Below are 127,925 nucleotides of genomic sequence, written 5' to 3' on the forward strand. Positions count from 1 at the left end.
CAGCCACAGACCCACCACCACGCTACAACCACCACTATGTGACAACCACACAACCAGTCCGTCTTCGTGCAGTACTCCATCTATAGCAAACTCAAGACGGACAACTCGCCACACTAAGCGGTAACAACCACACGGCACTGATGATGGTGACCTGCTTTTTGCCTGGTAGATGGAGCTTCAGTCATAAGACGGTCGTTTATACCGTTGGGTAAGCTTGATAGTTGGTTGGCCAGGTGAGATTTTACTGCAAAACCAACACCATTGTTGCATCTCTCCTCTTTTCCATGCCCACTCCAAAAGGTGTAACCGGCTCCAACTTCTACAATATATCCAGTGTCAGCTAGCCGGGTCTCACTTAGGCGATGCCAATTTTGTATCTGGCAAGTTCTCTGCCGACAAGAGCCATTCATATCTCAAATCTGTTTGGTCCAGCTGTGTCCATAAGTGCACGAACATTCCAAGCACCAACATTAAGTGGTGTCACTTTGATGTTCTTTGTTTGACCCGATGGTGGTGTCATGACTTGCGCTTGCAATTGGATTTAAGTGAGTTTTGTGCAGCTTTGACCTCACTCTCTCGTCCAAACTCGCCTGTATCCAGTGGCAAGACTATGTCTAGATGGCTGGAGATGATGCTGGATGCAGTGGATGGTCTGAGGAGTCCTTCTGATGGTATTTCCTCCACCAAGGGTTCCACAGACCCCACTCAAATACTGAGTTTGCCAGGTTAGTTAACCACCGCCCGGGGTTCGGCATTGGCAGCTGCTGGCAGTACCGACTCACCAGGTGCAAGATGGAAAGCACCCTGATGTATGCCTATGGTAGCAGCTCAGGTTATTCCCAGCAAAGACTGACTGCACATCCAGCTGGCCAGACCGTATATACACCCTCCCTATATAGACTACAATTTATATGTAATGACCTAAAAATTACCCAAAGCCAATATGCAGCCTAATGGCTATTTGAAAATAAACAAAGGTCTCCGATTGGTAGAAAGAGGACTCCAAAGTGATTGGTCGGGAGGCAGACTTTTAAAGGCATTGGAGGACACTGAAATAATGTTTAAAATGAAACAATATATGAATACTGTACACTTCTCCGGACATCGGCCTGCAGCCTTGCTTCGTTCACTGGATAAATTACTACACTTAAAACAAACACTCACAAAATCTATTTTAAACGAAATACACATCGAAACACAATAGTCGTTAGTGCACTCACTGAATAAAGTTTAGTTTCAGATCTGACAGCTATGAATACAATGTATTATGCAATACACACGGAGCTATGATGAAATCAAACACTGTAAAACTCTCCTTTAAATGCATAAACACACTGTTATTGAAATAGCGAATAAGCATAACAGTCTCGTCTAATTATTCTTAGGTTTTTTCTCGGTAAAGTCACGTAGGTAAAACATTAAAATTAATGAAAATAAAATAAAAATCACGACGTTTCGGAGGCAACACAAGTCTCCGTCATCAGGTGGGACCGTCACAGCCAGTCTCGTCTAATGTTAGAACAGATTGACAGTAAAAATCCCATACAAAATCCATTACTTTAGCTCCGTTCACGGCGGGTTTTAAGCTGAAATAAAAGCGGACATTTTCAAGTTGCCGGGGCAGAATCGATGTCATGGATCGCAATTAGCGATCCTAACGGGACAGAGACACGCCTCTTACGACGCCGTAACTCCCTTATATGGGCAAAGACACGCCCACTTCCGCTTTTATCGTATTACACGTGCGCGCGCACATTCAATCGAACCCCTCCCCCCCGCATCCTTACAGTCGTCCGTCAATCAGCTCCGTCCGCGACTAAACCCCACCCCCTAACTTTACATTCGGTGCCGCCCACTGGCACCGTCCACCAATCGACTCTGCTTGCATAGGGCGACGGGGTGGCCACGCCCCGACTGCTGCGAATGACCCCGTCCCACCGGGGGGGGGGGTTAAGCCCCGCCCACCCGAGGGTTAGCCACGCCCCACCAGGGGGGGTAAGCCCCGTCCTAACGGGGGGGGGGGGGGGGTTTTAAAGCCCCGCACCACGAGGGGGGGGGGGAGGTTAAAGCCCCGCCCCACCGGGGGGTTAGCCACGCCCCACCAGGGGGGGGTAGAAGCTCCGCCCCACCTGAGAGTTAGCCACGCCCCACCAGGGGGGTAAGCCCCGCCCCACCGGGGGTTAGCCACGCCCACCAGGGGGGGTATGCCTCGTCCTAACGGGGGGGGTGTGTTAAGCCCCGCCCCACGAGGGGGGTGTGTTAAGCCCCGCCCCACCTGCGAGTTAGTCACGCCCACTAGGGGTGTTAAAGCCCCGCCCCACCGGGGGGTTAGCCACGCCCACTAGGGGGGGTTAAAGCCCCGCCCTCTCCGTATCAGTGGCCGACGGGCGGGGTACGGGGGGGGAGCCGCTCCCCATTTACTCCGCGCTCCAGCGCCGCCCTCATCAGTCGCCCTTCGCTACCGTCTGTGTTAATATTCCACCTTCTCGGCGTTGTTATCCTCTTTACTCTGCTTCTACGCGACTGACCGTTCACCAGAATTGAAGGGGGTGTCTATGCAATTTCGCTTCGTTTATAAATAAGTCAAAGGATAGTTTAAAACAATAATTCCTTGAATTTTTGAGGCGTTATAGCGCGCCGCATATTTGTCTCGGTTGTTAAGGCAAAGGGAGCGGTGGAGGAAGGAGGAGGGCTGCTATTGACATGGCCGTCACGGCGAACGGGAAGGCTGCCTCGGAGCCTAACCTGGGGGGTGGAAGCGAGGGGTCACACCTCGGGACACAGCAACAACAACAGCAACGTGGGAAGCAGCAGCATCAGCAGCAGAAGCAGCAGCAACAGCGACCGAAGAAGACGCACGCAGTGGAAAATGGCCACGCCAACGGAGTCGCTTTTACGGAAGTGAGTGCAGTTCTCCTTCAAGCAATCTTTTTATCGGCTGGTTTGAGCTGGGGGTGGGTGGGATGAGACGTCGTTCGATCCACTACCGATCCCGTCAAGCAAACACGGAGTCAAGCCGCCTTTCCCCGAGCAATCAGGCCCAGATCGTGTGCCGTGTGTCCGGAGGGGCGATGTCCCCGTAACGGAGTCTTTAACGCTGCGGGTTTTATGATGTCGAAGGGTTTGGTGGAGGGAATGAGACTTTTTGTATTTTTTTTAAAGTTTGTGGCCACGCTCGCCGGGTCTGTTCAAGGCGCACCGGGTTACGTCGTGATGTTAGCGGGAGGTTCAAGGCAATGTTTGATGGCCAACGTGGCGTGGATGGGTAAAAATGTGCTTTGGGAAGTGGCCTCGCTTGATCAAATCTCTGTGTTGGTGCGCACTAAGCTCCCGATTTGGTCGTGTCGGACACGGCACGGGCCGAGGTTATCTGTCGATGATGAGCTATTTGCTCTCTGGGTACCACATCTTGTTTTGTCCACCTACGTTAAAAGAAAAAAAAATTAAAGGATGCGAAATAATTGTTGGTTGTAAGTGGTGAGCAATGCGTTGAACGGGTTAACCCCCACATCGTTGTTTAAACGTGGCCGTATACACCGCATGCAGTGCGGTTCAATAAGATCGTTCCCGTGAAATGTCACGGGTTTTTTAAGGCCCCCCCCCCTTCCTCCACCTTCCAGAAAATACTGAACTTATTCGCCTTGCACACGTTGCCTGGATTATTATCTTCATTTTACAGGACTACCAACACCACACCCACCGACCACTCAAGTTCCACACAAGATTCAGCGTGATTAACTGTTTTCTTTTACGGTTATTTTTTTATAATACCAAAGTTAAAAGTCATGCGGCCTTGCACGGCTCGTCATCGAGACAGTAGAGGTTCGTTCTACGGTTGCTTCCACACGGAATGAGTGGCTCTCATTCGACTGCACGATGAAGATTGTCAAGCAGCAAGTCCCGCGGCTGAAAGATGAACGCACAGCTGCGTCGGTTTGCAAAGTCGAATTTTCGAATTCCGATGGAAATTCACATTACCGTCCTTGTTGGTTATGGTTTTAGGCGTCTCCCATATTTGTTGTATTCTTCGGGGTTTTAATGTGACATGTACAAGTACATGTTAAAAGCAGTCCGTTTATTATAATGTTGTCTTCGACTCCACTGCTGGATGAGGGCCTACCCACACTGCGCCTCATTCGGGGTCATTTTATCATACAGTACTGTACTTTAAAAATACCACTTGTATCAAGCACGCTCATAGCTTTTTGCTTACTGCTTTAAATAATTTGTGGATTCATCAAAATTCAGAAGTTTTTGTTGCATTGCTCCTTTTTACATTGGATGTGTCCCCTCCTGCCAGCGTCATTGCCTCGAGGCCCTTGACGTCAGCCGCCTCTGAAGCACTTTGGCAGATTTCGTAATTAAGTTGAAGTCATTTCGGCCACGCAACACTGGCGGCCAGTATATACGAACCAAAGCAGTAGGCCGATGATGGCGGGGTTGCAAGTGCTTTTCGAAAGCTAAACTTAATGTGAAGCAACACATGCCATTATAAAAAGATGGAACTTAAGGTCAGAAGTGTATGTATGTTGAACTTCTTAAGCAACGTACGTAGCCAACCGTGTTAATAGGAGGTGCGCGGGAAGATCGCACGCAACTAGGGAGAGATGGATGCTTTTGGTTTACACAGGTGAAAATGGGGAATACACGTACAGTACAGTATTAGCATACACAGTATAAACACGTATCTTTTAATCTAAAGAAATATGATTGGGGAATGAGCAATAGGGACAGTCGGTGTACATCGGCCAAGCAAAGACACTGGGTGTCTCCTGATGCAGGTGTTCTTCACTAATTTTAAGAAGGGGGTACACTTTTTCTGATAAGACATCCGTGTGAGGGCTGCCACACATTTGAAACCATTGGTTTGACACCAAGGGCCGCCAGAGGCCTGCCGGCCTTGCAATGAAGAACACTACTTTAGGCTATCTAGAGCACATGTGCGTCACTTTGCCCAACTCCCCACTGGAGATCGTACTGGGTGGCAGGAGTGGGAATCTAACAATTCGACTCCATGCAGTACGGTTTACTTTAGATGTGGGGCATGTCACCTGGTGGTAGTTGATTGAAAGATGTCGGGTGTTTGTGGGGCCCTTTCCCTTGTTGGAAAAAAAGTTCTTGCAGTCCTTGGGACTAAATGTTTTGAAGTTGAAGTCATGGGACAAAGCCCTTTGCACAATTAATACAAGAATGTGCCACCGATTAATGTGTAACCATAACCGGTTCAATGTTTTATTGGTCAATTTGCCTGGAAGGCTTTTGCATATTTTAGCTTATGACTTTTTACACCCTATAATCAGCCCCTCTATAGGACCTAGCTTCCTGTTGTGATTATTGTTTGTTTTTAACCATACTGTAGTAATAATATTTTACCAACCGGTTACAACTGCCGTTAAAACATACCTTCACATGGTCATTGCCAGTCTTATGTTTGAGATAATTACCTTTCCAGTGAGAGGTTTACCACTTTTTCTTATTTAAACACAACCCAGAATGTGCCTTTATTTGATATTGGATTTGGCATTTGAGTTATGGCAAGCTTTCGTGAGACGGCCAGGGCTTGTTTTGAATTTAGTGGCGGCTGGTTTTGTGACGTGTGCTTGCTGGCTTGTACCGGGACGAGCGAGCGCCGCTGTCACCCCACCGCACATTCCGAAAATTTCCATGAGGGTTAAGGTTAAGATGAGGTAAGTTCCTTCTTTTTAGTTTTACCGAGTTGATATTGTGTGGCCTGGTCTCCAATCGAGCTCGTCCATGGCACGTTTCTTTAGTGCGTCTCGTGTTAGCTCGTGACAACGGCAAAATGCACCCGTGATCCCAACGTGCGCCTAAGATTTACGAGCCACGCGGTCAGGGCGAATTGCCTCGGATGGAATGACACTTTTCGCATTGCTAAAGGCGGGTTCCTCTCTAAGAGGTCCTGGCGTTGATTTGCCGTGATGCACGTTAGTTTGTCATGAACTGGGCTGCGTGCATATTCCATGGCACTGCTTTAACCAAATATACTTGACAAACAAGGCAACAAACGTTTCCTTGGTTGGAGTGGAATCATTGCATGTTTCATCTCTAGCTGTCGGCACACTTTCCATATCTCTGGCATATACATGTTCCAGACTATCAATATTGAACGAAAATGCCTAAACATCTCTCTAATTCACCATGCAAGTTTACTCAACTGTGCCCCATAACTATTTCCTTTGAACTGAAGTAGTGGTTTGCCTTTTAATTATTAACGTTTGGGTTGAAATAAGATTGCGCCACATGAAGCCAGGTAAGTTACATCTAGTCGTCATGACGATGCGGAGGAATGCTCCCTTTCATACATTGGCTTGGGTGGCTTTCTTTTGTTTGTGCTGTCATGTTTTAAAAACAATTCATTCTCCAGTCGTCGATTCTTTACTCTGCATATTTATTTATCGCTGTCCTGCTGCGTATTGCTGCGCTGAAGTCGCACCGTCGCTGTTGTCAGTGGGTACAGTGGCAGCGTCGTGTGTGTTTATTTCCCTGCCGCGTTGGCTCAACAAGAACATCTTTTATACAAAGTCACAGCGGCCACACTTGGCTAAGGAAAAAAAATATTTTCCCCCAGCTTCCACGAAAAATCGAGTTTCATAGCTGTATTTATAATCACATCTCGGTAAGATCTGTAGCAGTCGCGTACAGCTGGTTGACGGCAAAGTCATTGTATTGCGATGAAAGTGGCCGTTCGGACATGTTTCTGTGATTCTTGTTTTCGGACTTCCACTTTGGGTGTATTTTAGGGTGTCAAACCACACTTGTGTGTCCCTGCTTGTAGCAACAATGTCTGCAAAATCGATTGTGCCCCCAGTGTGGCCAAGGAGGCCATTGTGCATGTCCACCTGTTAGCGGTTCGAGAGTTTGGTTTGCTTTTGGGGCGCCACGGTGGCGAGATGTTAACTACCTCGCCTGGTATACAGGAGTGCGTGGGTTCGATCCCGACCCTGACACCTGTATATTCGGAGTTTGCATGTTCTCCCCGCGGTGAAGTGGATTTTTCTCCAGGCCCTCAAATATGCGTTGAGAATATTTGGCTGCTATACATTTCCACGCGATAAGCCACTTCGTTAAGCTATCATTTGTGGTCAGGTCGCTTCTGAAAAAGAGCTATATAGCTCAGTGGGCCTTACCTGGTAAAATAATAAAAAAAGAGTTTAGTTTAAAGTGCAGCACGAGTGAAGGTTAAGTGTACCTGTTCACCCATTAAAATCGGTTCTTGCACTTTTGAAATATGCGTCACGTGATGCGCACAAAATTTGTTTACGATCTGCGCTTGGTTTGTGATTACTCCATTGAGAGCCTATGAGCCACTGTTGATTCTGCTCCATGCACCGCAATGGTGAGGAAAAAAAAGATTGATCCTTGAATCAAATCTTGATGGTAGAATATTTACAAGTCGTTGAATCGTTGCAAGCCCAATGAGGACAGTCATAAGAGACTTCTGCAAATTTAGCATTTAGCAATTATGGGAAATTTAAATTTAAATGTTTCATTGGTCCATTAGCTCGGTGTATTTTTCATTTGTAAGGCAGTGTTAGTCAATGATGACTTTGTAAACTAATACCAGCAAACTGTTGGTTTCAGGCCTCCCCCATGGCACCTCGGTCATTGGGGATTATTGACGATCATTCAGTATGTGGGTTGGTGATAGAGGTGACCCAGGACACCGGTTCATACAGACCTCGCCACTGATATTTAAAACACTCGACACACACAAGAATAAATATTTCATTGGCCGTGTTTCGGGCAATGGCCCTTCTTCATCGCCATGCCTAATACCACTGATGTTAGGCGTGGCTGTCAATCAAATTCAGGTCACCAGTTTCATAACCAAGTCTGAAGCATGGCGCTATACGGTTCCACCCATACCCTGTATGCCACATAAAACTGCCACATGTACATGTGCACCCTTACAGTGCTGAATAAACACCCGCACGTATATTTATATAGTACCGCATGTGATACAGTGTGGTGCCTAGTGTGGAATTTACAAGTTGCGGGACCCAAGCTTGTATCCCCACGACACCACACATGCCACAAATTGCCTCCCCACTGGGGGCCCAAACGTCGAGCTGACACCCGTCGGACATGGTGTGTGTGTGCGCGCTAGTGCGTTGGTCTAGTACATAGCACACTGCTCATAGAACTTTCCCCAACAGCGTATGTAGCCTACAGGAGGTGGGGGGGGGGTCTTTGTCTTTGCGTGTAAGCTCGAACTTGTGAAGGAGCGTGTGATTTTAATACACGAGAATTTCCTGACTGCCCTGTTCACGCAGGATGAGGGCCGCGACCCCTATGCCTCGATGTACAAGCGGCCCTTCCGGGAGACGTTTGAAGAGACGCCCATGCTGGTGGCCGTGCTCACGTACATGGGCTACGGTGTCCTCACGCTCTTCGGCTACCTGCGAGACTTTTTCCGAGCTTGGGGCATTGAGAGCTGCCAAAATGCCACCGAACGCGAGGAGCAGAAGGTGAGAAAATGTGGGCGAGTGAGTAGATGATTTCGCGATTGTTTGGGTTTGGTGAGCGAGTAGGTTGGTGGATGGGTGGGCACATCGGTGGGTGCGTGGTTTGGTAAATGGGTGAAGTGGATGGGTTTTCTGGTCGGTGGGTTGGATGGGTTCATGGCTACATGGGTTGGTGAGTGGTTGGATGGGCAGGTGGGCAAGTGTGTGGATTGGTGGGTGAGTGGATAGGTGGGCGAGTGAGCAAGCGAGTGGGTTGGCTGAGCAACCGAAATTAGTGTCTAAGCAGAGGATTGGGTTGACGACCAAGTGGTGAATGAGTGTGCGAGTGGATGGTCAAACAGGGTGGGCAAAGCATGCAGGTGAGTGGAGATGGCATTTGAGGCCATTTAAATACTTAACCATTCCATACCTCTGAAGGATTGCAAATGAACAATTTAAAACTAAAGTCCGAAGGTTGTATATTATTTGTTCCTATTATATTCACTGTTTACAGCTTTTGTTAAACCATGAAAAAGTATGTTTACAGTGTAATCATGTCATTCAAAATGTTGATTTAACCACCAATGAGTTCACTAAGATGCATTCATTTATCTTTCACAGGAGATTGACCCACGTATCCATAGCGACATAGAGACAACTATCAATTATTCACACTTTTGTTTTAAGCAATTTACCAGAACACTTCGACACGTACATACAATGACCCACCCTTGTGAATAATGCCACACGATGTTGAAAGTACACTTTGATGCAAATGGTTTGCTTTAGAAATGTATTTAACGTAAAAATCTGCTCTGCAGCCTTTTATCAATCCACTGCCGGATGAAGGGCTTCCCTTGCCGTGTCGGTCATCGGGGTTGTTTGACCAGACTTCACCTTTTTGGTCAATGCAGGCTGATGAAGGTAGACGATAGGGAGGCGGGGGGGGAAGCCCAGAACAGGTTCTGATACCATTAACCACTGATGTTAGCTGTGGCCAGGAATAAAATTCGGGATTTCCAGGTCCGTAGCTCAATGCGCTATACACTGTGCCACTTATCTACCCCTTATATCTTACATGTGGTCCTTGCTCTTTTAGCGGCTTATTATATTCCAGGTTGAACACAATTGAATACTGCGTGTAATGATTTGTGACAAAAGTAAATTGTGGTAATTAGACCTTTAGAATCAGAATCTTTATTTATCCTGGAGGAATCCGATGAGCTATGAAGCTGTTTTTCACGGATGTCCAGTAGGGGCAGGTCAGACCTGTAAGGAAACACCCACTTGTGAGTTAATTAATTTTCACCATTTGGGGGGGGAGGTCACACTTTGATTCGAGATTCCATACATTGTAGGTCATGCGAATTTATTGTCTAATTAGTAATTAGTTCACATGTACGAATAGCAAATAATCTGTTACAGCATTCGATGGCATGTATCATGGGAAATATAATAGATTTGCATCGGAATCATTGTATTGGTACACCAATTGTTACATTTAAGTAAATAGAGCGAACACAAATGTTCAAACTAGATAGAACAAACAAGTAATATGAATGACACTTTAAATGACACAAAAAAAATTATTCTTGAACAGAATCGTGATCATTAATCGTGACAATCCATAAAATCATATTGTGAATGGGCGAGTGAACACGTGTGTGGGGAAGTGAACGAGTGTCGGAAACTGAGTGAGTGGTTAGGCACCTGAATAAGTGGGTGAATGGGTGGGTTGGTGAGTGGATTAATGAATGGGTGGGTGAGCAGGCGAACAAGCACACTAGTGGGTGAGTAAGTGGGTAGATAGGTGAGTGGACAAGCAGGTGGGTAGGTGGGTGAGCGCAAGCCAGCAGGGAGGTGGTACTGTGGGCGAGTGAGGATGCGGGTGGGTGAGCGAGTGAGTGGGTAGCTCGGCAAATGATTGGACGATAACCCCAGTCACGTTATTGATCATGACAAACATCACCGTTTGCCGTGCCCACCTTCTCTCTAGGACTTTGTCCCGCTCTATCAAGACTTTGAAAATTTCTACACGCGAAACCTCTACATGAGGATCCGAGACAACTGGAACCGGCCCATTTGCAGCGTCCCTGGTTCCAGGTTTAAGGTGATGGAGCGCGTTACCGATGACTACAACTGGAACTTCAGGTACATCGCACTGACTGTCAAGTGGTACACCCAGATACACTTGTCAGAGAAGGAAAATTGTTTCCACTTTCATACAGTCACTCGTTTTGGGAAATTAAATCGATTCCAAAAAATGTAGTTTTTTTTCCTGTTCAACACCATCATTATCCATAATCAAACCACCTGCTCATGATCCTACGATGCAACTCTCCGCCTAGCGCTTGCACCTGAGCCAGTTAGTTTTTCATGATATGACATTCAATGCATGAAAAAAAATGAAAATGTCTTCATCATTTATTTATAAGTGTACTATTATGGTAAATCTCAAATATGGCCTTTGACCTAAAACCACCATCTTGTGTGTGATTACTCGTGTTGTAGCGCAATTCACGACTCCGAGGCAGGTTGCTGTTAGGGGCTCACGCCACGTTTATTAAGGGCTTACGCCAGGTTTGTTAAGGGCTTACGCCGAACCAAAACCCCCCTAGCCGATAACTCCCCAGGGGACAGGGTACTGGGATCCCTACACCCCGGCTAACTCGGCTCTCCTCCCTGCCCCGGGCCGGGATTACCCCCAACCTCGGCCGGTCGGGCGGAGTAGCCTCCCCTAGCCTCGTGTGAGGATCAACTACCCGAGTCCCCTCTCTTACCCCCGACGAACCCTGGTTACATCCCGGGTCCCCCTTTAAATGCCCCCCTGGGGGCATGACGGTCACCGCCCTCCACGGCCCGCCTGACGTCACGTTCCGCGACGCCACTCTCTCAAAGGGCGAGCGTGACGTGATGTCACCCACTACACTCGTAATATTCCTATTTATTTTCAGCCTGCACGTATTTTCCTGCGATTAGTTTCTCACTGTTTACAGAAAGCATTTGAATTGCTTTTGAGATATGTTGTCATCGTTTTTTTCCAAATTCCCAACAAAACTCACTGTGCCGCAGGTTCACTGGGCGGGTCAAGGACGTGATCAACATGGGTTCATACAACTACCTGGGCTTCGCCGAAAACGTGGGGCCCTGCACGGAGGCGGCGGCGCAAGTGGCGCAGAAGTACGGCGTGGGCGTGTGCAGCACGCGGCAGGAAATGGGTGAGCGTCCCTCCCGTTGCTCATCTACTGACCAGGCTCAAATCCCGTGCGTGAGCTTCCGTGATCTGACAAGATTGGGCGGCTATTGGGGCATCTTGATCACAGGCTTAAGAGCTAATGCTATAAGAGCTATCCTTTTCACGTGTGCGCTTCATCCAGTGGAATCTATTTTTGCACGTTTAATAATGAAAGGGCGGAGTTGAATGTCTGTGCAAGGGTCCCTCCCTCTGTTGAGCAGCACGTGACCACCAGGAGGTGGGGAGGGAGAGGGATTGTTTAGGTGTCGTTGTTTCGCAACCAAACCACAGGTCAGTTGATAACGCATGCAGTCACTGGCGGGTTAGGTCTGCACTGTCTCAACTTTCCGTGATGACTAGAGTGACCCCAAGTTCACGTTTAACAACGCTTTATGTTCACACCTGAACATGCTCGCATGAAGATACCCCCTGTAGCCATACAGTTTGTCGGGACAAGGGTTATTATTAGGGAGCACCTATTGAATCCAGTATGGAGTTGTGTAATTAACACCACGTCCGTCCAGCCACCTTTTTCCACCCAGACATGATGTGTACCCACTGCACTAGGTAGTAATTTTAAGGTTGAGTTGATCTAGGGGAGACCCAGGACAAACGTGCTAATCGGAGGTATGGAGGAAGGACAACAAACTAAACAAAAACATGTTTATTATGGTCATGAATTTAACTACATTAAACTACATAGCTGGGATTATGTTACAGTATGCAAACCACCGCTCCATACGCATACTTACACATACTTAGCAACAACTGCCGATAACCACCAAACAAACGGTGGTCATGTCACCAAAACACGTATGGCAGCTGAGGTGTACTTTGAGGCAATGTGATGTGGAATATACACACACAAATACGATGGCTTGTGTGTGTACACACACACACGTACAGTATATACGTGCATACATACGTAAACTTTAACCATGAACAGGTGCGTGCTCATTCTTATTATATCTTTTGCGAGGGAGACATTGGGTGTAAACAAATGAAATGCGCAATAAAAATGTAAGTAAACGACCTGATACATAGTTCGTTTCTGCCAATGTAAAAAAAGATCACGACTGGGGTAGCTGGGTTGAGGTTTTGTTGGGGTGGTTGGGGGGAGTTGGCTTGCTTGGTCCCACGGGGACTGGCGTGTGGGGACTGGCTTGGGAGGCGGATGGACGTACATTATTGTGAAATTGCCCTGTGCCTTGAGCTCGAGATGGCGACTGATAGTTGGCAGCCTGGAGCAGTGGCACCAGGGTTATTAGGTTGTAGATTTAAGCAGTTTGAACGAGCCGGTTAAACATTCACCTCGGAGGGGACCGGAATGGCTTAAACGTTGAGGGTGGTAGGCTGGTGACACAGTGGGTAAGTACACTGCGCCATGAACCATGCCCAATCATGGTCAAACAACCCCCAAGAGGCCATGGGAAGCCTTCATCCATCCAGCAATTAATTGGCAGAGGGCTGTGAATGATAATTTAATATTGTATTTTTGGCTTGCATAGGGTGCATCAATGGGCTGCATTTTAAATACTTCACCACCATGGGTGAGGGAGCATAGGTGTCATTGAAGCAGCTACCCCAATTTTTTTTACTTTTAGGGCAAAGTGTTAGCGAGCCATTTTCTGTGGCCCTCTGATTTCTATCCTTCACCCCGTCACCCTTGGATACTCAACATGGATTCCCTTGGCTACTTGTCTCCCCAAACGTCTCCTCGCATTTCTTCAACGCTGCCCAGCTGGCAGAATCGTGCATGGGTGGCCGACCGACCATTACCTGCCTCTGGCCAAGGTCGGGCTGAATCAGCAGCTTCATTCGTGTTGGCCATGAAACACAACATTGTGGCTTTCTGGTGTAACCAGTGGTGGTGGTGGTGGTGTGCCTGTAAGCACGCGGTTTGGCTCCACACTTACTTTGTGGGCTCAGCCTGCCTAGGCTTGCCAGCTTTGTGTTGCCGTTTGTGTGGCTGTGCTGCCCTTGGGGTTTTGTGACGTCAACCTAAGGATTCGGGCAATGCATGCGAATCACAGATGTCACCTTCCCTGACTGATGGGCAAGGGCGGGTCATATAATGGCTTCAAGCGGTGATGGTCGGTAGACGAGACTGGTGACGGAACGGTAGCCAAAGAAGTTAACGCGCCCAAGGGAGACAGCTGCCATGGAGATGATATTAGCGATGACATACGGGAGGGAACATGGATTGTATCATCACAGGACTGTAAAGGATGGCGATGAGAAGCCTTCATCCAGCAGCTGTGAGACCATGGCAAATGATAACCTTGAGTCGGGCTTGTGGAGGGTAACTAGTACAGGGCAGCTGGTGTGAATTCTTTGTTGCTGAATATATGGGGCTGTATTTGGCTTTGGCCCATTGCATTGGATGAGGCCAGGATCTGCTTTTTTCCAATCCCCCCCCCGTTCACCATTAATCATGGAGCGAATCCAATGTTTACTGTTCATGAACTGTGATTCTCCCCAGCGCCGCTGGCTCGTGAATCTTTGCAAAGCCGCACCGAACATTTTCCAACTTCGGTGTCAGCAGGGCTTTGTGTTGTTTCTGTTGCGCTAGTGAATGGGTGCCAATTTTTTGGTGGTGGTTCAGGGTTAAAACCATTCAACAACCACTTACCCCCACCCCAGTGATTCAATTACTTTAGGGTTGCAATTCGTATCAGGAATGTTTCTTCTCCTTTGCAGTAGTGTTGTTCCCATTAGGCTCAATGTAATGTCGGCAGATTGTTTGCGTATGTGTAGGAATTAATTTTGGGGTTGCAATGTCATGAATTTTTATTATTATTAAAGAATGTGGTGAATGGTAGCGCCCTCTAGTCTGCAGGGGTGACATGAACCTATGACATTCAACATGCACGAACGAAAAGAGATCGATTCTTAAGTGCACGATTTTAATCATGTATTGTGATAAAAATTATTTTTTAAATGCCCAAATTGAAAAATGACCCACAAATGACTGAATTTGGATACATAGCAATCATTGCACCCTTCTGGCAGATATACCCATGATCACTCTTGCAAATGAGACTCATCTTGATTTCTTGAGTCCATACCTAGTTAAACAAAATACACTTTAAACATGAATCCACTGAAGTTGTGTCAATCGTGGGAGTGGTGTGACCATACTTTACCACATGGGTTGGTGTGTTAGTGAAGGGGGGGGCAGTCCCAAGACCATTTCAGATGGAGCTAAAAAAACAACATTTAGAAATTGAGCTCGTGTCGCTGGGTTTGTAACCCAGTACCCTATCCATTTTCCACCGTTCCCCCAGTTACATAATTTTCATAGAAGCTGGGTTTAATACACAACTCCCACGGACACTCCGATACAAATACCAGCACGGGATGTGCTGGTATTTGTATCGGTACCTGACTGCGGTATTGGCAGCAGCAGAGGAGATGACAATGTCAGGAAATGTTCGCTGCTGGCTTTTAACAGTGAAGGCAGTGTGCGTTGTTTTGCACGTCAAAGATGAAAAGTAATGTAAACACGTTGTTTTTAAGACGAAATATTCCTGCACGGTTCACTGCACCCACACGGCTCCAGCCTTGCCGATAACGACGCCACGGGATGTCGACTTGGTGGGGGGTCCCATTGTGCAGACGTTGGCGTGGGCAGATTGGACTCTTGCACTGTAGATTTTATTTTTGCCCGGTCTTGCGGCATTGCCGGGGTGGGCGCGGTGGCGGAGGAATGCCGCTTGTGGCAGAGCCAGTTTTAGCAACTTAAACGGGTAGAGCGAGATGGCGCGTTGCTCGCAGAGGTCTGTGGTGGTGCAGGGGTGGTAGTGATCGTTACATGCTTTGCATTCAAGTAAGAACCCTGGCAAAGGAAAGGTTAGGTAAGGGTACACTTAATGTTGGCGGGTGGCGAGTTAATCCCGGGTTGAAATGTGTTTTAAAGTTAATCTTGATAGTATTCACGAAACGATAAGTTGATATAATATTGTTGATTCTTAAGCTCACGGTACAAGCTTGGGATTTGTGAACCCGAGAATCGATTGTTTATGATTTGCTCGTGTTACGTTAAGGGTAATTCGGTGGACGTAACTGTACAGATGAGGAAAAACTGAGTAAACCAAACATACGAGACTCTAAAAAGGTAGAACAAATACATTGGTTATAATTTTTTAATCAAATTACAACCCTAATAGTGATTATTCAATGAATCGCTGGTGGGATGAATCATTAAATGCCTCCCAGCTAGGATTTACTAATGTCTTTAATTATCACACCACTTGGTGGGAAGTCAACAGTGGCCATCCTATGAATGGGATTGGTTTATGGCATAGGCATGGTGGATTTTCCCACCATTAGCTCAGAACCAGCAGCGAAGGTGAGCATTACCTAGTGCTTGTTTTGTGCCCAGAGTTCATAGAAGGAACACATTTTTGCACAGAAAGAACCTTCCAAAGTAAGAAAATTGTGCAAGGTGCTCCTGTTATTTATTCTTCTAATTGCTTAACACAGAAACGCACGGCTGTGTTTGAACACGAGGCCACTCTCGGCTGAACGTGCCTTCGAAAAACGGAATGAATTGGTCTCTGAGGGTTCCAGCCGTGATGACTGATTCGCCAACTCATCCCCCCCCTTCCCCCGCACAGTAGTAGCTCCCTAATAGAATAATCAAATAAACCAAAGCGCCCGTAATTGCCACTACTTCGTGAACGAAACGCGGCGAATACAAACCGAGCCGTCGGTCTAAGCCTCGTGTTGTTTCTGCCTAATTGTGAAATGGCGAGTGGAGCCAAACAGCTGGAACCAATGAAGCACGCGGCAAATTGATTTAATAGTAATTTGCAGTTACAGGAAAACGAAACCCATGAAGTGAAACGTATGCGTTCAATCATATATTCATGATTTAAGACCAGAGGACAGTATTTGTTAAACTGTCGAAGGTCGCTTAATAGTTATATGCCATTCTTTTTGGTGGTATTATTGATCTAATCTGCCAGTGATACAGAATTCTGCCCATATAGCCCGACCAGATTACTGTGCTTGCAAAGTGGGCGAGTGGGTGGGTTTGTCTAAATCCGGCGCTACCGTGGTGGTACGTGCAGTAAGAACAAGTGCTGACAGGACCAGTATTTCACATTCGTCGGACGTTACTGTATTTCACCAAGAGGCTACACGAATTATTCTTTGGTTCTTTCGGTAAAGTCACGTATAAAGATAAAATATTAAATTAAATACTAGCATACGACGTTTCGATTGCAACACAAGCAATCATCGTCAGGTATAAATTAAATAGAAACACAAATCTAGTATACTTAGAAATGTAATGTAATACAACAGAGAGTCGGATAACATAACACGAAAGCTCCAAATTAAGTTTAGGCTACACGAAGCGTATAGAGAGAAAAAAACCCTCTTCTGCTGATGTAGCAACTGACGCAGAGCTTTGTGATAATTAAATATGTTGCCTTCGCAAGTATTTATTGTTTGTCCCAAATAAGAAAGGGGAAAGTCACAGGGCTTTTAAGTACTGCAATCAATTTCTAAAACTGGTACTCAGGGCTTCATTTCTCACTGAATGTGGTCTTGGTTGCTGGTAGACTGGAGTAATGCCTAGAAACAGGAACGTAGAAGGCGGATCCAGGACCAAATTAGATAGTCTGTGTAATCGCACGATGTCTGAGCACTCTGAATGTGTGGATTCCACGCGTGTTTTATGTTGTCATATTTCTGAGTGCAGAAATATGTATGTTTGAAGTTCTTTGGCACTGTACGTAGCCGAACAGGACAAGGTAGATTTAACATTTAACCGCTCTTGATGAATGTGCGCGGAGAACGGTGGTGAATTAGATCCCAGGCCAAAGCCAACATCAGTGAGGAGCAATATCCAAACCGGTCCGGGGTGTAATACTAATCAGAATAGTGAAACATGGTCACAGAACCCCCTTTGACCATCACATTGTAGGGAGGCCTTCATCCAGCAGTGGATTGACAAAGGACTTATTTTTTTAATGATATTATTTAATACGCATTTGTGATTTAAATTAATGACTGGGCAGTGAAACAAATTTGAGGAAGTCATGCAAGGCACTTAGTCTGACATGAGATATTTTCACCCCTAGCAGTCTAATTATTTTGATAGTTGGTCTGCCTGTGTCTTTATGTTTATTTCGCATCTTTTATGATGGTGATGCTCTCCTGTAATCTAGTACTTTGGATCCAAGTGCTAGTGGATCACAAATATGTATGCAACTTTTGTGGCCAGAAAATTAAAGGCCAGAAAGTGGGATCATGAGCATGTGTGTGCACACATTTGAGTGTTACCCCCCTCGTCAGGGGTGGTCGGTTTATCGGAGTACTCCATACACACAAAACTCCTTAAAATAGATTTTGCCAACATCTCAATGCAGCGCCTTCCTGACAAGTCTTGTGACTCAGCAAGGCGTTACTGGATAATTAAATGGCATAATTACTGTGATCTATGTATGTCTGTCTTCTATCTGTGGTTTACTGTCTCTGTCTTCATCTCTGTCTGCTGTTTTTTTCCATTATCTGTGTGCATGTCAGTTTCTTTGTCTGCTTCTCTGCCCATGTATGTATGTTGAACTTCTTTCACACCGTACATAACCAACCATGCATCTGTCTGCTTGCATGTCTCCTTTTGTCCTTCTGTCTGCCCTGTATTGTCTGTCTTTCTTCCATCTTGTTTGTCTGTTTCTCCTCCTGTCCATGTTTGCCATTCTCCCTGCTGTCATGTTTATATTGTCTGCTTCTTTGTTTGTCCGTCTATGCAGTATTAGTAAACTCCCATTGATTGACAAACTCTCTCTGGGGGCCCTGCCTCGGTGCCAGCTGCCGCCTCGGTGCCAGCTGCCGCCTCGGTGCCAGCTGCCGCCTCGGTGCCAGCTGCCGCCTCGGTGTTTGGCGAAATGTTAATCGTTCTCGGCGTGTGTGTCTACAGGGAACCTGGACAAGCACGAGGAGCTGGAGAAGTTGGTGGCGCGTTTCCTGGGTGTGGAGGCCGCCATGGCTTTCGGCATGGGCTTTGCCACCAACTCCATGAACATCCCGGCCCTCGTCGGCAAGGTGAGGAGGGGGCGACGGGACCAAGGTCAAGCTTTAATCACATTTCAGTTTTGGGACAAGTAGACGATTAAGCCAATTCATTGACTAGAATTGTCATAGGCTACCTTTGTTGCGGTCGATTTACTCGTGCCCCATTAAAATGGTGGCCGCTCCCACATGCTGCCTCCCGAAGGCGGGAAACGCCCTCCAAGCCACGGCTGATGATGCCAGTGACGTCGCCAATCGCCACCGCGTGTCACCTCTCGTCCAGCGGCACAAGTGTAACTGTGAGACTTTTCCGACCATTATTGTTTTATCCAATTTGGTAATCGAATTGATAATCGCTAATCGATGGCTTAAAAAATTGGATAGCCCAGCTCTGGCCATGTTTTTTAAACTTATAAATGCGTGTGTATCCACTCAGCCATAAATAAGGTGCAGTGTACAAACAAAAGCACTGAGGAGACAAAGGTGGATGGGTGTAGTCCTGCTCGGACTGTGCCAGCAGTAATAGATGCTCGGTAACAGCACTTGCCCAAACCGTATATGTAAGCTACACAGGCAATCATTGTCTTTCTTGTAGAAGTGGAATGATCTCGTGGTTTTTTTACGCACTTTGACCAGACGCAGTGATTTTTTTTTTAAGAATGGAAATCTTTCTCCTACTTCTAATTGGAAAAACAGAATGCCAACTTGTATCCAAACATGATCTGGGTCTGGCCTTGGTGCACTCAGCCTTCAGTTAGCACTTGGTGTGCAGCCTTGGTCTTGAACATCAGCCCAGGATAACACTGACCACACCATCTCATCATGATGCCAGCGTGCCTGCCCTAACTCATCAGTGGAACTTGCTGCTGAAGGTCTGCGAAGTTAAATGTGGGCGATCGTGCATCTCACCCAGGGCTGTCTCATCCTGAGCGACGAGTTGAACCACGCTTCCCTCGTCCTGGGAGCTCGCCTCTCCACCGCCACCATCCGCGTCTTCAAGCACAACGGTGAGCTGCTCGCCTCACTCATTAATCATTATTTTACGTGAATGGAAAACGCAACAAAAAACTGAGTTAGTTCATTAAGAGTGTTTTTCTTTAGGGGATTTCACTGCAAGCAATTGTTAACAGTGAGTGCATGACCTTACATCCACATCCTTTTGTTCTGTGCCGTCATCGTGCTAGTATGTAGGGTAACATGAATATATATTTTTTATATATACAAAAATACTTGGAAAATGTTTAGTTGGCAATCTGGGCATTACTGTTGGCAAGCTTTGAGTTTTGCAGAAATTATTTCAGGAGTTTTGTGGTTTTTATGAAAACATACAAAGTGTCTTAGGTGGCATAATATTTGCCTGGCATAGCAATAGGGTAACCCTTTAGCTCCCTTAACTGGGTGCTGTGTTATCTATATATAACTAGGCTATGTATATTGCAATCTAACGCAGGTTTTTAAGCATCGTTAATTATACAAACCAATTGAGGGTGGTGATGATGATGAGGATAAGAGTTGCATTTGGTTTTAAGTTGCATCTTTAAGGGAGCGATTTACTGCCCTTCCCTTAGTGTGGGCACAGAGTCACTGAACCTCGATGAGTGAGGAATAACTAATATTTAAACCAGCGGAAATAAAGATATTACTTTACAAGCATGGTCAATGCCCAATTTTGGAAATCTGACCACAGATAATCAAAAGGCATTAGTTTTGGTTGCACCTTTACGGAGCAAGTATATTACCGCTCGCTCCCCACAACTATTATATAACTGTCGCGTTGCTGCTCGTTGTGCTGGCAGACATGGTGAACTTAGAGAAGCTGTTGAGGGACGCAATCGTGAACGGGCAACCACGCACGCACCGGCCCTGGAAGAAGATTCTCATCCTGGTGGAGGGCATCTACAGGTGACCTCCGAAAATTCACACACACCACCCCCCCTGCCCTACCACCTCCAGAAGGCAGCCACTTTGGTTTCTGGCATAACCAGAATTATATGTTCACTTGCTGATAGGTGTAGCACGATAAATTGATTAAAATGTATTCTCGCACTGAAAAAACATGTATCCGATTATGCTTGCGACTAACCATTATTTTCCTCCTTATGCATAAGTATATATTTGTACTTTTAGATATCCATATTTTCATACATTATTTCTCACCACACAGCATCCGTAAGGATGGCAGTGTTCCCGGCCAGAGGCCAGTCACGGGGTCAAACCCAGCACGGAACTATTTTATCAGGCAACTCCGTGGTCACCTGCCACAGTAGGCATATACCACTTCAGTTGGGGGGTTGTCTAAAATTTTTGTTGGTTTGGTTCCATTATCTAGAAGCATAAACAGAAGAAGCCTGTGCTTGGTCAAATATACATCCTGTACTGCAAGGATCCGGCATCAATAATCAACCCTTACAATCATGATTTTGTCTCTGAACTTTAGGCATTGATGCCAAACCCTAAGAATACTAATGAGGCTTGTGTCTGGCTGTCTGCGCTATTATGTCATTTCATACACGAGTTCGCTTTGTGTCTTACGTATTCATCTATGCATATAGAATGTCAATATGAAACGTAAATAAAAATATAACAATATCTGCTGTTCGTTGTGCCATCACAATGTCTCGCATGCTGTTGGTGGTGCACACCTCGGCCCTAAGTGAGGCTTTCCTGGGATCTTGCAAAAGACTTAATTTGTATTAAATGAAGGGTGACTTTGTTAGATTGCATACGGCTACACAACAGAGAGGAGGCTTTGCCCCCTCCACTTCCTCCTCCTCCACATCCCCTGCTCGTTCTATCGCTGGTGACTTAACGCAGTCGCCCGTGGCTTCTTCTTTTCCCCACTGCGCGCAGCATGGAAGGGTCAATTGTGCGCCTGCCAGAGGTGGTGGCGCTGAAGAAACGCTACAAGGCCTACCTATACTTGGACGAGGCGCACAGCATCGGCGCCGTGGGGCCCACGGGTCGTGGCGTCGTGGAGTATTTTGGCTTGCACCCCCAGGATGTGGACGTCTTGATGGGCACCTTCACAAAGAGTTTTGGCGCCTGCGGAGGATACATCGGCGGTCGTAAGGTGTGGGTCGAGGGGGCAAGGGTGGAAGTCGGTGGTATCCAGTGTAAGGGAAGGTTGGGATGAGGCAGCCCCCCCCCCCCATACCATTCGATGGGATTATAATGATTTGGGCCTGTTTGAGATTTGATGAATTGTCAGGATTTGGGTTGTGCTTATCAAGAATAGTTTGGTTTCGTTTATTGTAATTGTAGCACCCTTTCATGACCCCATAGGTCATGTAAATAATCTGCACATACAAAAACTGAAACTAATTGATTCATATACATACAATTTGATCCATGCATCTCGAGTGCAAACATTTATTTTAATAGATAAATAATTGTTTAGAAAACAAGTGGTCAAAATTTTTTATCCTTAAATTCCTGTATGAGGTGGCCCGATGTTAATGCACATCTTTATTCGAACAATTTTGGGGGGGGGGGCACGGTTAGTTGATCGTCATGTGTGCAATAGATTATAAAGCAGCAAGTAGGTTGCTGACCTATTTGTGTACTGTATTTTTAAGTGTTATTTGCACAGTTAATTTTTCTGCAGGTACTTTGACCAAATACTTGAAACGCACGATCCGTCTATAAAGTCTCGGCTCATTGAGGCTTTCCTGGGTGAATAATGAAAACGGAATTTGTCTTTAACTCTTTTTGTATCTGTGTCCTGCCTCTTCTAGGATCTGGTGGACTACCTGCGCATGAACTCGCACAGCGCCGTCTACGCCACGTCCATGTCGCCGCCCATCATCGAGCAGATCCTGCAGTCCATGAAGTGCATCATGGGAGAGGATGGCACGACTCTCGGTCAGCCGATTTCTCGTACTTCTCATCCCCTCTCCTGCCTCTATCGTCAATGATACTTCTGGTTGTGAATTTTAGGGTTGAAGGGAAGGGGGGGGTGTAACGCGAGAGGTGTTTAAAACGCTACACTTATTACGCCACATGTTTTTCTATTTTGCTTCTATCACAGTGGCTTGGCCTTCATAGTATATCCATCTGAATAGTTTAGGAATTATGTACTGCCCTAGGGAATTATTGATAGATTTCTGTATAAAATAAGTGCTATTTTGTTGCTTAAAATTATTCACTTGTTGCCTTGTATTTTGAAAATGTTCATTTTATAAAACAGATTGTTTATGAAAGTGTGTGTGTGTGTACGTGCCTTTCCTCCCCCGTAGGCGCCCAACGCATTCGACAGCTCGCGGAGAACACGCGCTACTTTCGCCGGCGCATACGCGAGATGGGCCTCATCACCTATGGCAACGAGGACTCGCCCGTCGTTCCCGTCATGCTGTACATGCCCGCCAAAATTGGGTACGGAGCAGAGGGGGTCAGCGGGCCGAGGGATCTCGGCGTGACGTTCCGGGAGGGGTCCCCTGGCCCACTTCGCGGCCCTAAATCGCTGACTTCAGCACGTGGTGGCGGCGGCAGAGTTGGTAGCCTCACCTGATCTCTGGTAACAAGAGTGACCCAAACGCGTCCTCTGATTTGACCTCCACTCTCTGCCGTTCGGACCCTCGCGGTTGACTAAAACCTTCCTGAGTCGAGGGGTCGTGTCTGATGTTTGTCTGTGGCTGATTTGACCGCCACCGGCAGCCATCGCCAGACTCGCCACTGAGTGCTCTAGTGGTGAATTTGGGCCGTGAGTGGGTTGGCTGTCACCACCATCCAGTCTTGCGTAGCGTTGAGAACCCCTGCCTTGTTGACCCCCGCTGCTCCATGCCCGATTTGCAGTGCCGAAAGTGTGCTATCCGGTAACTTTCCTTTCGAAGCCAGGTCATGGAACTTTTATCTCTATTTTTGTAGTTCTCTCAACAACCTTGCCTTTCTCTTTGCACCATTATCTTGTTTACACTTCTTCTGAGACTGAACATCATGGTGATATTATTCGGTTGAGTTCATTGTTTGCTGTATGATAAAAGTAATAATCAATGATTAATGGAACTGCATGTCAACTGACCAGACTATGTGCAAGAGAAATGTTGTCCCACTGAGGAAGGACATAAGAAAGCAGCATACAACAAGGCAGGCTGTATAACACGGCTTCCACTACCTACAAACGTGATTTAAAAAAATTACAACATTGTTAATTGCTTTGTGAACTCGTGATCTCTGAAAATCATCAAGGGTTGCATGCATGTCTTGTGGGTAGTATGGTAGTATGGTAGTCTAGGTTAGGTGCCAGTGTTGTCGTTGTGCTGGGATGTGTCCCCCTCTGCTGCTCCCCTTCCTTTTGATTGCAAATTTGCAGAGCTTTCGGCCGTGAGATGATGAAGAGGAACATTGGTGTGGTGGTTGTGGGATTCCCCGCGACACCCATCATCGAGTCACGTGCTCGCTTCTGTATATCTGCTGCACACACGCGGGAAATGCTTGACGAGGTACGAGTCGCGTGTCACACTTGTTGTGCCGTGGCTTTAACCATCTGTATTTTAATTGCGCTATAAATGGTTTAAAAGTATCTGGAGCCAATGTACGTTACAGGAGATGTAATTTATTCAACGTTAATTTGTTTAGTATGTTCAATTATTTTGTTAACCAGTTGTTTTTGTCCCGATTTCTATTTGCTTTTGCTGTACTTAATGCATGCTTTTTGTCATTTAGGTGATATAGGTCTCTCACCTGGCTAAATAAATAAATTAGATCTTGTGATGCCAAAAAGTGCCATTTTTGTTGCTTTTCACTAGACACTGGCTGCCGTCGACGAGATCAGCGACATCCTGCAGCTGAAATACTCACGCCGCCGCCAGGGCTCGCGGACAGATTCGGGTTACGGCGAAACGTACATGGACCAGGATGACTGAGGACTGTCTTCGCTGCATGTCGTCTTCTTCCCCTTGATCCCTGCCAATGTCACGCTGTCCAGCTCCTCTTTAACCCATTTCCCCTGAATGACATCCAACATCAAACCCACACGCTCAGCTCTGGCTGATTCTCTTAAAGCAGCCACCCCAGCCACAGACCACCAGCTCACAGTGAAGATTTTTTTTTTTATACGAATAAGGAATGAATTTTTTAAAAAAGGTCTTCTGTTTTTTCATACACTCCATTGCAAAACAAGGCATGGAACAGTGGCTCATACTCTTGGTAAATATTACCAGGGCTATGTATTGCCATGGAATTTTTTTATTATTTTGCACTGCATAGTATAGTTCACAATGGATTTTAGAAAAGGTTGCCAGGAGGAATGGTTGCACAATTTGCTTCAAAGATGTATCATTGTTTGGCTGTTTGGCAGCATGAAAGGGTTCGCATTGAAGTCACAGCATGTGCTACTGTATTTCGTTGCTAGAGATTTGCTACCACGGGATAGTACTCGCAGTCAGTACTGGGTTTTTATTCCACCTAAGGGCACGAATGCTGCATTTGATTTGGCTTGGTCATGCTCGCTTGCTCTCCAGCTCTCCAGCTTCACAACTATTTGCATGCCAAGTAGTCTTGGATCATTTGTGACAATGGTGCAGTGTGCAATTTTAAGATGCAATTTTCACACCATTCTAATGTTATTGCAGACCATTGGGCATGACAAAAACGTGTAATGATTCCAGTAGTAGCATATTTGAGACCAAGAGCATTCGTTGATAAATAATGTGTACGCAGGTACCATCAGGGCATTCCGACCATATCAGGCAGAGAGAGGCATCTTATAATTTTTTTGTTTTGTTCCTTTGCCTGGAAACTACTGTTCAGATGCGTGTGAAATAAAAGTGTCATTGTGTTGTGGACGGCATTGGTTTTACGTAACTATACATTCCCCTTATTTTACATAAAGCTTAATTGAGCCTATCACCAGATGTTGAACAAACTGGCACATCTCCGGGAAAAGAAGAACGTTTATGGGCGGGCACTGTACTGTACTCTGTGTGTATGCGTGGTGTCCTCAGTCCATTCCCGTTCTACAACTGACCATTATAATGGACGCATTCAACTAAACCACAAGGTGCGTAGGGTGTCCAGTAAAGTGTAGACAATGGCTGTGTAATAACTCGCACTGATCATTGCAAGATTTCTGCCTACCATAGGGTTTGCGATGGCCCCTTGGTGTATGGACTGTTGAGTTGTAGTGTAAACTATATGATGTAAATTTGAAGTTTATAACATCCACTCTCACCCCGGTTTTAATTTATGAATTGTGTTTCTGGGAGCTGCTGATTTTGGGGGAATTGCTGGAATTTTAAAGAGCCCTTTGGCCCGGAGGAATGGATGGAGTGGTTCCTCATGGCATTGAGAAGTGCAGCAATGCGGCATTGTACTTATAATGTCAAATCGGTGTGAGGGTAGGATATGGGTGTAACTTCTTGCTCGTCTTCCCTCCCAACCCCTCTGATGGTACCTTTATGATATTTTAAGTCAAGAGTTGGCCAAACTGCCAGTCTGGTTGACTGGGCAGGCCACTTTTTTCCCCCCACAGTAAAAAATAAACTATTTTATTCCATTTACGAAACGTTCCGACATGCCGCACGTGTCGATGCCTCGCCTTGGAAAGATTAACTTTATCCCCGGTTCCTAAGTGCCCGCCATTGCCCCCTTTCTCTCGTTTACACAACAACGCTGCGCTTCAAAGTGATAAACGGGAAACGGGTTGTCACATACCCCGGGTGCAAAGTCTCGGTGATACCGAAGTGCTGTGAAGTTTTTGTTCAGGGAGTGTCAAAGAAAAAAAGAGATGGCAAATGAGATTTCATGACAAAATGGAGCACCGGTTTTGTTTATTTATTGCAATTTCTTTCCTGATGCTGAAAGTTTCTAATCATCTCAAATGTACATACATTTTCTAAAATAAAATTTTCTCTTGTAAAGTTGCATTTCCTCTTACTGTTTTAATGTATATTACTGCTCGACAAATATGGGAGTTCTGAGTTATCGTTCAATGTAATTACACGGCAAATATGATATTAAACTCATTAATAAATATTAAAAGAATTACACCACTTTACTATAAATGCATATACATGTTTTGAAATCCCCTGTTTGCATGTGCAGTGAAACTCATCCGTGCTGATGAAGTTGGAACTTAATGGCGTGTTATTGCTTGTGGCTTGGAATTTGTGTGCATGATTGGCGGTTTCGCATGGATAGGACATTTTTTGCTTCCAGATACATTTTATTATACATTGGCAAGCTGAGCATATCCGATTTACCAATGGCTCAATTTATAATTCTGGGGTGTAGATGAATAAAACGGTGGCTTAAGAGGACGTATGAGCCAGTTCATTATATGGTCCAGCGCATCCACATTTTGCATACTTGGTAGAACTTGTTATAAATATCCCAAAAGTGTGCTTATTAGTATCTCACCATTGGATTTAAGCCATTTCTTTTCGGAACTCTTGCATAAGCAGTGCAACATCACCCCGTTGGAAAATTACAACTTTTCAGGTCTCCGCAATACATTTCATTCGTGCTCTCGTATGTACACAGTACATTAGTATTTTATGGCACACAAATAATTTTATAGCCCTCAGAAATAATGAGTAGATTAAAATCAAAGAAATTGATCTTCTGGGTTTTTTTTGTATAACAGGGCTAAGACCACAAGCACGCTACACTTTACCCGATTTAATCACGGATGGATGAAACCGATTCTATCCCATTTATCTCAAGTGCGGGCTCCGTGCCCTGGCAGAATAATAATACTGTACAGTAATGTTATCATTTATTTTAATGGGCAAAATCCGAGTCTTAATACAGTTTCAGAAGGTTCCTTGAAACGGTGGTCCAACATGTATAACGGCACTAAGCAGTCCCTTAAAGAGCCGCATGTGACTGGAGCCGCAGGATGCCGACGCCTGCACTCTACAGGATCGTGCAGATGTCTGGTGACCCCTATTAATTTTCTTGGCTTAGTAATTTTTGTTAAACAAGAGATTACATTTTACAGACTTATATAAATGGTGGGGGGGGGCTCGAGATCTGGACCAGCCCTGTACGATTAAAAACACATTCCTGTGGAGGGAGCTGGTAGGAACGTTGGGTTGCTCGGTCAATGGCCAGGGTCAACGGCGGCGTGGTGTATCCCGCAAATATGCCCGACTGTGAGAGTGTGTACAAGCCGGCATAAGTAGGTTGAGTTGTATAAGGGCACCACGGGGTGACCAGCCCTCCCCACCCAGCCCCACCCCCACCCAGCCCCTCCACACCCAGCCCCACCCCCACCCAGCCCCTCCACACCCTCCCCACCCAGCCCCTCTCCATCCAGCCCCACCCCTCACATTTTTGGATGCACGACGGACGGACACAATAATCCCCTGTGGGCTGGTTTAACCAGGAGGTTCCTACCAGTAAAATATATATTGATGTACTGCCATCTCCTGTCCATTTCACATAATTGCCCCACTGAGCCACCTTGGTATCTAAGTGTCACCCGTTTAACACGTCAGCTTTCGCGACCAATATAATTCATGTTTTTTTTGGGTTAAATCGCGTAATTTGCTCTCCAACACTGGTGTGCTGTACTAGTAACGAAATTACATGTTCTGTTTACGTTTCAAACCTTAAGAATTGGCTGTCGGGTGGTGGCGGGTTTAACGTCACATTTATATGTACGCGATCTAATCCAAAACGATAACACATTCCTACGGAGGGAGCTGGTAGGAACGTTGGGTTGCTCGGTCAATGGCCAGGGTCAACGGCGGCGTGGTGTATTCCGCAAATATGCCCGACTGTGAGGGCGGGCACAACCCGGCATGAGTAGGTTAAACGTTGAGTTGTATAAGGGCATCACGGGGTGACCAGCCCCTCCCCACCTAGCCACACCCCTCCCACCCCCCACCCAGCTCCACCCTCCCGTCCCCACCCAGCCCCTCCCTGCACGACGGACGGGCACAATAATCCCCTGTGGGCTGGTGTAAACAGGTTTCTACCATTTACACTATGAGATCTTTCGATTTAAAGCTTTCGTGACTGCAGGGATTCATCTTCTTGGTTCTTTCGGTAAAGTCACGTAGAAGGGAAGTAATAAAATAATAAAACATAATAAAACAATTCTCACGACGTTTCGGCCACAACGCAAGCAGCCGTCCTCAGGCGTCCTCTTCGCCTGAGGACGGCTGCTTGCGTTGTGGCCGAAACGTCGTGAGAATTGTTTTATTATGTTTTATTTTTCTTATTTTATTACTTCCCTTCTACGTGACTTTACCGAAAGAACCAAGAAGACTATGAGATCTCTTTTACCAGTGGCAAAATATAGTAGTAGGTTTTTACCCTTTTAAACTGGTACAAAACTGACACCTTTATTCAAGGCATCATGTTTGCAATAACCACAACACAAGTAGTAAGAATATGAATCATTGCAGTCACGAAAGCTTCAAATCTAGAACGAATAAACCGTCCCCACCGCCACGTGACCGGGACCGCTCGCCCAATGAGCGCGGGGCGCCGCCCACCCCGCGTCCAATCGACAGCCGGAGGGGCGTGGTTTCCCCCGTCAATTATCGCTGTTGGCGGGAACCGTTCCAGCCAATGGGGATTGAAGGTGGGCGTGGCTTGTCGCTTTACTCCCCGCCCCCACCCGTTTCTCGCCCCGCCCCCGCCCTCGCCCCGCCCCTCATCCCCCGCCCTTCTTCTCGTCCGCCATCAGCAGCCGCTGTCTTCTGCGGCCCAGTGTGGTGACAGCAGCCACCGGTGACCGCTGGTTTGGAGTTTGATTTCCTCGGGCTTCGAGGGAAGGGGGGAACCACACGACGTCATGGCCGACGACGGTGGCGAGGTGGCGGCCCCGCCGCTTGCCGTGCAGAACGTGGCCGAGCCCGTGGTGCTGCAGAACTTCCTGCGGGGCCTGGTGCCGCTGCTGCTGGAGGATGGCGGGCGCGAGGCGCCGGGCCTCTCCGCGGCGCTCGACGACAAGCAGAGCGTGGAGGTGATGAAGAAGTTCCTGGCGGACGCGCAGGTGCACACGCTGCTCGTGGAGAGGACCATGCTCAAGGGTGAGAGAGAGAGGAGGGGAGGGCATTGCTGTTGTTTCGTGCCGTGCGCGCTGAGGGAAAGTGATACTGGGGCCTGTTGTGGCGCTGGTGGATTTGCCAGTCATCTCGGTCGGTCAACCCCGGTACGGTGTGTAGTTAAACATCGTCACCGGGGAGACAAAGGCGGCTGGGAGTGGTGCCTGCCACACCCTTCGTGTACCGTGCCGGCCTTCATAGTTGGCTACTCGTTAACAGCATTAACCCCAACAGTCTGTTAAGGCTACACGGGGGATATTTGTTTTGCATCTGCCAGTCATCTCAGTCTGTCAACCCATGGCACGGGGGGGGACTACCCCGCGACCTCTTGCCAGCAGCGAGGTTTCGACACCCTCACGTGGTTGGTGCACCTGGCCTGGCACCAGCGCCGTGGTGACGTCACCGCCACGACGTGGCCAATGGTCGCGTTGTTGTTGTCGTGGGGAGCGGTGGCGTAGCGGTTAGCGCGCGGCGCTACGAACCTGGCGACACGGATTCGATTCCCGCTCACGGTTAATACCAGTGACTATTATCTGAATCGGTTGTGGGCCTCTTCTAGGTCGGCTCAGCCTCAAATGACGACCTGTGATATAGTGGTCATGGAGGAGGTGAATGAGGGGGTTATAGTGGGAGTGGTGGTGGAGGGGGTGATGGGACTGGTAATGTAGCAGGTGATAGAGGGGTTGATTAAATCGGTAGTGATGGAGCTGGTTGAGGAATGGCTATGGAGGAGGTGATGGGGCGCGTGATGGAGGTAAGAGATGGTGATGGAGAAAGGTGATATTGGTGCAATTGCAAGGTGGTGGCTGTGGATGCAGTGTTGAGTTTGTTTTTGTGGTCGTTGAGCAGAGGATGTGGGCGAAGAGGAAGAAAAAGAGACCGCCGCCTTCTACAAAATCACCAGCGACGTCCATTACGGCATCAAGTCTAACAGGTGCCGTCTTAATGGGCAACACGCAGTATTGTAATGCTGCCTGAAATGCTTAAAAATGTGTGATTCCGCAATATAGTAGTATTTTAATGAATTTCCTGGTTTGTCTAATCTGCATATGCATTTGCTTAGGAAGCCTCCAGCCTTAATTTCTTGGATTAAATGCAAACGTAACAAGCAACTGGCATCCCCGCAAAGAAACGTAATTTAAATATTTCTCTGAAGGGATAGCAGTGGGTGATGTGATTAACTGATTCCATGTGAATATAGAATTTCCACAAACGGCTCTTTCAATTAAAATCTGCTTGAATGGAAACGTTGTTGCACAGAAAGCTTTGAAATATGACAGCTTTTCCCTCCTTCAAAGGCACTTGGCGATACAATCCACTCCCAGTGAAGTACTTTACATGTGTAATGTGAGGGTATATCCGGTACGGCACGCAGCAATTCATTCCTCTCTAAGATGCAGTGCGTGTATCAGAAGTATAAAAATCGATGAATCACCAAACATTGTTACACATAAATGATTTATCCAAGTATGCGGCATCTCTTTAAAATCTTTTGTGTATATGTGTGTGTGGCGGTAGAGTAGCGGTTAGCGAACTACACTATGAACCCGGCCACCCGAGTTTGATTCCCACTCACGGCCAACACCAGTGACTATTTTCTGAACCGATTGTGGGCCTCCTCTAGGTCGGCTCAGCCTCAAATGAGTACCTGGTGCAGTGTGTAAACATCGCCACTCGGAAGACAAATGCGGCCGGGCGTAGTGCTGGCCACCTGCCTCCTCGTGTACCGTGCCAGCCTTCATAGGTGCTTGCTAACAGCACTTGCCCCAACAGTCTGTTCGGGCTATATAGGAGGATCTTTGTCTCTTGTTTTGTGTGTGTGCCTGTCGTGACAGCCTGGCCTTTGTTAAGCGCTCGGCCGTGATCGACGCCGACAAGCCCATCAGGAATCAGCTGCGGGTGATGACGCTGAGCGACGACTCGCCCTACGAGACTCTGCACTCGTACATCAGCAACACCGTGGCGCCCTTCTTCAAGTCCTACATCCGCGAGACGAGCAGGGCCGACAGGTGGGCCTGCGGCAGGGGCTTTGCCTTGCTATAATCGTTGATCTTTTATAATTCTGGGGCATGCGATGACGAATGGGGTATGTGGTGATGAAACCCTGAACCCCACCCTCCCAAGTGATTTTATTGTTACAAATTTGGTGTTGCCTTTCGATTCAAGAATCGATTATTTTTTGTAATTTGTACAGTTTTGTTCATCTGAGACACGCCAGAGTATAGGAGGGTGCTCTATCAAAGCAAATCGTTGTTGCATGCTCATAAAAAATCTTAATGTGCATTTAACCCATGAAGAAAGAAAAATAAGCAACTAAAAGGTCTTATCTACTAGTTACTTTACCTCGGGTGGTATATCCTGTGGTGTGTGACATGAGTTTGAACCTCCATCAATAACAAAAGTTACAGTAAAATAATGTCACTTTGGCCTCGGGTCTCATTATAAGTTGATAACATGGCTGTGAGTGCTCATGAGCACAAGGCGGAGCCAGGATTTTCAGTTTGGGGTGCAACCCCTCCAGCAATGAAAAATGATAGGAGTTATTAGTAAGGACTTGTCCCTTGCTTTTTATTTGACGCATGTGCGGCGATGGCGCAGCCATCAATCGAGGGTCGAATTCTAACTGTGTGATCAGCATCGCGCTCGCTGAAGGTGTTTGTCTTCAGGGAAGTCGTGTACTGTATACGCAACTGCATACAATTCTGTGAGTCGCTTATCACTGCTTTGCCGTTACTTATTGCCAATTATGGACTCGGACTATTGTCCTATCGTCTCATAGAGTCCCTGGCACAGAATAATATGTGACACAGTGGCAGTGGGGGTCGCAAAATGTCGATTTATTACTAATAAACCCCAATAATCCGATCGAAATTAGGGATTTCGATCGGATCATTGGGGGGGCCCGTGCCACTTCACCCCCCCCCCCCCCCCCCACTGGCTCTGCCAGTGCCTGAGCATGACCTTTTTTTCCGTAATTCCCAAAACTTTTACTTTATAAAACAGTTTGAGACGCAGCCTATGTTTCTGTCTGCAAGATGAGACGAGTATAGAGAGAGCTCTTTGTTTTTTGTGGTGCATTTCCCCTTACGTCATTCGGGTGTGGCAGGCGGTCTACCCAACCGGGATTACGATTTGATTGCTTATAATGAGGTTTGTCGTAACGAGGCCGAGATGAGATTAAATCGGGGAAGGGTGAACTTTTCGCCCTCTTTGTAAGCCCCAGCGCAGAGCCATTTTCATCCACAGCAGATGCTGTGATGTGTAGGATCCTTAAATAATTAACGCTGTGTGTGAAGGGTATGGAAGGAGACTATTCGAGGATTGATTTAGCCAGCACTACAGTGGGATAAAATCAAAAGTATTTATGCTGTTAAATTATTGAACGAAGAATACATTTGGAAAATATATATACAGCCGCCTCCCACTCCCCCCCCCAAATAAAATAAAAATAAATAGCTTTTGAAGCTTTCTGAATGTGCTCCATCATGCAACTATAGTGACAGCACTGTTGTGTTAAAATGTATGAGAGACATCGCTAGTGCCATAAAAGTGAACTTGACAGATTTTTTTAAGTGTGCTTTTTTCTGTTAAATGAGGCTTCAATATTCGATTTTGTCAGACAGCCTGCGACACTCGGACAACAAGAGCCATTTGTTTATTTGTTGGCATCCTCTCAGTAAACATCTATTGTCCAATCGGATATAAAATGTAATGTGGCAACTTTTTCTCATACCAGCCGATTATATACATGCAGAAAGTCATGATGAGCCTTCTGCAATTTACAAAGGGACGGCGACAAGATGGCGCCGTCGGTGGAGAAGAAGATTGCGGAGCTGGAGATGGGTCTCCTGCACCTGCAGCAGAACATCGAGATACCCGAGATCAGCCTGCCCATCCATGCCACCGTGAGCTCTGTGCTGCGGCAGAGCCTCGAGCGCGACGAGAAGGCCAAGGTGGCGGATTTCGGCGACCGTGTGGACGACGCCACCTTCCTCAACCAGCTACAGGCTGGCGTCAACCGCTGGATCAGGGAGATCCAGAAGGTGAGTGTGATGGGTGCTCCGGTGAGCGGGGTGGCAGGGGACATACATTGACTCGCACGAACTTGTAAAGTAGGGTTGAAATTATTTGTTGAATAGGTTAATTAATTGACGAAAAATTGTAATCATCTATTTTTTTCTGGTTGATTACTTCGGCCCCTTTAAAAATACTTGCCAACCTCACATCCTGCCTGCCGAATGTAGGAAATCCCCTATAAGCCATGCCCAACATGGCGCGGCTGATGATGCCGATGACGCTACCAAGCCCCACCCATCACACTTACAACAGTACCTGGGACCAGCTGGGACTTGTTTCTAATTATATTCATATTCGCAGGTTATTAGAAAAATTAAACCTATAATAGCTAGAGCAATAGATTACTTAAATAATCCGATATTTCAACTCGATTATAAACCGTGCGATTGTTTGTTATCGAACTCGGCTGACGTTGCCTGCCCGGTTCGTGCCATGCACACCAGGTCACGAAACTGGATCGCGATCCGGCTTCGGGAACGGCGCTGCAGGAGATCAGCTTCTGGCTGAACCTGGAGCGAGCGCTCTACCGCATCCAGGAGAAGCGAGAGAGTCCCGAGGTGCTGCTTACGCTCGACATCCTCAAGCATGGAAAGAGATTCTTCGCCACCGTCAGCTTCGACACCGACACGGGTGCGACGTCGTCCTGGCCAACTCGCGCACGCTGGCTGACTCGCTCACAACTCGCTCGCTTATTTAAGTCTACTCGTTTTTCCCTCCACATTTAGAAAAATGTGTTTTAGAGTATTTGGCTGCTGTAAATTTCCATATGATGAGTCACTTTTTTGAGCTATCATTTGTGGCCAGGTCGCTTCTAAAAAAGACCTATATAGATAGCTCAGTGTGCCTTGCATGGTAAAATAAAATAGTCAATGGTTTATTTTGGGTTTAGATCATGTATTTATAACGTCAATGAGTGGTGGAGGGTAATAGTACCCCCTAATTGATCCAAGAAGTTGTTTGCTTCGGTCACTTGGATTTATATGCGTGAGGGTTTAGGAACGGCAATATAAAAAAGTTGCAATCCCAGGATAAATCTTTTGTTTTTCCATCCTTATTTCCCTTCTCTGGGCTTTCCTATCATGTCCCCTGTGCCTGCAGGCCTAAAACAGGCCCTTGAGATGGTGAATGACTACAACCCTCTCATGAAGGACTTCCCCCTCAACGACCTCCTCTCGGCCACGGAGCTCGACCGCATCCGTGTGGCGCTGCTCGCCATCTTCACCCACCTGCGCAAGATCCGCAACACCAAGTACCCGATCCAGCGTGCCCTGCGGCTGGTCGAGGCCATCTCGCGTGACCTCAGTGCACAGTTGCTCAAGGTCCTGGGCACGCGCAAGCTCATGCACATCTCCTACGAGGAGTTCGAGAAGGTGAGTTGGGAGAGGCGGAGTAGAGGGGGGTGGTAGTGGAGGTTGAGTGTGGTTGGGTGCAGGGGGGTAGTGTGGTAGTGGTGACACTGCCAATGTTGCACACTGACCCTATTTTTTGTTGTCGTCTTTTAAGTTGGGTTCATGTAAAATTAGGGGTGTCAATGGAAAATTGATTGACTGTTGGGTGTACGCGAGTTGTTGAACCGAACGCCGGTGACTGCCTTGTGTGGCTCGACAAGAGATGCATTTGATCGCTTGGTGCTTGTGTTTTTTCATGTGCGATGAACGTCAGCTGGCTGTCAAATCGTGTGCACGGGAGGCATGGTATATATAAGGCAAACGGCGAAGACGATGAAGCTGATTGTTGCGTCGCTGTGCCCCACGCGGGACAGGTGATGGTGGTGTGCTTCGAAGTGTTCCAGACATGGGACGACGAGTACGAGAAGCTGCAGGTGCTGCTGCGTGATATCGTGCGGCGCCAGCGGGATGAGCACCTGCGCATGGTGTGGCGCATCACCCCCGCGCACCGTCGCCTGCAGGCCCGGCTGGAGCAGATGCGCAAGTTCCGTCGGCAGCACGAGCAGCTGCGCGCCGTCATCGTGCGCGTTCTGCGCCCCCAGGTTAGCGAGCACGCCTCTGTGTTCTCCTTGAGTTTTCTTTGTCGCTTTACTTTATTTTATGTTTTTTGTTATTTCCCGTCTGGAGATGAGGTGTTCAATTAGAGAGATGTTAATGAACCCGTGTGTTAATAAGAGCCCTGTTGAAGAGATTTCAAACGTAGTCCTGTGATGTTATTTTCCATGGTTGTTTTTGTGGCACGAGGTGATGCACTGCTCACTGCAGTGCTGACTAGACATTATAATTAGGACAAAATAATGTAATTATTTTATGATGCTTATAGTGATGTATTGATGATGGTTATGGTGAATGCAGCCAGAGTTCCGGGCGAACACATACGCGTGTGTTTGTGTGCATACATCAGTGGGGAGCGGAAGTGTCGCGGTTAGCGCACTGCACTACGAACCTGGCAACCCAAGTTCGATTCCTGCTCACAGCCAATATCAGTGACGGTTATCTGAACCGGTCCTGGGCCTCCCCTAGGTCGATTCGGCCTCAAATGAGTACCTGGTGCTGTGTGTAAACATTGCCATTAGGGAGACGAATGTGGCCGGGCGTGGTGCTGGCCACCCACCCTCTCGTGGGCCATGCCGGCCTTCATAGGTACTCTCTAACAGCACTTTCTCCAACAGTCTGTTAAGGCTATACGGGGTATTTTTGTCTTTGTGTACATCAGCAGAGTGCTCCAAGCTCCCAGCCGAGTGGCACCGAGTTGGTGGAGCAGGGCACCGGCGACGCCCTCAATGCCGCCGACGCCACCGCCATCGAGGAGGTGAACCTGGCCTACGAGCACGTGAAGGAGGTGGACGGCCTGGACGTGTCGAAGGAGGGCTCGGAGATGTGGGAGGGGGCCATCAAGCGCTACGAGGAGCGAATCGACCGAGTGGAGACGTGCATCACGTCGCGGCTGCGCGACCAGCTCGGCACAGCCAAGAACGCTAATGAGATGTTCCGCATCTTTTCACGCTTCAATGCGCTCTTCGTGCGCCCGCACATCCGCGGGGCGATCCGCGAGTACCAGACACAGCTCATCCAGCGCGTCAAGGACGACATTGAGTCTCTGCACAACAAGTTCAAAGGTGAAGAGCGTGGGGAGTGCCGCCCCTGGTCTGGCAGGGGCAAGGTGTTGAGGAGGGTACAACTGATGATAGCCGCAATGCACCCTTGTTTCTGCGCCAGATCTGTATTTAATAAATTGTGTGTGTTCTGATGTCACAACCAACAGCAGGCATCGTCATTATTTGTACAATTGAAAGATTCTTGCATTCAGTAATTATACCTGTGGCTCAGAGCCAAACTCGGTCACCTTTAGGGTTTGGTGTTCTATAGAGCCAGCCTCGGGCTCCCATTATATATGATTATTAGGGGTTGGTGTTCATGGCCTAGTGTGATTCATTCACACTAAAGGCACATTTAGAATTCTTACTGTTCAGTGTTAATGCCCCAAGTGCACATATTTGTGTGGAATATCCGAGATCGTCCATTGAGAAGTCCGCAGCTAAGTGTCCCTCTGTCCCCCGCATGCGCTTTCTTGCAGTGCAATACCCGCAGAGCCAGGCGTGCCGCATGAGCCACGTGCGCGACCTCCCGCCCGTGTCGGGCTCCATCATCTGGGCGAAGCAGATTGACCGGCAGCTCACGGCTTACATGAAGCGCGTGGAGGACGTGCTGGGCAAGGGCTGGGAGAACCACGTGGAGGGCCAGAAGCTGAAGCAGGACGGCGACTCGTTCCGCGTGAAGCTGAGCACGCAGGACATCTTCGATGACTGGGCTCGCAAGGTGCAGCAGCGTAACCTCGGCGTGACGGGCCGCATCTTCGCCATCGAGTCGACGCGCGCGCGCACCCGCTCGGGCACGGTCCTCAAGCTGAAGGTGAACTTCCTGCCTGAGATCATCACGCTGTCGAAGGAGGTGCGCAACCTCAAGTGGCTGGGCTTCCGCGTGCCGCTCGCCATCGTCAACAAGGCGCACCAGGCCAACCAACTGTACCCGTTCGCCATCTCGCTCATCGAGAGCGTGCGTACATACGAGCGCACGTGCGAGCGCGTTGAGGAGCGCCAGAGCATCGCGCTGCTTGTCGCGGGGCTCAAGCGGGAGGTGCAGGGGCTCGTCGCCGAGGGAGTCGGACTAATTTGGGAGTCGTACAAGCTCGACCCCTACGTGCAGCGCCTCGCCGAGACCGTCGTCAACTTCCAGGAGAGGGTGGGTCAAGGCTGGCGATGCCGGGTTTCTGATCGATTCATTGTCACAAACATTGACCTTCCGGGGGGGAAGAGTTTTTGTTTGGGTTAATTGTAGATTGATTTTATTTGACAACTATACAAGTCTGACTGCTAATGAGACCGAGAATATCAAAACCAGTTTTAAGTTTGTTTAAATAGATTCAGCTGGATAGTATTGGCCTGGAAAGCGAATTGACTCATGGTCCAAGACATTTTTTCTTTATGTGGAGATATGGAACTCCATTTTGCTTGTATATGTTTATGCATTGCTTATGATATGTATTTGCTTCTTGAAATATCCCTTATAGTGTTAGAAAAATTCACAACGTGCCTGATTGAGGTCGCCGTTTTGGATTTCATTTGGATTTCATTTAAACGTTCCGTCCCGGTTTTCACGCTGCACGGCAGGTGGACGACCTGCTGCTCATCGAGGAGAAGATCGACCTGGAGGTGCGGTCCCTGGACACGTGCGCCTACGACCAAAAGAACTTCTTGGAGATCCTGGGACGGGTGCAGAAGGCGGTTGACGACCTCAACCTGCACTCCTACTCCAACCTGCACATCTGGGTCACCAAGCTGGATACCCAGGTGAGCCGTTGTTAACACCACGCGCTGCGATTTGAAAACTGCCGACTCTTCTCTGTGCGAAGCAAATCCAGGGAATGTCTCGCTCCCCTTTTGAAAATTCACATTGGATTTGTGAGCCCATTTTTTTTTACCTGGATTTAAAGGTAAATGCCAGTAAAACATCTCAAACATTGTGTGAAAATTCCAGATGTCTTTGGAAAAGAAGTATACTATCCCCGATGGGGCATTGTTTATACATTATTCTGTTGTAAGTGGTAAGAGCCTGTGAAGGTAAGAATGAAAAAAAAATCCTCCACGAATTTATAAATTGACAATTCAGGGTGACAATGTGATTTTCAAATACATTATTTTCTGTCCTTCTGTTGCATGCAGAATCCATATTGGCTGCAGAGTTTGCATGCTTCAGCCGCATACCACATTTAAATGCCATATGAATGCAAATCCTGATCCTATATCCGTAACGCGTACAAACTGTACATAATCCACTTCCTACACGTGCTTTTTTATCCCTGTTGGAGTGCGTGTTGGTGTTAGTATGAATCGATGATGAATTGTCACATGCTTAACGTACTTTAATCCATTGTAGCCATGTGTGCAGCACTTTCTCCCAAGATATCTGTCAGGTCAGCTGATGCCATTTAAACAAAAAAACATTTGAATATAATGTGGGTTAATTAAGATGATTTTCTCATCTTCACAGATCGAGACGATCTTGGGCACGAGGCTGGAGGCTGGGATTCGCGCCTGGATTCAGGCGCTGCAGGGCCTCGGCGATGACAAGGCCGACACGGACGCTGACACCGAAGTGCCTTCCGCTGGACACAAGCCCGGCGGTGACCCCAAGATCCGGGTGAGTGGGGCCCCCACTCCCCTCCCCCCGCCTCCCACCCACCCCAAATTGCCTACTGCCCTCCGTATCCCTTCACCGTCCCAGGCCACGCCCTGTGGGCCCCCTGTTGGTAAGATGTTATCCCCCTCACCTGGTATGCAGGCAGTCGTGGGTTCGATCCTGACCCTGACGCGTGCATATTTGAAGTGTGCATGTCTCTCCCCATGGTCCTGTGAATTTTTCTCTGGGTCCTCCAATTTCTCCCTCCACATTAAAGAAAACATACATTTAGCGTATTTGGCTGCTATAAATTTCCACATGAATGAGCCCCTTCGTTGAGCTATCATTTTTGATAGCCAGGTCGCTTCTGAAAACCTGCTATACAGTTCAGTGGGCCTTACCTGGTAAAATAAATATCGGTTATTTTGTCAACCTTCACTACCTGCAACAAATGCCTCCTCAGTAATCTGGCACGTTGGATCAGAGGTGGTTGGATCTCACACAGAGGTCGTCACATTTAACACCCAGCCCGCATGGCAATGGGGGGAGGTGTGTACTTGGCAGCTAAATAAATAGGTTGCTGTCCTATACTTATGGACTGTTGAACATTGTTCTCTTATATTTGTGCATTTTCTCAAGCATTTTTTCCCACACGTGGAAAGCAACGTGTAAAGAATCGTCCAAATAACCATGCAGAGGATCCTCCATAGAAAGTCTCAAGGCTAATTTGAATCCATCATAGGTATATTTTAAATGTTTTTCTTGTAAAGTGACTAGTTGGCATGTGATGAGTGCTGCTGTTGTCTATACCCAATTTACTGCATCTTAATTTAATCCCTATTCCCAACGGGTTTGTTTGTTTCCAGTGAGCTCTTTTGCACGTTTCCAAGGTTGCCGTGACCTCATTAATTGAGCCGTTCTCTAAGCAAAGACCAGCTCTGAGCTGATGTTGGCCCCAGGGGGATGTGCGCCCTATGACTTGGCAGTAGGGTGTGCATGTGAAAAGTAATACAAAAACAATATTTGTAAACAAATTAAACCACTGCAATTGCATTGTAATGCTCGCACAAGTACACAAAATGGTCATCTCTCGGAGTCAAATATATAATCTGTTACAGTCGAACCATAGTTTGTATGCTTTATTTAACCAGGAGTTGAAATAAACCCATTGAGACACGAGAAGCATTGCCTCTCGTGCAAGAGTGACCTAGAGTTACATCAAGTTGCATACACGTTAACATTCTTCGGTACTTGTATTACATTATTAGTCTTGCGATAGTCGGAGATGAGACCGAAACAAGGTTTGGCGAGTTTGTTCCGAATCGCACATACATTATTTATATAATTAGTTTTGCATCGCTGAACATTGGGGGATAATCCACGATTCTCGGGGTGCACTTTCAAATGTACGATTTCCATATTCTCTGAAACATCAGGCTGAGAAAGTAACCGTGAATGTTTCTCTTTTTTTACACCCATGGACTCCTCCAGCCCGTGGTCATCGAGCTGCGCATCGCCAACCAGGTGATCTTCGTGACGCCGGCCGTGGAGGAGGCTCTCTACCACCTGCATCAGGAGCTGTCACTGTGGGAGCACCACATCCTCGCGTTGCCGCGCATACAGAGCCAGCGGTACCAGGTGCGTCGCCGTGCCGCCCTGGCCGGGTCGTAGTTGCTGTGGCTGGTAACGACCCCTCCCCCCCTCCCCCCCCCTTATTCTAACACTATATATAATCTTGATTTGAAGCTTTCGTGACTGCAGGAATCCATTTTCTTTGGTTCTTTCGGTAAAGTCACGTAGGTAGAAGAAAATATAATAGATCACGACGTTTCGATCGCCACACATGCAATCGTCTTCAGGTGGGAAAGAGAAACCGGCTGCTGATACAAGTCCTGTTATATCTAGAGCCGAGAGGGGGGAGGGGGGGTTGCCGCATCGGGCAAGAGGGTGGGGGGTTAGAGATTGTGCCGAAGCGAGTGGGAAATCCAAAGATGGGAACCGAGATGGGGGGGGGAAAGGGGGGGGTTGTGGTTGATGTGAGAGCTGCGAGAGCTGAGGAGGTGGCCATTGTATTGTGAGAGATGAGCATGTCAATGTAAACGAACCAACGCAACGGTGGCTCTGCTGGTGAGACATCCAGCTCGCCTGAAAACGAGGGAAACAACCGAGGGACAACACCACTTCGAGGGAAGGAGAGACACACACCGAGAGGCACACACCGAGAGGCACACACCGAGAGGCACACCCATGCACAGAGCGAGACACACACACAAAGTGACACACATACACACAGAGACACGAGAGAGAGAGAGACGTATAGGGAGACACACAGAGAGACACACAAACCGAGACACACACACACAACAACATCACAGCCAGTTATAGTCTACTAAAAAAAAACCGAGAGCCACTGCCACATCGAGGGAAAGGGGCAACGTTGGCTTTGTTAGTGAGACATTTAGCCCGTTGATGTAAAGACATTTAACTTGGTAATGTAAATTGGTAATGTAACTCAGAGTCGGAAATAACTGCTGACAATGGCAGGTAGGATGGAAACATCAACAACCAGTTAATGCTTTACCTGGTTATATAATGCTAATCTTATCTGTAATATTACGTGTAGCATGAACTCCGAACCTCAACATGAATACTATCCATTCGGCTAACTATATAACCAAAACACGAACCTTATGCATAACACGGACATTATTCATAACGCCGATCCTACAACTATTCAGTCAACGAATCTTAACCATCACATTCCCTATAGTCATTACACTAATTCGGAACCTTACAATATTTATGGCACTAATCTGATCCATCAAACTAAGTTATACCCCTTTACACTCCTACTATTTTCAACACTTGCCTATACCAATTCCCATGATAACTCCAAAGCGAACCCTCACCCTAACCTTTAACACCAACCCTGACTGTCACTTGGAACCTAACACTAATCCTCGCTGTAGAACTTAGATATTAGCTGTACCTCGAACCCTAGCCTTAATCCAAAGCTTAAGCCTGTCTCTGGCCCGAACACAGCCGCTGTACGCAACTCGAATTTTAATCCCCAGGTGGGCGTGCACTACGACATCACGGAGGACGAGCGCTGCTACCGCACGGCGCTCAAGCACATGCCGGGTGGCGAGGGTGCGCTCTGCCAGGCCAACTCTGCCATCATCAACACCTGCATGGAGGTGGCCAAGTACGTAAAGGTGAGTTGCCCCCCTCCCCTCGCCACTGCATTCACTGCAAGGTTTCCTCTGACAATGGCGTCTGACGGGCAGAGACGAGGGAGCCACTCATCCTGAGTAGAGCTGGGCTATCGAATAATTCAAGTAATCGATTACTCTCCCATGTGTTGGTTTGAGTAATCGACTAATTGGATAACTCTAGATTTGAAGCTTTCGTGACTGCAAGGATTCATACTCTTAGGTTTTTCGGTAAAGTCACGTAGGTAAAACATTAAAATTAATAACAGTAAAATAAAATAAAAGTCACGACGTTTCAGAGGCAACACAAGCCTCCGTCTTCAGGTGGAACCGTCACAGCCACGACAGCTGTATCAAGGTTCCACCTGAAGACCGTCACAGCCACGACAGTTGTATCAAGTAAATTACTTGATACAGCTGTCGTGGCTGTGACGTTTCCACCTGAAGACGGAGGCTTGTGTTGCCTCAGAAACGTCGTGACTTTTATTTTATTTTACTTTTATTAATTTTAATGTTTTACCTACGTGACTTTACCGAAAAAACCTAAGAGTAATTGGATAACACAAAAATTGGTTGTGAAAAAAATCTGCGCAACTTTTAACGGCTGAGCATGCCAATATTGGTGGCATCATCAACCACGTCACACTGGGGCATGGCTTGTTGGTTTCCTGCCTTTGGTAAGAAGGTTGTCTGTGTGGGGCCTGGGTAATCCACCATGGTGAAAATCGGTCAATTACAATTTTTCTTGGTAGATTAGTCGACGTTCGGCTCCAGTCCTGACCCATTGATTTCACTTCTGCTGTCGTCGCCTGCGAGCAGGAGTGGCTCCAGTACCAGAGCCTGTGGGACATGCAGCCCGAGAACGTGTACGGGCGGCTGGGCGAGGACCTGCGGCTGTGGCAGAACATGCTGCACGACATTCGCCAGTCCCGCAGCACCTTCGACAACGCCGAGTCCAGCAAGGAGTTCGGGCCCGTCGTCGTTGACTACGGGCGGGTGAGTGGACCGAGCGAGCTTCCCTTGAGCTCTTACCACACACTCAACCACTGCCGCCACCACGGTTTTTCCCCCCACAAATAGTTTGCAGAAGACACCACACACTTGCACCCAGAGATGAATTACAGTTATCAGTTCACATCCCCAATGTTTCCATTAATGGTCAAGTTTTCGGAGGAATGCTGAGATACGGTCTGTCTTTAAACCTGATTGAAACTCGGCATCACAGCGGTGCCAACTCACTAATCTGACACTATCAGTTCTTTGAGCCACACGGCGGGCCTAGTTTTGTTGTTTTAAAAGGCGGCGATGCTCACCCTGTTTTCTGTGCACGCGGTTCGCAGGTTCAGGCGAAGGTGAACCTGAAGTACGACTCGTGGCACAAGGAGGTGCTCAGCAAGTTTGGCCAAAAGCTCGGCCAGAACATGCAAGACTTCCACGCTCAGATCTCCAAGGTGAGCTTCTGGTGCTTGATGGTATTTTGGCTCCCATATCCACCGTGTGACCCCTCGTGGTTTGTTCTCCACGATCAAGGAAGACACCAGCAATAAACTGATTAACTTTTATCTTGTAGATGAATGAATACCTTTGCTATGTGTCGTAGGCTGTCTGTCACGAGTTTGAAGTTTTGATATTAAATATAATTAAGTGTAACTCTGAAGAGCACTATTATAGCATGCTATTGACATCATTCGTGATGTTGCAGTCAAAGTATCGTGGCGGCACTAGAGTGCACAGTTGCGCATTTCAAAGTGGCACATTTCCTCATTTAATGAAGCTTCAAGTTTGCATTGGACGGGTGCAGACACGCAGCTTAGTTGCCTGTCTGCTATGTAAGTGTTATTTATTTTTAAGTTGCAAAGTGGCTGAAACTTTAAAAGTCACTTGAAAAATCACTGCCACCATTGCTCTGGTTATAATGAGCCTGGGCCGCTTCGGTGCTGACGGTAACGACACCTGTCTTGTTTGTTCTCACGCAGTCGAGGCAGGAGCTGGAGCAGCACTCGGTGGACACGGCGAGCACCTCGGACGCCGTCACCTTCATCACGTTCGTTCAGTCCCTCAAGCGCAAGATCAAGAGCTTCGAGAAGCAAGTTGAGGTACGGGATTCTGATGATGCCTCTTGTTTCATTGTGCGCGCCCGAGAAAATCTGACCTGTGTCGACGTAAAAGTGTGGTTTCATACGAGCAAATGTTGCTGGGAATACAAATACAAGACATTGGAATTAAAAAAATATGAAATTGCATGAGCTGTCGTCAAAAGGATGTCCGAGTTGTGCGACAGGGCAAAGACCAAGAGCCAGATGATGGCTGTGAGGAAACTCTAAGAGCAAACCTTGGAGGTTTAATGTTGGGTCTAATACCTGCTTAATCTTACAGAAGAAATGGAAGCGATAGCAACGGTGGTTTCGTCAACGGCATGTGACCCTTTCCCCTTGGTACAGTTGGAGGTTCTGTCCACTCCACACGTTCTTCACTTTACTCCGTCCTGTCCGAATCGCCCTTTGACACGCACGCACGGACACACGCAGATGTACAGCGGTGGCCAGCGCCTGCTGGAGAAGCAGCGCTTTCAGTTCCCGCCGTCGTGGCTCTACATCGACAACATCGAGGGCGAGTGGGGTGCCTTCAGTGACATCATGAAGCGCAAGGACACAGCCATTCAGCAGCAGGTGGCCAACCTACAGATGAAGATCGTGCAGGAGGACCGTGCCGTGGAGTCGCGCACGGGGGAGCTGCTCAGCGAGTGGGAGCGCGGGAAGCCCGTCGGCGTGAGTCTCTCCCGCCCCCCCCCCCTCCCACGATATAACGCGCTGTTTTTCCGCTATTGGCGGCGCACTTCGCTGATTTTCCAGAATTAACTTGCTGACCTGCTCATGTTATTGGCTGCTTTGTGGTTTGGTAGTATGACTTAATTAAAGAATGCTCACTTCTGCTGTAAGACAGTGATGGTGGCAATTATGATGTCAACTGATGATGGTGGTGGTGAATATGAAAACAACAACAACCACAATGGTGATGTCGATGTAACGATGGTTGTTGTGATTATGCTAATCATGTGTGATGATGGTGATGATGATACTTGTGATTTCTATAGTATTTATGGCAATAATGATGATTACGATAGTGCATGTGGCACGACTTGATTTTTATTCTTTTGGCCAAATGAAAAGTTTTTTTAATTATCCCTCCTTCCCACCCATGGTCCTTAACCCCCTTAGGGGAGTCTGCGCCCCGAAGAAGCCCTGCAGACGCTGTCCATCTACGAGGGCAAGTTCGGGCGACTCAAGGACGACCGCGACAAGTGCGCGCGTGCCAAGGAGGCGCTGGAGCTGCCCGACACGGGCGTGTTGAGCGGCAGTGAGGAGCGCATGCAGGTCCGTTGCCGCCGCCCTCGCCACCGCCTCCAAAAGCCGTTGCCGCCACTGTTGCCACTCGCTATCGCTCGCTAACGCCACTACCGCTGACTACGACTACCTCCTCGACTGCCACCATTGCCACCACGACTTCCACTGCTACTACCACACTTTTTATTTCCCGTCACCACCACTGCTCCCCTGCTGCCAATGTCACCACCTCCACTACCGCCGCCACCACTGCCTTACCGTCACCCATATCACTAGTGCAAGTGGACCACTGTGAAGAATGTTTGGATTTGCTGGATGTCGCGCGCCGGGTGTACAGGTGGCGCTGGAGGAGCTGCAGGATCTTAAGGGTGTCTGGTCCGAGCTGTCCAAGGTGTGGGAGCAAATGGATCAAATGAAAGAGCAGCCCTGGATCTCTGTACAGCCACGCAAGGTGATCACTCGAGAAATTTTAATTAATGTTGTTGTCAGAAATATAGGTTGTATGGGTGAGTAAAATAATTGGCTACTTGTGCAGTAAGTGGTGCTAATAGTAACGCCTATGGATGTAATTATTTGCTCCCTGCAGAATTTTATGAATTCTCACACATCTTGGTCAATACCCAATTTATTAATAATTTCCCTATTTGTCGTTGTGTGGTACACGTAATCTTTATAGTGGTATAAATCTATACACTTTACACTTGTATAATTTGCCAAATATATTTACGAGTTCAAAATACCTGTTTTAGAAATCGACATTAAGGTGTAATTGAATCATAATTGATGAATAAATAACGTCCCAGTGCCTACCTCGGTGAGGACGAGTGGTAAGTTGCGAACTCTTTACTACCCGTGGCTCCAGGAGAAGAAAGGGCCCTTGCAGAAGGTCGTGTTTTAGGAATTTTTCCCCCTCCTCTCGTCATGATGTGGTGATGATGGCTGGGGTGGTGGCTGTGTTTGTCTACAGCTGCGACAGGCGCTAGACGCTTTGGTGAACCAGCTGAAGAACTTCCCAGCTCGCCTGCGCCAGTACGCTTCCTACGAGCATGTCCAGAAGCTCCTCAAGGGCTACCTCAAGGTCAGTCGCTCGCCCGCTCAGTCGCTCCCTCACCCTCCCGCTCACTCGCACTGCCGAGATACAGCCCTCTGCTTTGTGTAAACATTTTGGGGCCGCGTTGATGGTGGTTTTGACACATGTACATGTACAGCCCTTCTTCATTTCACTGCTGGATGGGAGCCTTCCCACGATATTTCGTTTGTGGGGGTTACACAACCATGCTTTGCCACGCTGGTCAGTGTGGGCTGGTGTAGTGAATGTTTAGACATGGGTTAAATGTACTTAACCACCACCGTCCGTATTACTGCTGCCTTGTAAACTTAAACATATACAACTTTAAGCTTAGGCTTCCTACGTGGGCTGTTGTATGCTGGTGCCGTGGCTAGCAAAGGGATGAAGCCCTAATGCGAGTTGCCGGTGGTCACCTGACCTCGACCTTCACTCGTGCGCAAATGAGCACTCTCGCTCAAGAGCCGATGGGGAGACCTGCTGAGCAAACGAAAGCTGGGGCTGGTGAGCGCATGCGGATTTTCACGCCACGCGGTGCGGGTGGGGGGTGCGCGCTCAGGTCAACGTGATGGTGGTGGAGCTCAAGTCGGAAGCTCTCAAGGACCGCCACTGGAAGCAGCTGATGAAGCGCCTGCGAGTCAGCTGGGTGCTGTCGGAGCTCACGCTTGGCCACATCTGGGAGGCCGACCTTCAGAAGAATGAGGCCATCGTCAAGGACGTGCTGCTGGTGGCGCAGGGAGAGATGGCGCTAGAGGAGTTCCTCAAGCAGGTGTGTGTGTGTTGACCCCTCCCCCAAGCTCATCGCCTCCCCTGCATCTGTTTTGCTCCTCCAGTGCTGGCACCAGTTCTGCCCCAATTCACTGGAGTTTTCGTCGGTTTGATCGCTACGCCATCCATACCTCACATTTGTTAGGTGTCTGTTAAGTCCCAGGAATTAATCTGGTCATTTGATTTGTCTACCACGTGAGCATGTTCATTGCACTGCATCCATGTGTTGATTAATTAATTTGTATTAGCAAATGCTTCCATTGTTGTGTGTCTGTTAATAGCTGCGGATTTGGTTTGTCCATTTATCGGCCCATGAGATTGGATCCTTTATTAATTTGGCTGTGTGCATGCACCCGTCCCTGGCACCGCAGATTAAGGAGCTGTGGAACTCGTACGAGTTGGACATGGTGAACTACCAGAACAAGTGCCGGATCATCCGCGGCTGGGACGACCTCTTCAACCGCGTGAAGGAAAACCTCAACAGTGTCGGCGCCATGAAGCTCTCCCCCTACTACAAGGTGCGCCCCTGGCGTCGTTATTTCATTTTAACTTCTGGGTTTTGTTTTCACTTTCATTTGTAATTTCCGAGTTTCTCCATCCTTTAGGAAGAGGGGTCCCATGGTTGGAGGTGATCCGTGTGTACTGTTGTTCGTTGGTCTCATGATCATGCTAGTGTAGTGTAGTACAACCACGCGGAAACAAACAATACTATAACGGCTGTTGCCGTTTATTAACACGCACTCTCACTCGGCATCCTACACTCACACCAGTGCAGGTGCACTCTATCTCCGTCCTTCACACGGACACTGAATAACTATTTGGATCCTTCCCCTTGGCTCTCGTCTGCCCGGGGCAGGGGATCAGCCAACACCGCCCCGCGACGAGGAGAGAGACCCCTACTCCAGCCGTTCCTTACCCAGGCCCCCAACGACGACCCTTTGGGTGGCTCCTCCCCCCAGCTCAGCCCTGCCCACTTTCCCGAAAGTGCTTTCCAAAAGCCCCTTGCGTAACCCGTGATGTGACGTCATCCTTGGCCCCGCATAACTCTCAACCAGCTCGCACCTCCCTCCGCTTGCCCCCTCATTGGTTACAATATTCTACATTAGTATTGATTTACCTGAATTTGATTATTCATTTATGTGAATGTGATCAACTCGTACCTTTGAATACGCTGCTAATAGAATACCGTAGCCTTTGCTCTGACTTCATAAAATCATCTTATATAAATTGCAACAAAAAACACTTTCGACTCCTTGGCTCAAAAGACTCTTACCTGTTCATAAATAAAGGCCACTCATCTATTGTGATGTTCACTTGAAATAATTGACCTAGAGACAAATGTGCATTCTCATTTACATGCCAAACTGAAACATTTTAAAAACCTTTTTAAAATTACCGATTGATCATAGTTTAATGCATCATGTGCGACACCTTTCACTCGGCCTTGCCCCCACCCCTATGACCACTTCAGCCACTCCCTGATTACTTCCTTTTCGCTGCCGCTATGGGACAGGTGTTTGAGGAGGACGCCCTGAGCTGGGAGGACAAACTCAACCGCATCCTGGCGCTCTTCGACGTGTGGATTGACGTCCAGCGTCGCTGGGTCTACCTCGAGGGCATCTTCACGGGCAGCGCCGATATCAAGAACTTGCTGCCCGTTGAGACCGGCCGCTTCCAGAGGTAGGCGCGTCGCGTTACCTCGTAGGGCCCCTCGTGCGCGACTCATGTGAGCTGCCGCCTTCACGTCATGTCACATCACATTGGAGACTTGTGTAAGATGCGCGTAGTAGTTTTTTTTTACTTGTACGTTGTCGTGTTGCCACAGCATCAGCACGGAGTTCCTGGCGCTCATGAAAAAGGTATCCAAGTCGCCACTCGTCATGGATGTGCTGAACATCCAGGGTGTGCAGCGCTCTCTTGAGAGGCTCGCGGACCTCCTGGGAAAGATCCAGAAGGCCCTGGGCGAATACCTGGAGCGGGAGAGGGCGTCCTTCCCAAGGCATGTTCCATTTTCTGTTCTCTTAAGATCAGGGGTCCAAAATTGGAAAATAATTGGGGTTCATCCATATCGGGGGTATTGGTGAAGCAGTATCATACTCTACTGAGTATAGCAATGCTCAGATTTGCACAGATTTGTACTGGTTTTAAATGGAGGAAAACTTTTTGCTCTGCCTGTCTCTTTCTGCTGGTCTGCTTGCCACAACCTGCCTCTCTGTGAATTTATACCTACCTCCTGATATTCCTGAATTTCTGTCTCGCCTTCTCTTTTTCCTTTTACCTACATGCGTGCTTGCTTCTCTCTTCCAAATATCTACCTGCCTCTCTGCCCTGCCTGCCTACTTATCTCTTTACCCGTCAGTTTGTCTTCGTCCTGTTTGCATATTCAAGTTTCCATGTCTTTTAGTCCAAAATTGCCACGAGATGTCCAATTTTGGATCGATTTTCATTTCTTTCAAATGTTTATTTTCCTTATTGCCAGGTTCTACTTTGTTGGTGACGAGGACCTTCTGGAGATCATTGGCAACAGCAAGAACGTGGCGAAGTTGCAGAAGCACTTCAAGAAGATGTTCGCCGGCATCGCCGCCATCCTGCTGGACGAAAACGACGGCCAGATCCTGGGTATTGCCTCCCGGGAGGGCGAAGAGGTGAGGGGTGGGAGAGGGGGTGCACCGTGTCACCCTTTCGCAGTACTCTGCCCCACAACGGGGTTTAAAATGTTACGTATTTAAAACATTTCAGTTATAGAAAGGGTTTCGTAAACATTTTTTTTTAAATAATAAGCAAGGTGATTGGTTATCAGTGTCATCTGTCATATTATTCTCAAATATAGTCATATTCTCAAATATAGTCAATATTTGAGAATGCGAAGAAATTATTTGGGAGTAATCGGACTGGGTGCTGACACACCAAAAAAACCGATTTTATTGTGGGGAGATTTTTTTTAGAAGTGTACTCGGGGTACGGACATGCCAAGATTTTTGTAACGTTTGATAATTTTTTGGTAGCACTGAATGGCTAGGGTTAATGCTGAGTGGCCACAAACGTTGTCCATTTCTCACCCTCCCACCCCCATGGCGTTCTCCGCAGGTCATCTTCAAGACGCCCGTGTCGATCGTGAAGCACCCAAAGATTAACGAGTGGCTCACTCTCCTGGAGAAAGAGATGAGGGTGACGCTGGCTCGTCTGCTGGCCGAGGCCGCCACAGAGCTGTGCACGCTCAGCAAGGAGAGGCCTATCAACCCAGCCGCCTACCTCTCCTGGATCGACATGTACCAGGTGATGGGACGACAGGGCTGTAGAGCGATACGTTTTGGCTCGGGGAGGGGGGGACAAAAATAGTGCTGTAGTTATTATATTGCCTTAACCCTAATCTTTTTAACCCTGTTTAACTCCTCACGTTAATGGCTACGATGTGTCCACACACCGGTTTTCTCACCCGCTGGGTACACAAATCGATTTCATTTTTAGGACCAAAAATGCTGTTGCTCTGAAAAGTACTACTGCCACAAACCAGAATTGATTTTGGCGGCCAATGTGGTGCGGTAATGGGTGTGTCATAACCACGTATGGGTTATAAATGCACAATAGGATTGGAGGTGGGGGTATGGTTAGGGCGACTGAGTATTATTTTTCTCCACATCAGCAGTGTTCCACACAGCAGTGCCACTCAAGTGCCACCTGCAGTTGTTAACTGTTGTGCAGGGTGATTTAAACAGGTTTCATTTACATTTTTTACAAAAATAACTATTGCAGGCAGTGCTCTCCCCATGATGCCTTGCAGGCCTTTGCTGTATCATATCTAACTACCAAAGCATTTCTTATGTTGTGCGATGAAAGATGTAACAATAATAATAAAATGTTGACAACATTTTTTGTCTTTCATTGGTGTTGTGCAGGCCCAGCTCGTGGTTCTGTCTGCGCAGATCGCGTGGTCCGAGAGCGTGGAGAATGCGCTGAACACGGTAGCTGCCGGGGGGCGGCCCGACGACCAGGGCCCCCTCTCGGCCGTGCTGACCAACGTAGAGGCCACGCTCACCGTCCTCGCTGACTCGGTGCTCATGGAGCAGCCCCCGCTCAGACGCAGGAAGCTCGAACATCTGGTACGACGCCCCCCCCCCCCCCTTACCAGCAGAACGTTTCTTGATGGAAGTGGTGCCACAACGATTCGCCACGACTTTGAAAATGTTTGTGTATTTTTTTCATCATATTGGAAACCTGGTGAAGGTTTTGCAATTGTCAGCTCACTTAAGTGGTGTGAAAGAAGTTCAACAGACAAACATGTACAGCCAGAAAACTGGAGAAATGCTATTTTCTCTCAACAAATAAATCAGTGATCTTGACCTTTTTAAAATAGTCTTATGTTTTCCCAATTTTATTCCGATGTTGCTATCGGCATCATGTCACAAATGTAAGTATCCATTCACAAATGTGGCACACCAGTGTTTCTCTCGCCCCATGTTAGAGAATGGACTGTGGAAGTAGATATCACACAACTGTTTTAAAGATTCCTTCAAAACAGCAAAATCTTCCAGAAAAAACACCGTATGTCAACGCTGTGTGCAAAAATTCCAGTGGGATGCAAGTGAAACAATAACAACCATAAGACAATTTAGATTAAAGTTATCAGGCTAACTCTGTACTTCAACAAACATGGCTTAACCATACGTTTTCGAAATCACCAAAATAAAGCTATAAAAACTATGTAACAGTGATCATAGGAACTGTGATTCAAATTGAACAATAAACGATATACATAACATGTACGACCAAACTTTGCAGCCATAGCTGGCAGCATGAGTCCACTCCATAACAGCAGGAGTATCAAACATTTTCAATGCACCTTTAAAGATCGGCACACTATAATCAAAACTCGATCATACTTTGCAGCGGACATCCGGAGCGATGCATTTGATTTCAGAACGTGGAGACTCATTGAGGCCTTCCTGGATTAATGTAAGTTTAGTATTTTTAAAGATATTTTGGTGTTTTAGAGTGAGCCAGGTATTGGTTGGGACAAATTGCCCAGTTGAATAAGCTTTGTCACTAACAAAAAAACAAAAACACAATTTCTTACCTCTTCTTTCTTGTTTCTTGTGTTCCCACTCACCGGCTCGGCCGTCACAGATCACGGAACTTGTGCACCAGCGCGACGTGACGCGCATGCTGCTGCGCAGCAAAGTCAACCACCCCAAGTCCTTCGAGTGGCTCAGCCAGATGCGATTCTACTTTGACCCTAAGCAGGTGAGGTTCTTCCTCTTCCCCCCCCCCCCTCACCATTCTACCTCAACAACATGTCTAAGTGCGAGGTAGTGGTCTGATAGATCTGTGTGTGTACAGATTGACTGTGGGGTGAGGGCCTCATCATGTCATGCGGGTCTTGGTAGTTATTTTACGATGCTTCACCACGCTGGTTGACAATTCACCGCGTTGTGGGGATTATAGAATTTTAGGCACAGGTACAGTCCAACGATACATTTCTCTGCATCACCCCATGCTGAAAGCGTAAACCCCGCAGCAGCCTGCAGCACCTGTTTTATGCAAGGTTGTCGCCCACCCACGCAAGCACCGTCCGGACTCGATCCTGCTTAGCTTCCGAGATCCGATAAGCGTGGGCCCATTTCTGGTGAACTAAATTGCCCTGCAGAAGAAGGTAAGGAGAAGGCCATGTGTCCAACATTTGACACGCTCCCTTCCCTGTCGCGTTTGCGCTTGACAGTCGGAGGTGCTGCGGCAGCTGTCAATCCACATGGCCAATGCCAAGTTCAACTACGGCTTCGAGTACCTGGGTGTACAGGACAAGCTGGTGCAGACGCCGCTAACTGACCGCTGCTACCTCACCATGACGCAAGCTCTGGAGGCTCGGCTCGGGGGATCGCCCTTTGGTGAGTCACTGCTATCGAGTGCACTGCGCTATCCAATGGATTATGTAATCAGGACCACTGGGCTATCCAATCGACCGCTGCGGTCTGGCTCACCGTACTATCCAATCGACTGCGCTCTCAGGCCCACTCTTATGTCCGATCCCACTGCACTATCTGTCCCAACGTTATTTCTGGTCAGCAAATGGTATCTGGGTAGCCATGCTTTCCTGCCCCACTGTGCTCTCTGGCCCCATTGCGTTTTCTGGCCAGCCAAATGATCCAGCTCTGTGTTCCCTCTACGGTCTCCATTTCACTGCGCGGGCCAGTCGACAGTGCTATCTGGCCCACTCGCCGTGCTATCTAGCCCGCCACTTGCTTATCAAGGTGTTGTACTACAGGGCCATGCTGTGGTGTCCAGACCTCCATATTTTTCTTTTGAAGGTTGAATATGAACAATATAGAATCGGTATAGCTATTTTTTTTATATTTAAACTTTTAGCGACTATAAATAAATAAGAGGTTAAGATAAGATGATTTTTGCCTTACAATCTAGAATTGGGGTTTTAGGCAAGATACATTTTTTTTGTTATTCAGTGAAATAATTGTGCAGGTATATGCTCCGCTTGGGAAAATCGCACATACCCACGTAAAACCAGTCAATTATAGCTCCACTTTTCCATCCGAAAAAACTACCACATACCTAACAAATGGAGTAAAAAATTTTTATAAACTCTTTTCTTATCCAGTTCAGACATTTACGAACACCGGCTTGTGTTTATGACACGTCGTCCTCCTGCTTGTAATCCCGTGCCGTGCATCTCCACAGGGCCTGCCGGGACAGGCAAAACGGAGTCCGTGAAGGCCTTGGGCAACCAGCTCGGGCGCTTTGTGCTCGTCTTCAACTGCGACGAGACCTTCGACTTCCAGGTTAACAGCACGTTTTATTTGTAACAAGCGATTTGTATTGTGGCACTGTTGTGGCCACGTGTGCCTGAATGCATGTAGCTTTCATGCTGATTGTGTGTGAGCGTATTGGGAGAGGTGGCTTAGTAGTTTGTGGACTGCGCTGTGATCCTGGTGACATTGATGTGATTCTTGTCCACGGTATCTGAACCTGTTTTAGGCCTCCCTTAGGTTGGCTCAACTGTAAATGAGCAATCTGGTGTTGCATAAACATCGACACTGGAAGACAAAGGTGGCTGGGCGTGGTACTGGTAATACTTGTTGTGCCATTCTGGCCTTAATAGGTGCTCGTTTAACATCATTTGCCCCGACAGTCTATAAGAACACATTCCTGCGGAGGGAGCTGGTAGGAACGTTGGGTTGTTCGGTCAATGGCCAGGGTCAACGGCGACGTGGTGTATTCCGCAAATATGCCTGACTGTGAAGGCGGGCACAAGCCAGCGTGAGTAGGTTAAACATTGCGTTTTATAAGGGCACTACGGGGTGACCAGCCCCTCCCCTCCCAACCCCCCACCCAGCCCCTCCGACGGACACAATAATCCCCTGTGGGCTGGTGTAACCAGGAGGATCCTACCTGTATAACCTTTGTCTGCGTGCGTGTTTGTGTAGGCTATGGGCCGCATCTTCGTGGGGCTGTGCCAGGTCGGTGCGTGGGGCTGCTTCGACGAGTTTAACCGCCTGGAGGAGCGCATGCTGTCGGCTGTGTCGCAGCAGGTGCAGTGCATCCAGGAAGCGCTGCGGGAGCACGCCAACCCCAACCGCACACGCGGTGTGTGACCAACATGCCCCCATGATAACCACGATAACCACAACTGTGAACGGAAACACCATCACCATAATCACGGCGGGTCGGCCAAGAGATGGCAGGACAGCAATGAGTTCTTGTATCTTATCGGTTAGGTACTGTGAGCTTTATCCCCTCATTATTTGGTGGGCTTTCTCTGGGTTCTGCCATTTCTTCTATACCAAACTCATGCATGGAAATTGTCAAAATTTCAATGCAGGATCTTCCTGTAAATGATCTTTTTTAACCTCACTAACCCTTTTGTCGGCGAATAAAAGGAATTCTAGTTAGCGTTGGGCTGTCTGATTATTTAAGTAATCAAGCATTCTTCCAATTATCAATTTAGTTAATCGGCTGGCTAATCAGAAAATAGTTGTAAAAAACGTGTCACCTAAGACGTGCTGCTGGTCAGGAGGTAATTGACTGGGCTTGATTACCTCAGCAACTGTGTCACGCTGGCCATGGCTTGTCTGGACAGCCACAATTTTTTAAGGGGACCTGAGTAATCCTGTACGTAAAAATTAGTCTATTTATATATGTTAGTCAAAAAATCTACTCAATCAGCCAATCATTTCAGCTCTTAATTCTAATTACCCAAACAGCAATCACACTCGCCTCAACAGCAGTGACATTCGCAACCAGGGCCGCAAACGCAACGTCCTTTGTGTGTGCGCGCATGTGTGCCCTGTCTCGCGCGCGCCTTGCAGAATCGCCGCCGGTCACGTGCGAGCTGCTCAGCAAGCAGGTGAAGGTGAGCGCCGAGATGGCCATCTTCATCACCATGAACCCGGGCTACGCCGGCCGCTCCAACCTGCCCGACAACCTGAAGAAGCTCTTCCGCAGCCTGGCCATGACCAAGCCCGACCGACAGCTCATTGCGCAGGTCATGCTCTACTCGCAGGGCTTCCGCACAGCCGAGGTGCTCTCCAACAAGATCGTGCCCTTCTTCAAGTGAGCGTCGTTTCCCCCATTCTCACCTTCTCGAGGACCCTCCTCCCCCACCGGCCGGCATAAGGCATGCATGATTCTTGAACGGAAGCTCCGGTGGTCTCACTCTATCCACAGCCAGGTCACACGGGTGACTTGGTGAGATATCCTAATGTACTCTGCTAGATACGCTCATGCCACTTATTTAATCGTACACACATGCGTATGGAGATAAATTTGATTCCTATCGGATTTTAGGGTTAGGCCACGTAATAATCTGGCCAAGACTGTGTCGTAAGATTCCCCCCCCACCACTCCGGTATATCCAAACAAAAATGTAATTATCACTGTATAAGCGTTTAACAAACCAATTATTATTGTTTATTATTGCTCACCGGTAAGTCGAAGAATAATTTCGACAGCCAAATGTAGTAATTAGATACGACGTTCACGATGTAACGTCAGGGAAACTCATTGCTGTCCTGCCATCTCCTAGCCGACCCGCGGAAGTCGGAACGTGCCTTGGCTACCTGCACGGTCCAAAACGTGCGGCGGGAAGCAGCATTGACGGTCTCCGATTTCCTCCTTTCGCTGTCCCCTTCCGCCCAGGCTTTGTGACGAGCAGCTCTCTTCCCAGAGCCACTACGACTTTGGGCTACGTGCCCTCAAGAGCGTCCTCGTCAGCGCCGGCAACGTGAAGCGTGATCGCATCCAGCGCATCAAGCGCGACAAGGTGGAACGCGGCGAGGAGGTGGATGAGGGCCAGATCGCCGAGAACCTGCCCGAGCAAGAGGTGACGTGCCCGCGCCCGTTTGATTGCGTTTACGATGCGGTCCCTAAACCCTGAAATCTTACTAACTTTCAAAATTGTTCTTCACGATATAATTCCAACGATCGATAACCATTTTTATCTTGTTTGTGCAGTCCCCATTTGTACCATTCGTCTAAAGGTAAATAAAGTTTCACGTACAGAAACTCTTAATTGTCCCACAGTTGCTTGCAGAACTTAATAGAGTAGCTTTTGTGGACTCAAGTAATAGTTCTTATTAACCAGAAGGTGCTGCCACCTGGGAGACAAAGTGCGGTTATGTGTCTAATGTTAGCAGTGACTGGGTGGTGGAGGGATAACCCAGGTAGCCTTCAGGTCCCTCGTGCTCCGCGATTTCATTACCAGTCCTAGTTTAAACAAAAACCAACGACTCCATCTGCAGGACAGGCCGGTGTTGGTACTATAACTTTTCTCGTACCGTGCTCACTTGTGTGCAGATCCTGATCCAGAGCGTGTGCGAGACGATGGTGCCCAAGCTGGTGGCGGAGGACATCCCTTTGCTCTTCTCGCTGCTGTCGGACGTGTTCCCCGGCATTCCGTACCACCGCGGCGAAATGGACGCCCTGCGCCAGGAGCTGCGCAAGGTCTGCCTGGAGATGCACCTGACGTACGGCGACGGAGAGGAGGTTGGCAGCATGTGGGTGGAGAAGGTGAGCGCGCACACCGCTGCCGGGTTGGATTTGATCCTTGGTTGGAGGCGATTTAGTCGACCAGGGCATGCCGTCCGCGTCGCTCATGTTTGCGAAGGTTTGTAACGACAGATCCGAAGTAAAAGAGCAAATATATTCTTAGGTTTTTTCGGTAAAGTCACATAGGTAAAAAATTAAAGTTAAATAAAAAATATATTAAAAAATATGTTCTTTTTATTTTGCTTTTATTAATTTTATTTTTTTACCTACGTGACTTTACCAAAAAAACCTAAGAATATGAATCCTTGCAGTCACGAAAGCTTCAAATCTAGAAAGAATAAAAGAGCAAACGGCTGTAATCTTGTTAGGTACGTGCCCAGGATGTGTGTGTAACAGGCACCAATGCTTGAGTATCAAGCATTGTTGGTAATGCTGCCACTGTCCCGTGACTGCATTAGAATCTAGACTGCTTCATGAGTTCTGCTTGGCATATTTGGCCATCTCTTAATGAAATGTTTATGCTTGTGCAAGAAGCCATAACACTCTGAGTTCCTGCTTTAGAGATAACTCAAGCCTCCACAGAAATGTTGGCCTTCTACTCGCTCACCCTGTATGTGATAATATCACACACAGTGATGGTTTGTATGATCCACCAAGCCCACTTCCCAAATGAAAGACAATGTGTTGATAAATGCTTGCCTGACAGCTAAACAATCGCTGAGTTTTGTACACAACCAAGACCCAGTCTGTGAGCTGCCAAAGGACCGCATTGGGTCACACGATTATTGACATGCTGATCGTTTTGCGTGGTGCAGGTTCTGCAGCTGTACCAGATCACACAGATCAACCACGGCCTCATGATGGTCGGCCCGTCGGGCAGCGGCAAGTCCATGGCGTGGCGCGTCCTGCTCAAGGCCCTGGAACGGCTCGAGGGAATGGAGGGTGTGTCCCACATCATCGACCCCAAGGCGCTGAGCAAGGACCACCTGTACGGCACGCTGGACCCCAACACACGCGAGTGGACCGACGGCCTCTTCACGCACATCCTGCGCAAGTGAGTGCGGCACGGTTGAACGTGTCAGTGAGCAAGCGAGCGAAAGAGTGAGAGCGCTTTCAGATGCACTTATGCGGCCGTCTGGAATGCCCTTCCTTCCGAATTAGGAAGTCACTTGGAGCTATGCACTTCTTTATATAATTTGAAAACAAATTTCTTTAGAACTACTTTTTGTGTCTAGTTTTTCTTTCCCCCGCACCTCCGATTCACACAGTTGGCTACGTACGGTGCGAAAGAAGTTCAACATACATACAAGAAAGTGAATGAACGTAGGAGTTGGAGAGTTAATGAGCGAGTTATTGATCAAGTTAGTAATTGAACCAGTTGGTAAGTGAATGAGGGAGCAAGTGAGAGGGAGTGAGTTAGCAGGACTGGACCATCTTAAGAAAAGAGTCTTCAGACTCGGTGAGGCTTTCCTGGGTAAACAAGCATAGCACTAATCATACTAATATTGAGTGAGCAAGTTAGGAAATGAATGAGATCAAGAGTCGTCATTCAGAAGTCGTGTTGTGCTTACTAGGGAGTGAAATTCATACCTAATGATTATTGTGAAAGTGATGAAAATAATATTGATAATGGATATAGTGATAGAGTTAATAATGGCGATATTGACAGTGATGATGATGATGATGAGATTTATCCGTGTGACTAGGATTTGATATCGCAACACACAATTGAGAGCACGTTGCTACTTTGCTTACTGAGCCAGATTTTTGGGAACTTATTCAACCGTATTTTCTCTTCCCCCCCCCCCCCCCCCCAGGATCATCGACAACGTGCGCGGGGAGCTGCACAAGCGGCAATGGATTGTGTTCGACGGCGATGTGGACCCCGAGTGGGTGGAGAATCTCAACTCCGTGCTGGATGACAACAAGTTGCTCACGTTGCCCAACGGAGAGCGTCTCAGCCTTCCGCCCAACGTGAGTGGCACTCTCCACCCCCCCTCCCCCTGCCAGCGCCCTCTTTACCCAGTGGTGACGCCTGGTTAACATGGACCCCGAGTGCAGGGAATTAAATCGTGGCAGCCCCCTGTTTCATTTCAACATTATTTGTAGTCCAGCACTTGGGCCCCTTCGGCCCTTGAGCATCGGTGCAGTCTCACTGCCTTTACTTTAGCATTACACCTACAGCTGCCCTGCTGTAGGTGACGAGCATGGCACTGTTTATCTTAACTCTAACCCATCCCAGACTAAAGCTTGTCCTCATCTGACCTCGAATGCAAACTGGTAAATATGCCTGCAGTAATTCACCCCTTCCACGATTTACTGACGTCCGATGATGCCTGTTTCATTAAGAACTCAATTTAAAAATTTCTCTGCATTATTTGTTCTTTCTCATTTGCCACATTAGCCCAAGGCTAACGTTTTCATAGAATGTGCATACATTTTCTGTGCTTACTAGGGCCCAAGGTGGTTGTTAAGAATCGATCTTATGAGCCCAATTTCAATACGTGTATCACGAGTCTAAGAATCGATTTTTAATGACGTATACAGGAGAAAATAATGCATTTCAATCTGGTCTGCTGGTGAAACGCTCCGTGCCCGTGTTTATTTTGAATCGACCGTTCTCTTCCACGGCACGCGCATGCCTGCTCCTTGGCGCGTTTCGTCGTGTGTGCGCACGCGCAGGTGCGGGTAATGTTCGAAGTGCAAGACCTCAAGTACGCCACGCTGGCCACGGTGTCGCGCTGCGGCATGGTGTGGTTCAGCGAGGACGTGCTCAGCGCCGACATGGTGTTCAACCAGTTCCTGACTCGCCTGCGCAACGTGCCGCTCGACGAGGGTGACGAGGACACCCAGCGGCGGCCCAAGGTGGTCGAGGAGGAGGAGACCGAGGCACTGTCGCCCATGCTGCAGGTAAACGTCCCCCCCCCCTTCCCCCCAACTCTTAATGGCCTCCAGTGCTTCCTTGCTCCATGGTCAGTTCAACATACATACAGAAACTCATTTATTTAGAACTGCTTTTGTGTTTAGTTTATCGTAATACACTACAACTGCTGCACTGCTCTCTGCTGCTCACCGGATAGCTCCCGCAGCAGCCTACAACATCTGTTTTATGCGTGGTGGTCGTCACCCTGTCCTGGCTCAGCCTTGCTTAGCTTGCGTAGATTGATGAGATCTGGCACATTGTGGGTGGTTTGGTCAGAGTTCTATTATTGTATTATTATTGTAATCCATCCATTGTCTTGAACAGACAGTAGTTGTGGACACAGCCATAGTAGGAAGACTGCCACCAAAGCTCATCTTCAATCAGCAAAAAATCACACCGCGCGACTGACTCCGCCACCACTAACGCCGTGCCCTTATGATCTTCTGCCCCTGCTATCTCTCTCTTCTCCTCAACATTCTCCTCAACATTTTCCTCCTGCCCTCCGGGATCTTCTCCCGCACCCCCACACAGATCCAGCGCGACGTGGCGTCGGTGCTGCAGCCATTCTTCGCGTCGGGCGGCCTGGTGATCAAGTCGCTGGAGCACGCGTCGCGGCTCGAGCACATCATGGACTTCACGCGCCTGCGCTGCCTGGGCTCGCTCTTTTCGCTACTGCACCAGGCGTGCCGCAACGTGGCGCTCTACAACGCCAACCACCCAGACTTCCCCATGCCCTTCGAGCAGCTCGAGAAGTACATTCAGGTTGGTAACCTCTCCTGCCTCTGCCCCATCCAGCTCCAGTCCACTCGTCCCACTGCCACCTGCCTGCTCATGTCCCGTCCTCGCTTTCTTTTATGCGAACCAAGGCTTTGACCATGCTTGTAAAACAAAACAGCGCCTTAGTAGCAGGGTTGGTGGATTACGCACACATCATTTTGTGGCCTTGAGACTTGACATTAGTCGAGCTGCAAATTGACCAGGATTCGGCAGTTCAGTAATTAGGCTGCTGGCCGGAGTAACGGAGTTTATAGTTGTGCCTCCTGGCATATGGGTTTTTGACAGTTTATTTTGAAGAAATATTTTTGGTACAGGAAGAAACTCGAATATCTGGAGAATGTCCGCATAATGAGTGCACAAACATTATTGGTGTACTGCCATCTTCTGGTTGCCTCTAATCTCCGTGGCTTTGGAAGTGTCACAAATCTCTGCGTGATCCTTAACCCTTGCCTACAAAGTGCTGCATGACAGGCGTGGACCACCACTCCCAGCAGAGTCCCGAGACTCGGAGAGAATTTCCTGAAGGTGTGCGAGTGAGAAACAAATCATTAAAGGCAGGGTGGTGGTGGTGGTGGTGGCGTTTGTTTCTGTGCAGCGCTACCTCGTGTACTCCATCCTATGGTCGTTTTCTGGTGACGGAAAGCTCAAGATCCGCTCAGAGCTGGGCGACTACATTCGCCGGGTGACCTCCATCCCACTGCCATCAACTACCAACGTACCCATCATCGACTACGAGGTGAGGGGGCATATGGCTCACCTGACCCCACACGCACCTGATCACTCGGTAAAGTGAGCATCTCACACCATGTAGCTTTGTTCTCTCCACTGGGATATGCTCACTTGAAAACACATTTAGGCTGCACAGCATTGTGGGGTTTACACAAGCTTTATGCAGTGTGTAGGTGTGCCCATAGTGTAGCCTACTATATTCCACCAGACATTAAATGATTGGATGTTATAGCCTGCTTACTGAGCAACCTGTTATCCCCTCGTGTGAGTGACAGCTTGCCTCCACATGCTGTTTTTTATTAACTGGCCCAACATCTCAAGCAAAACCCTCTTAAAATCGATTGTTGAGAATCTAAGCCCTTCCTGGATAAAAAAAAACACAGGGCACTAACCACCCGCTTGGAAGGTAGAGAAATCAAAATATAAGATTTCTTACGTGGACGGGGTGTCGCACGTATCACAAGCAGTAGGAATCGATGTTTATCGGCCAAAAATTGCAATGTTTACGCCCGTTTGCTACCAGGTGTCGATCTCAGGCGAGTGGGTACCCTGGCAAGCGAAGGTCCCGCACATCGAGGTGGAGACCCACAAGGTGGCGGCTCCCGATGTGGTGGTGCCCACGCTGGACACCGTGCGCCACGAGGCGCTGCTCTACACGTGGCTCGCAGAGCACAAGCCGCTCGTGCTGTGTGGCCCGCCTGGCTCCGGCAAGACCATGACACTGTTCAGCGCGCTGCGAGCACTGCCCGACATGGAGGTGCGTGAACGTTGTTTGTCCCACCAAGGCCTGATTATAGGAAGCCGCTGGAACTATGCACTTTTATACGTGGATTGAAAACTAATTTCTTTAGAACTGCTTTTTTGTTGAATGCGTTGGCTTTGTGTTTAATATGTCCTTTCCCTTCCTCTGCACCTCCGATTACCACGGTTGGTGACATAATACATATATTTGAGCTGGGTCTGATTGGGTCGGTGGCCTGGATATCCACATCTAGCCCACCACATTTAGTATACCCCTCCACCTGGCTGTGGTGGCTACGAGTCACGTGTCTACTGCAGTTCTGAATGGACACCTTCGTCCCAAACCATGATGCTTATAACAACTGGAATAAAGTAGGTACATTTTTTTCCCTATAAAAATAAGGCCATAAGGACAGTTTCCCCTTGTTTCTGGAAACGTACCTCCAAATTTAGTGAAAATAGCAAAGGTACGGCCATGTTTCTGCCAAATAATTGGTGTTCAAACGCTTCTGTTGGTTTCACCCAAGTATTCGGTGGTATTCCTCTTCACTGATGATCCCAAATAAGTGGTGAAAATACCACATTGCTGTTTGTTTATTTGACAACCACTGGTGATTTCCCAAAAAGCAGTACTCATGGTGAGGGTCGGTGCTTCGTTTAGACACCTGGCAGAGGTTGTGAAAATGGCACCCCGTGTGACTGCCCGCCCCCTCCTCCTCTCCCTCAATTACCCGTCGTTTCCGCAGGTGGTCGGTCTCAACTTCTCGAGTGCCACCACCCCGGAGCTGCTGCTCAAGACATTCGACCACTACTGCGAGTACCGGCGCACACCCAACGGCATGGTGCTGGCGCCCGTGCAGCTTGGCAAGTGGCTGGTGCTCTTCTGCGACGAAATCAACCTGCCGGACATGGACAAGTACGGCACGCAGCGCGTGCTCACCTTTATCCGCCAGGTACGTCAGGGTGTCCCGATATTCATTTTTTTCAACACTTTCTCCACATCCCCCCCCCCCCCCCCCATACTGACCAAGTATTAATGTCAGATAAGACTTGCCAGTATCAGCTGAGCTTCCGGGAATGAAAATTTCACAGCCCCATTGTGCACTATTTGTCTTAAGCTTTTTGCCTTTTTTTGTTTAATGAAAGGAAAAAAGACATCACTGTGTATCTGACTAATCCCCACTCAATGTAGACTCATAACAAATTCAAAACAACTCTGCTCGGCTCATTCAACCTTCCCTATAATTCCCATACCTCGACCCTCGCCTCCGATTAGCCACAGTTGGCTACGTACAGTGTGAAAGAAGTTCATACATAAGCACTTAATAATTTACTTCCACTGTGACTAGATGATTTGGCACGGATCGGGGGTCACCATTTGACTCAATAATCCTTGTTGCTCATTGGTGCAGTGGCTGCGAGTTTTACGCGATCAATCCCAAACGGCAGTTCATTTTGAAACAATGTAATCTTGCATGCTCGGTTTGATCCAGCCGTGAGCTTTAAGGGTCCATTTCAATCGATGAGTCCTCGCCCCGTTACTTGTGTGCACGCCGCAGATGGTGGAGCATGGAGGTTTCTACCGCACAGCGGACCAAACATGGGTGAAGCTCGAGAGGATCCAGTTCGTCGGCGCGTGCAACCCGCCCACCGACCCTGGCCGGAAGCCTCTGTCGCACAGGTGAGGAAACGAACATCCCTTTTGTACGCTTGGGTTTTCCTTGGGGCATTCCATTGAAAAATTTAAGCAAAATTTGATTTTTGTCAAAACTCCAAAGTGGAACATGCTTACTGCCTCATGAGGCCAATATAATGCTACACCTGTTTGCTCACCAACAACAACCGCCGTTTTCCACGGTGGCAGAGCTTGTGTCAGACTAGGTGCACCTTGAGGCACAAGGTATACCACCCATGAACACCACTAACATCACCGCCATCATCACTCCTACCACTCTTGTCACCGCTGCCACCATTACCACAACCATCACCATGGTCATGACTACCACTATTAGCACAACGATGGCTGCTACTATCAACGCTACCATTATCACCATTGCTGCCATTGCTATTTCCGCTCTCACTTTCACCACCGTCAACTCTGGCATCTCTACCATTGCTGCTACGACTTACCACGAACATCACCACCACGACCACCACGAACATCTGCACCATCAACACCACCAATACCAATATGACCATCACCCCATTGTCACCATTACCATCGCCCTCTAAACTTCACGTCCCCCCATCCACACGTTAACCGCACTGTCACCCCGACTCCTGTTGGCAGGCTCCTGCGCCACGTGCCGGTGGTGTACGTCGACTACCCGGGACCCGCGTCGCTCACGCAGATCTACGGCACTTTCAACCGCGCCATGCTGCGCCTCATCCCGGCACTGCGGGCCTTCGCCGAGCCCCTCACTGCCGCCATGGTCGAGTTCTACACCATGTCGCAGGTGAAGAACGGTCCCAAGGGCCTCCGATTAGCGTGGTTGGCTATGTAGGGTGCGGAAGAAGTTCAACATACTTACAGGGGTGGCGAGTGTGCGATTTCAGGGGCTGCGTTTGCCACACTTTAGCAGTGCTTGTAGAAATGTATGTTTGTTGAACTTCCTTTGCACCGTACGCAGCCAATCGTGCTAATCGGAGGTGCGGGGGAAGGACAACAAACTAAACACAAAAAGGATTTCTAAAGAAATGCATTTTCAAACTAGATTTAAAAGTGCATAGCTCCAGTGGTTTCCTAATATCGAATTGAAAGAGTGTTCCAGACGGCCGGTTCCTGCCGTAAAGGAATATGGAATTTACAGCATCACAGCTTAAAAAGTACCATTAGAAATGAGCACTGCCCTTCACTATTTATGGCACTTTTATATATCGACATTAGATTGCTGCATGGGAGCTTGAGTATAGACAACCACACACTGCGCTTGACCCGAAGTCCTATGCAGTCCTCGCTCGGTGATTCCAACACCGTTGTTATGAACCCCAAAGAGACAGAAAATGAGAGTGACCAAGAAAATGGTATTATAGTCAGGATCTTGCTGGTGCTAATCAATTTGGACACAACCATTATGAAGCCCCCCCCCCCTCATGTCCACAGTAATGCTGCCTTCTATCCTTCAAAACAGCCATTATGGACCCTCTGGTATATAGAGAGAGACAGCAGGAACCAACTTAAAGGTATTGGAGCTGGGAAATCCGCACGTCATGTTCACTTCGCACGCACGTCTTCCTTCTCCTGCCCACCCACGCGAACCCCACAGGAGCGCTTCACACAGGACATGCAGCCGCACTACATCTACTCTCCGCGCGAGATGACGCGCTGGGTGCGCGGCATCGTCGAGGCCCTGCGGCCGCTTGAGAGCCTCCCCGTGGAAGGCCTCGTCCGCATCTGGGCTCACGAGGGCCTGCGACTCTTCCAGGACCGGTAACGGAGGCACCGCTCGCTCGGTTGCTCGATCACTCGCTTGGCCGCTCACTCATTCGCTCGCATTTAGCAGTTAACATATGACCAGATTGCCCTGAATGCACCAGATGTCTTTGTGGGATCTTTGAAGCTAATGAGGGTTGTACTGAATTAGTGTTTGGATGGGTGACCGCCATTGCATATGAGGTGTTACCGTCACCCGGCAGCCTCGTGGACGATGAGGAGAGGCGCTGGACGGATGAGAACATCAACATGGTGGCGCTGAAGCACTTCCCCAACATCGACCGCAAGCAGGCGTTGGAGAGGCCCATTCTCTACAGCAACTGGCTATCCAAGGTGCAAACCCTCCACCACCGCTCCGCATAATACGTTGGTTAAAGGAAGACCTAAACCAAAGCACAATCAAATATCTCTCGTGTTGTATATACGCGTACCAATGCTGTGTGTCTCGGACTGCTCGACATGAGCTTGACAGCTTCGTGAATAAAATGAAAGAATACTTGAACTGGTACGTCAGTGGCGTCACCACATGGACGTTATATTAAAATGGATGGGTGCATTATCAGCGGTGCCTGTGTACCACCATCGTGCCGTGTGAATCGCTGTGGAGTTGTGCCGGGTTGTGCTGATTCGCCGTATCGCCCCCGTCGCGCAGGACTACGTGCCTGTGGAGCAAGAGGAACTGCGCGAGTACGTCAAGGCGCGCCTCAAAGTCTTCTACGAGGAGGAGCTGGACGTCCCGCTGGTGCTCTTTAATGAGGTTCTTGAGCACGTGCTCCGCATTGACAGGTGAGTTTTGTCGGGTACATAGCACCGATCACAGAACAGGAAGGGGGGGCAAAAATTGTGCAAGAGATCGAGGCGGCAGGGCTTGGTGAAGGAGGTAGACGGGGGGGGGACAGGTGACCTCTTTAAAAATGCTTATGATGACTCGTCAGTGAAAGGCAAATGGTCAAAAACGTAGGTCTTCCCGAGTGACCTGAAGACTCGTCTTCATTGCTGTTGAGTCCTCTTATGTCGGCTGCTGGGAATCTCTCGCAAGCGCGGTTTCCGCTTTAAACCCCCCACGTCCGGTCCGCTTGTTCCGCTGTGCAGGATCTTCCGCCAGCCGCAGGGCCACCTGCTGCTCATCGGCGTGAGCGGGGCTGGGAAGACCACGCTGTCGCGCTTTGTGGCCTGGATGAACGGTCTGAGCGTCTACCAGATCAAGGTGGGGCCCACACCCTGACGTACAAAAGAAATTCAACCTTAGCCGGAAATGGTTGTGTGCCGATTTTTTTTACCTGTCACAAATCCGCACTCCATTGCTGATGTTGGGCTTGTGCTGTATGCGAAAGAATGCGAGCAAAGAGGAATGAAGGTGGATGTTGGCAGGTAAAAGCAGTAAAGGCAAATGAAGGTTTTATAAGTTTTGTGTCAAGGTGTATAAAGGGGTTGCGCGTAGTGAGCATGGAGAAAATCTGCCAAGATGGGGGAAATGTTTGCGAAGGTGGGTGAACTTGAAAGATGTCACCGCCATTTAGTGGTTAAACGGTGGTTGTTTCTTAAATTGATGCGAGTTGAACGCTGCTGCGTCCGTGCCCCGCCCGCTCCCCCGACGTCCGCATCCTCCCGTCCCGCAGGTTCACCGCAAGTACACCGGCGAGGACTTCGATGAGGACCTGCGCAATGTGTTGCGTCGCGCCGGCTGCAAGAACGAGAAGATCGCCTTCATCATGGACGAGTCTAACGTGCTGGACTCGAGCTTCCTCGAGCGCATGAACACCCTGCTCGCCAACGGCGAGGTGACCGCTGACGCGCCTTCAAGATAACCCGCGCTGACTCGTTTTCTAACTTTGGCCCGCGCTGAATGCGTTGTGGAGTGGCGGGGGATGGATGATGATTGTGAATGCAGTATGGAAACGTGAAAAAAAATCTCAGCGCAGTCAAAATGCTCTGGTAAATTTAAAGGATTGTATTAATTGAAGGAGTTTTATTTACTTACTAGCCTTTTGCCCGTCCAAGGACGGGTGTATTTTAGTAAATCTGAAACCTGCAAGCGAAAAGCAGACCGCGACGTGATATATTAGTGCCAACACAATTCTTCATTCAAACAGGCTTGTTTTTTCTAGATATATTGTTTTATCGACATAGAAGCTGCTCTAAGGATAACAGAGATGGCGACGATAATGTGGATGAGATCATTATAATGACAAGATTAAAGCAATAACAAGTGATAATAACAATGATGGCGATGATGAGAATAACCCTGACAGTGATGTTGATTGTGACGTGGATAACAATGACGACGATGGCCATGATAACGCTGGCACTGGTGCGATAATGACAGTGATGGTGAAGATGTTGATGCCGACGACGATCGTGACGATGATGCCGCCGCCGTCGTCATCGTTGTCTCGTCCCTGTAGGTGCCGGGTCTGTTTGAGGGAGACGAGTATGCGGCGCTCATGACCGGCTGCAAGGAGGGATCTCAGAAGGAGGGCCTCATGCTGGACTCGCACGAGGAGCTGTACCGCTGGTTCACCAGCCAGGTCATGCGCAACCTGCACGTGGTGTTCACCATGAACCCGTCCTCCGAGGGGCTGAAGGATCGCGCCGCTACCTCGCCCGCGCTGTTCAACAGGTGACAGTCGACCACCCCCACCCCCCCATCCATTGAGCATTGATTTAACTGCTTGCTGGTCCAGAGTAAACAATAATAATAATAAATATAATTTATAATGCGTGCATATTCCCCAAATCGGACTCGACAACTTGGGAGGGGTGGGGAATTGCCGCTAAGCCAACGTAAAGACATGGCTAATTGCCGTTAGCCCAAAGTAATTGTCTCTCGCTCAAAGTATAAACACTTGGTTAATCACCACTATTCTGACGTCAAGACACAACCTGTCACTACGAGCTCAAAGTACACATGGATAATTGCACTGAGAATACCATGCTGTTCAGGTGCTTCATTTGATTGTTATTGTATTTTGAAGTCTCAAACGAATTCAAGGCCTGCTCTTCGATGAGCCATTCTCTTTAGAAGTATACCTGCTTGTGATACAATGCCAATTTATTAAAAAAGGTTGCATCGAGGTCTTTTACGAAATACTTTTTTACATTTTGAATTATAACCCTCTTTCGGTGACCTCTGCCCTGCCCCCCCTCCACTCGTGCTGACACCATCACCCTCCACCCTAACTCATTTGAAAACGAATTTCTTAACTTTCTTTTGTGTTTAATTTGTTGTCCTTTCCTCGCACCTACAATTAGCACTTGTTTATGTACGGTACTAAAGAAGTTCTCAACATTCAAAGGAACGCTTTCCCTGCCACAGGTGCGTGCTCAACTGGTTTGGCGACTGGTCAAACGAGGCGTTGTACCAAGTGGGCAAGGAGTTTACGAGCAAGATGGACCTAGAGAAGCCGAACTACGTGCCGCCGGACAGCATGCCGGCCGCGTACGACAACCTCCCGCAGCCGCCGTCGCACCGCGAGGCCATCGTCAACGGATTCGTGTTCGTGCACCAGACGCTGCACGAGGTGCGTTGCTGAGCCTGCACGGCACCTCGGTGGCACGTGCTCGCCTTGCCCCCATGCACTACCAGCCTGCTTACCTGCCAGCAGCCCCCACCACACCAGTCGGCTCAACAGCCAGTTTTCTCACGTGTGTGTGTGCACGTGTCTGTCTTATTGATTTGTTGGCTGTCTGACTAAGTCTGTTTGTCTGGTTAATTGTCATTCTTTTTGCCTGCCTATTTGTCCACCCATTTTTATGGCTCTTTCTTGGTTGGTACATTTGTCTGTGTGGCTGCCTACCTGTATACCTGTCCGCCTGCTTAACTATCTCTCCTGCGTGCGCCAGGCGAACCTGCGCCTCACCAAGAGGGGAAACCGGACGACGACCATCACGCCGCGCCACTACCTGGACTTCATCAACCACTACGCCAACCTCCTGAACGAGAAGCGCAGCGAGCTCGAGGAGCAGCAGATGCACCTCAACGTGGGCCTGCGCAAGATCAAGGAGACCGTAGACCAGGTGACGCCCATTGCCCCGTTGCCCAAGCATGAGCACGCTGGCACGCGAACAGGTCGTCGGGTTTGGGCTCTGGCCCGACGTTGCTCGGCTCGGCTGCCACCTTCATCGTTGTCGTTTCATTGCTCGTTGTCAGGTGGAGGACCTGAGGAAGGATTTGTCAATCAAGTCGCAAGAGCTCGAGGCGAAGAACACGGCGGCCAACGACAAGCTGAAGAAGATGGTGAAGGACCAGCAGGAGGCGGAGAAAAAGAAGGTAGGGTGGTGCGTGTGTGGGTGGGGTTGTGTGTTTTTTGTCATCGTTATTGGTCTCTTTTTGTCAGCACATACTTTGTTAATTGGGATCTGGTATTCAGACAGTACATGCTCAGATGTCACAGGCCACAATGAAGTATGAGCTATATGCAACAAGCAATATGCACTCCAGTAACAAGCAAAGCACTCGTGGCATTGTAGGTTTGTAAATGTTTTGCTACTGTTTTAACATTTGGGCACTTTGCTATGTATTAATTAGGAGGAGGGAGGTTTTGAATGGCATTCCATTATAAACCGTAGACGGTAGGGTTGCGTACTATTAAGTGGCAGCCGCGACATGAATTTAACGCACAGTTTGGAACGACGCGACACGCAGGTCATGAGCCAGGAGATCCAGGAGTCGCTGCACAAGCAGCAGGCGAAGATCGCCGAAAAGAAGATCAGCGTGCAGGAGGACCTGAACCAGGTGGAACCGGCCGTCATCGACGCCCAGAACGGTGAGCTCAGTTGCAAGAGACAAAACCCAAAATAAGCGACAGAAGATATTCCCCAACGCTGTGCGTTGTCCGTCTCTACTTTAGTCCAAAGCTAAGGTCCTCAGACCATCCCAGTGGCCACCACCAATCGACATGCAACTTTTTTTTTTGATTGCGTTAATGTACTTCAAGTTAATGTTGTTTTGTGTATGGCACCAGAAGTAGACAACTACTTAAGGTAAATTGTAAGACCATGATTCGGTTTGTTTTAAAAACAGGCAATCAGACAAGTGAAGATAACAAAAAACAATATTTACGTTAGTCAGGGACAGCCATTTTTATATTCAGGAATTATAACATTTGTAAGCTAAAGTAAAATCTTTAAATGTGATGGATACAACGGAGCACGAGGAAAAGGACCTTGAGATAAATGTTGATAGTTGTAAGACTTTACCGGCCATTGCTGAGACGAGTGTAGGTAATGGCCAGCTCTATAAATGTGAGAGCAGCACATGTGAGAAGCTGGCCTGAGTTTGTTCACTGTGGGGGTTAGTGGGTGGTGAAGGTGCTTGTGTACTTGTGGGGAGCAGTAGTGTGGCGGTTGGTGCGCTGTGCTACCAACCTGACGACCCAGGTTCGAATCCCGCTCACGACCAACACCAGTGACGATTATCTGAACCGGTCTTGGGCCTCCGCTAGGTCGACTCAGCCTCAAATGAATATCTGGTTGGATGTGATAACAACGCCACGAGGGAGACAAAGGCGGTCGTGACAAAGGTGGTCGGGCGTGGTGTTGGCCACCTACCCCCACATGTGCCGTGCCGGTCTTCATAGGTGCTCGCTTACAGAACTTGCCCCAACAGTCTATTAAGGCTAAACGGGGGATCTTTGTCATGTGTACTCATATGTTTTTGAATGTCGGTGTCACCATTCACTGGGTATCTTCATTATTTTCATTTCGCAATTTCCTTTGGGCCAAATGTTAAGAATAGTGAAGTCCAGTGGACGGTGACACCGACCATCAAAAAACTGTTTTTTACCAAGGAACAAAACCTTATTTGACCTACTTACGCGTGTGTACATGCATATGCGCGTTTCAGCGGTGAGCTCAATAAAGAAGCAGCACCTGGTGGAGGTGCGCTCCATGGGCAACCCCCCGGCCGCTGTCAAGCTGGCTCTAGAGTCCATCTGCCTGCTGCTCGGAGAGGAGACCAACGACTGGAAGAAGATCCGCCAGGTCATCATCCGCGAGAACTTCATCACCTCCATCGTCAACTTCAACACGGAGGAGATCAGGTGGGGGGGGGGACCCTGATGGCTTACGCTAGCTTTCTATCGCATTCTTTTTTTGCGTAACTCATCTGACACCCGACGCTAACGCCCATCCCCCCCGCCATGAACCCCGACAGTGACGTGACCCGTGACAAGATGAAAAAGAATTTCCTGTCGAACCCGAGCTACAACTACGAGATGGTGAACCGTGCGTCGCTGGCCTGCGGACCCATGGTGAAGTGGGCCATCGCCCAGGTGAGTTTGAGGGGCAGCGGGTCAGAGCCTTCTTCATGATCTCCAGTAGTCGGTATAGCCTTCTAACCTCCGACTTAACTATTGTTGTTTTACCAGGTAAAGCACACTGAGCTATATAGCTCTTTTTCAGAAGTGACCTGGCTATCACAAATGATAGCTCAACGAAGTGACTTATCACATGGAAATTTATAGCAGCCAAACATTCGAAGCGCATGTTTCTAAACGTGGGGGGAAAAACCGGAGGACCCGGAGAAAAATCCAAGCTCCAAATATACAGCAGGCGTCGGGGTCGGGATCGAACCCACAGCCTCCTGAATACCAGGCGAGGTAGTTACCATCTCGCCACCGTTGCCTCCTGTGCCCTGCAGTTGAACTACGCGGACATGCTGAAGCGCGTGGAGCCACTCCGAAATGAGCTGCTCAAGCTGGAGGAGGACGCGCAGGAGAACCAAGTGCGGGCGGACGAAGTGGAGCGCATGATCCGCCAACTGGAAGACAGCATCGCACGCTACAAGGAGGAGTACGCGCTGCTCATCTCGCAAGCGCAGGCCATCAAGGCCGACCTCGCCACCGTCGAGGCCAAGGTGAGCGTGGGTGTTTGGGCCACTTACACTTCAAGATCGCGCTTCCGGTTAGCACGTTGGCTCTGTACGGTGTGAAAGAAGTTCAACATACATACGTACATGATGATCTGTAACCTCAAAGGATGTGTCAGAATTTTTAAGGCCTTCAATAGCTTGTCACCTTTTAGTCTTAGGGCACTGGCTGTTTTGTGTATTTATTGCTTTGGTCTAGATTCAGTAGATGCTTCACTTTGGCCTTCTTGTAAATTGAACCAAAATCTTCAAGACACCCAGACAAGTTTGTCTGTTTTTATGCACTTGAACTCTGGAACTTGCTCCCGAAGTCAGTTAAGGACTCAATCACTAATTTGTCATCGCATCTTAAGACTGGTGGTTACTTTAGTACATTGTAAAGTAACTTAGGGATGACTTGTGAAATATTTATTTGAGGGTTATATTAATTGATATTCGTTTTATTTTCTTTCCACTCCTCGACGGTGACCTCTCAATTAACCCTGGTGCCACTCCCTGGCGACCCCTTCTCCCCCCCACCTCCTCTCCCCTCTTTGCCCCCCACCCCAACAGGTGAACCGCAGCACAGCGCTGCTGAAGAGCCTGGCGGCGGAGCAGGACCGCTGGGAGCAGACGAGCGAGACGTTCAAGAGCCAGATGTCCACCATCGCCGGGGACTGCCTCCTGTCGGCCGCGTTTGTAGCCTACGCCGGCTACTTTGACCAGCAGATGCGCCAGATGCTCTTCACCACCTGGACTCACTACCTGCAGCAGGCCAACCTGCAGGTACAAGCCCCTGCTGCATCTCTGAAATCTGAAACAGAATTCCTCTTGTGAATCATGCATCTTTTGTTGAATGAGCTTGAACTCGTCTGTAAAAAAACAAATCTTAATGAAGGCCAAATTTTTTTTTTTCCTGAAAGAGATTCGGTTATAGCTGAGTCCTGGCACACAGTGGTTGCTGTGAAATGGAGCGCAGTAACAACACTGACACGTGTGGTTGGGGTGGCATTTCTCATGCTTTCTGCGTCATGTCGTGAGAGGAAGCGTCAGTTCAAAACTATCGCATATCCGTGTGTCACTCTGTGCTAGAGGGATGGTCCATGGAATCTGCGTGAAACACCGCTAGTTCTGAAATACCGTCAATGACCTCTTATCCACAATAGAGGGAGCTGCACTTTTCCCACTTGCTCTGCTGCAGGGAGATGTTCATCTCGTGGTAGTCAAAATAAAAAATATTTAAAATAAAAAGTAATACATTCTCAGAGCTGAAATATAGTCACCAAATGAAGTAAAATAAACCGACATTAAGATTGTTTTTTCAATGTATTTTCTAAAATGTTTTTTGTTATATTGCTTCTTAGTTCCGCTCGGACATCGCACGCACTGAGTACCTCTCAAACGCCGACGAGAGGCTCCGCTGGCAGGCGAACTCGCTACCTTCCGACGACCTGTGCACGGAGAACGCCATCATGTTGAAGCGCTACAACAGGTGAGCATGTGCGCGCACTTGAGCTCTCCGATACAACTATGTGATGCGTAATTTTTACGTTTAAAATGTCGGTGGTTTTTCGCTCAAAGCAGTGTGCGGGGGGGGGGGGGGGCAGCCCTCATCTCCACTTCACAGCCCTGAGCCAGTGGTGTAACTTCTGTGTACAGGAGGGCGAGTCTATCTTGTAGCACAACCGCTGGTTGATTTCCCACGTAATGGAATTTGTTTTTATTAGCCCCATAAGAGATGAAAGTCTGCGTCAACCTCGTACCAGGATTTTAACTCGCCACCTTCCAATTTTCACACCACGTACGCTACCCCCTCCACCAACCTGCTTTAAAAAAAAAATCAGAAAATTACATTATGCAAGGTAATACTGCTTTCCGTTCTCATATCGTAACGTGAATTATTTTTTACCGCCACCATCTCCGTTATAGGTACCCTCTCATCATCGATCCGTCGGGCCAGGCGACCGAATTCATCATGAACGAGTTCAAGGATCGTAAGATCACGCGCACCAGCTTCCTGGACGACGCCTTCCGCAAGAACCTGGAGAGCGCCCTGCGCTTCGGGAATCCCCTGCTTGTGCAGGTGACCACCCTCGACTACACCATCGCTACACATGCCCTAACAGTTGTGTTGGTGGTGCCAGTGGGTCGGAGCATTGAGTGAGCTTGGTGTTTTCTTGAAATGTGATACTGGCCTTGGATAGTTAACACTTTTCAGCGATGAATTTTCACGTACCCGGTATTTATGTTTTGTGAGTGGGGGTCGTGAATGCGTCAAGCTTTGTGTTTCTGCCGCAGGACGTTGAGAGCTACGACCCGATCCTGAACCCGGTGCTGAACCGGGAGGTGCGGCGTACAGGCGGCCGCGTGCTCATCACGCTCGGCGACCAGGACATCGACCTGTCGCCGTCCTTTGTCATCTTCCTTTCCACCCGAGATCCCACGGTACCGCCAAATTTGTCTGTTGTGTTCTAAATTGGAATACGAAAACCACGACACAATAGAGGCACTTTTTTGTTTCATCTCCAAAACATTGTCGATTCACGGTAGTACCGACCATTTTGCCTTCCCACATCTCCGCTCGTGACATTCGTTGAGTCCAAAATGAACGTGGTGTTCTCGCTCTCTCTCTCTCTCGCTCGTTCACAGGCCGAGTTCCCGCCGGACCTGTGCTCGCGCGTGACCTTCGTGAACTTCACGGTGACGCGCAGCAGCCTTCAGAGCCAGTGCCTCAACGAGGTGCTCAAGGCTGAGCGGCCGGACGTGGACGAGAAGCGCTCCGACCTCCTCAAGCTGCAAGGTCGGCAAGCTTGCCGCACTGTCCCTCCATCGATACCACCCCACTGCTCCTGGGAAGCCTGCTCATAGACTAAAAAAAAAATTGTCACAAAACGCGAGCCTGTTACAACACATTGCATACCTTACTCAACCAGGTGACATCGTCCGCGTGGTGATCCTGTCCGAATTGCTCAGGAATCGCACGCAGCTGAGGTGTGTGTTTTTGGCAGCTGCCAAAGGATGAAATGCCAGATGGAGAGAACTTTAGAGCCACGTCGTTCATTACTACTGTGACATCACGCGTTACCCTGTGTTTCGCCTCGCATTTGAACAACTAAGTATAGATAGGAGGTGGGCAGGCCAGGTTAGACTGGTACACCTGCCTGGATTGGTCAGTTCAATTGTTCGCAGGGTAGTCTAAACACAGATAACGAGGCTTTCCTGCGTAAATAAATACGTGCATCAAATCGAGCAGGCAATGTTTGATTTTAGATTTGTATATGTTCAATCAAGTATATATTTCTGTAGATGTCTACCATCATCTATCACAAGCGTAAAGAAAAAAGTGTGATTCAGGAATCCTGCCGTGACCCCAAAACTGTGACGATTCGTCAAATCGCAGAAGCCTTGAATTGCGACGCCCCCCCCCCTTGCCATTTGCCCGTTCCGCGTTTCCGGCCTGCAGGTGAGTTCCAGCTGCGTCTGCGGCAGCTGGAGAAGTCGCTGCTGCAGGCGCTGAACGAGGTAAAGGGGCGCATCCTCGATGACGACACCATCATCACGACGCTGGAGAACCTGAAGCGCGAGGCGGCCGAGGTGACGCGCAAGGTGGAGGAGACTGACGTGGTGATGGCCGAGGTGGAGGCCGTGTCGCAGCTGTACCTGCCCCTGTCCAAGGCCTGCAGCTCCATCTACTTCACCATGGAGTCCCTCAATCAGGTGAGGGGGTGGAAAAGGCGGTGGTGCCGGTTCTAAAGGGGACAGCCATTGGGGGTGGATGGGTGGTGGTAGGTGATAGCTGGGAGCAGGATTAATAATAATAAAAGCGAAAAAAATAATTGAATCACGACCCTGAATTGTGACAATTCTTTGAATTACGAGGGTTGCGAAACAGCTTCTGCACAAGTCACGGGATCCGTAAAAAAATATATTTGTGGAAATTGGCAATGTAGACATAGATGTTCTACAGCACTTCTTCTTTGATGTCATTTATATAAACAAGATTATTCTCTTGGAGTAGATGCGATTATCCATCAGTGACCTCTAGGTTCCACGAAAACGCAACTGTGAGAATCCCTGATTTTGAGTGAATCTTACATTTAACGCCTTCATAATGAACTCTTCTTTACATCTGTGTTTGTGTGTTGTGTGTGTGTGTCTGAAAATGTGCGTGGTGCGGTACACAGATCCACTTCCTGTACCAGTACTCGCTGCAGCTGTTCCTGGACATCTACCATGCGGTTCTGTATGAGAACCCGCGGCTGCAGGGGGTGCGCGACCACACAGCTCGGCTCGACACCATCACCAAAGACCTCTTCCAAGTGCGGTTCGCAGCGCAGCGCTTTGGAACACGCGCGAGTGCTTGTACACCAACGCGACACACATTGGCACTGCCACTAGCACCTCCGATTTAGTACGGTGTGAAATAACTTCAACATCATACATACACCAGGATGGTACCTGCCTGCACATGAAGTAGCTCGCGTAACACAAGGTATGGGCCGTGGACTCACCGCGCTTAACGATATTTGCGCACGCGCGTGTGCAGGTTGTGTACAGCCGCGTGTCTCGTGGGATGCTGCACCAGGACCACGTCTCCCTGGCCGTGCTGCTAGCCCGCATCAAGCTCAAGGGCACCACCAGGTGTGTCACGGTGCAGCGATGCCCGGGAAGTCAAATTGGGTCACGGTCTGACCATCGTCAAAGGTTGCCTCGTTCCCTTGAGAATATCTCAGTGCCTCCCTCGAATATGCCGTCCGTGGGAAGCACACACGTGTTATCCATGGCTTTGGAAGCGGGGTTTGTGGATCGCGCAAGTATCAATCGCGTGTGCATGTGTGATGCCCAACCTGCTGGGATGAAGGATTTATCTGTCGAGGGAAGTAATGTGGAGCGAGGAGTTTCTGGGCTATCTGAGGATTTGTGGGCACGTGCTCCTATGTGTGTGCTCGTGTGGCGTGCTTGCTGTGTATGGACGTGTGGGTCCCTCTCTATGCACGTGCACTTACCTTTGCTTGTGTAAATACCTGCGTGTGTGTGTTCGTACGTCAGTGAGCCGTCGTACGACGAGGAATTTCAGCACTTCCTGCGCGGGAAGGAGGTTGTGCTGAACGCTGCGAACCTCCCCAAGGTGAAGGGTCTCTCGGCCGAGCAGACGGAGGGTATGATGCGCCTGAGCCGCGTGCCAGCCTTCAACAACCTGCCGCTGCATGTCAAGGCCGACGAGGTGAGCCACGTCTCGACAAAATGTCAGCGGGTTGCATCCGGGTTCCATCACGGTCTGGCTGCCAAAGTCGTTTTAATAAGTGAGCAGCAAAATTTTACATAGAATGAAAAGTGAAAAGGTTGTGGGGGGGGGGGGGCTTAGCGAAGGTACAAGAAGTAGAACTACAGTTTGGTAAGGGGTGATGCAAGGGGCTGGTTGGAAAGTTGATTATGCATGGGGCTGGTGTCTAGTTAACGAGTTGAGATTAAGGGAAGGGCTCGTGTTTGGTTGGTTACTTGGGGATAAAGCTATTGTCTGGTTGCTTGGTTTGTGAGGGTTATAGGTAGACTTAGTGTCTAGTTCACGAGTGTGGTCATGGTTCGTGATAGGGGGCAGGGTCTGGTTGACTAGTTTGTTAGGGCTAGGGTCGGCAGAGTTAGACCACTGTTGGCGATGTCTCGTCGACAAGGCCAGCACAAATCACTGTCGTGTGAGGTTTAACGCTATTTCTCGTTCGCTCTCCCACCCCGAACCCGTCGTCCCCTGTGTCGCTTCAGCAATTCTACATCTGGCTGGAGATGGGCTCACCCGAGCATATGGTCCCCACCGTGTGGGACGTGGAAACGCCGCTCAGTGAGTGTGTGCAGTCACTCATGGCGGCACGCTGTGTGGGTGCCCCGGGCGTGTGATTTGTTTTTTTTTGCCCCCTTTTATGAATCGATGAATTGGCACAATGCGTGGTCATGATGCAATTCAAAAATGGGTCAGTTTTAGTCTTTTTTACATTGTGAAATATAGTTCCTCTAGTGGCTGCATGGGTTTAAATTACCAATTATGCGGAACTTAAATAAATACAACAATTTTACATGTACAATATACCGTCAGTCCAAGAATCAAGTTTAATCAGTGAATTCATGCATCGTTACATGCCTAATACATATATTTATTCATCATAACCATGAGAGAGTCCATTGAGACCATTTCATTGTAGCAAGCTGGGATGTGAGCGCTTGAACGCAACATCGACCTTTTCCAGGAGTTGGCAGTCCAAAAAGTGAGCTTTTAGTTCTGTCCCCTCGTGTGTGGGGGTATTCTCTAGATCCTCTGGTTTCCCCTCGCACACAAAACACTCAGTAATGTAATCGGCCAAACATCCCAGCACAGCATGCTCCAGAGAACGAGCCTTGAGACTTTCTTGGGTGAGTAAATACAATTGTTTGAATTTATAAGGGTTTGCAAACCTTCAATGCATTCAAATTCAAATGTCAAACTCCTAGGCCAGTTGTATAAACACCGCTCGCTTTGAGTCAGCTGGTTGGTCATTTCATTGCGTTGTCAGTGCCCAGAGGCTAATTCCATGAAGCACATTTCATCTCAACATGTATTTCTATGAATGGCGAACTGAAGTAAAATTCTACTTGCACTGTTCATGCAACCGGCTCCAGGGCGCTGTCTCTGCTGTGGGTCGTTGATTTTGTGCGCCATTGCCTCTACCATGGTTGTGTTTGGCGGTGCTCGGAGACCCGTCGTAACGACTGCTTGTGCTGTCGTGCAGCCCCCTGCGGCCAGGCCATGTACCAGCTGCTGGCGATCCAGGCCTTCAGGCCCGACCGCCTGCTTGCCATGACGCACTTGTTTGTGGGCAAGGTGTTCGGCGAAGCTTTCGCATCCGAGCAGCAGATGGACCTGGGTGCCATCGTGGACGCGGAGGTGAGGACGGGCTTTTGTGTGTCGTGGGCAGCGCAATTGCAGTGGATAGCGCACTGCGCCACGAACCCGGCAACCCGAGGTTCGATTCGCGCTCATGGGCAACGCTCGTGGCAAGTATTTGAACCGGTGCTGGGCCCCTCCTCTCGGCTTCAGTGTGTTAACATCAGCATTGGGGAAGCAGAGGATCTGGCCACCCACTTCCTAGTGTGCTGTACCAGCCTAAATAGGTGCTCGCTCACAGGACTTGCCCCAACAGTCTGTAAAAGGCAGACAACGAAGATCTTTGTCTTTTGTTTGTGCTCACCTGGTATGGAATGTGGAAAGATAATACTGGGTCAGAGCGCTGAGCCGGCAATGCTGAGACTTCTGGGTTTAAACGTTCTCGTTTTCAGCCGCACGCGACTAAAACAGATTCTATCGGTTTCGTCTCGGCGCACTATTACAGCGAATGCACTCTGCGGTTGGCACGCACGAACTCACGTTAATTGCGTGGAGCTGTTGTCATCATCATCGTCTTTGTTGTGGACAGGTGAAGCCCGGCACGCCGGTGCTCATGTGCTCCGTGCCCGGTTACGATGCCAGCGGGCAGGTGGAGGATCTCGCAACGGAGCAGAGCAAACCACTCACCTCTATCGCCATTGGTAAGGTCACACGGCCCATCCTTCCTCTCTCATCTTGTTTCTCCTTAATCTCTTCCTCATTTTCGCCCGTGCCACCTTGTCACTTTCCTTCACGTCTTCTCACAGTGCGTGTGTGTTATTCCTATGTGAATGATCATCACACGTGTTCATGAGTGAGAATTATTCTCCCTGGCAGTTGCTGCAGAAAATCCAAAAACTTTTTTTATGACACTCTCCTGGTTTCTTTGGACAGCTATCTGTGCTGCAGTATGCAGAACCTCACAATGGGGGAGGGGGGTGATACTTTATTCTTTGCACCCAGCTGCGTGCACAGAATTTATAGTGCTCCTAAAGAATCAAGAGTGTATGGTGTGCATCTCCACACAGTCAATAACTCCTTGTCCAGCTACCTTTTGTGCCTATGTTTTTTGGGGTTGAGCCGTCGGCGATTAAAAATTAACGGTGGATTCCGCTCCACCTTCTCTTTCTTCACCTCTGCTCGACCCACTCAGGCTCCGCCGAAGGCTTCAACCAGGCAGAGAAGGCCATTAACTCCGCCGTCAAGTCTGGCAGGTGGGGAGGAGTTCTGTTAACGGTCGTTAAGCGATAGCTGGTATTTATAGCACCTTGCAAAAGGCTTGAGTGTTTTGTTCAGTGCTTAATTGTTGTTGTCTGCAATTGCTGCTCGCTGGAATGAATACTGAACGCGAGTAAGGATCGATTATGTTGGGTGAGAGAAATTTCCTGAGACTCTACGAGCCAAACTTAAGGCTCCTCGAATGAGATGGGGCATCTGTGTCGAATGTGTCTGTGATTGATAGTTTCAGACAGCAGAAACGTATTCCTGACGACAGGAATGCCATCCATGGACTCATGATAATTTGTCAACTGACACTGAACAAAGGTCAAAAGCCTAACCATTGCAGCAGTGCAGCAATGAGTTGCGTGTACAAATTATTTTAACGGATTGCTTAAGGTGGTGCCCGTATGCCAGTCCTGTGGCTTACATTATGACCTCTTGACCCGCATCATGACCTCACGACCTCCATCATGACCCTCGATCTCGGTGCCGCGTGCTCAGGTGGGTAATGCTCAAGAACGTTCACCTGGCGCCCGGCTGGCTCATGCAGCTGGAGAAGAAGCTGCACTCGCTGCAGCCCCACACCAACTTCCGCCTTTTCCTCACCATGGAGATCAACCCCAAGGTACGGCTCCTAACCCCTATGGGGGCAGATGCAGTGCTTTGGACAGTTGCTTGGGGTGTCTCAGGCTTTGAGTCATTGGTAATGAATGATGTTAAAAGAGCAGGGATGATTTGAGATGTTGAACACCTTCCCTCCTTTCTTTCCTTGTATTTCTCATCTGCCTTGTTTTTATTATTTCAATTCTTGTTTCCCATTCCTACTTGTCATTCCCATCTCTCATCTACTCTGGTCTTTATATCTCACTTGCATCACCCACACTTTCTCAACTACCGTATCGACTATCCGTAAAACATTTTTCTCATGTCTCTTACCTCTTCTTTATCTCTCTGATCGATCATTCCGTTCGATTCCCACCACCCCCATATCCCCCACCTCCCAATGTCTCTGGCAGGTTCCGGTGAACCTGCTGAGGGCTGGCCGCAGCTTCGTGTTTGAGCCTCCGCCCGGCGTCAAGGCCAACATGCAGCGCACACTGAGCAGCGTGTCGGCCGCTCGCATGTGCAAGGTGAGGGTCATGGTGGGGGTGGTCGCCACCTTCACTGCTGTCACCCACGATTCCGAACCCCCACCCCCACGGCTCATGGCGACACGAGAACAGGGTTCACGATGTTTCATTACTGTTACGCAGACAAGACTGCATGTTAATTGTATTTAAGCATTGAATCTGCTGTGTTAAGCTGAAAATATGCTCAGCGCTGTTGGTGTCACGGCGATTACGTAATTAAACCCTTGACTCGTTACAAAAAAAATCGAGAGCCAATTTGCACCAATGACTGAGTTGCTTAATTTAGAAATGGGTGAGAAACCGTTGGGGTGAAATTTCCACGAATAATTTTTTTTTATAAACTAATGAAATGGCCTGAAATAGAATTATTATCACGTGTCCCGAGTCTCTTAATGAGCAATGCGCCAGTGTCTTTTCTTTTTGAAAATGTGCCAATGGCTTCCATAACCCATAACTGGGATAATGGCCGAAGTGCAATATTTATCAACCATTTATTTAAAAATGGGAAAAATCTGGATGTAGTATTCTAGCACAGAAATTCTAACTTTGTGTATCCCAAGAAAGCATTGGCACCTTCCTTGATGGCTCTGAACTAGTGGTGGAAGTTTGGCAAGAAGTCAGTCTATCTGTAGGACAACACTGATTACTATTAATGATAATGTTTTGTATTTGGGTAACCCTTGCATCAGATGATATTTTTTTTGGACAGCCACGCAAGCAAATCTTTTTAGAGACCAGACGTCCTTGAACCTTTTTAACCATAGACCCCCATTTCTTTGGCTAATAAAACGTACGACCCAGAGAAGTGTGATGGTATCAGTTGACCTAAATTTGATTTTGCCGATTGAACAGACTCGATTTAAAGCTTTCGTGACTGCAGGGATTCATCTTCTTGGTTCTTTCGGTAAAGTCACGTAGAAGGGAAATAATAAAATAATAAAAATGAAACATAATAAAATTCTTATTTTATTATGTTTTTTTTTAATTTCCCTTCTACGTGACTTTACCGAAAGAACCAAGAAAATAAACAGACTCCTTCATTTAAATTTTTTTTATTATAAACGCTTTGGCCGAGCGCATCCTCACTGCTGTCACGATGTTCCGGCCTGCCCTGTGCTCAGGAAAATGTCATGCCCGCTTCCTGCCGCACCACAGGCCCCGGGCGAGCGGGCGCGACTCTACTTCCTGGTGGCGTGGTTCCACGCTGTGGTGCAGGAGCGCCTGCGCTACGCGCCGCTCGGCTGGGCCAAGAAGTACGAGTTCAGTGACTCCGACTTGCGCTCGGCGTTCGACACGGTCGACACGTGGCTCGACGATACCGCCAAGGTGCTGTCCCCCCCCTCTCCTCCCTCTTCTTCGTCATCCTCTCTTCGTCCATCGCTGTGCGCCCCTCGTCCATGCACCCCCCCCCCCCTCCCCGGCTCCTCATCCACCCCAGCTCCCCCTGGTCCACTCCTACGTTCCACTCGTTAATTCCACGCTTCTTTTGCACAAAGGCAGAGTCGTTGACGGCAAAAACAAGTGAACAGCTTGTTGTCTCGTCGAAAGTGTGATCGTGCTTTATGTTCACTGCAACTATGTCTACACAATCATTGTTTTGAATCTCGTAAAATGGTTATTTATCCAGTTGTTTTTTCCGCAACTTGCTTAATATACACGTGCTTGCCTTGCCCTTCAGTGTAAAACCGTGCATCTGAAGCATCGATCGCTGCTGCCGCTGCTCTCCCACCGCAGGGCCGGCAGAACATCTCGCCGGACAAGGTGCCGTGGACGGCGCTCAGGACCCTCATGTCGCAGTCGATCTACGGCGGCCGCATCGACAACGAGTTCGACCAGCGGCTGCTCAACACCTTCATCAATCGCCTCTTCACGACGGCGAGCTTCGACGGTGACTTCCGGCTCGTCCGGATGGTGGACGGGAAATCCGACATCCTCATGCCGGACGGCATACGGTACGAGAAAATCCAGTGCAGTGCAAGAGATGATAGGGTCCCGCGGCCAATGCTGTTTTTGCAGTATCCGCTTGGGAGTTTGGTACTGGTGTATATTTGTGTGTATTTGCTCACCGCTGTGCGTATGTTTTTGGTGCGTGCGTGTTGGTGAGACAGACGGGAGGAGTTTGTGCAGTGGGTGGAGATGTTGCCCGACAACCAGACACCATCCTGGCTCGGTCTCCCCAACAATGCCGAAAAGCTTCTGCTCACCACGCAAGGTAGGGCAACTGAGTGACGTCGCGTGTGGATGTATCTGCACACGTGCACATACGTCCACACAACTCTGACATATGCACAGCGCACACGCAAATATATTTACATACTTCTGCATACAAACTCCCACGCATGTCTGTATATACTGCACACACAAACTGACAAATCCACATATGCACAACACACGCACTTGCATGCGCGCACACAACACAAACAACGGCACGTACCCCCTAATCCCCAATCGTCGCACGGCGCACACCACTTCGCCAAAATTCCTGCCAATACATTCGAAAGATCCCGAATGTTGCCCCCTATGTGGGTAGGGCAGTGAGCTCACAACCACCTTCCCTTGCCCCGTGGGCACCTGGCCCCTTGGGCTTGTTGTCTACGGAATACTTCACGCTTTTTATAATAAAAAAAGAAATAAAAAACATCTAAAGACCGTCGGCCTCCACTCTCAACCGCCAGGCACGGACATGCTGAGCAAGCTGCTCAAGATGCAGCTTCTGGAGGACGAGGAGGACCTGGCTCATCAAGCGCCCGAGAAGAAGCGGCGCCCCAGCTCCACGTCGGACGGCCGCCCCGCGTGGATGCGCACGCTGCACACGACGGCGCTCAACTGGCTGGGCCTCGTGCCGGACGCGGTGGGGCTCCTCAAGCGCACCGTCGAGAACATCAAGGTGAGTCTGCGGTCCGGGCCCAGTGTGGCCAGCGATGTCTGTGAGCGGTGGGACTTAGCGGGTGACCAGGTGGTTCAGGGTGGCTGATAATGTTTGTAATGGACTTTTGTTGAACCCAGTTTCCAGGTCACAAATCTTGAATTTCAGATACCTGTGGTTAAACTGGGTTGTCAAGGGTAACGAGGTGATGGTCATCTCGGGTTTCTCACCAATGAGTGGATATTAAAATCAGTATATTGCAATCTATGGAGATGACAACAGATTCACTTTGTATGAGTGATGTTGCAATTGAAGTGACCTTGTAAATAGTTATGTCATCACTTCCCAGTGGCCATTATTATTAATATAAATTTTATTGTTTACCCAAGAAAGCCACATTCTTTTTCAAGATTGTTTTTCAGGTTTTTGCAGTAAGGGAGCAGTGTTGCTTTGTGTAACCCAAATTAAGTAATTCGCAGATACATTTTTCATTGCTTGGGATGTTTTACCAATACCACTAACATTTTCAGCTGACATGGGGCAATGATAGTGCTTGCTGCTGGGAATTGCAAATGGAAATGTCATCTCATAACGTGCCAATCGTATGCATCATTAAAATATATTTGGCGTCGATGAAAACAATTCTATAACTTCGTGGTGTCTCGCCACTTGCACTCCGTGGCTTGGGGCTCGCGGCACCAGTGCACGGCCCTCATTCCCTCTTCCCTCCCACCCCCTTCCCCTACCCGACGCGCCCTGCCAGGATCCGCTCTTCCGCTTCTTCGAGCGCGAGGTGAACACGGGCATGAAGCTGCTGCAGGTGGTGCGCGGGGACCTTAAGGACGTAGTGCATGTGTGCGAGGCCAAGAAGAAGCAGACCAACTACCTGCGCACACTCATCAGCCAGCTCGTCAAGGGTGAGGGCCTCCCCCGAGTGTCGCCACATGCGTGCCCTTCTCTCGCTCCAAAGGGAAAGGGGCGCCGTCATCGAATGCCTTTGCGTGGCAAGGAAAGAGCGCCCCAGGCAATCGTGTTTTGGAATTTTCGCCTTGCTCACCAGATCAACCAGATCTCGGAAGCTACGAGCAGAGTTGAGATTGGTTAGTACTTGGGTGGGGAAGACTCCTCTGGAATACCAGGTGATGGAGGCTTGGGTTGCGAGGTGGCCAGTGAGATTGATTCTTGAATTTGTCATTGCGGAGCTTTGATATATGTTGCCCCTGTCACATGCGTGTTTTATCTACATAATTGTGTTTGTTCCCGTGTGAGTGTTTTCGGAGTGGTAGTGAAGTGGTTTATATACTCTGCTCCAATCCCAGCCAAGCTGGTTTCTCCTCTGAGCCATGCACAACATGGGTCACAAGTGGGATTTGAACCATTCCTGTGTCTCCCATCTCTTGACTTAACCTTAAATAAACATCCTGGTGCATTGGGTAAACATCACCACTGGGGGAGACAAAGGTGGCTGGGTGCGATGCTGGCTATCACCGCCCCCTCATGCGCCATGTCAGCTTTAATAGGTGCTCGCAAACACTCTACTAAATGCTATGCGGGGGAGGAAACTTTCATCTTTGTGTGTGTTCTTTGTCTTAGGCATAATTCCACGTAGCTGGGGGCTGTACACGATTCCCGCCGACATGACGGTGCTGCAGTGGGTGTCTGACTTCAGTGATCGCGTCAAGCAGCTGCAGAACATCTCAGAGCGTGCGGCAAGCGGCGGCGCCAAGGAGCTCAAGGTGGGGGCGACACCCCGCCCACCCCAACTTCCCCACCACTCGCGCCCACACATTCGCACACCCACCCGCATGGTGACCCATCCCACCCACCCACACCGTTCACTCTGCAAGAGAGACCTAGAACACTGCTTTACATCGTCATCATTAGCAATCTTCTTTTGTACGGCTGATGTATATGCAGAGCAAAAACTACAATTTCCCATTCATGTGGGTTCAAGCCAGAATGTGAAATTGTAGTCGTTGCTCTATCAATTAACCATGATCGACACCAAGCTATCGACGAAGGCTCCCCCACGATGGCTGACGATGGTCACGATGATGACGTTTTTTCCCGACAGAACCTGCACGTGTGGCTGGGCGGCTTGTTCGTGCCGGAGGCGTACATCACGGCCACGCAGCAGTATGTGGCGCAGGCCAACAGCTGGTCACTGGAAGAGCTGGCGCTGGAGGTGTCTGTGACGAGCCTCCAGCACGCCGCCCTCGACTCCTGCAGCTTTGGCGTCACAGGTTCGTCACGCTTCCCAGCCACCACACACATCCCCCTGCCCCTACACCCTCACGGTGCCCGCTCACATCGCGTGGCCGGGTGGCTGCAGTCGAAGAGCTGAGTTTCATAATCGCAAACGTCTGTGATTTGGGTTCTGAAGTTTGATGTCGTACTCTGCCTCCTATTCAGTTGGCTCTTAATGGTCGTATTGGACCACTGAGTCAGCACTAAGATGATGGAGGTCAAAATCAGGACACTTAAACATGATTAAACAATGTCTTTTTTTCGTTGATTGTCTCACCCAATCACCAATAACTGCAATGTATATTAATTGAAAAATGGTTATGCGCTTAGCTTTTAAACTAGCCCCACTCAGGATATTAACATATCTAAGTGCTTAGCTTACTCCTCTTCGCTCCCTGTGGAGCATAAGGCCACCACAAGCGCACGTCATGCCGGACGGTCTTTATCAGCTTTCTCTGCTTCACCCCAAGACAGACCACCATGGTCTTTAGATGTCTAAGTGCACCAGGCTCTAAATTTGCAAACTTCTAAGGTTATCCCTAACTTGCTCAATTGGGATTATAATTGGCAAACATCACCCCCTACTGGCAAAATAATTGACGATGGTCACAATGATGACGTTTTTTTAGAAACGTGTTTCGAATATTTGGCTGCTATAAATTTCCGATAGATGATAAGCCACTTTGTCGAGCAGTCATTTGTTGCCAGATCGCTTCTGAAAAAGAGCTGGAAAGCTCCATGGGCCTGCCCGGTAAAATTTTAAAATAAATTCAGTTTAATTACCCGTTTGCAGGTCAGGTGCTAAGTCACCTTATGCTTAAAGGGAGCAGTTGCCACTGGTGATGACCCTTGAAAATGTGTTGAAATAGGATGTCATGTAAAGCGCTCAGACATCCCGACCCAAAGGACAGGGGGTGCTCTATCAGGAACAAATCATCTTCATTATCCATTATTACCAGTGGATGATGGACACGCGGTGAACTGCTCTTCCAATAGAAAAATGAGTGCCGCACTGTTGCTGCTGCGTTAAAGTCATAGCATTGCCTCCATAAATTGTTTGATGGTGTCCTCTTCTTGGGCCATTCACGAGCGTGGCTTTCTGCTGGCTTGTGGAGTTCAATTCGTGATGTTGATTTGCCTCATGATATGGTTAACTCGTGATAAGTTATCTGGTCATCTAATAAAACCTATCCTTGTGCTTGCCATAATCCATTTTTACGTGCACAACTGAATGCGTGCGTCTGATTTATACATATTAAATATTCATGTAAATTATGTGAATTCTTCAAATTCACAGCGGTCTGCATTTATCAAGCAGGAACATTATCGACTCCCGAATCAAATTGCACCCCTGAATCACGATTCCCTGAATTATTTACGCTAGGAATCATTATGGCTCTACCGATAGCAACATGTTTGGTGATGTGTTTTTATTACCGCTGTGCGAATACAATTGAGTGTAGCTATAAATAATGCAATTAGATGCTTGGAAGGCGATGGCATGTAGCCATGTTACATTGACCATGTTACATAGCTCTGCCTCGACCCTTCCACGGTCTCAATAGCATGCAGACTATTGAAGTATATAAAATTGGTTTGTATTTAATTATAATGTATTTCTTGATTTTCATATTTCCTTATATTTGAACTGTATGCGTGCATTTTTTTCCTGTTTGTAATATGTAAGCTTCCCTAATTTATATTTGACACTTTTTCATTTTTCGTTTTCTACAATCTAAAAGTGTTATTTGAAGCGAAGGCGGGGGGGTTTCAGGGGACCTCGTAAAAACGTGGCATTAATTAAATAAAGACTGAGGCGCATCGCCTATAACCGCCTGATCCTCGTCCCCCTGGAGCAGGCTTGAAGCTGCAGGGGGCCGCGTGCAACAACAACAAGCTGTCGCTGTCCTCCGCCATCTCCTCCGACCTGCCCCTGACGCAGCTGCGCTGGATCCGACAGACGTTGGCCCAGGCCAAAACAAACCTGGTATGTCCCCGTCGGTGGCTCCGTGGTGCCCCCTTTGTATGCCTCGCCGCTCTGCATCCGTCATTGTCCGAGTCTATCCCAATTTCTTGGGAGATTCGGCTCGAGTGCTTGCGGCAAGTGCTGGAGATTAAACGTCTATCTTGGAGTTCTTGTTTAAACTTACGAGTTAAACGATTTTTTATATGTGATGCTGGTGGCAGTGGTGCACAAATACAAAAAAACGTCGAGAGAGATGGTCTCTCTTCTATGAAAAATTGTCATTGCCCAAAAGGTTTTCCGCTACATATTTCCTTTATTGCGGTATTATTGACAAGTTGGTTGAGTTTTTTGTTGTTTTAACCATAGATGAGGGCGCACTTTGCCGAGCAGTCTCTCATAAGCAGTGCATGAGTTGATCAGTTATTTATCTCACTTGTCAGTATACCCAGAGGTGGGAACACTCAGTGGTGTTTTTTTTAAAGGACTGTAACCTCAGATAATATTTGGATAACCGTCAAAAAGTTTGACATTTGATTGACCGTATAACGAAATCGGTCTGTACCACCCAGTGGTTTACCAATTTAGTTTGGGAGCAGTTTCTGCTGCAGTCTGTAAACTACGGTATAATATACATTTAAAGTATTAATATAAAATTTATTTTATTGGTTAGATAAAATCGTAAACTTGAATAGGAATTAAGTACTGTTTTAATTAAATTGTTGTTTATTAACGCTGATGTATACATCCGTGCAAAGCAGAAACGCGTATCTTATTATCTCGTGAATGTATTGATAGTTTGTTCCGTGTTTATATCCATTCTGTTTGTTCACTGCAACTGTCTCCATTATTTTTTAAATTTGCTTTTAATGACAACAAGCGGATGATCATATTGTATTTACGGTGGACACTTGTTGAACATGCGCAAGAGCGATGGGTGTGTTTTTTTTGTTTGTTTGACGCCGCTGCCTGCGCCGTCCCCTCCAGGTGACGCTGCCCGTGTACCTGAACTTCACGCGCGCCGACCTCATCTTCACCATCGACATGGAGATCGCCACCAAGGAGGAACCGCACAGCTTCCACGAGCGCGGCGTCGCCGTGCTGTGCGCCGAGTGAATCCCCCCACAACCTGCCGCCTTGCCCGTCGCGTTCTCCGTGCACGCCGTCGCCAGCCAATGAAATCCTTCCTCGTCTCCCGCTGCTGTCACACCCTTCACATCGCCATGCCTCGACTCTCCATCCCTACATTTTTGCAAGACTGGCGTTCACCACATGCATCGGCATCGGCGTTGTATAGTCACCATTGGCTCTCCCCTAATAATAGCGTCACTACCGTATCCTCGACATCAACGCTGTTGTTCACTTCACTAACAATTCCTGTCCTCCTCACCACTCCACCTTTCACATGGCCAATGTGCCATCTATACCTTCTCTCCTATAAACAACATCACTTCTCCATATCTCCACTTTGTCATCAACTCATTCACCAACCCATCTCTCCTCACCAAAAACACGCATCATTATCACCACCACCACCCCTTTTTCACCACTCCCTGCACACCATCAGTACCATCATCCTTTTCTCACCACCCTCAATGCTGGTCGTGCGATACTCGCACTCCAGAAACCCCCAAGGGGGGGGGGGGGGGGACTGTTCTTTGTTCTCAGAGCGGCGTCATGTGGGTTTTGCGACACCTTACTGGGCACGTTGATGGCCAGGCCGTGACCGGGAAAACCTTCTCCTGCTGACATTTGTAGCATTAGCACTTGACCAATTATATTATGAATCCCCTGACGAGCCAGACGAGTGGCTCTGCTGGCGAAAGCCTGGTTACATGTTCTGTACGCTCCGGAGACTCGGACTCCAGAGCTGGGTTTGGTTTTTTTTTTAGATCGGAAGGATCAGAGTAAGTGTTTGTGAAGGCTTGAGATGAGATGTTGATTGATTTCAATTTCCCTTCGTTGGGGAATTTTTTTTAAAGATTGACACGAGAGTGGTTGCAGCAAAGAGGCGCAAAATCGGCACAACGGCTACATTTTGGAGGCTACCATATCAATGACCGTTCACCTGTAGAAATGTATTCAGGCCATCGCCATAGCATTCTGTTTTATTATTTTCCATAGCGATGCAAGAGCAGTCCTCTCACCCCAATTGTCACCCTATCGTGCTTTTCGTCATTGCAATGGGAAAAAATAAATGAAATTCTGTGGAGGTGGTTTCGTTGAACAGAAGCCAAATAAGGAGATCCCTTATATTTTCACATCAATGGAAATTAATTGCGGGTCGCTGTTATTGATCTCGCTGAAAGTGATCGGTCATCACATTGGTCATTATCTGAAAGTGATGGTCTCTGTCTGAAAGATCCCTATAGAAGTGATTGCCAGTTGTGTTTGCAGCAGCATACTTGACCGGTTTTACAAAGATCATGCCATTTTTGAAGCGCCACATGCCGTTTTAGTAGGCGTGTAACGATTCAACGATTAAAATGTATAAATTTGTTCACGATACGTTTATCAAATAATGCAGGTAAGAATCGTAATTTTGATTCGTATACATTTGCATTATTGATTCCTTATAAACCTTGCAGACAATTCGAGGCTTGATGTTTACAAAAATGAGAAATGTGATTATCGAATCAAATTGCAACCCTGACTCGTGTAACTTCATCGCATTATGGGGGGAGGGGGGTTTGCGAATTGTTACACGGCTACCACCAATTGGTCGATTTTGGGCAATCGGTCACCAGCCAGCTTGTTAAAAGTTGGTGCCGAGTGCCTACAGGGACTGCGGCATTATATCGTCTCGTGAGAACCCTACGCTGCTGGAGAGCAGTGTCTGGGTGCTGGAGAGTGAGGAGAATGTTGGCATTTGGCAAGTTTCCGTTCTGAGTTTTGTCTCTAGAAATAACGAGTGAGAAGGTTTGAGGTGTCGGTCCAAAGATTGTTCAGAGAGGTCCATCGGAACTTTTAACCAAGGCAATTATAACCGCTTTTTCTGCAGATATTACCTAATAAATTGCTATCCCTGCGACATGTGTGCGGTGTCTGTGCGAGCATTATAGTTGTTTGGTTTTCTCAAGGCCCCTGTTGAACCCAATTGTGGCAACAGATGAACTTCGGGTGCAGTTGTGCACCATGAGAAAATGAGCAAAGAAACATTTATTTACAGAGGAAATTGTAAATCCTTTATTTACCAAGGGAAACCATCCCCAGGTTTCCTTGGGAAGTTATTTTTCAGTTTGGTTCTTCTTGGGAATGTTTGGTCAATTCCATGCTTTTTTCCATATAGATTTGAATGAAAATAATATTGACTTGAGTCTTCACGGGGAGTAAAAATTTGTAGAAAATTCAACAAGGGACCTGTGGTAGTGGTGTACACATTTAAAAATGCACAACTTTGTTAACACTGCCCTTATTGGAAAATTAGACGTAACACACTAACGTTTTGAGCAATAGGTCTTGTTCTGCAGAGCCATTGCCTGAATAATGAGCCTATTATATTAACATTTTCTCCTGTAAAAAAAAGTCTCTTCATAATGAAAATATTAAGTTTTCTTAATTAATTATACTGCGGGAATATGGTAAAAAAAAAGCACATGGGGTGACGTGGTAATCGCCTTGCATGCAATCTCAGCAGCTGCCAAGTCTTGAAACGGGTGTGACCTTTTACGCCAAAGTCAGATCCGAGTGCTCCGTGAAGATTTGCTGCTGCTGCCGCTACAGCCCTGAGACGGATGGTTTTGTTTAGGGACCTCTTTGTCTCGAAATTCGCGAGTGTGCAACAGAGAACGTGACGCGGTGGCGGCACATCGTTGACAACGAAGATTGTTTTTACTCGAACATGCACTGCGTTTTTATTAAAAAAAATTTCCAAAAAAATCACGAACACTACAAACATACCCCCCCCCATCACCCCGTTTTTAGTATGCCACTCAAGACTAGACCTAACATATTAGCAGGAATTGATCCATTTAGGATGCAATTCACGAAACGGATACGGTTTCTGTCCGTGTAAGTGAGCTAGTCCATCTCGTCTTCTCTCTGCCCAAGGGCACGTTCATGAGCCCCCTCCATCCCATTCCACTACCCCCCCCCCTTCTCTTCACTGTGCGGCACCACCCTCCATGCTAGGGGACCCTTAAATCATTACTGGAAGCCTAGTTAGAGGTGGCTTCCCATTGCCTTCATCAACAATGTAATTTACGATAGGATGCAGTTTAAAATAAAACCCACCGACGGAAAGTAAATTCTCACGCATTATCATTGGACACGAGAGTTGTGGCGGCTTCGCTTGTGGCCTGTCCCGGTGGTCCGCGTGCACGATGCGCGTAACACAAGTACAGGCGCGGCCCTGTTGTCGATCCAGTGCTGGTTATTTGACCCCGACTTCACCTGGCTCGTTGGTGAATGCGTTGAGCATATACGCGAGGGCATAGTACAGTACAACGATATTACTGCACCTCCTCCACCGCCCGCCACGTAGGCCTGTGGCGACCTATTCGCATCGTGGTGGTCAAACCATTCAAGCAACTGCTGTCCAGTGGACACGTGGTGTCAGAGGTCTCTTCCCCTTTGTTGACTTGGCATAACATCGGCGCCCAATAATCCTGCGCGTGCACCGACCGTGAAGGGATTATCAGCAGGATGCGTCAAAGCCGTTTAAAGCCATCACAGGCGGCGTTCTCGCAGGGGAGGCGTTTTGTGTCCCGTATTCCTGAGCGGCAAAGCTGTGCCCGCGGACTCGCTGTCATATGGGCGGTGACCCGGCCCAAACGGTGGCCGCGTGGGCCGCTTGGCGCAGAGGTTCGCGGTTTGAACCCCAACGGCCAACCCTGGTTAATTACTGTGGGTGTATCGAATGTAAATAATACGCGCCACGCCTGCGTCACAGTGAACGTTAAAAAGCCCGTGACCGTATGTGACGACGGAGTCACGTACGGTTCGCGTATTTCCCTTTAAAAAAATATCCAAAAACATGATTTCAAGGAGTAAAACATGAAAATAGAATCACGTGGCGAGCATCGCCTCTTATTGGTAGACAGTGTGTGGGGACCACGTCTCATTCCCTGATAGACCAGAATGACGCGAATACCAAACGTGGCCGACTTATTATTGGGACCTTTATCATGCTTCGTGTTCGGTGTCATCCGCTGACGACGCCGCCGGCCGCCGCGGCCGCCTCCTGCTTCCCAATTACAGCAGCATCGCGCGGCCGCACCTGACGCCTTGAGTGCGGTGCCCGACTCAATAATGACGGAACAATTCCCCGAGATGCGTCACCGGCCGACGTGGCTTTCACGAAACCCAGGGGTGGTGGGTTCCAGACGGCGACGGGAGCAGGTGGGTTTTCGGGGCGGTGGAGTCTTCCAAAGGGGCCCGCTGGCGGAAATTGGCACGGGACGATGCTGGCGTTTCGTTGACTTGGTCTGAAATCGTGCGGTGCATTGCGTAGTGTACGTTTGTTTTCACGGTCCACGTGTGCGATTGTCATCTATTATGGATGGTCAGCCTTCATCGATCATCATAATAAATGTTAATCGCCATCAATACGCATCCATAATTATAATTTTAAAATCAGAATTACCCTTATGAATGCAATAATCATACAAATTAGTATTCATATTGAGCCTTCTCAGTCAATATCAATTGTAAACCATATCATAAACCGTGGATATATCAATATATGATCATAACCATCATCATCCTTCATACATATTATCACCAAATATTCACCATCAGTATCCATATTCACCGTTATTGTCCCCTTTATCAACATCATTTGTTAACATAATCATCGGCAACATCGGTCATCCTAAAAGATATCAATAACCCTTACAGACAACATTAATAAGCAAAGTCAATCATTCCTATCCCTATTCGCCATTGCTGGTGTCAACATTGAACATCGCCGATATTCTGCCGCGCGTACACGATTCCATTCGCCACGACAAGTCATGGGTGACGTCACCGCGGCGCTTGTGCCAGACTTGGTGCACTTTGAGGCTCTCGCTTGGTGAAGTGTTGAAGGCTCGCCGCTGGGAGGAGGTCACGGAACTGACCCCCCCCCTCCCCTCCCACCTGTTATGGGTTGACTGAGATGACCAGCACCACCTGCGGGTAGCCACAAACATCACCATGCGCGCACCCCATGGGCCTGAGCAGGCGCTCGTCGACGGCTCTCGCTCTCTGACCTCGGCAGCCAATTCGGGAGGGGAGAGAAAAAGAGAGAGAGAGAGCTGTCTCGGCGCATTTCAGCTTCAAAATAATCGCCCGCGTGTCCCTTAATGGCACCATTATTGCTTAATCGATGCGGAGAGTTCTGCATGAGATGGAAATGCGGCGAGTAATGCGCCCAGTCAGGTCGCCTGCAGCTCACCGAGGGCGGCGATGGTGATGGTGGTGATGATGGTGGTGGTGATGATGGTGGTGGTGATGATGGTGGTGGTGATGATGGTGATGGTGGTGGTGATGATGGTGGTGGTGATGATGATGGTGGTGATGATGGTGGTGATGGTGATGATGGTGGTGGTGATGATGGTGGTGATTATGGTGATGGTGGTGGTGGTGATGGTGGTGGTGATGATGGTGGTGGTGATAATGGTGGTGGTGGTGATGATGGTGATGGTGGTGATGGTGGTGATGGTGGTGATGATGATGGTGGTGGTGGTGGTGGTGATGGTGGTGGTGATGATGGTGGTGGTGATAATGGTGGTGGTGGTGATGATGGTGATGGTGGTGATGATGGTGATGGTGGTGATGGTGGTGATGATGATGGTGGTGGTGGTGGTGGTGATGATGGTGGTGATGATGATGGTGGTGATGGTGGTGATGATGATGGTGGTGGTGATGATGGTGGTGGTGATAATGGTGGTGGTGGTGATGATGGTGATGGTGGTGATGATGGTGATGGTGGTGATGGTGGTGATGGTGGTGATGATGGTGGTGGTAGTGGTGATGATGGTGATGGTGGTGGTGATGATGGTGATGGTGGTGATGGTGGTGATGGTGGTGGTGGTGTTGATGGTGGTGGTGGTGATGATGGTGGTGGTGATGATGGTGGTGATGATGGTGATGGTGGTGATGATGGTGGTGGTGGTGATGGTGGTGGTGATAATGGTGGTGGTGGTGATGATGGTGATGGTGGTGATGATGGTGATGGTGGTGATGGTGGTGATGATGGTGGTGGTGATGGTGATGATGGTGGTGGTGATGATGGTGGTGATGATGGTGATGGTGGTGATGATGGTGGTGGTGGTGATGGTGGTGGTGATGATGGTGATGGTGGTGATGGTGGTGGTGATGGTGATGATGGTGGTGGTGGTGGTGGATATTTCGCGCGCTACGCTACGAACGAACTCAGCGACCCGGTTTCGATTCGCGCTCACAGCCCAAATGCAGTTTCCGTGACGAATATCCGAGCCGACCTCTGGGCCTCCCCGAGGTCAAATCAACCTCAAATGAGTATCTGGCCCAGTGTGTTGACGTCAGCATAAGGGAGAAGACAAAGACGGCCGAGGGCGCGCCGGTGGCCACCTAAATCCCGTCGTGTGCCGTATCGGCCGCTCGCGAACAACTCGTACCAGCAGCAGCCTCCTGTTAACGCGTCACGGGGGCATCGTCATCGTCTTTGGCCAACGAACCGAATCACCCTTAAAGCCGCCCGATGTCCTCGGATCTCGGCAGCTTAGCAAGAGAGAGCTTGAGCCTGACCAGCAGCGGCACGTGGGTAGGGAGACGACAACAAACAGGCCAGGGGCACATCGCCACCACGCGCGGTCGGCTCGGAGCAGTGAGGCGGCCAGGGGGCATCGCGGGCACGGCAATTTGTGCGTGGCCACACATTTGGGTCACTCACGGAAGGTTGAATCTTTTTTTTTTGCGGAGCTTCCGAGTGTCTCACCCGCCCTCTCGTGTGCGTTTCATGCCCGGGCACTCCGCTCTGATCCTTCCTCCTCCCCCCCAGTAGGAAGGCGCGCGCTCGTTAAACGAGAAGTGGACTGAGACATCCGCAGCGCAACAGGCGCCACCCGATCAAAAAACAAAGAGTGAGCGCTGGGGCCAAGTGAGGATTTCCTGGGCAAATAATTGGCGTTTTTGCAATCGACGTGTACGTATGTTGAACTGTCTTCTTGGTTCTTTCGGTAAAGTCACGTAGAATGGAAATAATAAAATAATAATACATAATACATAATAAAATAATAATTGTATTATGTTTAATTTGTATTATTTTATTTTTCCTTTATACGTGACTTTACCGAAAGAACCAAGAAGATGAATCCCTGCAGTCACGAAAGCTTTAAATCGAAATATGTTGAACTGCTTTAGGGACGTACGTAGCCAACCGTGCTAATTGGAGGTGCGGGGGAAGAAGAACCAAGAGCAGTTATAAAGAAATTAACGTTTCAATCCAGTGACCGTCGAACGCGTAAATGCTGTGAGGTCGCTCTCGGCGTCGGGTGGAGGAGGGTTTACGACACACATTTTATTTATGCGATTTTACCCGCACCCCATCCCCGTCCACAGTTAGGGGCCGTCCATAAATGACGTCACGCGATTTTGGACGATTTTTGACCCCCCCCTCGTCATACGGCGTCACAAAAAGTTAGACCCCCCCCCCTCAAATACGACGTCACAAAGCTCTGCCCCCCCCCCCCCCGAAAATAAAACATGCTTCAAATCGCTTTAGACTACAGTATTGTCATTGTAGTGCGTATTTAATGTGGCGCTGCACTCTGTTGTAGGAGAAAACATTTATTATAAAGTCTATTTAATTAAGTAGAACGTGTTGTCTATATTTATTTAAAGTTGCGCATTTTGATGTGACGTCACATTTCTCACACCCCCCCCCCCTCGTCACACATCGTCACAAATGTCTGACCCCACCCCCCCTCAGGTGCGTGACGTCATTTATGGACGGCCCCTTTAGTATTTTCATAAAAAAAATAAAATCATCAATATTCGTCAGCATGGGTGGATACAGGGACAGCGTGTCTATTTTTGCGATGTGTATCGTCATCGTCTCTGATGCACGTAGCGGCTCCCCCTCTATCCCCAACTCTCCCCGACCTCTCTCCCCTGTCCTCTTTACTGACTCGCCGCTTACGATCCCTCTCTCTCTCTCTGCCGCCTCCATCTCACCCTTCCTCCCCACCACCTCCTCCTCTTCTAATCTGTTTAAACGTCGCTTCTCTCTCTCATGGCCTCTCGCCATTATTCTCTATCCCCTGTGTGTGCGTCTCTCTCTCTCTGCCTTTTGTTGTTTCTCTCCGCCTCTCCCACGCTTTGTTTCCTCCTCTCCCCCGGCCCACCCACTCCATTTCCTCCACGGTTCTGGCCCATTTCACCCCTCCCTCTTCCTCCCGCTATTCCTCTCTCTCTCTCTCCCCCATTGCTATATTTACCCTTTTCACTCCCCTGCCTCTCTCCCCCCTCCTCTCTCGCTCCCCTCTATCTCATCTCTATCTCCCTCATTCCTTTCCCTTGCCTCTCTATCTCCCGTCGCCCTTTTGCCCAGCCGCACTTTTCTTGTCTCCCCTCCCTCTGCCTCTCCCTCTCTGTCCCTTCACCTCTCTGCACTCTGGCGCTCTCATTTTTATGTCTCTCTCCCTTAACAACATCTACACATCGGCTACCTCTCTCGCACTCCATGCCTCCGCTATAATTCTCCCCCGATCCCCTCTCTCGCTCTCTCCCCACCCCGGTTTCTCTGCCCCCCCCCCTCCTCTCTCTCTCTCTCCTGCCTCTCCACTCACTGTTGCCCTATCCGCGCCTCGTGCAATCAACGCTGGCAAACGACCGCGGGTTCAGGCGGCGATGTCGTGGCCTCGCCTCGACTGTTCCACCCATGCACGACATCTCTCGTGTGCCTTGTGTGTGCCTGCGTGCGCGTGTCTGCGTGTCTCTGTGTTGTCACCGTGGGGAACGGTGGTGCAGCGGTTAGCGCCCTTGCGGGTTCGATTCCCGCTCACGGCCAACAGCAGTGACGATTATCTGAACCGGTCCTGGGCCCCGGGCGTCCCCCTAGGTCGACTCAGCCTCAAATGAGTAGCTGGTGCGGTGTGTAAACATCGCCATTAGGGAGACAGAGGCGGTCGGGCGTGGTGCTGGCCACCCACCCCCTCGTGTGCCGTTCCGGCCTTCATAAATGCTCGTTAACAGCACTTGCCCCTACAGTATGTTAAGGCTATATGGGGGATCTTTGTCTTTGTCTCCATATAAGGTATCCGTCTCATAAAGCCTCGCCGCAATATCTCCATGGATGTTCAGAATGTGTTAATATATTTTGTATTCATTACTTTCATGATCACGCGTGTTTACCCAGGAAAGCCTCACATGGGACGGTCTCGTCTCGTTTGTCGCTGTAGGAGGGCGATGCTGCTGCTGCTGCTGCTGTGTAATCCCAATTGAGTAATTTTCAGGTATTTTTTCAGTATTGAGATGTTTGGCCCAGTACCAGCTCCATTTTATGGTGGAGGTTTTGTTTAGCTGTGGGAGGAATCCGGGGGACCCAGAGGAAACCCATGCAGACCAGTGGGAGAACATACCAACTCCGCACAGCAAGGCGCCAATGAGGCGTGAATCGAACCCAGGCCCTTCTAGCTGTGAGGCACAGGTATTAAACCACGGTGAGATGTATGATGACTGCACTCGTTCCATTGAGCCCTAATGCATTTTCACTGTCTACAAATACTGTAATGAATGGCCCAATAATTTACACGTTAGAACTACAACGTTAGAGGCGATGGTTGAAGTGCCGAATAAATAGGGACGTAAAGTTGGGCTCGAAATTATCTTTAAAAAAAACTAAAAGAGAATGAACAATTGACAGGTTTCCTAACCTAAGATGCAACTGTAAGAACACGTGCTACTATAAATGCCTATCGGGCAGTAGTCACTGAAGGCCACATCGCAATACAAATAAACTATTTTACTTTTCTATTTTTTATTTTATCAGGTAAGGCCCACTGAGCTATACAGTTCTTTTTCAGAAGCGACCTGGCCGCAAATGATAGCTCAACCAAGTGGCTTATCATGTGGACATTTTTAGCAGCCAATTACTCTCAACGCGTGTTCATTCTAAATGTGGAGGGAAAAACCGGAAGACCCGAAGAAAAATCCACGCGACCACGGGGAGAGACGCGCAAACTCCGTATATACAGGCGTCAGGATCGGGATCGAACCCACGACCTCCTGTATACCAGGCGAGGTAGTTAACATCTCCCAGACACCGTGCAGTGGAGGGGCCGATGAGATCAGATTGGATGGGGCGCTTTCGTAAAACAGAAAGAAAAAACCCCTCCCCACGTGATAATGAAAAGCAATTTATCTGGGCTCACGCGTTACATGTTTATCAAACGCACAGTCTCTCCCCTGTACAATACGGGGCCGTCGCTTTCTAACAATACGCATTGAGTCACCCCAGAGAAGAAGGCGGCCCATTAAGTAATCCGTGGTGCTGGAGGGGGTTTATGCCAACAAACGGATCACCCCCCCCCCCGTATGGGATGCCCTAAACAGGAAGGGGGGGTATTTTCCGGAACTTGGCCATGGACAGCTCCGGCTGAAACGAAGCCCTGGCCATAACGATTACTTATACAGCCGTGGTTACTTTGGGCCCTTGGTGGTGAGTTTTTTGTTAAAAAGGCGGGGAGGGAGGGGGGGGTGAATAGCCCCCCCCCCCCACTTCTGATATGAATGGCTGCTTTAGCCACCAAGACCGGTCACTGACGATGATGATAATAATGCGATATGTATACACATGGGAGAGCGGTGGTGCAGTTGTTAGCGCACTGTTCTCTGAACACCGTTGACCCAAATTCGATTTCCGGCCACGGCTACCATCAGTGGCGAGCGCGATGCGAACCGGGTGCTGCATTGCTATACTCCACCCCAACCTCCTGCCCCCCCCCCTCCTCTTAGACCACTGTCATCGACGAGCGACCGTGGTGAAGTATTGTCGAACAAACTCTCACGTATGCATGTCGGACTTCTTTCGCACCGCACGCAGCCGCCCGTGCCAATCGGAGGTGCGGGCGAACGACAACCATCGGCTGGGAGGAGGAGGCCTTCATCCAGCGCAAAGGACGGTCAAATAGTATCGTTCATTACCGATGACACGTAATGCGCGTGCGACATACACCGGACACAATGTGTATGTCACGCGTGACACGTCTCCATGCAGTGTGACGGAGACGTGCACCATGAATATATACGGCGAGCACGTGTATCATGCATGTTCACGGCGCGACGTCGAACACTGTTTATGGTTTGTGGAGAGGGTTGGGTACAGGGTGGGTGCAGGGTGGATGAATGGCAGTGATCCATGGATGGAGAGGGGATGATGCAAAGGCATGGACGATATGACGAGTGGGAAGCATTCGGGAAGGAATGATGGCAAAGGGATGGTTGGATGAATGAATAGCAGGGGGTTCGTGCATGAACAGGAAGGGATGGTTGGCAGAAAACAATGCATAGATTGATGGGATGGAGATTGGGTAATGCGGAGGGGAGGGTGCCTTGGAGTGGTTTTGAGGGAGAGGCTGCCCTGGGAATTGGGGAACAGGGGGAGGCATGGAGGCTGGTGTGTGTGTGTGTGCGCGCTTCAGCCTCAAATGAGTAACTGGTGAGGTGTGTGAAATTATCGCTACTCGAGATACAAAGGCGGTCGGGCGTGGTGATGGCCACCTACCCGCTTGTGTCGTGCCGGCCTTCATAAGTGCTCGCCCAGCAACTTACCCCATGTGTCTGTTCAGGCTATACGGGGGATCCTTGTCATTGTATATGGGGAGCGGTAGTGTAGCGGTTAACCGCGCTGCGCTCCGAAACCGACCACCCGAGTTCGATCCCGCTCACGGCCAACACCAGTGACGTTAATCTGAATCATGCCTGAGTCTCACCTAGGTCGACTCAGCCTCAAATGAGTACCTGGTGCGAAGTGTAAACATCGCCACTAGGGAGACAAAGGCGGCCGGGCGTGGTGCCGGCCACCCACACTCTCGCGTGCCTTCATAGGTGCTCGCTAACAGCACTTGCCCTAAACGTATGTTAAGGCTATACGGGGGCTCTGTGTCTTTGTGATGGGTGCGGTGAGTAGGGGGGGGGGGTCGCGTGGCTGTTGGCGATGGGGGGAGAGCACCGCCTTTGTGTGCGCGCGCTCGCTGCAGCTTCACAGACCCCAGACACCCCCCACACACAGACACACACAGACACACGTGGAGTGTAGCGGTGCTGCAGGAGCAGCAGGAGCAGTAGGAGACCCACCACCTCCAAAGCCGTCGTCGTCATAATCGGCCCCCCTCCACCATCGTTGTTGTCTCTGCGCGCCGCTGCCGTGAAGGAGGAACAGGAGGAGGAGCGGAATCCCCAGGTACCCGCACAGTGCGCACACCGGGCTCTGGCGGGCTCGACCGAGACACGGGGACGCACGCCAGGCACTCCCAGGCACTCCCAGGCACTGCCAGGCACTACCAAGGTGTACGCCGAGACGAGCCAGTCATTGGCGGGCACTCACGAGACACGAGGGCGCAACACCGCGTGGTTCCAGACACAGGGGTGCACGCTCCGAACTGCCTGGTTTTAATGAGTCACTGCAGGGGACTGGTTGCCAGACGCTACCACACACTTCCAGAGACTACCACACTCTACCAGAGGCTACTCTGCGCTATAGAACACGTCGAGTGACTTACTAGACTCCCCCAGAGACTACCAGACATTACCATCCACACACTGCCATATATTACCATAGACTACCGGACACTACCAGATACAACTAAGCACAGCAGGCGCGACTTGGGCGTGATAACCAGCCACTATCACACACACACACGCGCGCGCGTGTCCACCAAGAGCTAGCACCGGGCACTAGCAGGCACTGACCAGAGGTCGCAACCGGGTACCCGATACCCGTACCCTACCCGATACCCGGCTACCCGTACCCGGCCAGGTACGGGTACCCGTTTGCGACCCTGGTGCGGCCGGGTACGGGTACGGGTAGGCCGTGAGTAACTGGTGAGTAACCGTTTGTCACTCATTTCTCTCCGTGCCCGTCTTTATCTCTCCCTCCCCATCCTCTACTCGTTAACTCGCAGTGTGGAGTCGCGGGGGTAGAGAGAGAGAGGGCGGGACCCGGGTCAGAGTGAGTGGTTAAGAGAGAGAGAGAGGAGGTTCGTGGAATTGTGGTGGTGGACGTGAAGAAGGAGGTTGGGTAGGTGGTGGTGGGTAGTGGTGGAGGTTCAAGGAGGTGGTTTGGGTGGTGGTGGTGTTGATAGTGGATTACGTAGAAGTATTTGGTGGTGGTGGAGGTAGTGGTAGTGAAGGAGGAGGTGTTACTGGTGGAGAACCTTGTGGTTGTTGGTGGTGGAGGTGGTGAAAGTGGCAGTGGAGGTGGTGGCGGAGGTTAAGGAGAGGTTTCAATAGGTGGTGGTTGAAGAGGTGGCGTAGCTGGTGGTGGAGGAGAGTTTGGGGTCGGTGGTGGTGTTGCAGGCGGTGGTGTGGGTGGTGGCAGTGTATGGGGAATTGCAATCGGTGGAGTTAGTGGAGGTGAAGGAGGCGTTGCAGTGGGTGATACGAGTAGTGGTTGTAGCGGTGGCAGTACTCAAGTAGACATTTCAGTCGGTGGTGGAGATAGTGGCGGTGAAGGCGTGGTTGCAGTAAGTGGTGGACTTAAGCCAGCCCTCTCAATGGAGCTCAAGGGGTTGGACGCCGATCAGGAATCGTTCACGGACAAAAGCGGTGGAGCGGGAGGAGGAGGAGGTGGTGGTGAAGCGGGCGGTGGAACAGGTGGAGGAAGAGGCGCAGGAGACGCGGCCACCGGAGGTGTCGTCATCCGGGTGAAGGAGAAGAAGGGACCTCTCCGTGCCGCCATCCCGCGGATGCCCATGCTCGCGGCTGTACTCTGCCTCCTCTGCAACATGGTCATTCCTGGCTCAGGTGCGATCGCCTCCTAGTTCCACTCGTTAACACTGAATCGACGCGGAGATTTGCGCATCCGACTGGCGCACTCTGGGTCGACTTGGCATCAATGTCATCTTCCCTCTCGGAGTTGGGCATCAGCAAGCAGCGACTTTGTACAAAGCAGCCGTATAAATTTCGATTTAAAGCTTTCGTGACTGCAGGGATTTATCTTCTTGGTTCTTTCGGTAAAGTCACGTAGAAGGGAAGTAATAAAATAATAAAAATAAAACATAATAAAATAATTCTCACGACGTTTCGGCCACAATGCAAGCAGCCGTCCTCAGGTGAAGACCAGGTCTGTCGGGGAGACAGTTCGTGGTGGGCAGACAGCTGTCTCCCCGACAGACCTGGTCTTCACCTGAGGACGGCTGCTTGCGTTGTGGCCGAAACGTCGTGAGAATTATTTTATTATGTTCTATTTTTATTATTTTATTACTTCCCTTCTACGTGACTTTACCGAAAGAATCAAGAAGATGAAAGCAGCAGTAGTTCAATGATGATGAGACTGGTCTCTGCCATGGGCATGTGGAATGTCCACCGATGGGTTAGGACATTTCAACCGACACAGGGGGGGGTCTCCCTTGAATGGGGCTTAGGCTGTTGACAGGCTCTTCGTTAATAATGTACAACCCTTGTCAATCCACGGCTCATACTTTACCACGCTGGTCAGAACGGTTTGGTGATTGGCGAGGCAGAGGGGAGGTATGGCAGGATTGGTTAAGATGTCACTCACCACTGGTGTATACATATTAACCATGGCTGGCAATAGAACGTAGGTGGGCAGGTTTATAGCGCATCTGAGATCTTGCTATTGAAGGGATTGTACCGTTACCGAGTTGAGATTTGGGTTCGTGGTGGGCAGGCGGGGCCTTGAGTCGCTGCCTACTTGTAGCGTCACTGCTCTAACACTGACACCCAATTGTGGGGTTGTTCTCTCTGCATTTGCCAGTTTAGCGACTGTAAAACATGGGTTGGTGGAATGCCAAGTCATGATATGTATTTACACAGCAAAGCCTCGCTGGGTCTCGAGGCCCTTTTTTGTCGAGGAGGATCCTGCATCGGAATGTTTGGCCAAGTTCCATTACTCGGGAGTGTTTTTTGGCTTCAAGAGGGAGAAACCTAGAGGACACTATTCAGAAGGGGATACAAACAAAAACAAACTCACCCCCAATTACGACAGGGCAGCAATCAAAGTTCCACACAGATGGATTCAACAGTTCTAGAATGGCCAGAACAGCGGTGGGACGTGGGGGGGGGATCAAGTAACCGGTTGCTGTTGAGAAAATGGATCGGAGCATCTGTTTAGCATTAAACGAAAATATGTTAAGGACGATTTAGTGAATCCACAGCACACAGCGCGCGGTGACCGGCGTTGACAACACGATCCGGGTTGGCTCTGCTGAAATCGTTGCCCACCACGGTTTCTCGGTACGCCACGTGTCGGTGGCGAGCGCACCTTCCCCGTTCGACTTTTTGGGGCGAAACGCGTGGGCTCCCACGGTGGTGGCGATGGTGGCGACGACGGCGATGAGTTTCACAGACAAATGTCCTTTCAACGCCACGCAAATAAATATATTTTTTGCTCACATTTGGAACATCTTCCCAGGGTGGGAATCTGGCCATTTTTTTGTACGCGGTATATACTGTATTTCAGTGTAAACACCTCAAAGTGGCCAAGATCGTGATGAGTACGGCAAGGAATGACCAAATTAATCTCTGTGGAACTCTGGCATACGTGCGGCGGGTTTTCTCTGAGCCGCAGCCCCTCCTCCTCCAGTTTCCTGCCACACGAAGGTAAAAACAGCTTGCCAGTGGACATGGCCCACCAGCCCCCCTCCCCTCGGTGAGGCTTTCTCCTGTGTGCATAAAAAAGGTGCATTATTTGGAATTTCCTCCCGCACGACCCGTTAACCAAAACGGAGAACGAATATAAAAAAGCGTCTTGAGTTGTGGACGTTGTAAGTGAAATGGAGAGATGGTAGCGGTGGGGGTAGGGGGGGGCGTTCGCAACGCACGCGGCTCACAATCAATGCCCCCCCCCCGAACCCCTGCAGATGACATTCCTTTGCCTAATATGGGGGTGAGTTTCGTCGTCTTTCACGGACTTTGACGGCGCACGGATTATGGCATCGCCACCGCGCACAACGCGCTGCAACGGCGGCGGTCACAATACGGAGTCGGTGAAAACGAACCCCGGGGGTGGGGAGGCGTGGGGGTTTGAGCGTGCGGCGCAGTGGTTAGTGCACCGTGCTGTGAAGCCGGCGATCTGAGTTAGATTCTCCAGCCATGACGAGCATCAGTGGCGAAGTGATGTCTGAGCCGATCTTGGTCTTGCTCCGTGACCGAATTGCATGGGGGGAGGCATTCATCCAGCAGTGGATTTATAAAGAAGATATGGTCTGTACAATACAAATATTTGCGTGTTGTAACATGTACAAAGACAAATATCCCCGTATAGCGTCAGCAGACTGTTGGGGAAAGTGCTATTAGCAAGCACCTACGAAGGCTGGCATGGCACACGAGGGGGTAGGTGGCCATCACCACGCATTTTGTCTCCCCAGTGGCGATGTTTACACATCATACTCGGTACTCATTTGAGGCTGATTCCGCTCGGAGAAGGCCCAGGACCGGTACAGAATAATCCTCACCGATGTTGGCCGTGAGTAGTAATTGAACTCTGCTCGCCGGATAGCACAGCGCATGCTAACTGCTACACGCTTGCAAGTGAACCCAGCACAATTTTACTCGCAATCATGCAGTGACCCAGATAATTAACTGGGTCCGTTATTCCTCCGTGGCCACTCATTAGTGGCTATCTGGCCAGAATCGCATATTGACGTGCCACAATTATTTGGTGCTGAGGGAGACATGGGGACGCCTTTTTGCCAAAACTTGTACATTGAGGATCGTGGCTTATGGCAAGCGCTACCCCTGGAATGGGGCACTGCCTTTCCACCTTTGTCTCTCCAGTGCTGATGCTGCTACTTGTGCCCTTGTTAACCAGATTGAGGCTGCACGGGATATTACAACTCTTAGGGCCGAGTCTACTTAGTGGTGGACCGGCACTGAGTGCACACGCACACACACGCAGGCAGATTAAGGGCCTCTCGTTTGTATGTATGTTGAACTTGTTTTTAACCGTACATAGCCAACCGTTCTGATCCTGAGGTGCTTTGATGTACGCTGCAAATGGTGTGTGTGTAAGCCAGGGTGATGTTTGTGGACTTCGTTATAACTAGGCAGACACGGGCATTTGATTGAAAACTGGATGAACCCAATACACTATGAAGTTATTTTTTCACAGGTGTCCAAACCACAGCTGGTGGAAAATCACAGAGGAAGTAACATAGGTAGATAAATTAAACGATCGCATGTAAACTCGGAACAAAGTATTAGAATGATACGTAAAACATTTTTTGTTAACCAACAGCAAGAGTTAAAAATAATGGGAAGGAAAATTAGTCGCTCAAAAAGTTTGGAGAATGTCGCATAAAGTGAGTGGGCGATGGAGGCTCCGTTAGTCTCGTTAATTGGGCGGTGGCAAACACGCCCCCCCCTCCCCCGTTATAGGGGGCGATGTGAGAGGTTAATTGGTGTCGTTGTTAGAAAAAGGGCAGCGCTGAGAACAACAGCGTTGGGAACACCGCTGCTCACGCCGCGCGCCGCACTGCTGCACGACTGCACACCCATGTCGACGGTTGTGGTTATGAAACAGGAGGAAATAGCTCAATTATCCACCGTGGGGTTTTTTTTATTCGTGTAAGCCGAGACATTACACGCGTTCCAAAGAGGTTTTGTTCGCCGTGAAGCCGCGCCACTCAGGCGTCGTCGTACCGTGACGAGGATTTATTTTCGTGAAATGCCCTCCGAGCATCTCAAAGGGCCTTGCAACACAATCCACACAACGCACTCGATCGTAATGGGGATGGATGCGCGTCGGAAAAAAACCTCCACGCGGTCCTCCAGTCTAATGCGCGGTTTTACTCGTTTTTAAAACATTTATTTACGAAGTTAAATCCTAAAATTGTGCGAATACCGTGTTCGCGAACGAATGCCATCTCACCGGAGACCGAACGTCGCCCGTTGACCTCCCGCCCGCACTAGCGACTATCACAAGGACCCGGGTGTGCCCTTGTGAGCGCTGCTATTTTCCAACGACAGAAGACGAGGACGACGAAGACGAACGCAGGCAGAAGAGGGGAAAACGGGAGAAAGGATCATAAAACAATGTTTTATTTGGGACAACGCGGTAAATACGAAACGGCGATATTTCCAGACGCGCGCGTACACGCGGGCACGCAGCAACCACGGATGTTCAGCGCCAGTGACAGTGAAGTGTCAAGGAACGGTTGCGATGTCCATGCCCACGTGCAGCCCTTTTGTCCATCCACTCTGGGGCGAAGTCCTCCTCGCCCCCCACGATGTGTGGATCGTGGAGGGCTATTTGACTTTTAATTCACTACGCTGGTCCGTGCGGGTTGATGAAGGGCAATTAGGAATTGCCCAGCACCGGTTCAGATATCGCTCGCCAACGATTGTTAACCTATGGGCGGGAATCGAAGTCTGGTTCGCCAGGTTCACAGCTCCATTTACCACGGCGCCACCGCTGCACCCATTATTGTTTATTGCCGAATAAACATCGCTCGAACGCAGCGGTGGATTTTAAACCCGGTGGCTGTACAAGTGCCGCAAGTGCGTTCGAGGCTGTGGCGAATATAGACTTCCTTTATTTGACCAAACCAGAGCCTCGTTGGCGATCGTCAACCGATTTTTGATTTGTGGGTCATGCAGGCGTTACAAGTTGTGCTTGAGCATGTGGCCCCTGAGCTGGGGGTGGGGGGGTACGGGAGCAGAAGGGGGGGGGGCGAGGGGGGGGGGCGTGGAGAGGTCTGTGGGGTCCTCGATGGATGCTAATTAATGCTGCATAGCGGATGGAGCGGATGGCTTCCTGCCAGTCCAACATTTGGGGCGGAGGGAGGAACAGTTGGGCCCCCCACCTTCCCCACACCCCCCACCCTACCCCATATGTTCTCGTACGCATGGGCTGATGACGGTTGCTGCTTAGCAACAGTCAATTTCAAAGTATTTGCTTTGTTGTTTTATGTATTGTTTTTTTCATATATTTTTTGGAAATAGACGGCTTGATTTAAAATGTGCATGATTTATCGAACAGAAGTAGCTCTGCTCAGTCTCCAGGTATCTGCGCGGCGGCAGCATGGCCTTGTTTGAAGACATCACACATGGAGCTATAATAATTATCTAATTATTAAAATATTAAAATGCTGATAATTATTTTCCCAAAAAATCCTCACTGAGCCTGAAGATTTGAAGCTTTCGTGACTGCAGGAATCCATACTCTTTGCCTGATGACGACCGCTTGTGTTGCGATGGAAACGTGATTTATTTGATTTTATTTCTAACTACGTGACTTTACCGAAAGAACCAAAGAGTATGAGCCTGAATATTTTATATTTTTTAATGTGAGGGTCCTGCACTGGGATGTATATATGGTCCATGAGTGCACGTGGGAGGAAACGGGAATTCCTCGAGAGAGAGAGAGAAAGAGAACCACAAAGACAAAGGGGACAGCAGTCAAAGGACCCCACGTGTCCATCTCATGGCCCTGCTGCGGTTTGGGAGTCTGACAGCAAGCGGCAATCTCTGCGTGATCCACCAACCCCGGCGTCATTGCATCTCCTTTTGTTGCGGAGCGTTCTCTTGCCATGGGGCGATGCACATCCCTGCGATGGTTGGCAACAGCTTCTCCGTCTCGTGGCGTGACGCTGACAGCACAATCGTGATTAAATTATTTGGTGGGGGGGGGGGAAACATTAGCGCAATGATGGAAGACGTGGGACCTTTCCCCCGCCAGGGATGACGCAGTGTGCGCGAGAGGCATCATCACTGCGATGAGTCATGGGCCATGCCTCCAGGGGCGTCTCTTTCATGTCCAGATGCTGAGATCGACACGAAGCATCTCTCTCCACTTCTCTATATCTCTCGGTCTGCCTCTTTGTGCGTATCGCTGTGTGTGTGTCTCTTTCTCCGTGTCTATCTCTCTCTCTCTGACTCCATGTCTCTGTCTCACTATCTATGCCACTCTCTCGCTTCTATGTTTCTTTATATTTCTCTCTGCCTGTCCGTGCATGTTCGTGTGTCTCTCTCTTAATGTCTCTCTGTCTCTCTCTCCACGTGTCTACCTTTCACGGTCTCGTCACATCTGTCTGTCTCTCCACGTCTCTGTAGCTTTCCACGTCTCCTTCTCACCCCATGGTAATTAGATTTGTAACAATGCATTTTTTTGCGGGTCGCTGATAGACTGGAGTAAGCCACGTGACTGGTAGCCGCAGCCACGGTCACAGCGAGAGGGATACTGGATGTGGTGTGCAGGGTGCAGAAATAAAATCCGAGTTCGCCAACCCAGACCCAGCGGACGTAAAGCCCGGATTAACTCGAGATCTAACATCCCAGCGTGCATTGAATAACGCACGTAAATTTTGTTTTCAATTGTACATTCATGAACAATTATACGTACAATTTGTGTCTGGCCACCGAATACAAAGGTGCATGTGGAGGATGTTAAAATGTGACGACAGGTATAGTTGGGTCGATGCCTTCGGTGCCTTTAATGTCACGCTCGCATAGGAGGGGAAATGCTCAATTTGCTGATGATGGGGCTCATGCAGGTACACATTTCCGTCTTTAGCGCGAGGCTCAAAGCAAATGTATAACGTTAGGTTGACCTCAGCCGATCAGTGAATCTGATCGTCCCCTGGTTTGCCATTTTTGGGAGGGTCTAGTTAAAAAAAATCTTCGCTGTTGGATGTTTCTATTTATAACCGTACAATCGACTGTGTGTGCGCGCGCCAGATACATCAGATTCCTGACCCTTCACTCGGTAGCTCCCAGTCTTCTACATCTGTTAGATATTAAATGATTTGTAATCTTTAAAAATGACTGGCGTACGTTATCTGTAATGGGATCTAACGTGTTCCAGACAAAGACTGGCTTCTCTACTTATACACTCGCACACATTATCAGTCAACCTACCTATTACACATTGTAATCATTCATGTAATAATTGATTAAAACGGGATTCTTATTTCATGGCGTGAATTGAATAACGCGTGTAAAAATATTTTATTTTATTTTTACACTCATGAATACGGTAATTTAAATAAAGGTGTACGTAGGACGTCAGAAATGTCCCGGCAGGTATTGGGTAAGCAACTTACAATGCAGCAAGAACAAAATTCATGAAATCGAGAGAAGAGATAGTGGCGATGGGTGGGGATACGTGTGTGTAGGTTGGAGGAGCGTGAGTTAACGAAACGGGCAATTGCCTGGAAACAAAGGAGAAGACCCACAACCAAGCGGTGGTGATGATGAGACTGTAAGGGTGGTGCTTAAAGAATGTGTCAACTGGTTTCGCAAGGGCCAGCCCTAAAGTCACACGGTCGTAATGATGAGACTGTCAGAGGCGGTCCTGAAGAGAGGTCAGGTGTCAACTCCGCAACAGCTGAAGTAATCTGATAGGAGAGCTCTGATGAATTGTGATGTGGCGGCATCAACGAAATTGGCCGTGATGACCTCTTGACCTTTTGCACAGGGTAGCAAGCTCCGTCTCTTTCGCCGTTAAGTGCCTCCTAAATAAATCGTTACACTTTCTGTAAATAATGAGAAACTCGTCAGACAGAAACGTGCATGCAGACTTGAAACCAGTGAGAGCAGTAATAATTGTAGATGCATGAGGTGATACTGGTAGGAACCTCCTGGTTACACCAGCCCACAGGGGATTATTGTGTCCGTCCGTCGTGCATACAAAATGGGAGGGGTGGGACTGGGTGGAGAGGGGAGGGTGGGGAGGGGCTGGGTGGGGAGGGGAGGGTGGGGAGAGTGGGGCTGGGTGGGGAGGGGCTGGTCACCCCGTGGTGCCCTTATAAAACTCAACGTTTAACCTACTCACGCCGGCTTGTGCCCGCCCTCAGTCGGCCATATTTGCGTAATACACTACGCCGCCGTTGATGGCAAGAGGCACGATCGAGACAATTTGGCTTGGTCCGTCCAGCCTGCCCTGCGTGCCACGCGAGGGAGTCTAGAATGCACAACAGTCTTATTTTCGATCAAGACTTCAACATTATGGCTATATTATTGTTACACAGCAGCACGACAATGCTGTGATGTCACTTGACATGCAAGGCATGATGGGCGGACTGGGCCAAATGTTCACGATCACACCTTTGGCTGTCTAGAAATCACTTTTTGCACATTTTAATCGCAATAATGCAGGGGTCGGCAGCCTGCGGCTCGTTAAGGAAAGTGTCGTGACGTTATTCATTAAGGAGTGTCTCGCATTCACACGCATTGTGGCTCTTGAAATATTGAGTTTTTACCGAATAAAAAAAAAAGTATCTTCTTGTTATTTTGGTTGCCGACTCTTGCACTAAAGGGAAGCTGCGATGGCGTGATGGTTCGAATGCTGGACTTGCAATCCAGAGGATGCTGATTCGGTGGACTGCAAGGCCGTGGGAAGCGGACTGTTTTAGATATACATTGATTTTGAGTCGTTGTATACGTTTCTGGTACACGGCGGTCCGCAGAAATGTTTTCAGGGCTGACCGTGGTCCCAAAAGGCTTGGGAACCACTCGTCCGTTGCCTATCCAATCGTTATCATTTTTGACTCTTTGCACTGCTTAACTGGCCGACAACTCGTCCCTTGCCCCACCAAACCCTCGTCGCCACAGGAACGCTGCTGTCTGCCTTCTCCGTGCTGTGCGGCGCGCGCACCGACCTGCCTGACCGCCACGTGTGCTGCGTCTTCTGGCTCAACGTGGCGGCGGCGCTCATCCAGCTGGGCACCGCCGTGCTCATCGTCGGCTGGATCCTCAGCATCTTCTGGGGCATGGACATGGTGTTGCTCTCCAGTGAGTTGCCCCCCCCCCCTCCGCTATGGCCTCCCCCCCACACCTTTAAATCCATAACCCCACTCTCTACCCCCAGTGGTTGTCAAAACCTTTTTTGTTGGCTACTGTACCCTTTGATGAAAAATAAGAATAGGGAATAGGTTTAACCCTTTCTGGCAATAACACGGGTGGTGTTAAGATGTTCAAACACCACAATAGATACCTTTTTGCAAGGCATCAAGTCTGCATTAACCACATATGCTCGTGTAAAAACATACAAAACAAACATGCTCTGATAATATATGCATTGTCCTTGAAACTGATTCGCCTACACCAGAGATGGCCTTCTTTGTGGCCTTGTCTCACCAGTGTTAGACCAGAGAATGCCAAAAGGCGTACAGTACAACGACAATGCAAGTGTAGTGTTGTTCAACACGGAGGCACACACTCTGTACTGGGAGGCAACACTTTTATTTAACAACTTCCCTAGCGGGTAACACTCAACGTAACTCGGGTTCTATGCCAGTAGCGAGTTAGCTCGAGACGGAGACCCGGACTTGATTTCAACGACGAGCCAACAACGCTCTCGCGCCTGCCCCTTGATGCTCCTGGGCGTGGCCTCGCTCCGCCTTTGGCCACGCCCCCTTCGAGACCTTTCCCGAAGGATCCCGACCGAGCATCACGTGCCCCACTCGGGCTACCACGTCCCCCCTTGCCCTCTCTCTCTCAGGCCATCACAGGACTATGCCCCCTAGCGCTGGCTGACACGCCGCACTTACTCTGGTGCTGGAGAGAGGCTCCAGACGCACAGTTGCACTACTGTAACAGTAGCTGGTGCGAATACCCTAGTGACACCATTTTCGTCACTACACAAGTATCAGAACTCTTATAGCTCAAGTCGAGCAGTAATAAGAAAAGGTTTTTGATTTCGAGCAAAATGGTCCTATAGATACTGTACTTTCATAATCAACGTTTTTGAGTTTAGATCGCGTTATTTATAAATGTGTCGTAACCCTCCACCACTCGACACGGCCAATCAGTAAAAAAGTGTCACGTTGACAAAAGACAAATTAGTTCACTGCTTTAGCCCACCGGTGTGTTGAAGCGCGAAACCACAACATTTACAATTTGAGTACGACGTTTCGCTGGTAATTGCATCCAGCATCATCGGGCAATTCGCCAGAATGGTGAGGCTCTGCTGTGTCTCCCGTTCTTATATAGAGCAGCAGCAGGGTGACGTCATCATTAACTCATTAACTCATCAGGTGCAAAGATTTGAGGGGGGAGTTATTGTAATTATATACTAGATTAGTAATCAGGCTATTGTTACGATGCGAGTTGTAGATTAGTAATCATTTGGAATGTGTTTTATTGTGATTATGCTACATTAGTAATCAGTTAGTGTTTGTTTCCCTTATAAGGAATTGTAATGTATCTTATTTAATAATACGCTTCCAGGCCGCACTAAGCCTGTAGCTGTCTGAGCGATTAAAGTTATTTCTGTTTCTCACAATTTCAATCGATTCTCTAATTAGTCTTTGCCAGTAGTAACTAGTTTTACACAGCACTTCAACGTTGTCAAAATCAATTGAGTGTCCCTGTTGGCATGCATGTTCTGCCACTGCCGACAGTTGTGTTTGTGATAATTTAATATTTCTCTGGTGTTCTTTTAGTCTTACACTAACGTTACGCCCTGTCTGTCCAATATAGCATCTGCCACATACACAATTAATCCGATATACACCTTCTGTTGATAATTTAGGTAATTCGTCTTTAGTGCACATTACTAGTTGTTGAATTTTGTGTACTGTACCAAATCTTACTGTAATGTTTTGCTTTTGCAAAACACGGGCTAATTTGTCAGTTACTCCTGAGATAAATGGTATTTTTATTGTTTTAATAATCTGATCGCTTTCAGCAGTGTTGCTTTGCGATCGTGATTTGGCATTTAGTGCTCTGTTAATTTGAGCATTATTGTAGCCATTCTGTCTTAGTGCTTCTTTAACATGTTTAATCTCTCTCACTAGACTTTCACCATCTGACACTGTTGATTATGAATAATATTGGTCGCGAAAGCCTACGTGTTAAACAGATACTGTACTCCTTGTTGAATTGTTTCAACCGAGTATCCCCCCACCCCCCTTTGCCTGGCCCAACATGGTTCTGAGAAATACATTTATGAATAATGAACATCAATATTTTATCCAATTGATCGTGTTGTGAGGTATCCTGACTAGCTGGTAATTGCAAGAGAATATTAAACAAAATGTCAACGGACGCACTGGCATGCGTGACGTCATGTAATTCGCATTCACTGGCTTCTCTTGGAAACCAACATTGTTCACGATCAATAAGTCTATCAAATTTATTTGATATCGTTCTAGGTTACCATATGGATTTACATCTTATTATAGTCATTTTATATTGGCATATTCATACATGATTATTCACCAAATACTGTCATGTATGATATAATTTCACACATTTATAAATCACCTCACGAACCCCATTGGACATTGCCATGTACCCCCTCGTTTCTCCTCCCCACGACTTTGATCCTTCCCCCCTAACCCCACCCCCTCCCCTCCCCCCATTGAGCGGTGATGCCAAGTGGGACGGTTACCAGTCGAGTGTTGACTCCTAATATATTCAACATTTTCGACGAGTTCGTGTGTTTTTTTTGGTTCTGGGATTGTTTAGTTATTTATTATTCCACCTGTAGCGGTATTTGAACCCATGTGCACACATCAGATATTCCATGCTCTCGCCTAATAGGCTTTCCATCCAGCGTCCTGGTACCACAGTGGATACTCCCTGGGTGATCTTGTTTTTGCTCGTGACAGTGGTCGCCATGATCGTCAGGGCTGGGGAGACGTGAAGGAAGCCAGCACGCAGAGTCGGCACTGGAAATTTTCCCAGGGGGCAGGGGCTCAGGACGGGGGGGGGGGGGGTCCCAAAACATCCAGCGTTTTAAATATGGCACTATATTTATAAAAATATATATTTATACATTTAAATCAGTGTATTTTCCCTGGTAAATTTCAATAAAGTATATTTTTTAGGTCTCAAGGGGGGTTGGGGGAGGGGGGGTTATTAGCCCCTGAAAGGGGTTGCTATCTTTAAGACGAAGTCTTAAGCAAAATTGAACGATGCATTGATTCATTTTGATTCCCAAGCACACGGTACATGCATCAAATCATGCTCGTCATAATTATTTGTGATTCGTACGCGCATCTTGTACGTCATGGGTTCGTCGGATCAATGCAGCTACTAGTGGCTGCTACGCAACAAATGTACAGTAGTAAAATAAAACTCCTCAATTCTTCAATGGAATCGTGACCTGCATCGTGACAATTGAATTGTGCGTGTGCAGCTTGGGCTGTCCGGATGCTCATGTGCAGAAGAGCATCGCGTTTGCCCTTGAGCTGCTCCTCTGTGCTGTCAATCACATGTATAACAATAGTAGTAATTGACGGCCCTGTGTAATTCCACCACTGGATGAAGGTCTCCCCACGGTGTATTGGTTGTGGGGGTTGTATGTTCACACTTAAGCACCCGGGAATCAGGGCTCACCCAGGACCGGTTCAGATATCACTCGCGCTAATCTCAGCCCTGGCTGGGAATCGAACGCAGGTCGCCAGGTTCATAGCCCAGTACAGCGCTCCCTACCCTATAACATGTTTGTGGTCTGCGCTATAAACATTTACCTTTGCCCCTGATCCAGTGCTCTGACAAATCCACCATTTTAATTTGATTAAAAATGTCATCGAGTCCCCCATGCGCTTTTGGAATTTAGTGATGCTCATCTCCATTGCTCTTCCTGAGACAGTGGTGGAAATTCCACGTTCATATGGCAGGGATCAGCATCTCCTTAATTGAACAACACGATGATTGCGGTGGCACGTGTGTCTCCCCGACTCCCAGAGGGCCGTTCGCAGCAATATCCCCAGCAGCTGTGAGCGTGGAGAAAGTGGGAGCACGAGGAAGATGAGGAGGACGAGGAGATGAAGATGGAGACAATGACACATCTACGACCGATTCTCCTCCGCTGACCAGCACGTGCAAGAAACGCCCCGCAATTTCTCCACCACGGGCACAGCTGCCTCCTCAAAATCCTCATCTTACCAACAACCATGCCGATTCTTACCTCATTACTTTACAGGGGATCGTTAAATCATCGCACGATTCTGCCAACGCTTCAATAAAATTGCTCGGCCCAGTGGCGGCACCACCACATGGCCTTCAATACCATCGGGTGTATTCACCTGCGAGAAATGTACGTTTGTAAATTTGGCGAATCCATAGAGAGGTGTGAGTTGGTCGTGGGCGGTGTGATTAGCAGCGGTGGAAGAAGCTTGGAGTCAAGGTGAGTGAGGGACTGGGACCATCATTAGTGTCACTAGTCAATGACGATGGTACCTTCGTTCACCCCAGCGTCATCCCCAAGCAAGAGATGATAAATTCCCCCCAAAAACCCGCTGACATCTGTGTTCCCCATCCGTAAATATCACCTGCACCAGTGCCAGGTGTTTGGTGGGTGCTGAATTGCACAGAAACACATTTCTGTTAATTCTGACCTGGTTTAGCCTTTTGTTTGGGTTTTAACCCCACTGAAATCGAGTTTGGTTTGAGCAAATGACCAACTTCAGCCAATTACGTTCTGACCCATCGTGCTTTCTTTTAGGGGTGGAAGGATGCATCGATTCACGAATCAATATTGTTTTTTAAGCTCACAATACACTCATAGAATTACACGTGTAAGACTCTACCAATTATAATGCCTTTATAATTGGTAGTTGTATGGGAATGGGTTGAGGCACTGCAATGAAATAATATTGGAATCTTGAATTGCAATGTGACTTTCAATTGTGACAATTGCTCGGATTGCCAGGTAGTGAATCTTTCCACCCAAGATTGATCAGATTCGTTAAACAATGATTTCTATCTGACAAATAGACATTCGTCACCCTTGTGCTGGATGTACAGGGCGATCAGTTTACAGATACTCCACTAAAATATGGAGAAATTATAGAGAATTTTACTTAAAAGCCTCAGCATCCCTCCCACAATCTCAGTGTGCTCATTAATCTGTAACACTCCTCTACGTACGATATGGAGCTATCGCTTTCGCAATATTCAATCACCTGTTGAGAAGAAAGTCAGAGGGCGTCTTTAGATGTCGGTGTGGAGTATCTGTAAATAGTTAACCCCGTGCAATAGAATTTACACTGACTGTATAACACAGATCATGTGTAGTCAAAAAAACTGACCTGTAGCTCTATAAATCCGTAACATGAAAATGTATCATCTATAGTGGCTTGAGGTGGAAGCCATCACTACTTGTCAATGTATAATAAGACGCGTGTCAGGCCTGCCAGGTGCATTGACAGCCCCAAGTCATGACCCTGCCCTGACAATCTCATCTGCCCGGCCCTCTGGCTGTTGTTTCAGCCCTATGGGTCCACATCTCCAGTCTGTAAATTGTTAGGCTCAAATAGCCAACGTGTTAGTATTGTCCACTGACGGAAAAAAAATCCACGAATTTAACCATGACATGAAGTCTCATGGAGGAATGAACAAAATAATTACATTTCTTGGAAAAGGAGAAAAAACATATTCCACAGAATGATGTTGACGTTGCATTACACACAACCTTAGAAACGTTATTAGGAATTGCGATTTATAATATAATATGGTGCCAAATTGTTCATTTGTGGTATAGTATCTACGTATTTCCTATTCGTTGTGATTTATTATACAGTATTTATGATTGTTATTATTTGTCCGCTGGAATTCCACATGCTAGTACATTTATATACAGAAAACGTTACACATGTGCATTCCAGCTGTGACGCACGTGCGCACACACACATGCACACCCTCTCCGTGCATCACATAGGTGCTTCTACCCGCAGTGTGGTACATGTAGCGTCCACCTTGCCACGGTAAAAAAAAATGCTGCCAATATGACACTCGCAGCAGCTTGAAACTTCCTGGAGCTACCGGTCATTGGAAAAAGACACCAAACCACAACCCTCGAACCCGGTTTGCTTATCCGCCATTATCTCTTCACATCAATGCCTACTGGTAGCAGTCGTTATTACCGAGATGGCTTCTGCATTTCTCATGTTTTGTGAATTTACAGTTGTGATATCTAGTAGTGGTGTAACGTTGCGCCAATTTGTTGACTAATATTAATATATTTGCTAATCTCGCGAGACACGCATTCAATAATGCGCATTTGAGAATGGAAGCTTATTGCAATTTCCGACGTTGTACGGAATGGGTTCACGGTGAGCCCAGTTCAGGGTCACTACATTCACCATAATGTAAGACACAAATTGATTCTTGTAATGATATCGGGACAATTTGTCGAATCACCATTTGATGGCGCGGAGAATGATCGTTACAACCGCTATTATCTACTGGACCCGAATTCTCTGAATTAGTGCAGAAATGAAGCCACTCATGCACACACACAAATAAGATATCTCATTTGGGCTGTGCAATTTAGAGGACAAGTGTTGTTTGGGATCACATACAGCTTGCTTATTTGAACTGTTCCTGGGTGATTCATAGCACACTGGGTTAAATACTGTAACGAAAACAGGACCGCAGCCAGCTGATACATCGATATATTTCTCTTCCTCGTGGTGAGAGGGGCAACAAATTATTTGAAAAATGTAATCAATGCACAGTGTAGTAAATGTGTGTGTGGGTGTATGACTAATGCTGCATGGCCACGTTACGTATCCATTACATTTCCGAAGTTTTAATTTTGGCTGTCTCTGGATGCTTTCACAGGAGTTCGAGTGCAGGGTATACATCTTGGCAGCACGTGGCTCCTATATACACGATGCATACTCTGACAAGCACGCATACGTACTGATACACCAGTATCTTTATCCAGGTTCTCATAAACTTGCTCGATTCAAGAGATATATTCTCTCCTTACCTATTTCACCTTCAATAGTGCCGTTTGTTGCTGACCGCCTAACGTTTTGTGCAATTGGGCCTGTGCTCAGCTATCGTTATTTAAAAAAAATAAAGGACAGGCAGGCAGGCAAGTATATGCGCCTCTCACCAATTGCGAGCATCCTGGTCAGAATTCACAGGGTTCACAGATGAACTGCCACCGATTTTATATATACGGTAGATGCTCAGTGCTGAGGGCTGATAATGGGGATTTAAATAATTCAAAGGTCATTCAGCTCCTCCCACCTTTAGCTGCAGCCCGTTGCCAATCGCAGAGGGTGGATGACAGCATTTGCAGGCCAAAAAAAATTCTATATATAAACAGTGGAGAAATTGTAGGTGTGTGCCGAAATCCACGTAGAACCACCGTGCATAATTGTCCGGTCACTGATAAATGCACGCACGGTGACCATTATCCCGTGCACACATCCTTGCAGCGGGTTGACGTACACATACAGGAGCAGCAATTGCCTCTCCAGGGGTCAGCATATTCACCCAAAACCCTGAGCGACAAGTCCCCGTCGTTGTTAATGAGGCCGGACCTCATCCTTATGGGTATGTACATATATATTTATTTTCATCGTTGCCTATAACGCTGTGCACAAAATTGCGCCACGTGATTACATTCACCACACTGAAAAGAGAAAATATATAATAACGAAACGAGCGCGTGGCTACATTAAACGGAAGACGGCAGCTTACCCTTGAAGTGTCATGCATTGAATGGCGTGGCAAGGTTTTGGCCTCATGAATGTGCGCGATTCCTCCGGATGTGTCTATCGGTCAGCGTAAGTGGGAGAATCATTCGGCTCGATGTGAACGTGAGCCACAAGCACACGGCTCCGGCAGGCTGTATCTCAATCCGCCTCTATATTATCTAGTTCAATGCATTCGCACTTTTTAGTCTCCTTATATATTAGGTAGGCTGTAGTCTTATATATATATGTAGTTTTGTAGGCGAATATGCTAGCTCACGCAGCATTGATGATGCGTTTTACAATGCATAGGATCTACAGATCGGTTGCTGAACAATATTAAACGTGTATAGCCCAAAGTACGTGCGTGCATCTCTTTTAGAGATGAATAAAAGTGTTAATGTTATTATTTATGAATTTAATGGAATAATAAAAGTGCATTACTGTTGTATATAAAGTGCGCACGTTAAGTTTTTTTCGTTTGCTTCAATGGCTCCGCACGTGACACATTTACATTCTGGGTAAGCCCGAAATTTACACGGTCAATTTAAAATCATTATGAATTGCTCCACAATGTTTGAGAAATATTATATTGGCACGAAATGTTATAATTAGCGCTGCCGTAATTAAAATCTGCAACACTTTAACAGAGCTTGTTTTATGAGCCACGAGAAAATCCTGCTGCTGTTGGGAGCCCTCACAAGAAAACTCGAAATTACCAACAGTGACTCATCTCTGTGTGGCTTTTTGCCTGTCAAGTCCTTGCCAAATCCCCTGCCAGCCTTGACTGGCACACAACCTTTAATTTGTTATTTTTTCTGCCGGGCCCCTCGCTCAAGCCACGATTCAGCAATTGTACGTTTGCCAGGATAAATGATCGATTATTGTAAGGCCCTGATAATCATGCATCCCCCCCCCCCCAAAAAAAAATGCTATATTATTATTGAAAGTATATGGATGCAGAACTGTTCCGTGTCTCCACATATAAGTCAAAGTGTGTTTTAGTGCATTATCCCGTTGTCTTTCCAGACCAATATTTAGCAGAATTTGTTTCTAAAAAATCGAACTCGACTGGCTTTTACCTTCTGCGGCTCCTCATCAGAGTCAGGCTTGTAAAGAAATGCCGTTGGATTACCAGATGTTATTGTCAAGAGTACTCCATATAAACCATGGGACCCCATTCAACCGAAAAAGCGACATCGTACACAAACCCACTATGTTTTGCCATGTAGTATTATGGGTAAAAATTTGAAAGTATTTATATTGTCCTCAAATATAAATACTGTACACGCAGTTTCTGTGAATCATGAAATTGTATACTTCAATATTATATAAGGGACGTATGTCGTGGTTTAGGGTCTACAGAAGCAGTGCGGATACAGCACAAGGCATTTCCATTTCCGATCACGCTCAACTCATGGCTTCATCTAAACAAATGCGTGTCCAGTTTTATTCAGCCACAATTGTTCCTCAGCCAAGCATATCAAGTTGGATGAGACACCTTAAATGAACTCTGTGTTCCTGGCTTTGAGACACGCAGTGATCTTCATCTAAGAGGCTTTGAAAAATTACAATAATTATGTATGAATGACTCTGTAAATGCAAGCCCACGCTTTGTGTAACAATGAAACGCATTACAGAAGAGGGATCATTAACTGTCGTTTGGATCGTGTGTGCTAATTACTACCTTGGGGCCCAATGGGATATCCTTTGTCCGATCCTTTGGAGGAATTGTGTCTTGAGTGTACGGAGCAATATTAAAACATAATTTTACTTAGCCTTTGATACGTTCTGATGATTATATTTTATTCTCAGGGGCAAACGAACGTATTGGCGGTACACCGGTGCGCAGTATTTCTAAAAAAGCGAATAATTCTCAATTATTTATTTTCTCGCGATTTGCAACCTCGGTCAGAAAATCTTACGGGGTGGTGCGTCAAAATCAGTTCTCGTGATGTCGAAGCAGTCGGAAGACAAATGTTATAAGCAGCTGAACACGAAGCTTTCACAGCCTATTGCTGTATCGCACACAGCCTGATGACGATTGGCACCGTGTTCCAAAGGCAGATTTGACTCGTGCCATAGACTTGATCGGACGGCTCCTTGATTCATTTCATGAATAATTTCTTGGCGGACAGTGGCAACAAAAGGTTATGACTCATGTCACGTTTGGGGCCGTCCATAAATGACGTCACGCACCTGGGGGGTGGGTCAGACATTTGTGACGAGGGGGGGGGGTGAGAAATGTGACGTCACATCAAAATGCGCAACTTTAAATAAATATAGACAACACGTTCTACTTCATTAAATAGACTTTTTAATAAATGTTTTCTCTTACAACATCAAATTCCAAAGAACACAGGATGAGATGTTACTATCCTTTGTGCAAGCACTTCCAAGAGTTCATGAACAGTGAGCCTGGTGAAATTTGGGGAGCGCATCGTCAGTAGTGAACCTTTGGATCCTAGGGTGTTTCGGCCTTTCACACTATACACCCTCCCCAAAGGCGGCCAGCGACAGGGTGATCAATCCTACGCTTGCGTCCCATTCCCAATTAGTCATAGGAGTTCAGCGCCACATTAAATACGCACTACAATGACAACAGTTTAAAGCGATTTGAAGCATGTTTTATTTTTTCTGGGGGGGAAGAGCTTTGTGACGTAATATTTGAGGAGGGGTCTGACTTTTTGTGACGCCGTGTGGCGAAAGAGGGGGGGGGGGTCAAAAATCGTCCAAAATCGCGTGACGTCATTTATGGACGGCCCCTTTGAATGGGAAAGCAGCTGCTGAATCCAAGGTAACGTCTGAGGGAGCGTCTGCAGCTCACTCAAGGGCAACAGCGACACCTTCAGACTGTTTTATGAGCGCCGGTGAAGCAATTCTGCACAAGCGTCACACGTGTACCGCCAATGCGTCCAAGTGTAACGCAAAGACACAATTAAAACAGCGGGATTTAAAATCTAAATGTGGCGATACGATAAAGACGTAACATTTATTTTCAAAAGTTTTTGTCTTCCCCCCACATCGTTTTGGTGTCAGACCACGACACATTAATCCGTTTGGTTATCTTGCACAGCAGTTGCAGAGCCTTCGTGTTTGAAAAAGTCCTATGGAAGTGGCTATTACTGAACTACTTCCGAGATCACTTCAAGATAACTGGCATTTGTATTCGTTGTCTCTCTCGAGAAACGGTGCCTTAACGCGGCGAGAGAGTTTGTGTACGTCTGAGAAGCTGATCGCTATACCGTCGAGAGCCTAGTGCTCTCAGAAGGGTCACCCAAGGCGGGAAGACTTCAGTGGAGACGTCAGACAAAACCCGTTTCGAAAGGTCCCCACATGACCTTTTCAAATAAATGGTGATCCAAGAAAGCAACGGGAAACTACTTGGATTATTGCTCCCTTGAAAACTTCAATGATGACAAGCAAAATCAACAAAGGCCCTGAGTATCGGCGTCCTTTAAATAGGACAGGGGTGCTAAGAATCTCCGAGCTTGTGTCAAAGAACCCTTTCAAAGTAGCAACTTGGAACGTTAGAAGTTTACTTCAAGCAGGAAAACTAGCCAATGTCATACAAGAAATGGATCGACTTAAAATCAACATAATCGGTCTAAGCGAAACTAAATGGCCTGGAACAAAAAAGTTTATATCGAGCGAACACCACATCTTCTGCTCCGGAGGAGAAGAAAACACCAAACAAACATACGGTGTCGCCTTTATAGTACACAAGAAATTAGCGAATAAAGTCAACAACTTTACCCCAGTATCAGAACGAATAGCACTACTACAATTAGCAGGCAACAAAGTCAACGTGAACATTCTACAGGTTTATGCTCCAACAGCAGATAAACAAGATCATGAAATCGAATCGTTCTATGAGCAACTAACCAACACGCTGAAGCCGCTGAAGAAGCAAGACATCACTATAATCCTCGGCGATTTCAATGCCAAGGTTGGCCACGGTCGAATGCAGAACATTGTCGGAGAACACGGACTAGGAACAAGGAATGAACGAGGCGACAGACTGGTTCAATTCTGCCAAGAAGAACGTTTCAGTATTGCTAACACGTGGTTCCAATTACCACCTCGACGACTGTACACGTGGACCTCGCCGCAAGACTCCGACAACAACATCGTCAGGAACCAAATCGATTATATCCTAATTAACATCAGGTTTAAGTCCAGTGTGATTACAGCAAAAACCTACCCTGGAGCCGATATATCGTCAGATCATAACCCAGTAACAGCTACAATAAGACTCAAATTGCGATCAATACAATGTACAAAGACGAGACGAACAGACCTGGAGAAACTGAAGAACAGCGCCGATAAAAGACAAGTACAGCAACATCTCAACGATAGCATCCGCTCAATAACAACAGAAACAGCAGATGTTCAGGAGTACTGGCGCTCGTTCAAACAATGCATCACAGAAACAACAGAAGTCATGCTGGGACATCAGCCACCGAAAAAGAAACAACGATGGATGACACATTGTATTCTCGATCTAATGAGCCAACGAAGAATGTACAAAAACAACAACTTGGAGAAGTACAAACAAATGCAACAGAAGATCAGAGAAGCAATCCGACAGGCAAAAGAAAAGTGGATGGAAGAACAATGCGCCGAGATTGAAGAACTAATTAAAAAACATGACAATTTTACTCTGCACAAGAAGCTCAAAGAAGCTGGTAACATCTACAGACCAGCCCCAACAGCTACCTTGTATGCGGACAACAACCAACCAATCCTAAATAAACAAGAAAAAATGGACACCTGGACAAACTATATACACAAGCTCTATGGCGCCATTAGAACACCTGCAGAAAAAGACCAACAGATATCGAAAGACGCTCTACACATTTTAACATCAGAAGTAGAATATGCAATCAAAACAGCTAAGTCAGGCAAAGCGTGCGGGCCCGACACAATCCATGTAGAATTGCTCAAACTATTAGACAGTAACAACATACGACAACTGACTAATTGGTACAATCAAATATACAATGGCAATAAAATTCCATCCGACTGGCTACAATCCATCTTTGTGGCCATACCAAAGAAAGCAACAAGCCGGAAATGCGAGGACTACAGACTGATAAGCTTGATGAGCCACGTGCTGAAAGTCTTCCTGAAGGTGATCCAACAGCGCATACGCTCCACATGCGAAAATGCATTGAAGAACACACAGTTTGGCTTCTGCAAAGGACTAGGCACAAGAGAAGCAATCTTCTGTCTACAGATACTACTACAGCGATGCTACGAACATCAGAAAGAAGTGTACATCTGCTTCATAGATTACGAGAAAGCCTTTGACTCAGTCGACCACGACCGACTAGCAGCTCTATTAAAACAACTGGGACTAGATAAAAACGACATCAACTTCATCATTGCTCTTTATTGGAAGCAAACAGCCCAACTCCGATATGACAACGAATTGACAAACCCAACACCAATACAAAAAGGTGTACGACAAGGCTGCCCACTTTCACCCAGTCTTTTCAACATCTACTCGGAGCAGATTTTTGATCGAACACTAGCAGATAAAAACATTGGTATTAAAGTCAATGGACAATACATCAACAACATCAGGTATGCCGACGACACTGCACTGCTGGCCGATTCGGAACAAGACCTACAACAAATCTTGGACGAGGTTGCCACAGAGAGTCAAATATGGGGCTTACGAATTAATAAAAAGAAAACAAAGGTTATGAAGGTCAGCCGAACTACAAGCGAAATAACAATCAAGCTTGGTAGCGAAAAATTGGAACAAGTACACCGATTTAAATACCTTGGTGTAATCATTGACGATCAGTTGAACCATGAAGTCGAAATCAAGAGCAGAATTGAACAAGCAAGGCAAGCATTTATTAAATGGAAAACACTCCTTGCAGACCGCAACTTGAGTACATCACTGAAACTGCGCACACTGAAATGCTACATCTGGTCAATTTTGCTGTACGGAGTTGAGACGTGGACACTGACAACAACAGCAACAAAAAGGCTCGAAGCTTTCGAGATGTGGCTGTATCGAAGAATGCTGAAAATCCCATGGACAGCCAAAACCACCAATACACAAGTTCTGCAAGATATGGGCACTGACAGGCAACTGCTGAAGACCATCATTAGCAGGAAGTGTTACTACCTAGGCCACATTGCCCGAAACGACCACAAATACCAGCTATTAAAGCTAATCCTGGAAGGAAAAATCGAAGGGAAAAAACGACCAGGACGGCCAAAAACGACATGGCTCAGTAACATCAAAACATGGCTACAATTAACAACAGCACAAACTCTACACGCCGTGCTAGACCGGGACCAATATCATCGTGAAGTCGCACACGCCGTTAGGCAGCACTAAAGAAGAAGTATTCGTTGTGTGACAGTCAAATTCATATTTGGTTAGTTCTCGGAGTTGGGAATAAAATGTTCAACCGAATTCGCGTTTTTTTTGGTGGCGATTGGACTGAAACCATAAATGCACGGATTCATCTGCTGGAGTCTTTGCCTGGATTGGACCCCAGCATCTTAGCCAGTGCCACAGCCCAGCACTTTTGACCTCTGAGCCACCCTGTCACCTCTCCTAACTCAACACAGCAACCTAAGCTCATTCATGAGTGAAGGCGCAACACACAACTATGGAGCATATATAATGAACGACTAGTCTGTGCTCATTCAACGGAGGAGGAAAAACAAAACTGCACAAACTCTAACCCCTGATGCCCTCTCGAAAGATTCAAAAATGAAATTTGCTTAAACAAAAACGATTTCCCATTGCACGTTACATGTAAAACAAAACGTATTATAACGAACTTAACACATT

At 48.3% G+C, this 127,925-nt stretch overlaps 3 protein-coding genes and 1 long non-coding RNA gene across 5 annotated transcripts; all 4 read left to right on the forward strand.

The window, feature by feature from the left end:
• The first annotated feature begins 2,566 nt into the window (after positions 1-2,566).
• Positions 2,567-26,579, forward strand: SPTLC2 (serine palmitoyltransferase long chain base subunit 2). Its single transcript, XM_078610052.1, has 12 exons — positions 2,567-2,901; positions 8,295-8,489; positions 10,462-10,616; positions 11,538-11,683; positions 18,632-18,756; positions 19,637-19,730; positions 20,520-20,625; positions 21,574-21,793; positions 22,458-22,584; positions 22,959-23,094; positions 24,032-24,161; positions 24,468-26,579. Exons 1-12 carry the CDS (start codon positions 2,704-2,706, stop codon positions 24,582-24,584), a joined length of 1,749 nt encoding a protein of 582 aa, XP_078466178.1. The 5' UTR covers positions 2,567-2,703; the 3' UTR covers positions 24,585-26,579.
• Positions 26,580-29,327: 2,748 nt separating this feature from the next.
• LOC144729645 (cytoplasmic dynein 1 heavy chain 1-like) lies at positions 29,328-92,607 on the forward strand. Of its 2 annotated transcripts, none has more exons than XM_078610053.1 (80): positions 29,328-29,705; positions 30,570-30,654; positions 31,556-31,729; positions 33,508-33,763; positions 34,241-34,427; positions 34,896-35,167; positions 35,560-35,787; positions 36,462-36,864; positions 37,323-37,987; positions 38,416-38,595; positions 39,296-39,445; positions 40,916-41,062; positions 42,499-42,639; positions 43,456-43,632; positions 43,977-44,087; positions 44,613-44,732; positions 45,165-45,404; positions 45,855-46,010; positions 46,318-46,431; positions 46,948-47,058; positions 47,606-47,815; positions 48,186-48,332; positions 49,328-49,494; positions 49,640-49,813; positions 50,294-50,459; positions 50,902-51,090; positions 51,711-51,914; positions 52,939-53,055; positions 53,531-53,696; positions 54,502-54,602; positions 55,248-55,407; positions 56,130-56,373; positions 56,959-57,142; positions 57,616-57,828; positions 58,623-58,861; positions 59,625-59,781; positions 60,490-60,717; positions 61,262-61,492; positions 62,103-62,243; positions 62,760-62,993; positions 63,724-63,930; positions 64,537-64,658; positions 65,268-65,433; positions 66,244-66,407; positions 66,614-66,743; positions 67,063-67,196; positions 67,503-67,617; positions 68,030-68,191; positions 68,816-69,030; positions 69,727-69,931; positions 70,254-70,427; positions 70,561-70,680; positions 71,056-71,176; positions 72,256-72,451; positions 72,565-72,682; positions 73,051-73,266; positions 73,831-74,043; positions 74,622-74,749; positions 75,187-75,340; positions 75,556-75,702; positions 75,907-76,057; positions 76,721-76,974; positions 77,442-77,576; positions 77,804-77,898; positions 78,307-78,481; positions 79,018-79,093; positions 80,016-80,170; positions 80,700-80,811; positions 81,303-81,363; positions 81,872-81,995; positions 82,387-82,500; positions 83,656-83,826; positions 84,235-84,452; positions 84,609-84,712; positions 85,176-85,387; positions 86,130-86,283; positions 86,960-87,102; positions 87,441-87,609; positions 89,473-89,600; positions 90,564-92,607. In XM_078610053.1, exons 1-80 carry the CDS (start codon positions 29,468-29,470, stop codon positions 90,690-90,692), a joined length of 13,914 nt encoding a protein of 4,637 aa, XP_078466179.1. In that variant the 5' UTR covers positions 29,328-29,467; the 3' UTR covers positions 90,693-92,607. The 2 variants fall into 2 exon arrangements, with proteins under 2 accessions (XP_078466179.1, XP_078466180.1); XM_078610054.1 differs by having other exon boundaries at positions 36,465-36,864.
• Positions 92,608-102,724: 10,117 nt separating this feature from the next.
• On the forward strand, positions 102,725-103,764 carry LOC144729647 (uncharacterized). The gene is made up of 2 exons (XR_013587740.1): positions 102,725-102,942; positions 103,664-103,764. It is a non-coding gene; the product is annotated as an uncharacterized LOC144729647 (long non-coding RNA).
• A 229-nt stretch (positions 103,765-103,993) lies between these two features.
• STUM (stum, mechanosensory transduction mediator homolog) lies at positions 103,994-117,402 on the forward strand. The gene is made up of 3 exons (XM_078610056.1): positions 103,994-104,504; positions 113,274-113,453; positions 117,357-117,402. Exons 1-3 carry the CDS (start codon positions 104,255-104,257, stop codon positions 117,389-117,391), a joined length of 465 nt encoding a protein of 154 aa, XP_078466182.1. The 5' UTR covers positions 103,994-104,254; the 3' UTR covers positions 117,392-117,402.
• The last annotated feature ends 10,523 nt before the right edge of the window (positions 117,403-127,925 follow it).

The sequence above is a fragment of the Lampetra planeri genome, chromosome 33 (assembly GCF_965212315.1).
Source record: "Lampetra planeri chromosome 33, kcLamPlan1.2.h2, whole genome shotgun sequence".
Taxonomy (NCBI): domain Eukaryota; kingdom Metazoa; phylum Chordata; class Hyperoartia; order Petromyzontiformes; family Petromyzontidae; genus Lampetra; species Lampetra planeri.

Coding starts and splice junctions, on each gene's coding strand:
- SPTLC2 (XM_078610052.1), top strand. CDS start 2,704: ATGGCCGTCACGGCGAACGGGAAGGCTGCCTCGGAGCCTAACCTGGGG. Junction 8,490..10,461: donor CCGAACGCGAGGAGCAGAAG/GTGAGAAAATGT, acceptor CCTTCTCTCTAG/GACTTTGTCCCGCTCTATCA. Junction 24,162..24,467: donor CGCGGGAAATGCTTGACGAG/GTACGAGTCGCG, acceptor GCTTTTCACTAG/ACACTGGCTGCCGTCGACGA.
- LOC144729645 (XM_078610053.1), top strand. CDS start 29,468: ATGGCCGACGACGGTGGCGAGGTGGCGGCCCCGCCGCTTGCCGTGCAG. Junction 59,782..60,489: donor GTCTCAGCCTTCCGCCCAAC/GTGAGTGGCACT, acceptor GCGCACGCGCAG/GTGCGGGTAATGTTCGAAGT. Junction 71,177..72,255: donor CGTCATCGACGCCCAGAACG/GTGAGCTCAGTT, acceptor TGCGCGTTTCAG/CGGTGAGCTCAATAAAGAAG.
- STUM (XM_078610056.1), top strand. CDS start 104,255: ATGGAGCTCAAGGGGTTGGACGCCGATCAGGAATCGTTCACGGACAAA. Junction 104,505..113,273: donor CATGGTCATTCCTGGCTCAG/GTGCGATCGCCT, acceptor TCGTCGCCACAG/GAACGCTGCTGTCTGCCTTC. Junction 113,454..117,356: donor GGACATGGTGTTGCTCTCCA/GTGAGTTGCCCC, acceptor CCCGACTCCCAG/AGGGCCGTTCGCAGCAATAT.